The 136397-nt window shown below is 43.3% G+C and overlaps 6 protein-coding genes and 1 long non-coding RNA gene across 9 annotated transcripts in view; all 7 read right to left on the reverse strand.

Annotated features, from left to right (window-relative positions):
* Positions 1-66467: 66467 nt before the first annotated feature.
* LOC118373190 (homeobox protein EMX1-like) lies at positions 66468-84295 on the reverse strand. The gene is made up of 3 exons (XM_035759272.2): positions 83483-84295; positions 69029-69213; positions 66468-67844 (listed from the first exon to the last, which is right to left on the reverse strand). The coding sequence occupies exons 1-3, from the start codon at positions 83823-83825 to the stop codon at positions 67674-67676; spliced, it is 699 nt and encodes a 232-aa protein (XP_035615165.1). The 5' UTR covers positions 83826-84295; the 3' UTR covers positions 66468-67673.
* A 3971-nt stretch (positions 84296-88266) lies between these two features.
* On the reverse strand, positions 88267-91108 carry LOC127913886 (homeobox protein EMX1-like). The gene is made up of 2 exons (XM_052487545.1): positions 90078-91108; positions 88267-89841 (listed from the first exon to the last, which is right to left on the reverse strand). The coding sequence occupies exons 1-2, from the start codon at positions 90412-90414 to the stop codon at positions 89510-89512; spliced, it is 669 nt and encodes a 222-aa protein (XP_052343505.1). The 5' UTR covers positions 90415-91108; the 3' UTR covers positions 88267-89509.
* Positions 91109-92133: 1025 nt separating this feature from the next.
* LOC118373192 (beta-1,4-galactosyltransferase 7-like) lies at positions 92134-98461 on the reverse strand. The gene is made up of 6 exons (XM_035759276.2): positions 97659-98461; positions 96254-96586; positions 95783-96008; positions 93696-93779; positions 93353-93457; positions 92134-93209 (listed from the first exon to the last, which is right to left on the reverse strand). Exons 1-6 carry the CDS (start codon positions 97796-97798, stop codon positions 93054-93056), a joined length of 1044 nt encoding a protein of 347 aa, XP_035615169.2. The 5' UTR covers positions 97799-98461; the 3' UTR covers positions 92134-93053.
* Positions 93817-95773, reverse strand: LOC127913887 (uncharacterized). 2 transcript variants are annotated; one of them, XR_008087109.1, is made up of 4 exons: positions 95244-95773; positions 94304-95042; positions 94029-94164; positions 93817-93892 (listed from the first exon to the last, which is right to left on the reverse strand). It is a non-coding gene; the product is annotated as an uncharacterized LOC127913887 (long non-coding RNA). The 2 variants fall into 2 exon arrangements; XR_008087108.1 differs by lacking the exon at positions 93817-93892 and having other exon boundaries at positions 93905-94164.
* Positions 98462-98612: 151 nt separating the features above from the next.
* LOC118373193 (transmembrane emp24 domain-containing protein 9-like) lies at positions 98613-102747 on the reverse strand. The gene is made up of 5 exons (XM_035759277.2): positions 102507-102747; positions 101767-101867; positions 101486-101611; positions 101145-101291; positions 98613-100646 (listed from the first exon to the last, which is right to left on the reverse strand). The coding sequence occupies exons 1-5, from the start codon at positions 102730-102732 to the stop codon at positions 100497-100499; spliced, it is 750 nt and encodes a 249-aa protein (XP_035615170.2). The 5' UTR covers positions 102733-102747; the 3' UTR covers positions 98613-100496.
* Positions 102748-102988: 241 nt separating this feature from the next.
* LOC118373191 (vesicular integral-membrane protein VIP36) lies at positions 102989-121114 on the reverse strand. Of its 2 annotated transcripts, none has more exons than XM_035759275.2 (8): positions 120891-121114; positions 106293-106411; positions 105994-106111; positions 105599-105678; positions 105163-105324; positions 104773-104887; positions 104329-104448; positions 102989-104150 (listed from the first exon to the last, which is right to left on the reverse strand). In XM_035759275.2, the coding sequence occupies exons 1-8, from the start codon at positions 121054-121056 to the stop codon at positions 103990-103992; spliced, it is 1041 nt and encodes a 346-aa protein (XP_035615168.1). In that variant the 5' UTR covers positions 121057-121114; the 3' UTR covers positions 102989-103989. The 2 variants fall into 2 exon arrangements, with proteins under 2 accessions (XP_035615168.1, XP_035615167.1); XM_035759274.1 differs by lacking the exon at positions 105599-105678 and adding an exon at positions 105730-105812 and having other exon boundaries at positions 120891-121109.
* A 7994-nt stretch (positions 121115-129108) lies between these two features.
* Positions 129109-136397, reverse strand: part of LOC118376382 (cyclin-J-like) — a 35645-nt gene continuing 28356 nt past the window's right edge. Inside the window, exons 4-6 of the mRNA XM_052487546.1 lie at positions 134246-134545; positions 133647-133806; positions 129109-133243 (exon numbers count right to left, since the gene is read on the reverse strand). Coding sequence (XP_052343506.1) covers positions 132637-133243; positions 133647-133806; positions 134246-134545 — 1067 coding nt within the window. The 3' untranslated portion in view covers positions 129109-132636. The remainder of the gene's footprint in view (positions 133244-133646; positions 133807-134245; positions 134546-136397) is intronic.

Consider the following 136397-nt stretch of genomic DNA (forward strand, 5'->3'; position numbering starts at 1 on the left):
ACATATTCTATTAGCCTTCAACATATTCTTATAGCCTTCAACATATTCTTATATCCTTCAACATATTCTATTAGCCTTCAACATATTCTTATATCCTTCAACATATTCTTATATACTTCAACATGTTCTTATATCCTTCAACATATTCTTATAGCCTTCAACATATTCTTATAGCCTTCAACATATTCTATTAGCCTTCAACATATTCTTATAGCCTTCAACATATTCTTATATCCTTCAACATATTCTTATATCCTTCAACATATTCTTATAGCCTTCAACATATTCTATTAGCCTTCAACATATTCTATTAGCCTTCAACATATTCTATTAGCCTTCAACATATTCTTATAGCCTTCAACATATTCTTATATCCTTCAACATATTCTATTAGCCTTCAACATATTCTTATATCCTTCAACATATTCTTATATCCTTCAACATATTCTTATATCCTTCAACATATTCTATTAGCCTTCAACATATTCTTTTAGCCTTCAACATATTTTTATATATTTCAACATATTCTATTAGCCTTCAACATATTCTATTAGCCTTCAACATATTCTTATAGCCTTCAACATATTCTTATATCCTTCAACATATTCTTATAGCCTTCAACATATTCTATTAGCTTTCAACATATTCTTATAGCCTTCAACATATTCTTATAGCCTTCAACATATTCTTATATCCTTCAACATATTCTTATAGCCTTCAACATATTCTATTAGCCTTCAACATATTCTTATAGCCTTCAACATATTCTTATATCCTTCAACATATTCTTATATCCTTCAACATATTCTTATAGCCTTCAACATATTCTATTAGCCTTCAACATATTCTTATAGCCTTCAACATATTCTATTAGCCTTCAACATATTCTATTAGCCTTCAACATGTATTATAGTCTACATATTCTTATAGTCTACATATTCTTATAGTCTACAAGAATATGTAGACTATAAGAATATGTAGACTATAAGAATATGTAGACTATAAGAATATGTAGACTATAAGAATACATTGAAGGCAATAGGAAAATGTAGACTATAAGAATATGTTGAATGATATAAGAATATGTAGATCATATGAATATGTTGAAGGCAATAAGGATATGTAGACAAAAATAATATGATGAAGGATATAAGACTATAAGAATATATAGACTATAAGTTTATGTTGAAGGCTATAATAATACATTGAAGGCTATAGGAAAATGTAGACCATAAGAATATGTAGACTACAAGAATATGTAGACTACAAGAATATGTAGACTACAAGAATATGTAGACTATAAGGATATTGTAATGGTTTTCTTCTGGTGAAAGAGAGGCGGACCAAAATGCAGCGTGGTGGTTATTCATGTTTTTAATAAAGACGACTATACATGAACAGACTAAACAAAACAATAAAAGTGAAAACCTAAACAGTCCTATCTGGTGCAAACACAGAGACAGGAACAATCACCCACAAAACCCAACACAAAACAGGCTACCTAAATATGGTTCCCAATCAGAGACAATGACTAACACCTGCCTCTGATTGAGAACCATATCAGGCCAAACTTAGAAATAGACAAACCAGACACACAACATAGAATGCCCACCCAGCTCACGTCCTGACCAACACTAAAACAAGGAAAACACATACGAACGATGGACAGAACGTGACAGATATGTAGACTATAAGAATATGTAGACTATAAGAATATGTTGAAGGCTAATAGAATATGTTGAAGGCTAATAGAATATGTTGAAGGATATAACAATTTGTAGACTATAATAATATGTAGACTATAATAACATGTAGACTATACGAATATGTGGACTATAAGAATATGTAGACTAGAATAATATGTTGAAGGCTATAAGAAAATGCAACACTAGAAAGCCAAAGGAAGAAAGGCTGTCAGGATCTGGAAGGCCTCTCCGGAGGGGAGTACGGGAGGGAACATTGTGAGTGCGTGCGTGCGTGTGTGCGTGCGTGCGTGTAAGAGAGAGAGAGAGAGAGAGAGAGAGAGAGAGAGAGAGAGAGAGAGAGACAATTCCCTAAAGTCTTCCGGTTGAGGTGTGCTGTGATTGGCCCCTAGGATGTCTTCTCAAACCCTCGATCCAGCACCCTGAGACAGGGACAGCTAGGGGGACCAGGTGCACCCCTGAGACAGGGACGGCTAGGGGACCAGGTGCACCCCTGAGACAGGGACGGCTAGGGGACCAGGTGCACCACTGAGACAGGGGGCAGCTAGGGGGACCAGGTGCAAGAGCTATATACAGTTGAAGTCATTAAAACTCGTTTTTCAACCACTCCACAAATTTCTTGATAACAAACTATAGTTTGGCAAGTCGGTTAGGACATCTACTTAATTACTCTATGTAATTTTTCCAACAATTGTTTATAGACAGATTATTTCATTTATAATTATAATTCACTGTATCACAATTCCAGTGGGTATGAAGTTTACATACACTAAGTTGACTGTGCCTTTAAACAGCTTGGAAAATTCCAGAAAATTATGTCATGGCTTTAGAAGCTTCTGATAGGCTAATTGACATCATTTTAGTTAATTGGATGTGTACCTGTGGATATATTTCAAGACCTACCTTCAAACACAGTGCATCTTTGCTGGACATCATGGGAAAATTGAAAGAAATCAGCCAAGACCTTAGAAAGAAAAACGTAGACCTCCCCAAGTCTGGTTCATCTTTGGGAGCAATTTTAAAATGCCTGAAGGCACCACGTTCATCTGTACAAACAATAGTTCACAAGTATAATCACCATGGGACCACATAGCCATCATACCACTCAGGAAGGAGACTCGTTCTGTCTCCTAGAGATGAACGTACTTGGTGCGAAAAGTGCAAATCAATCCCAGAACAACAGCAAAGGAACTTGTGAAGATACTGGAGGAAACAGGAACAAAAGTATCTATATCCACAGTAAAACGAGTCTAATATCGACATAACTTGAAAGGCTGCTCGGCAAGGAAGAAGCCACTGCTCCAAAACCGCCATAAAAAGCCAGACTACGGTTTGCAACTGCACATGGGGACAAAGAGTGTACTTTTTGGAGAAATGTCCCCTGGTCTGATGAAACAAAAATAGAACGGTTTGGCCATATTGACCATCGTTATGTTTGGAGGAAGAAGGGGGAGGCTTGCAAGCCGAAGAACACCATCCCAACCGTGAAGCACGGGGGTGGCAGCATCATGTTGTGGGGGTGCTTTGCTGCAGGAGGGACGGGTGCACTTCACAAAATAGATGACAACATGAGGGAGGGAAATTATGTTGATATATTGAAGCAACATCTCAAGATATCAGTCAGGAGGTTAAAGCTTCGTCGCAAATGGGTCTTCCAAATGGACAATGACCCCAAGCATACTTCCAAAGTTGTGGCAAAATGGCTTCAGGACAACAATGTCAGTGTACTTGGAGTGGCCATCACAAAGCCCTGACCTCAATCCCATAGAACATTTGTGGGCAGAACTGAAATAGAGTGTGTGAGCAAGGACACCTACAAACCTGACTCAGTTACACCAGCTCTGTCAGGAGGAATGGGCCAAAATTCACCCAACTTATTGTGGGAAGCTTGTGGAAGGCTACCCGAAATGTTTGACCCAAGTTAAAACATTTAAAGGCAATGCAATCAAATACAAATTGAGTGAATGTAAACTTCTGTCCCACCGGGAATGTAATGAAATAAATAAGCACTGAAATTAATCATTCTATCTACTATTATTCTGACATTTCACATTCTTAAAATAAAGTGGTGATCCTAACTGACTTAAGACAGCGAATGTTTACTCGGATTAAATGTCAGAAATGTTTAAATGTATTTGGCTAAGGTGTATGTAAACTTCCAACTTCAATTGTATATATCAGAATTCCACATAAACAACTAACTTATTACAGTTTCAGTCTCAGGGTTAGTGTTGGTGTTAGGGTAATGTCTATAGGGTTAAGGTTGGTGTTAGGGTATTGTCTAGGGTTAAGGTTGGTGTTAGGGTATTGTCTATAGGGTTAAGGTTGGTGTTAGGGTATTGTCTAGGGTTAAGGTTGGTGTTAGGGTAATGTCTAGGGTTAAGGTTGGTGTTAGGGTATTGTCTAGGGTTAAGGTTGGTGTTAGGGTAATGTCTAGGGTTAAGGTTGGTGTTAGGGTAATGTCTAGGGTTAAGGTTGGTGTTAGGGTAATGTCTAGGGTTAAGGTTGGTGTTAGGGTAATGTCTGGGGTTTGTGTTGAGCCGGTGTTTGGACATGAAGCTAGGGTTAGATTTATTCTAGTTATATACAGCTCTGTACATTTGACATTGATATGACCTTTGCATCATCAGTGCAAACAGTTTTATTGAATAAAATAAATGTATTCTACGGAAGTTCAAGTAGTTTTGTTATTGGTGTGATTCCCATGAAACCACAATTATATGATAATGATGCAATCAACATGCATGGCTTGTAATATTTTGTCATACATTCATTTGTCATACTATTTACACTGTTCTGTACCCGAAGTGAGATGTTGATTGGCTGTCAACAACATTCCACTCCCTTCTTTTTTTTCCACCAACACAATTCTGAACAGTCTAATTACACTGAATGTGCTACGGGGCGAACTCAGAACTCGTTGCAATATTTCAATACATGAACTATAAATTACCATAAACAATACACTAATAAAACACACGTTGAAGTGTGACAGTGTTCCGGGGTTTATGTCCCAAATTGCACCCTATTCCCTACATAGTGCACTTCTTTTGACCAGGACCCTATGAGTAGGGTGCCATTTGGGACGCAGGGCAGATCCCGGGTTGGCTCATTACGTACAGTCAAACTAGAGACTCTAACAGGGTTCTGTAGCGCTGTCACAGAGCATGTATTATTAATGAAAACTTCCCTCAACTGAACTGGTGAAGAAACCTGAATCACAGACTGATACTTTTGTTCATTAGGAATCAGTGTCAATAACACCTGAGAGAGAAACGTGTTTAGCTACTGGTAAATGTATTTCCCCGAAAGTCATGATTGATCGCCGCCAATCAACACCTCGCTACAGCTAGAAATGCTGTATCTCCAGACTGCACCCTGATGTACAAACAGCAGACCTCTATACTTTACACATACTGCAGTCTTCTTGAACAGGCTAAGCATATACAAATACAGACAAGATAAGCGAGTAATTACTCACATACCATCTCATCATACACCCTTGCATTACTATCAACAGATGATGACAAACTGCAGGTTAGAATGACAAGTGACACGTCTGTCTCCCCTCTGAGAGTGGGACAAGAAGTCTGAGGAGAAAGGGGAGAGAGACTTGTCTTTACATGCCATCTGTCCCTGACTCCTCGTCTCTGACGCTTGGTCTAATTACTGCTTCTCTCTGGCTAATGCTGCCTCATTAGACAGGGGGAGCATGTGCAATCCACACAACGCGCAGCACTAAGAACGCTAGCTGGAACCATAATGGGGAGACAAAAAGCTGTCTGGTGCGAAAGGCAATTCACACTGGCGCCTAAACGCTCATTTTGCTTTTTTCTTCTTACTATGGCGGTCTGAGATTTGATCATTAAGCGTCATCCATCCACAACAGACCAGTGTTCTTCCGGTGTCCTGGCTTGGCAGGGTTCTGCTCCAAGATTAGGACTGGGACAGGGGGGGAGGGGAGGGGAGGGGAGGGGGGATTTTGTCACACATACAGAGCCTACTACTACTATAAGATCACACTGACAGAGACACATTTATGAACGGGAGGATTGGGAAGGGCATCAGGTATGTAATATTGCAGTGCCTGGCCAGCTGAGGCGTTTATTAACACATAAACACAACTACTGAACTATTATCAAATCTACTGTACGTTTCCAAACAAGGTGAAACAGGATGGAAGGTTGTCTGCTATATCCTGTCTGCTATATCCTGTCTACTGTATCCTGTCTGCTATATCCTGTCTGCTATATCCTGTCTGCTATATCCTGTCTGCTATATCCTGTCTGCTATATCCTGTCTGCTATATCCTGTCTGCTATATCCTGTCTACTGTATCCTGTCTGCTATATCCTGTCTGCTATATCCTGTCTGCTATATCCTGTCTGCTATATCCTGTCTGCTATATCCTGTCTGCTATATCCTGTCTGCTATATCCTGTCTGCTATATCCTGTCTGCTATATCCTGTCTGCTATATCCTGTCTACTGTATCCTGTCTGCTGTATCCTGTCTGCTGTATCCTGTCTGCTATATCCTGTCTGCTATATCCTGTCTGCTATATCCTGTCTGCTATATCCTGTCTGCTATATCCTGTCTGCTATATCCTGTCTGCTATATCCTGTCTGCTATATCCTGTCTGCTATATCCTGTCTGCTATATCCTGTCTACTGTATCCTGTCTGCTATATCCTGTCTGCTATATCCTGTCTGCTATATCCTGTCTGCTATATCCTGTCTGCTATATCCTGTCTGCTATATCCTGTCTGCTATATCCTGTCTGCTATATCCTGTCTGCTATATCCTGTCTGCTATATCCTGTCTACTGTATCCTGTCTGCTGTATCCTGTCTGCTGTATCCTGTCTGCTGTATCCTGTCTGCTATATCCTGTCTGCTGTATCCTGTCTGCTATATCCTGTCTGCTATATCCTGTCTGCTATATCCTGTCTGCTATATCCTGTCTGCTATATCCTGTCTACTGTATCCTGTCTGCTATATCCTGTCTGCTATATCCTGTCTGCTATATCCTGTCTGCTATATCCTGTCTGCTATATCCTGTCTGCTATATCCTGTCTGCTATATCCTGTCTGCTGTATCCTGTCTGCTATATCCTGTCTGCTATATCCTGTCTGCTATATCCTGTCTGCTATATCCTGTCTGCTATATCCTGTCTGCTATATCCTGTCTGCTATATCCTGTCTACTGTATCCTGTCTGCTATATCCTGTCTGCTATATCCTGTCTGCTATATCCTGTCTGCTATATCCTGTCTGCTATATCCTGTCTGCTATATCCTGTCTGCTGTATCCTGTCTACTGTATCCTGTCTGCTGTATCCTGTCTGCTGTATCCTGTCTGCTATATCCTGTCTGCTATATCCTGTCTGCTATATCCTGTCTGCTATATCCTGTCTACTGTATCCTGTCTGCTGTATCCTGTCTGCTATATCCTGTCTGCTATATCCTGTCTGCTATATCCTGTCTACTGTATCCTGTCTGCTATATCCTGTCTGCTATATCCTGTCTGCTATATCCTGTCTGCTATATCCTGTCTGCTATATCCTGTCTGCTATATCCTGTCTACTGTATCCTGTCTGCTGTATCCTGTCTGCTGTATCCTGTCTGCTATATCCTGTCTGCTATATCCTGTCTGCTATATCCTGTCTGCTATATCCTGTCTACTGTATCCTGTCTGCTGTATCCTGTCTGCTGTATCCTGTCTGCTATATCCTGTCTGCTATATCCTGTCTGCTATATCCTGTCTGCTATATCCTGTCTACTGTATCCTGTCTGCTGTATGCTGTCTGCTATATCCTGTCTGCTATATCCTGTCGGCTGTATCCTGTCTGCTGTATCCTGTCTGCTGTATCCTGTCTGCTATATCCTGTCTGCTATATCCTGTCTGCTATATCCTGTCTGCTATATCCTGTCTGCTATATCCTGTCTGCTATATCCTGTCTGCTATATCCTGTCTGCTGTATCCTGTCTGCTGTATCCTGTCTGCTATATCCTGTCTGCTATATCCTGTCGGCTGTATCCTGTCTGCTGTATCCTGTCTGCTGTATCCTGTCTGCTGTATCCTGTCTGCTATATCCTGTCTGCTATATCCTGTCGGCTGTATCCTGTCTGCTGTATCCTGTCTGCTGTATCCTGTCTGCTATATCCTGTCTGCTGTATCCTGTCTGCTGTATCCTGTCTGCTGTATCCTGTCTGCTGTATCCTGTCTGCTGTATCCTGTCTGCTGTATGCTGTCTGCTATATCCTGTCGGCTGTATCCTGCGGCTGTATCCTGTCTGCTGTATCCTGTCTGCTGTATCCTGTCTGCTATATCCTGTCTGCTATATCCTGTCTGCTGTATCCTGTCTGCTGTATCCTGTCTGCTATATCCTGTCTGCTATATCCTGTCTGCTATATCCTGTCTGCTATCCTGTCTGCTGTATCCTGTCTGCTGTATCCTGTCTGCTATATCCTGTCTGCTATATCCTGTCGGCTGTATCCTGTCTGCTGTATCCTGTCTGCTGTATCCTGTCTGCTGTATCCTGTCTGCTATATCCTGTCTGCTATATCCTGTCGGCTGTATCCTGTCTGCTGTATCCTGTCTGCTGTATCCTGTCTGCTATATCCTGTCTGCTATATCCTGTCTGCTATATCCTGTCTGCTGTATCCTGTCTGCTGTATCCTGTCTGCTGTATCCTGTCTGCTATATCCTGTCTGCTATATCCTGTCTGCTATATCCTGTCTGCTATATCCTGTCTGCTATATCCTGTCTGCTATATCCTGTCTGCTATATCCTGTCTGCTATATCCTGTCTGCTATATCCTGTCTGCTATATCCTGTCTGCTATATCCTGTCTGCTATATCCTGTCTGCTATATCCTGTCTGCTGTATCCTGTCTGCTGTATCCAAATTGCCTTTTTCTTTCAACAGCTTCACGAGCAACTAATTAGTGTATTCGTGTGATTCAGTGTGAGGTTTAAACTTTCTTTTTGTGGCTACACCATTTAGTTAAGAGACAGATGGACATGAAAGTGGTACGACTAATTATTAATAACAACCTCATTTCTGAAATCATATTTCAATCAGCAGGTGATTTAGAAGTGATGTTTTCAGAGGTTGTTCAAGACAATGTTGTGGCAACTGGTTAACCAGAACTCACAAGACCTGGAGATTCCTATTACTCAATGAACACAAAATATTAAACCTCAGGTAAGAACCATGGAGAATCTTCCTTCTTAAGAACATCCATTATGACATCACTAACTCCTGATAATTACTGATAATTATAGTTCCGGAGTCATTCAGCATCGGCTGTTGGGTGAGCCAAACACAGGAATGAAAACAGAACTAAGACTAGACAGAATAATAATAACGCAGATTGATTCACAATTTGGAATGATGAGTTATAAGATACTGTTTATACAGTAGAGTTCCTGACCCTAACTCTAACCCTCATCCCCTGCAGGATGTCATCAGGTCCCGTGGTGGAGAGTGAGGGGAGTAGAGCACAGGCCAATCTGGCAGTGACTTCAGTGTACAGTGAAGGTCCCCCCTCCCACCTGGCTGTGACTGTGTTGAGGGCCACTGGCCTCAGAGCTAAGACCTTTCATGGGGGCAGCAACCCTTACGCTCTCCTCCAGCTGGGGCAGAGGAGAATCACCACCCCTGTCATCCACGATACCCTGACCCCCCACTGGAACTGTGAGCTCACCTTCCCCCTGCCCTCCTCGGCCCCCTGGGATGCCACCGCCACAGCCCTGACCCTGACCATCCACCACCGCCGCTCCCTACTGGCCCTGCCTGATAAGTTCCTGGGTACTGTGAGCTTCAGGCTGGAGGATGTTGTCAAGAAGAAGGACGGAAACAAAGAGTGAGTTAAGAAAAACTGATTTCAACTGATGTAATGTAAATATATACCTTTCTCTAAAGCAATTAACAGTCATGCGTGAATACATTTTTAACATATGGGTGGACCCGGTAATCGAACCCACTATCCTGGCGTTGCAAGAGCCATGCTCTACGTACTGACGACAGAGGACCAGTAATATATAAAATGTAATGTACAGGATGTAATGTATATGATGTACCCAATCTGGTGGCCTACTGTATGCTGTAGAGATTGTATCTCTAAAGCTCATTTAAAACATACATTTAAAGCTGTGATCTGTGAACTACTCACAAAAGAAGAGCAAGAAACAAGTGTTGTTGTTTTTTTTCTTCAGGTGGTATGTCCTCAATTCTGAGCCGAGGAAGAAGCTAAAGAAGCGTGGACATGTGGAAGTGTCGTTCAGGCTGTACAGAGAGAGTAGCTGCCTTCCATCCCACTCCCAACCTGTCACCCAGACCCATTCCCAACCTTTCACCCAGACCTACTCCCTCTCCCACTCAAAACCCTGCACCATTCTCTCCCACTCTACAAGCCTCTCCCAGGCCTCCAACCTTCCCTCCCACTCCCTCACCCAGCCTCACTCCCAATCCCACTTCCAACCCTCCTCCTCCATCTGCACCAAGAGCCACATCAGCTGGGAGAGTGACACACACTGCTTGCCACCTTCTGTTCAGGTCAGTCCTTTATGACAGGAACATGAAGGCAGTTCTAGAATAGAACTTAATGGTGTTGGGGGTTGGTGTGTTGAGTAGTGAGTGACTGGCCCTCTCCATGGTGTTGAGGGTTGGTGTGTTGAGTAGTGAGTGACTGGCCCTCTCCATGGTGTTGGGGGTTGGTGTGTTGAGTAGTGAGTGACTGGCCCTCTCCATGGTGTTGGGGTTGGTGTGTTGAGTAGTGAGTGACTGGCCCTCTCCATGGTGTTGGGGGTTGGTGTGTTGAGTAGTGAGTGACTGGCCCTCTCCATGGTGTTGAGGGTTGGTGTGTTGAGTAGTGAGTGACTGGCCCTCTCCATGCTGTTGGGGGTTGGTGTGTTGAGTAGTGAGTGACTGGCCCTCTCCATTGTGTTGGGCGTTAGTGTGTTGAGTAGTGAGTGACTGGCCCTCTCCATGGTGTTGGGGGTTAGTGTGTTGAGTAGTGAGTGACTGGCCCACTCCATGGTGTTGGGGGTTGGTGTGTTGTGTAGTGTGTCCATTGTGTTGGGGGTTGGTGTGTTGAGTAGTGTGTCCATTGTGTTGGGGGTTGGTGTGTTGAGTAGTGTGTCCATGGTGTTGGGGGTTGGTGTGTTGAGTAGTGTGTCCATTGTGTTGGGGGTTGGTGTGTTGAGTAGTGTGTCCATTGTGTTGGGGGTTGGTGTGTTGAGTAGTGTGTCCATGGTGTTGGGGGTTGGTGTGTTGAGTAGTGTGTCCATGGTGTTGGGGGTTGGTGTGTTGAGTAGTGTGTCCATTGTGTTGGGGGTTGGTGTGTTGAGTAGTGTGTCCATTGTGTTGGGGGTTGGTGTGTTGAGTAGTGTGTCCATTGTGTTGGGGGTTGGTGTGTTGAGTAGTGTGTCCATTGTGTTGGGGGTTGGTGTGTTGAGTACTGTGTCCATTGTGTGTGCAGCCGGTGGTAAAGCATTGGGAGCCAAACCATCCATCTTGTGGAGAGGAGAGTTGTGAAGTGCTGGACTCAGTTCCACCACCATCTGTACCAGCAGACAGCCCAGACTGCGTCAGCATCACTACAGCTGGTATGATGTCTTTCTATGGTTTTGTCTCTTATTTGTCAGGGAAAAAAAGTTTTTGTAAAAATAGATTTGCTTGATCGCTTCCGTAAATGTATCATTTCATATCATTTGATAGTGACATTGAGGGACAGTAGTGGAGTGTGTTTTGCATTAAAGCTTGAGCTCTGATGGGGGACAGAAAACAGAGAGATCACCAGAATTACATCCAGACAACAGACAAGTGGAAAACTCTCTTTCCCACCTTCTCTCTTTCCCTTCCATCTACCCAGATTGCAGCAATAACATCAGACCAGTATCCTATTTCCCTGCATCCATCCTCACCTGTGAGACTGGAGACCTGGAGGAGGGCCAGGAGGCCAGGGAGTGTCTGCTGGACCCAGGACGAGGACACAGCTCCCGTCAGGGTCCTCTGGAGGAGACATCTACAGCAGGGAGCACCATCGGGACACAGACTTCCAGTAAATTCCAAATGTTCCCGTTCCAACATTCCCAATGCCAAGGGAGGGGGAGAAGGGTCTCTTTCAGGTCCTCCTTCCTTTCCAGACTGAGGCATCTCCGCTACAGGTTGGACTCAGGAGAGGCCAACGGGGAGAGGCGGACTCTGAGACTCCCGGTCTGCTCCAGGGTGTTCTCCCGGTCGACCTCCCCACCCTACGACAGGTTCCCCAAGATAGATGTGTCAGAGAGGCCACAGGGTTTCTTGTCACGGCTCTTCCCCTGTCTAGGTAGAGAATGACAATAAAGAAACACAAGCCTGACTGCACAGAATGTATCCTGTTCCATAAAATACAACATTTCAAAAGTACGGTGTCCATTTTAGGAAACAGCCCCACATCCATGAACGTTAAAATAACTCTCTCTTTTCTACCAAACTTCAGTTCTTCTTGTTGTACTTCACAGTTTGTTTGCATCGTTTGTTATACAGAACACTTGTGTTGTTTTGGAAAAGGGGGAGGGTGGGGGGGTGACAGAAGAGAAGCGACAATTTCTCCACACCTGAGGTGGCGGAAATCTCACCTCCAGAGCAGCGCCAGGTGTGACGGTGGGAGAAACAATAGACTGGTTTCATCTCTAAAGCCAATCAGAAGAAAGTTTCAGAAATAGTTAAAAAGTTATATTTCTTTCTACATTATACACCACCCACATCTATGCAGGTAGAGGTATAGATAGGCAGGTAGAGGTATAGTTAGGTAGTAGAGGTATAGCTAGGTAGTAGAGGTATAGTTAGGTAGTAGAGGTATAGTTAGGTAGTGTAACGGCGTTCGTCTGTTGAAGAAAGAGAGTCGGACCGAAATGCAGCGTGTTGGTTACTCATGACTTTAATGAAAGAAAACGCGGTACATGAACTAACTGATACTAAATACAAAAACAACAGAACGAAACGTGAAACAAATTACAGCCTATCTGGTGACTACAACACAGAGACAGGAACAAACACCCACGAAATACAAAGCGAACTCAGGCTACCTAAACACGGTTCCCAATCAGAGACGACGACAAGCACCTGACTCTGATTGAGAATCGCCTCAGGCAGCCAAGCCTAACAACACCCCTAATCAGCTGCGATCCCAAATAATACAAACCCCAATACGAATACAACATATAAACCCATGTCACACCCTGGCCTACCCAAACATATAACAAAACCACAAAATACAATGACCAAGGCGTGACAGGTAGTAGAGGTATAGTTAGGTAGTAGAGGTATAGTTAGGTAGTAGAGGTATAGCTAGGTAGTAGAGGTATAGCTAGGTAGTAGAGGTATAGTTTGGTAGTAGAGGTATAGTTAGGTAGTAGAGGTATAGCTAGGTAGTAGAGGTATAGCTAGGTAGTAGAGGTATAGTTAGGTAGTAGAGGTATAGTTAGGTAGTAGAGGTATAGCTTGGTAGTAGAGGTATAGTTAGGTAGTAGAGGTATAGTTTAGTAGTAGAGGTATAGTTAGGTAGTAGAGGTATAGCTAGGTAGTAGAGGTATATAGCTAGGTAGTAGAGGTATAGTTAGGTAGTAGAGGTATAGTTAGGTAGTAGAGGTATAGCTTGGTAGTAGAGGTATAGTTAGGTAGTAGAGGTATAGTTAGGTAGTAGAGGTATAGCTAGGTAGTAGAGGTATAGCTAGGTAGTAGAGGTATAGTTCGGTAGTAGAGGTATAGTTAGGTAGTAGAGGTATAGCTAGGTAGTAGAGGTATAGCTAGGTAGTAGAGGTATAGTATAGTTAGGTAGAGGTATAGTTAGGTAGTAGAGGTATAGTTAGGTAGTAGAGGTATAGTTAGGTAGTAGAGGTATAGCTAGGTAGTAGAGGTATAGTTAGGTAGTAGAGGTATAGCTAGGTAGTAGAGGTATAGTTAGGTAGTAGAGGTATAGTTAGGTAGTAGAGGTATAGCTAGGTAGTAGAGGTATAGTTAGGTAGTAGAGGTATAGTTAGGTAGTAGAGGTATAGCTAGGTAGTAGAGGTATAGCTAGGTAGTAGAGGTATAGTTAGGTAGTAGAGGTATAGTTAGGTAGTAGAGGTATAGCTAGGTAGTAGAGGTATAGTTAGGTAGTAGAGGTATAGTTAGGTAGTAGAGGTATAGTTAGGTAGTAGAGGTATAGTTAGGTAGTAGAGGTATAGCTAGGTAGTAGAGGTATAGCTAGGTAGTAGAGGTATAGTTAGGTAGTAGAGGTATAGTTAGGTAGTAGAGGTATAGTTAGGTAGTAGAGGTATAGTTAGGCAGTAGAGGTATAGTTAGGTAGTAGAGGTATAGTTAGGTAGTAGAGGTATAGTTAGGTAGTAGAGGTATAGTTAGGTAGTATAATTAGGTAGTAGAGGTATAGTTAGGTAGTAGAGGTATAGTTTGGTAGTAGAGGTATAGTTAGGTAGTATAGTTAGGTAGTAGAGGTATAGTTAGGTAGTATAGTTAGGTAGTAGAGGTATAGTTAGGTAGTAGAGGTATAGTTAGGTAGTAGAGGTATAGTTAGGTAGTAGAGGTATAGTTAGGTAGTAGAGGTATAGTTTGGTAGTAGAGGTATAGTTAGGTAGTATAGTTAGGAAGTAGAGGTATAGTTAGGTAGTAGAGGTATAGTTAGGTAGTATAGTTAGGTAGTAGAGGTATAGTTAGGTAGTATAGGTATCGTTAGGTAGTAGAGGTATCGTTAGGTAGTAGAGGTATCGTTAGGTAGTAGAGGTATAGTTAGGTAGTATAGTTATCGTTAGGTAGTAGAGGTATAGTTAGGAAGTAGAGGTATAGTTAGGTAGTAGAGGTATAGTTAGGTAGTAGAGGTATAGTTAGGTAGTATAAATAGGTAGTAGAGGTATAGTTAGGTAGTATAGTTAGGTAGTAGAGGTACAGTTAGGTAGTAGAGGTATAGTTAGGTATAGTTAGGTAGTAGAGGTATAGTTAGGTAGTATAGGTATAGTTAGGTAGTAGAGGTATAGTTAGGTAGTAGAGGTATTGTTAGGTAGTAGATGTATAGTTAGGTAGTAGAGGTATAGTTAGGTAGTAGAGGTATAGTTAGGTAGTAGAGGTATAGTTAGGTAGTAGAGGTATAGATAGGCAGGTAGAGGTATAGTTAGGTAGAGAGGTATAGTTAGGTAGTAGAGGTATAGTTAGGTAGTATAATTAGGTAGTAGAGGTATAGTTAGGTAGTAGAGGTATAGTTAGGTAGTAAAGGTATAGTTAGGTAGTAGAGGTATAGTTAGGTAGTAGAGGTATAGATAGGCAGGTAGTGGTATAGTTAGGTAGTAGAGGTATAGTTAGGTAGTTAGGTAGTAGGTAGTTAGGTAGTATAGTTAGGTAGTAGAGGTATAGTTAGGTAGTAGAGGTATAGTTTGGTAGTAGAGGTATAGTTAGGTAGTATAGTTAGGTAGTAGAGGTACAGTTAGGTAGTATAGTTAGGTAGTAGAGGTACAGTTAGGTAGTATAGTTAGGTAGTAGAGGTATAGTTAGGTAGTATAGTTAGGTAGTAGAGGTATAGTTAGGTAGTATAGTTAGGTAGTAGAGGTATAGTTAGGTAGTAGAGGTATAGTTAGGTAGTAGAGGTATAGTTAGGTAGTAGAGGTATAGTTAGGTAGTAGAGGTATAGTTAGGTAGTATAGTTAGGTAGTAGAGGTATAGTTAGTAGTAGTAGTTAGGTAGTAGAGGTATAGGTAGTAGAGGTATAGTTAGGTAGTAGATAGTTAGGTAGTTAGGTAGTAGAGGTATAGTTAGGTAGTATAGTTCGGTAGTAGGGGTATAGTTAGGTTGTAGAGGTATAGTTAGGTAGTATAGTTAGGTAGTAGAGGTATAGTTAGGTAGTATAGGTATCGTTAGGTAGTAGAGGTATAGTTAGGTAGTAGAGTTAGGTAGTAGAGGTATAGTTAGGTAGTAGAGGTATAGTTTGGTAGTAGTGGTATAGTTAGGTAGTATAGTTAGGTAGTAGAGGTATAGTTAGGTAGTATAGTTAGGTAGTAGAGGTACTGTTAGGTAGTATAGTTAGGTAGTAGAGGTATAGTTAGGTAGTAGATGTATAGTTAGGTATAGTTAGGTAGTAGAGGTATAGTTAGGCAGTAGAGGTATAGTTAGGTAGTAGATGTATAGTTAGGTAGTAGAGGTATAGTTAGGTAGTAGAGGTATAGTTAGGTAGTAGATGTATAGTTAGGTAGTAGATGTATAGTTAGGTATAGTTAGGTAGTAGATGTATAGTTAGGTAGTAGAGGTATAGTTAGGTAGTATAGGTATAGTTAGGTCGTAGAGGTATAGTTAGGTAGTAGATGTATAGTTAGGTAGTAGAGGTATAGTTAGGTAGTAGAGGTATAGTTAGGTAGTAGAGGTATAGCTAGGTAGTAGAGCTATAGTTAGGTAGTAGAGGTATAGCTAGGTAGTAGAGCTATAGTTAGGTAGTAGAGGTATAGCTAGGTAGTAGATGTATAGTTAGGTAGTAGAGGTATAGTTAGGTAGTAGAGGTATAGTTAGGTAGTAGAGGTATAGCTAGGTAGTAGAGGTATAGCTAGGTAGTAGAGGTATAGTTAGGTAGTAGAGGTATAGTTAGGTAGTAGAGGTATAGCTAGGTAGTAGAGGTATAGCTAGGTAGTAGAGGTATAGCTAGGTAGTAGAGGTATAGTTAGGTAGTAGAGGTATAGCTAGGTAGTAGAGGTATAGTTAGGTAGTAGAGGTATAGTTAGGTAGTAGAGGTATAGTTAGGTAGTAGAGGTATAGCTAGGTAGTAGAGGTATAGTTAGGTAGTAGAGGTATAGTTAGGTAGTAGAGGTATAGCTAGGTAGTAGAGGTATAGTTAGGTAGTAGAGGTATAGTTAGGTAGTAGAGGTATAGTTAGGTAGTAGATGTATAGTTAGGTAGTAGAGGTATAGTTAGGTAGTAGAGGTATAGTTAGGTAGTAGATGTATAGTTAGGTAGTAGAGGTATAGTTAGGTAGTAGAGGTATAGTTAGGTAGTAGAGGTATAGTTAGGTAGTAGAGGTATAGTTAGGTAGTAGAGGTATAGTTAGGTAGTAGAGGTATAGTTAGGTAGTAGAGGTATAGTTAGGTAGTAGAGGTATAGTTAGGTAGTAGAGGTATAGTTAGGTAGTATAGTTAGGTAGTAGAGGTATAGTTAGGTAGTAGAGGTATAGTTAGGTAGTAGAGGTATAGTTAGGTAGTAGAGGTATAGTTAGGTAGTAGAGGTATAGTTAGGTAGTAGAGGTATAGTTAGGTAGTAGAGGTATAGTTAGGTAGTAGAGGTATAGTTAGGTAGTAGAGGTATAGTTAGGTAGTAGAGGTATAGCTCGGTAGTAGAGGTATAGTTAGGTAGTAGAGGTATAGCTAGGTAGTATAGCTAGGGAGTAGAGGTATAGCTCGGTAGTAGAGGTATAGCTAGGTATTAGAGGTATAGTTAGGTAGTAGAGGTATAGTTAGGTAGTAGAGGTATAGTTAGGTAGTAGAGGTATAGTTAGGTAGTAGAGGTATAGCTAGGTAGTAGAGGTATAGTTAGGTAGTAGAGGTATAGTTAGGTAGTAGAGGTATAGCTAGGTAGTAGAGGTATAGTTAGGTAGTAGAGGTATAGCTAGGTAGTATAGCTAGGTAGTAGAGGTATAGCTCGGTAGTAGAGGTATAGCTAGGTAGGTAGAGGTGTTTATACATCTTTAATCTTTAATTTAAAGACACTTGCGCCCTTCAGTCTCAACGTAGACTTTGATCTGAAGCCATTCTTGTGATTATTGTGACTTTGCCATTGTAATTGTGTGTAAACTTGTATAGTCAAATTAATCTATGATCGTATGCTATCCACTTGTTTGTATGCTGTTCTTTGTATGACATTTTAATATTTGATTATTAACCAATGATATTAGGCCACTCCTGGCCATGATTACAGACACCTGTGTCTTTTGACACTATATAAACGAGTCATCCCGTAGTGTTTGTGATTATACCCTGATGAAGACAGCTTGGCTGTCGAAACGTTGGTATTACATTTTTGCATCTGAGCTCCAAGAGTGTGCGGCTCTCTTTAATTTTCAAGAGGTGTTTATACATACCAATAAGTAGGAATGGAGATAAATATGAACTTTTTGATTGTAGGTTTGTGAAGATGTGTTATTTTCAGAGGGGAAATTGGTGTAATAAGGTATTTAACCACGCTGTCTGCTGTGGGGGAGTTACAGTACAACACCCAGGTCCCATACAGACAACAGGAGGCGGATGCAACTTCCTTCCAGACAGACAGGAGTGTATCCCAAATGGCACCCTTTTCCCTTTATAGTACACTACTTTTGACCAGGGCCTATCAGGCTGTATAAGCACAAAATAAGGAAAAGGGTGCCATTTGTGTGACTCATCCAGGCTGTGTCCCACAGTCCATGTGGTGTGTGATGCATCTGGAGGTAACAGGACAGCAGAGTGAGGTTGATACCTTTTCACACGTCTGATGAGTGATACAGAATTGAGGAAGTGGAATAATTGATTTGGACGACTGCCACTGTGCATCATGGGAAACAGCTGTTGGGTTGACGATTACACCACCACCACACCTTGTGATGGCATAATACAAAACACTATAAATCAAGGACCAATATGCAAATTATATCTGGAAAGTAAATAGCCTCCGTCTACATCTTAAACAATTATAATACTGAAATGTCACAGGTTCAGTGGCGATTTTATTATGTAAATCTGGTTGGGGCAAACTCAACCAAAATGTTTTTCGATGCATGCCAGCAAAGCCACTACACAACACTAAACAATGCATTAATTGGACTATAATGGTGCCCACAAACTGTTAGGGCCTACGTGAAGCTGTCCCAAAAGCAGAGTCCCAACATCTTACCACTGCTACACCTGTCTATCAGCGGAGCCTTGTCTGGCAGCGAAACAGTTCATTCAACCTCATTTCCTGCCTTTTAAAAATACATACCTGATATGGCTGACTTGCTTAAACTAATGTGTTTTGTACTGACAATTGAGATGTACAAACTATGGCATAAGGAGACAGTGAGTGGATAAGAGGCAATCTGTATTTTCTATTAAGACATTAATGAGCGAGCTAGGACGGACATAGTCAATATAACTATTTGTTCAGAACTTTTGAAATGTACAGCGACAGAACTCAGAACATGGGCCGTTCTTAGTATTCTCCCTGTACACCAAGTCAGAACCATAGAATAAATTAATGAGGCACATAAACAGACAATGAAAGCTCCTACAATATTCGATGATGAGATTTCTCTAAAACAGGCTATAAGCTACATGTGCACCACCAAGTCAGAACAGTAGGCTAAGTTCTGATGGGGAAAAGGATTGATGCACATGGGCTACTAACAGCTTAATACACAACAGACACTTAGTATTACTTTCTTAGCTACTGTATACATATCTCCCTGGCATATTACATCATTTATGCAGCAGCATAGAATACATTTTTGGACTCACCTTGTTGTGTTGTGCTCACTTGAACAGGAAGCTGGCGCGGCAGTCCATCTTGGGCACAGTTTGTCATCAAACTGTGTCATCAAAGTCTGCCATTCTCTGGATGTATGGTGCTTTCAAGACAACCTACAATTCTGAGTTGGATGACTGTTCAAAACGTATTTCTCTCTAAATTATACACCACCCACATCTACACAACATACACTTAGTATTACTTCATTGGATACAATATACCTTCAAGGCTGTTGGAAAAGCATTCCTCATGAAGCTGGTTGAGAGAATGCCAAGAGTGCGCAAATCTGTCACCAAGGCAAAGGGTGACTACTTTAAGGAATCTCAAATATAAAATATATTTTGATTTGATTAACACTTTTTGGGTTTCTGCATAATTCCATATGTGTTATTTCATACTTCCGGCGCCGACAGAGATGGCCGCCTCGCTTCGCGTTCCTAGGAAACTATGCAGTTTTTTGTTTTTTTTACGTGTTATTTCTGACATTAATACCCCAGGTCATCTTAGGTTTCATTACATACAGTCGAGAAGAACTACTGAATATAAGATCATTGTCAACTCACCATCAGTACGACCAATAATATGATTTCCGCGACGCGGATCCTGTGTTCTGCCTTACAAACAGGTCAACGGAATGGATCGCATGCAGCGACCCCCAAAAAACGACTTCGAAAAAGAGGGAAACGTAGAGGTCTTCTGGTCAGACTCAGGACACGGGCACATCGCGCATCACTACCTAGCATTCTTCTTGCCAATGTCCAGTCTCTTGACAACAAGATTGATGAAATCCGAGCAAGGGTAGCATTCCAGAGGGACATCAGAGACTGTAACGTCCTCTGCTTCATGGAAACCTGGCTCACTGGGAAGACGCTATCCGGGGCGGTGCAGCCAACGGGTTTCTCCACGCATCGCGCCGACAGAAACAAACATCTTTCTGGTAAGAAGAGTGGCGGGGGCGTATGCCTCATGACTAACGAGACATGGTGTGATGAAAGAAACATACAGGAACTCAAATCCTTCTGTTCACCTGATTTAGAATTCCTCACAATCAAATGTAGACCGCATTATCTACCAAGAGAATTCTCTTCGATTATAATCACAGCCGTATATATCCCCCCCCAAGCAGACACATCGATGGCTCTGAACAAACTTTATTTAACTCTTTGCAAACTGGAAACCATTTATCCGGAGGCTGCATTCATTGTAGCTGGGGATTTTAACAAAGCTAATCTGAAAACAAGACTCCCTAAATTTTATCAGCATATCGATTGCGCAACCAGGGGTGGTAAAACCTTGGATCATTGTTACTCTAACTTCCGCGATGCATATAAGGCCCTGCCCCGCCCCCCTTTCGGAAAAGCTGACCACGACTCCATTTTGTTGATCCCTGCCTACAGACATAAACTTAAACAAGAGGCTCCCACGCTGAGGTCTGTCCAACGCTGGTCCGACCAAGCTGACTCCACACTCCAAGACTGCTTCCATCACGTGGACTGGGACATGTTTCGTATTGCGTCAGATAAAAATATTGACGAATACGCTGATTCGGTGTGAGAGTTCATTAGAACGTGCGTTGAAGATGTCGTTCCCATAGCAACGATAAAAACATTCCCTAACCAGAAACCGTGGATTGATGGCAGCATTCGCGTGAAACTGAAAGCGCGAACCACTGCTTTTAATCAGGGCAAGGTGTCTGGTAACATGACCGAATATAAACAATGCAGCTATTCCCTCCGCAAGGCTATTAAACAAGCTAAGCGTCAGTACAGAGACAAAGTAGAATCTCAATTCAACGGCTCAGACACAAGAGGCAAGGGTCTACAGTCAATCACGGACTACAAGAAGAAACCCAGCCCAGTCACGGACCAGGATGTCTTGCTCCCAGGCAGACTAAATAACTGTTTTGCCCGCTTTGAGGACAATACAGTGCCACTGACACGGCCTGCAACGAAAACATGCGGTCTCTCCTTCACTGCAGCCGAGGTGAGTAAGACATTTAAACGTGTTAACCCTCGCAAGGCTGCAGGCCCAGACGGCATCCCCAGCCGCGCCCTCAGAGCATGCGCAGACCAGCTGGCCGGTGTGTTTACGGACATATTCAATCAATCCCTATACCAGTCTGCTGTTCCCACATGCTTCAAGAGGGCCACCATTGTTCCTGTTCCCAAGAAAGCTAAGGTAACTGAGCTAAACGACTACCGCCCGTAGCACTCACTTCCGTCATCAAGAAGTGCTTTGAGAGACTAGTCAAGGACCATATCACCTCCACCCTACCTGACACCCTAGACCCACTCCAATTTGCTTACCGCCCAAATAGGTCCACAGACGACGCAATCTCAACCACACTGCACACTGCCCTAACCCACCTGGACAAGAGGAATACCTATGTGAGAATGCTGTTCATCGACTACAGCTCGGCATTCAACACCATAGTACCCTCCCAAGCTCGTCATCAAGCTCGAGACTCTGGGTCTCGAACCCGCCCTGTGCAACTGGGTACTGGACTTCCTGACGGGCCGCCCCCAGGTGGTGAGGGTAGGCAACAACATCTCCTCCCCGCTGATCCTCAACACGGGGGCCCCACAAGGGTGCGTTCTGAGCCCTCTCCTGTACTCCCTGTTCACCCACGACTGCGTGGCCACGCACGCCTCCAACTCAATCATCAAGTTTGCGGACGACACAACAGTGGTAGGCTTGATTACCAACAACGACGAGACGGCCTACAGGGAGGAGGTGAGGGCCCTCGGAGTGTGGTGTCAGGAAAATAACCTCACACTCAACGTCAACAAAACTAAGGAGATGATTGTGGACTTCAGGAAACAGCAGAGGGAACACCCCCCTATCCACATCGATGGAACAGTAGTGGAGAGGGTAGCAAGTTTTAAGTTCCTCGGCATACACATCACAGACAAACTGAATTGGTCCACTAACACTGACAGCGTCGTGAAGAAGGCGCAGCAGCGCCTCTTCAACCTCAGGAGGCTGAAGAAATTCGGCTTGTCACCAAAAGCACTCACAAACTTCTACAGATGCACAATCGAGAGCATCCTGGCGGGCTGTATCACCGCCTGGTACGGCAACTGCTCCGCCCTCAACCGTAAGGCTCTCCAGAGGGTAGTGAGGTCTGCACAACGCATCACCGGGGGCAAACTACCTGCCCTCCAGGACACCTACACCACCCGATGTTACAGGAAGGCCATAAAGATCATCAAGGACATCAACCACCCGAGCCACTGCCTGTTCACCCCGCTATCATCCAGAAGGCGAGGTCCGTACAGGTGCATCAAAGCGGGGACCGAGAGACTGAAAAACAGCTTCTATCTCAAGGCCATCAGACTGTTAAACAGCCACCACTAACATTGAGTGGCTGCTGCCAACACACTGTCATTGACACTGACCCAACTCCAGCCACTTTAATAATGGGAATGGATGGGAAATGATGTAAATATATCACTAGCCACTTCAAACAATGCTACCTTATATAATGTTACTTACCCTACATTATTCATCTCATATGCATACGTATATACTGTACTCTATATCATCGACTGCATCCTTATGTAATACATGTATCACTAGCCACTTTAACTATGCCACTTTGTTTACTTTGTCTACATACTCATCTCATATGTATATACTGTACTCGATACCATCTACTGTATGCTGCCCTGTACCATCACTCATTCATATATCCTTATGTACATATTCTTTATCCCATTACACTGTGTATAAGACAGTAGTTTTGGAATTGTTAGTTAGATTACTTGTTGGTTATCACTGCATTGTCGGAACTAGAAGCACAAGCATTTCGCTACACTCGCATTAACATCTGATAACCATGTGTATGTGACAAATAAAATTTGATTTGATTTGATTTGATTTGATGCATAGTTTTGATCTCTTCACTAGTATTCTGCAATGGAGAAAATAGTAAAAAAAAGAAAGAAAGAAAAACCCTGGAATGAGTAGGTGTGTCCAAACTTTTGACTGGTACTGTGTATATATATAATTATATATACACTGCTCAAAAAAATAAAGGGAACAAATAAACAACACAATGTAACTCCAAGTCAATCACACTTCTGTGAAATCAAACATTCATTCAGATCTATGATGTGTTATTTTAGTGTTCCCTTTATTTTTTTGAGCAGTGTATATATATTAGCTACACAGGTGGGGTGACTCAAACAGGTGGGGCTCTTCCCCACCCACCCTGAAGGACGGTTCGCCACTGCATAGCTGTGACAGATTTGCATGCCTGGTCATGTGACTTGAGCTGCATGTATTTAAACCCTCTTTTGTGTTTCTTGGGGACCACCCACAGGAAGTGAATGAAGTCTGGAGGCATGGTGCAGCACATGTTTTTGACAGAGCAGGTGATGACTTATTTTGGTAAAAACAAATGGCTATTGTATTTGTTTGAGCTGATGTGAGCTCTTCAGAAACTGAAAAAATGCCTCTTGGGCTGCATTGCTTCCTGTGTCCCTGTTTTGTTTCTTTGTATGTTTTGTGTTTCTCTGCTGCCTGCTGCTCAATACCACACCTAGAACCTGTCACCTCAGCTTCACACTGCTCAATACCACACCTAGAACCTGCCACCTCAGCTTCACACTGCTCAATACCACACCTAGAACCTGTCACCTCAGCTTCACACTGCTCAATACCACACCTAGAACCTGCCACCTCAGCTTCACACTGCTCAATACCACACCTAGAACCTGTCACCTCAGCTTCACACTGCTCAATACCACACCTAGAACCTGTCACCTCAGCTTCACACTGCTCAATACCACACCTAGAACCTGCCACCTCAGCTTCACACTGCTCAATACCACACCTAGAACCTGTCACCTCAGCTTCACACTGCTCAATACCACACCTAGAACCTGCCACCTCAGCTTCACACTGCTCAATACCACACCTAGAACCTGCCACCTCAGCTTCACACTGCTCAATACCACACCTAGAACCTGCCACCTCAGCTTCACACTGCTCAATACCACACCTAGAACCTGTCACCTCAGCTTCACACTGCTCAATACCACACCTAGAACCTGTCACCTCAGCTTCACACTGCTCAATACCACACCTAGAACCTGTCACCTCAGCTTCACACTGCTCAATACCACACCTAGAACCTGCCACCTCAGCTTCACACTGCTCAATACCACACCTAGAACCTGTCACCTCAGCTTCACACTGCTCAATACCACACCTAGAACCTGCCACCTCAGCTTCACACTGCTCAATACCACACCTAGAACCTGTCACCTCAGCTTCACACTGCTCAATATCACACCTAGAACCTGTCACCTCTGCCGCCGTTTCAGTACCTCACCTAGAACCTGTCACCTCTGCTTCCTACTGCTCAATACCACACCTAGAACCGGCCACCTCTGCTGCCTGCTCAATATCACACCTAGAACCTGTCACCTCTGCTTCCTGCTTCCTGCTCAATATCACACCTCGAACCGGACACATCTGCTTCCTGCTCAATACCACACCTAGAACCGGACACATCTGCTTCCTGCTCAATACCACACCTAGAACCGGACACATCTGCTTCCTGCTCAATACCACACCTAGAACCGGACACATCTGCTTCCTGCTCAATACCACACCTAGAACCTGTCACCGCTGCTTCCTGCTTCCTGCTCAATACCACACCTAGAACCGGCCACCTTTCCACCTTGTGACGAAAGTAGCACTTTAATACTGTACAATGTAAAGAGAAGTAGCTGGAACAATATCCTCCTGATCATTAGTGCGCCAACCACAGCACAGAGGAAGAGACATGGCCTTGGGCCTGACAATGGAAGCACCTCAACAGCAAAGAGACACTGGCTGTGTCCCAATACCCATAGAATACCACAGTTTGAGTCATAATACCCATAAAACCTTGAGATCAAACAAGGAAATGGTTGCAATCGTTTTTTCCACCATACTTTTTTCCTATAGGGGATTTTAGAAACACTTGTCAATATATAATAAGAAATTAAATGAAGGATGGAAAAACAATTGGAACCATTTCCCTGTTTGACCGCTAGGTTTTATGGGTATTATGACACCTCCACTGTGGGGCTCTTTACTTGCATCCTCAATAGGAGGCCTTTTGAGTATGCGAAAACATAACGTTTAATAGAATGCGACATTTTGAAAATCGAGAATACTTTTAATGCCGGGATGTCATACTCACTTTGGCTTTGACAACAGCTGATCAACTAGACATGGGGGTGAGCTATCGAAATCAATGAATTGTGGGGGGAAAAAACGCATTCTCAGTATGTGAAAATATATATATTTTTTTTTAAATGTCCATGTAAAAATCAATTGTATGGTTTAAGTGACAGGATGTAATACATTACATTACATTACATTTAAGTCATTTAGCAGACGCTCTTATCCAGAGCGACTTACATTACATTACATTACATTTAAGTCATTTAGCAGACGCTCTTATCCAGAGCGACTTACACAATTAGATGCACACTTTTCCCACAATGCTTTGGAAGAGGTAGGATGTGAGTGATTGGCCTTCTCTTCAAGCAGCCAAACAACAAAGCTGTGCTACTTAATTGGGAAGATGCCGACGAGTGAAGCTTTTGCGATGGTATTCAAATATACAGTAGGCCAAGTCATTTTTTTTCTCATTAAAATGATCACGAGTATCGCATTGTAAAGTCGTGGCCAAAAGTTTTGAGAATGACACAAATATACATTTTCACAAAGTTTGCTGCTTCAGTGTCTAGATATTTTTGTTAGATGTTACTATGGAATACTGAAGTATAATTACAAGCATTTCATAAGTGTCAAAGGATTTTATTGACAATTACATGAAGTTGATGCAAAGAGACAATATTTGCAGTGTTGACCCTTCTTTTTCAAGACCTCTGCAATCCGCCCTGGCATGCTGTCTATGAACTTCTGGGCCACATCCTGACTGATGGCAACCAATTCTTGCCTAATCAATGCTTGGAGTTTGTCAGAATTTGTGGGTTTTTGTTTGTCCACCCGCCTCTTGTAGATTGACCACAAGTTCTCAATGGGATAAAGGTCTGGGGAGTTTCCTGGCCATGGACCCAAAATATTGATGTTTTGTTCCCCAAGCCACTTAGTTATCACCTTTGCCTTATGGAAAGTTGCTCCATCATGCTGGAAAAGGCATTGTTCGTCACCAAACTGTTCCTGGATGGTTGGGAGAATTGCTCTCGGAGGATGTGTTGATATCATTCTTTATTCATGGCTGTGTTCTTAGGCAAAATTGTGAGTGAGCCCACTGCCTTGGAAGGCCTACCCCACACATGAATGGTCTCAGGATGCTTTACTGTTGGCATGACACAGGACTGATGGTAGCGCTCACCTTGTCTTCTCCAGACAAGCTTTTTTTCGAATGCCCCAAACAATCAGAAAGGGGATTCATCAGAGAAAATTACTTTACCCAAGTCCTCAGCAGTCCAATCCCTGTACCTTTTGCAGAATATCAGTCTGTCCCTGATGTTTTTCCTGGAGAGAAGTGGCTTCTTTGCTGCCCTTCTTGACACCAGGCCATCGTTCAAAGGTCTTCGCCTCACTGTACGTGCAGATGCACTCACACCTGCCTGCTGCCATTCCTGAGTAAGCTCTGTACTGGTGGTGCCCCGATCCTGCAGCTGAATCAACTTTAGGAGACGGTCCTGGCGCTTGCTGGACTTTCTTGGGCGCCCTGAAGCTTTCTTCACAACAATTGAACCACAACAATTGAACCGCCTGTGAAGCCCTTTTTGTGTGAAGCAATGATGACGTCACGTGTTTCCTTGCAAGGAACCATTGTTGATAGAGGAAGAACAATGATTCCAAGAACCACCCTCCTTTTGAAGCTTCCAGTCTGTTATTCAAACTCAATCAGAATGACAGAGTTATCTCCAGCCTTGTCCTAGTCAGCACTCACACCTGTGTTAACGAGAGAATCACTGACATGATGTCAGCTGGTCCTTTTGTGGCAGGGCTGAAATGCAGTGGAAATGTTTTGGGGGGATTCAGTTCATTTACATGGCAAAGAGAGACTTTGCAATTAAGTGCAATTCATCTGATCAACCTTACTAACATTCTGGAGTATATGCAAATTGCCATCATACAAACTGAGGCAGCAGACTTTGTGAGAATTAATATTTGTGTCATTCTCAAAACTTTTGGCCACGACTGTAGGATACATCTTTGAAAACAAGTATTTTTTGGGAGAGGGGGGGATTTCTGTTCTCATGGAAAAGTGTGTCCTGTTCTCTTGGCCTTTTAAACTTTTAAACTAAATACTAAACCATCTTATGATTTCTGAATGTGTCGGCACCAGGGGACTCGAAATGTGGCTGTGTTATTGATGTCATGTTAAACAGGCCTTTTGATTGGAGGGGACTCGAAATGTGGCTGTGTTATTGATGTCATGTTAAACAGGCCTTTTGATTGGCTGGCTGTGTTATTGATGTCATGTTAAACAGGCCTTTTGATTGGAGGGGACTCGAAATGTGGCTGTGTTATTGATGTCATGTTAAACAGGCCTTTTGATTGGAGGGGACTCGAAATGTGGCTGTGTTATTGATGTCATGTTAAACAGGCCTTTTGATTGGAACATATGGATTGATTTAGTTTTGTAGGCGTGGCTACCTATTTCATTATTTTATTTATGGATCAAGCCAAGTCACTCTGATCTCGTTTCCAATTATCAGTGCTTTAGTTTGTTGTCCAGCGTTTCTAAATTTGCGATGTACCCGACTGTCCAGACTCTTCTGTGCAATAGCCTTTTGATTTGAACATTTTTAATGTTTTGGTGTGTGTACTAGACTATTTGATTTAATTTATATATGTTACAACACTTTGGTTTTACTAATAAATACGTTGAAAGAACCAAATGATCATTTTCAGTCTTCAGTCCTTTTTAAATAGGATGGATGGGCTATATGGGCTACGGTATAGGTTGAATGCGATAGTCTGTCTATAACCAGCTTTTATTTAACTAGTCAAGTCACTAAGCCTGAGTTTGAGTAGGCCTATAACTCCATTCATATTATATTCAGAGTTTAGAGAAATTTCTTAGATTGGAAATGAGCTATTATCAGGCTGGTTAATGTTACGTGACTCTGAAAAATCCACCCGCACTCGGCCCCACCCCTACCTACTCAGCCAATCAGGAGCCTCTACTGTGTTGCGGAGGTGGCATACTGCATACTTGTTACTAAACGGTACGTGCTAAATAGTATGCAACGATGAGTGTATATAGTATGCCGTTTAAGTATGTACTAGGCTAGTACGGGTATTCGGACATGGCCAGACTTCACCAGGTATCTAGCTAAGTGGACCTCAAAATGAAAGGACCCCACAAAACACACCGTCGTCCTCCTTATGGTCATTCTGGATGTGGTGGATGTGTGAATAATCACATTAGTGTAGCTTAACTGACAATGTGTCCGAAATAACATCACTGAGAACTGGATTTATTTGCTGCCTGCAGACAACCGGTTGCAGCTCTTGCACCTGCTCTGACACACCTTCTCCCAAGGATAGACAGATGAGAGAGCACTCACAAAAATGTATTGTGTTGCACAAATGCCGTGCACCTAGCACACCACAATACAGTTGAAGTTTGAAGTTTACACACACTTAGGTTGGATTCATTAAAACTCATTTTTCAACCACTCCACAAATTTCTTGGTAACAAACTATAGTTTTGGCAAGTCGGTTAGAACATCTACTTTGTGCATGACACAAGTCATTTTTTACACAAGTAAACAATTGTTTACAGACAGATTATTTCACTTATATTTCACTGTATCACAACTCCAGTGGGTCAGATGTTTACATACACTAAGTTGACTGTGCATTCAAACAGCTTGTAAAATTCCAGAAAATGATGTCATGGCTTGTCACACCCTGGTCGAAGTATTTTGTGTTTATCTTCATGTATTGGGTCAGGCCAGGGTGTGGCATGGGTTTTTGTATGTGGTGTATATATATTGGGATTGTAGCTAGTGGGGTGATCTAGCAAAGTCTATGGCTGTCTGGAGTGGTTCTCAATCAGAGGCAGGTGTTTATCGTTGTCTCTGATTGGGAACCATATTTAGGCAGCCATATTCTTTGAGTTTGTCGTGGGTGATTGTCCTTAGTGTCCTTGTTCCTGTCTATGTGTTAGTGTACACAAGTATAGGCTGTTTCGGTTTTCGTTACTTTCATTGTTTTTTGTAGTGTTTTGTATTTAGATTCGTGTTACGTTTGTTTATTAAAACATGGATCGCAATCTACACGCTGCATTTTAGTCCGACTCTCCTTCACACCAAGAGAACCAAGATACCCGGACCGTGGCGTGGTAACAGGCCTCACGACAGCAGAAGCCTCGGACATGGGAGGATGTGTTCGGAGAAGGACCTACCTGGGATCAGCCTGGAGAACACGCCCCAAAGAAGAACTGTGCGAGAGCAGCCCTGGTATCAGGCTCTCCAATATAACCTACACACTTGGGAGGAAATAGACCGGTCCATCCAGAGAGAGTGTGCCCCTTCAGCAGTGCACCAGGGTCCTAGGAGAATGGAGTTGGAGAGACAAGCTCCGGCGCAGAAGCAGGCTTCCTGTGGGGGGCGTGTCCAGGAGTCAGACCTGAGCCAAATCTCCCAGTTTACCACCAGAGCCAGAACCACGGTGCATCAGGCTGTGAAGGAGTTAATAGGGAAAGTGGAGGAGAGAGTAATGAGAGAGTTGCTAGTATGGTGCTCGCCGATATTCTCCTGCGCGTGTCGGAGTGGCACCGGGGTCAGCGCTCCATACTCGCTGTGCGTGTTAGCGGCTGGTTTCTCCAGCCTCACGCGCTAGGCCTCCGGAGTCTCAGATCTGCCTTCACGTCCTGCAGCCAGAGCTGCTCCAGCTCTCCAGTACACCTGGACGGCAGTCCAGAGCTGCCACCTTCACACACCAGTCCTCCGGTAGCAGCTCCCAGCACCAGGCTTCCCAGCGTGTCCTCGGTTCAGTACCACCAGTGCCAACACCACGCATCAGGCCACAGCTGCCAGCCTCTCCTGCATGGAGCTCCCGCCTCTCCAGCGCTGCCAGTCTGCGCTGGAGCTGCCAGATCTGTTCAGCGCAGCCAGAGCTGCCAGCCTGCATGGAGCAGCCAGAGCTGCCAGCCTCATGCAGCCAGCGCTGCCAGTCTGCATGGAGCAGCCAGAGCTGCCAGTCTGCATGGAGCAGTCAGAGCTGCCAGAGCTGCCAGTCTGCATGGAGCTGCCAGTCTGCAGAGCCGCCAGTCTGCAGAGCTGGAGTCTGCAGAGCTGCCAGTCACCATGGAGCAGCCAGAGCTGCTTCTGCAGTCCGCCAGAGCTGTCAGCCTACATGGAGCAGCCAGACTCTGGAGCAGCCAGAGCCGCCAGTCACCATGGAGCAGCCAGATCTTTCAGTCTGCCAGGATCCGCCAGTCAACCAGACTCTTCCAGATCTGCCAGTCAACCAGACTCTTCCAGATCTGCCAGTCAGCCAGACTCTTCCAGATCTGCCAGTCAGCCAGACTCTTCCAGATCCGCCAGTCAACCAGACTCTTCCAGATCGGCCAGTCAACCAGACTCTTCCAGATCTGCCAGTCAACCAGACTCTTCCAGATCCGCCAGTCAGCCGTGATCTGCCAGAACTGCCAGTCAGCCGGGATCTGCCAGAAATGCCAGTCGGCCAGGATCTGCCAGGATCCACCAGTCGGCCAGGATCTGCCAGGATCTGGTAGATCTATCTACCTGCCTGAGCTTCCTCTCAATCATGAGCTTCCTCTCACTCCTGAGCTTCCTCTCACTCCCGAGCTTCCTCTCACTCCCGAGCTTCCTCTCACTCCCGAGCTTCCTCTCACTCCCGATCTTTCTCTCACTCCCGAGCTTTCTCTCACTCCCGAGCTTCCCTTCAGTCCCGATCTGCTCCTCAGTCCAGTGGGGTGATGGGTGAGGACTACTAGGCCATGGTCGGCGGCGAGGGTGGACTATCCAGGGACGCGAGGAGAGGGGACTAAGACATTGACTGAGTGGGGTCCACGTCCCGCGCCGGAGCCGCCACCATGGACAGACGCCCACCCGGACCCTCCCTATTGTTTTGAGGTGCGTTCGGGAGTTCGCACCTTAGGGGGGGGGGGGTTCTATCACGCCCTGGTCGAAGTATTTTGTGTTTATCTTCATGTATTGGGTCAGGCCAGGGTGTGGCATGGGTTTTTGTATGTGGTGTGTATATATTGGGATTGTAGCTAGTGGGGTGATCTAGCAAAGTCTATGGCTGTCTGGAGTGGTTCTCAATCAGAGGCAGGTGTTTATCGTTGTCTCTGATTGGGAACCATATTTAGGCAGCCATATTCTTTGAGTGTTTTGTGGGTGATTGTCCTTAGTGTCCTTGTTCCTGTCTATGTGTTAGGTTACACGAGTATAGGCTGTTTCGGTTTTCGTTATGTTTATTGTTTTTTGTAGTGTTTGTATTTAGATTCGTGTTACGTTTGTTTATTAAAACATGGATCGCAATCTACACGCTGCATTTTGGTCCAACTCTCCTTCACACCAAGAGAACCGTTACATGGCTTTAGAAGCTTCTGATAGGATAATTGACATAATTTGAGTCAATTGGAGGTGTACCTGTGGATGTATTTCATGGTGTACCATCAAACTCAGTGCCTCCTTGCTTGACATCATGGGAAAATCAAAAGAAATCAGCAAAGACCTCAGAAAAAAAACTTGTAGACCTCCACAAGTCTGGTTCATCCTTGGGAGCAAATTCCAAACGCCTGAAGGTACCACATTCATCTGTACAAACAATAGTACGCAAGTATAAACCACGCAGCCGTCATACTGCTCAGGAAGGAGATGTGTTCTGTCTCCTAGCGATGAACGTACTTTGCTGCGAAAAGTGTAAATCAATCCCAGAACAACAGCAAAGGACCTTAAGAAGATGCTGGAGGAAACAGGTACAAAAGTGTCTATACCCACAGTAAAACTAGCCTTATATCGACATAACCTCAAAGGCCGCTCAGCAAGGAAGAAGCCACTGCTCCAAAACCGCCATAAAAAGCCAGACTAAGGTTTGCAACTGCATATGGGGACAAAGAGTGTACTTTTTGGAGAAATGTTCTCTGGTCTGTTGAAACAAAAATAGAACTGTTTGGCCATATTGACCATCATTTTGTTTGGAGGAAGGGGGAGGCTTGCAAGCCAAAGAACACCATCCCACCCGTGAAGCACGGGGGGTGGCAGCATCATGTTGTGGTGACTTTACTGCAGGAGGGACTGGTGCACTTCGCAAAATAGATGGCATCATAAAGGAGGAAAATTATGTGAATATATTGAAGTAACATCTCAAGACATCTGTCAGGAAGTTGAAAGCTTGGTCGCAAATGGGTCTTCTAAATGGACATTGACCCCAAGCATACTTCCAAAGTTGTGGCAAAATGGCTTAAGGACAACAAAGTCAAGGTATTGGAGTGGCTATCACAAAGCCCTGACCTCAATCCTATAGAAAATTTGTGGGCAGAAATGAAATTTGCGTGCGAGCAAGGAGGCCTACAAACCTGACTCAGTTACACCAGCTCTGTTAGGAGCTTATTGTGGGAAGCTTGTGGAAGGCTACCCAAAATGTTTGACCCAAGTTAAACAATTTAAAGGCAATGCTACCAAATACTAATGGAGTGTATGTAAACTTCTGACCCACTGCAAATGTGATGAAGTAACTTAAAGCTGAAATAAATAATTCTCTCTACTATTATTCTGACATTTCACATTCTGAAAATAAAATGGTGATCCTAACTGACCTAAGACAGGGAATTTTTACTAGGATTAAATGTCAGGAATTGTGAAAAACTGAGTTTAAATGTATTTGGCTAAGGTGTATGTAAACTTCCGACTTCAACTGTACATATGCTATAGTATAAAATAAAACATAAGTTATTATTTGCCATTCTTATTATAAATTATATTAAAACATGCCTGCAGAGAGTTGACAAAAACAGGTTGCAGTGTCTGATGCACCTGTCTGGGAATAGCAACCACTAAGTCTATGGCAACAATACACCATGGTACTCAACAGGTTGCACGGCTAACACTGCTAGCGAGCTAAATAAACTTTTTAAACTTGCTTGTGCGTTAGAAGTAATTATATACAATGATAATTACAGCTAAATATATTCATACAAATGACTAAACATTTCTCCCACTTAAAGAGCATTTACATATTTGACACTTAAAAATAGAGGAGCCGAGGACAACATACTGTACCTTCTCCCAGGGATAGGCAGACGAGAGAGGACGATAGAAGGAAAGCAACAGGACCAAACAAATGGACCAAACCAACCACAGATGCACTATCAAACCTGACATTATAAATGGACCAAACCAACCAAGGAAGCCCTATCAAACCTGACATTATAAATGGACCAAACCAACCAAGGAAGCCCTATCAAACCTGACATTATAAATGGACCAAACCAACCAAGGAAGCCCTATCAAACCTGACATTATGAATAGACCAAACCAACCAAGGAAGCCCTATCAAACCTGACATTATAAATGGACCAAACCAACCAAGGAAGCCCTATCAAACCTGACATTATAAATGGACCAAACCAACCAAGGAAGCCCTATCAAACCTGACATTATGAATAGACCAAACCAACCAAGGAAGCCCTATCAAACCTGACATTATGAATGGACCAAACCAACCAAGGAAGCCCTATCAAACCTGACATTATAAATGGACCAAACCAACCAAGGAAGCCCTATCAAACCTGACATTATAAATGGACCAAATCAACCAAGGAAGCCCTATCAAACCTGACATTATAAATGGACCAAACCAACCAAGGAAGCCCTATCAAACCTGACATTATAAATGGACCAAACCAACCAAGGAAGCCCTATCAAACCTGACATTATAAATGGACCAAACCAACCAAGGAAGCCCTATCAAACCTGACATTATAAATGGACCAAATCAACCTAGGAAGCCCTATCAAACCTGACATTATAAATGGACCAAACCAACTAAGGAAGCCCAATCAACCCTGACATTATAAATGGACCAAACCAATCAAGGAAGCCCTATCAAACCTGACATTATAAATGGACCAAACCAACCACGGATGCACTATCAAACCTGACATTATAAATGGACCAAACCAACCAAGGAAGCACTATCAAACCTGACATTAAACACTTTTAAACATGAGCTAATACACAGTAGTGCTTTTACATCCAATGAAATGACAGCAGATAAAATAGTACACATATAATGTAAATAATACAAATTAAATGAATCACCTCTTGAGGTGAACAAGTGACCCAGTCCTCTGCACAGCTCCTTCATACTAAAAGTCCTCTGCACAACTCCTTCATACTAAAAGTCCTCTGCACAACTCCTTCATACTAAAAGTCCTCTGCACAACTCCTTCATACTAAAAGTCCTCTGCACAACTCCTTCATACTAAAAGTCCTCTGCACAACTCCTTCATACTAAAAGTCCTCTGCACAACTCCTTCAAAAGGAATGTCCTCTGCACAACTCCTTCAAAATGAATGTCCTCTGCACAACTCCTTCATACTAAAAGTCCTCTGCACAACTCCTTCAAAATGAATGTCCTCTGCACAACTCCTTCAAAATGAATGTCCTCTGCACAACTCCTTCATACTAAAAGTCCTCTGCACAACTCCTTCAAAAGGAATGTCCTCTGCACAACTCCTTCACACTAAAAGTCCTCCGAACAACTCCTTCAAAATGAATGTCCTCTGCACAACTCCTTCAAAATGAATGTCCTCTGCACAACTCCTTCATACTAAAAGTCCTCTGCACAACTCCTTCAAAAGGAATGTCCTCTGCACAACTCCTTCATACTAAAAGTCCTCTGCACAACTCCTTCATACTAAAAGTCCTCTGCACAACTCCTTCAAAAAGAATGTCCTCTGCACAACTCCTTCATACTAAAAGTCCTCTGCACAACTCCTTCATACTAAAAGTCCTCTGCACAACTCCTTCAAAAAGAAAGTCCTCTGCACAACTCCTTCAAAAGGAATGTCCTCTGCACAACTCCTTCATACTAAAAGTCCTCTGCACAACTCCTTCATACTAAAAGTCCTCTGCACAACTCCTTCAAAAGAATGTCCTCTGCACAACTCCTTCATACTAAAAGTCCTCTGCACAACTCCTTCATACTAAAAGTCCTCTGCACAACTCCTTCAAAATGAATGTCCTCTGCACAACTCCTTCATACTTAAAGTCCTCCGAACAACTCCTTCAAAATGAATGTCCTCTGCACAACTCCTTCAAAATGAATGTCCTCTGCACAACTCCTTCAAACTAAAAGTCCTCTGCACAACTCCTTCAAAATGAATGTCCTCTGCACAACTCCTTCATACTAAAACTCCTCTGCACAACTCCTTCAAAAAGAATGTCCTCTGCACAACTCCTTCAAAATGAATGTCCTCTGCACAACTTCTTCAAACTAAAAGTCCTCTGCACAAATCCTTAAAAATAAAAAGTAATCTGCATAATCTAGGGTAACAGCATCACTCTGCTACATTAGGAATCACTTGCTTCGACTGATCCACTTCTTAAACAATAAACGTCTGCTCTGTTCAGGCCTTGTATTCTTGAGCTTTTCTTGTCTGGTAAACACAACCTAGCTTGTTTTCTCACCCTCCCACCCCTTTTTACTTTAGAATCTGTTTCAGCCACCCCCAAACATTGGCTCCAGCTCGGCTAGACACCTATCCTTCCCTTTTCTACCCAGCTCTGTGGCGCTCTCATTTAAAATGTGAGAAATTATAATTATCAGAATTATGCTTTTAATGATGCGTTAATTAGACTCCTAGAGTGAGATTAGCAAGCGCTTATGAATTATTAGCTGTGAAATCCTTCCAGATTCATACGTTTTTTTTTACAGACGAGACCACAGAAATGTAGCTTTCTGCTTGGTGATTAGCGCGCCTCGAAATAACAGAACAGATTTTGGTACATATGCTTATGATTACAACATTTTATAAATGCATCGATTTAACTCTGTGTTGTACAAGCAGTCTTGTAGCCTACTTAGGTTAAGTGACTATACACTTATACTCCTTGATGGCCTGGTTCACAGTCAGCTTTTGACACAACAGATGTTTGACTTGAGTTTGATGTATCTAGCTGTTACATCAAACCAGTATCCAGGACCTGAAACATATTGTGTCTGTGTAGGACAGAATATCCTGGTATAGGAATGAGTCACATAGTAGACTCAGTTGTATAACTTGTAAGAGGTCATGTTGAGAGCACTTCTCTGACTGTCACAAGTCGAGAGACGACAAAGGGAAAACTTAACAGAGCATGCAGGGAGAATTTGGGTAATCCTTCCTTGTAATAACTACCTCTAGGTTGTTTTGAATCTGAGGCGTCCCAGACGGCCATTCTTGTTCAACCACTGTGTGGGGATGGTGGTGGTAGTGGTCATCCTCTTCAGGATGTTCAACCATCTGCTGTCCAAACTACAGAAGGGAAATGGATGGTGGTGGAGCTGCTAATTTGCAGGATGTGGGGCTGGGAACATCCTACCAGCTCCTCCTGCTGCTTAACATGCACAGTGGGGGAAGCTGAAGCTATAGAGTTAAAGGATGCACAGTGGGGGAAGCTGAAGCTACAGAGTTAAAGGATGCATGGTGGAGGAAGCTGAAGCTACAGAGTTAAAGGATGCACGGTGGAGGAAGCTGAAGCTACAGAGTTAAAGGATGCACAGTGGAGGAAGCTGAAGCTACAGAGTTAAAGGATGCACGGTGGAGGAAGCTGAAGCTACAGAGCTAAAGGATGCACGGTGGAGGAAGCTGAAGCTACAGAGTTAAATGATACACGGTGGAGGAAGCAGAAGCTACAGAGTTAAAGGATGCACGGTGGAGGAAGATGAAGCTACAGAGTTAAAGGATGCACGGTGGAGGAAGCTGAAGCTACAGAGTTAAAGGATGCACGGTGGAGGAAGCTGAAGCTACAGAGCTAAAGGATGCACGGTGGAGGAAGCTGAAGCTACAGAGTTAAATGATACACGGTGGAGGAAGCTGAGGCTACAGAGTTAAAGGATGCACAGTGGTGGAAGCTGAAGCTACAGACCTAAAGGATGCACGGTGGAGGAAGCTGAAGCTACAGAGTTAAAGGATGCACGGTGGAGGAAGCTGAAGCTACAGAGTTAAAGGATGCATGGTGGAGGAAGCTGAAGCTACAGAGTTAAAGGATGCACGGTGGAGGAAGCTGAAGCTACAGAGTTAAAGGATGCACAGTGGAGGAAGCTGAAGCTACAGAGCTAAAGGATGCACGGTGGAGGAAGCTGAAGCGAAAGAGTTAAAGGATGCACGGTGGAGGAAGCTGAAGCTGTAGAGCTAAAGGATGCCCGGTGGAGGAAGCTGAAGCTACAGAGTTAAAGGATGCACGGTGGAGGAAGATGAAGCTACAGAGTTAAAGGATACACGGTGGAGGAAGCTGAAGCTACAGAGTTAAAGGATGCACGGTGGAGGAAGATGAAGCTACAGAGTTAAAGGATACACGGTGGAGGAAGCTGAAGCTATAGAGTTAAGGACTGGAGCAGTTTGGAAGGGAATAAAGCATATCTGGACCTGTATTAACATAGAGTTCCAGAGTAAGAGTGCTGACGTAGGATCAGTTTAGCCTTTTAGATCAAAATGAATAAGATTACATGGACATGGGGACCTGATCCTAGATCAGCACTCCTACTCTGTTGACTACAAGCCCTGCATTTTACTGTTTCAATGGACAAACACCAGACTTCTTCACCTACTTTCATCTCTAAAAAAATACCCATCACCCCTATGCCTACCACCACCATCACCACAATCACCATCATCACCACCACCACCATCCCCACAATCACCATCACCACCATCACCACCACCACCATCCCCACAATCACCATCCCCACAATCACCATCATCACCACCACCACCATCACCACAATCACCATCACCACCATCACCACCACCACCATCCCCACAATCACCATCATCACCACCACCACCATCCCCACAATCACCATCACCACCATCACCACCACCATCCCCACAATCACCATCATCACCACCACCACCATCCCCACAATCACCATCACTACCATCACCACCACCACCATCCCCACAATCACCATCACCACCACCATCATCACCACCCTCACCATCACCAAAATCACCATCACCATCCCCACAATCACCACCATCACCACCATCATCACCACCACCACCACCATCATCACCACCCTCCCCACCACCACAATCACCACCACCACCCCCACCACCATCATCACCACCACCATCATCATACGACCACCATCATCATCATCACCCCAACCACCCCCAGCACCACCACCATTATCACCACCACCTCCAACATCACCACCACCGCCACCACCAACACCACCACCACCATTATCACCCCCACCACCCCCACCATCATCACCACCATCACCACCACCCTCACCATCACCACCACCATTATCACCACCACCCCCAACCCCACCATCATCACGATCACCACCATCACCAACCCCACCACCACTATCACCATCATCACCACCATCACCCCCACCATCACCACCCCCACCACCACCATCATCACCACCCCCAACATCATCACCACCACCACCATCACCACCACCACCACCACCACCACCACCATTATCCCCACCACCCCCACCTCCCGCACCACCACCACCATTATCACCACCACCATCATCATCACCACCCCAACCATCACTGCCGCCACCACCACCCCCACCATCATCACCACCCACACTATCACTCCAACCACCATCACCCACACAAGAATTTGTGAGGTTGGGCACTGATGTTGGGTGATTGGCCTGGCTTGCAGTCGAGGTTCCAATTCATCCCAAAGGTGTTCGATGGGCTTGAGGTCAGGGCTCTGTGCAGGCCAGTCAAGTTCTTCCACACCAATCTCGACTAACCATTTCTGTATAGACCTCACTTTGTACACAGGGGCATTGTCATGCTCAAACAGGAAAGGGCCAGACTGAAACTGTTGCCACAAAGTTGAAAGCACAGAATAGTGTAGAATGTCATTGTATGCTGTAGTGTTAAGATTTCCATTCACATGAAAAACAGTCCCAGACCATTATTTATCCTCCACCAAACTTTACCGTTGGGACTATGCATTGGGGCAGGTAGCGTTCTCCTGGCATCCACCAAACCCAGATTTGTCTGTCGGACTGCCAGATGGTGAAGCGGGATTCATCACTCCAGAGTCCAATTGTGGCGAGAATTACACCACTCCAGCCAACGCTTGGCATTGCGCACGGTGATCTTGGACTTGTGTGCAGATGCTCTGCCGTGGAAACCCACCCCACGAAGCTCCCAATGAACAGTTATTGTGCTGACGTTGCTTCCAAAGGCAGTTTGGAACTCGGTAGTGAGTGTCGCAACCAAGGACTAACAATTTTTACACACAATGAGCTTCAGCACTCGGTGGTCCCGTTCTGTGAGCTTGTGTGGCCTACCACTTCACGGCTGAGCCGTTGTTGCTCCTATAATTTTCCACTTCACAATAACAGCACTTACAGTTGACCGGGGCAGCTCTAGCAGGGCAGAAATTTGATTAACTGACTTGGAAAGGTGGTATCCTATGACAGTGCCACGTTGAAAGTCACTGAGCTCTTCAGTAAGGCCATTCTACTACCATGTGTTTGTCTATGGAGATTGCATGGCTGTGTGCTCAATTTTATACACATATAAGCAACGGGTGTGGCTGAAATATCTCCTAGTGGTATTATAAAGGCCTCAGTGTACAACACAATGACAGAGCACTGTTCAGGTTATATTACCCAGAGAGCCCTCCAACAACTGGATATTGGATAGATGTTCACCAGACCTGGGTCCAAATATTATCTTAAATAATGACTATTTTTCAATTACGTTGTCTGTGCTTTATCTGTGTGTAACGGTTGTCGTAGGTGGAAGGAGAGGACCAAGGTGTAGCGTGGTGTTCATGATCTTTTAATTACACTGAACACGAGACCAAAACCAAACAAACCAAACAAACAAAACGAACGAACGAACGAAACGGTCCTGTCTGGTACAGAGACAGAAAACAACTACCCAAAACTCAAGGGGGAAAACAGGCTGCCTAAGTATGGTTCTCAATCAGAGACAACCATTGACAGCTGCCTCTGATTGGGAACCATATCAGGCCAACACATAGAAATACAAACATAGAACAAAACATTGAATGCCCACCCCATCTCATGCCCTGACCAACCTAAAACAGAGACAAAAAAAAGGAACTAAGGTCAGGACGTGACACTGTGACTGAGCTTGCCTGGCTTGACGGACCAATAGAATAGTGCAAAAAAAGTACAAACCCCGCCCATATAGCGGAGCTCAAAGTGTTGAGTATTTGAAGCCAGCCTGTATTGGAGACTCACAGCCAGGTATGGCTTTGTGTTGTTGCACTTTATGCTAATGAGCTGACGTTGAACCCGTTGTCTCCTCTCGTTATAACATTAATTAACACACTGCTACCTTTCTCAATATTTGGTAACATAACCACTGTCTGCTTGCGGATGTAAAGATTTACAGGATTCCACTTTTAATTAAGAAGCTCATGCAGCACAGGTGTGCTAAGGAGGAAGCCTACCTCATTTGAATAAAAATCATCCTGTTTAGAGGGAAAATTAATTAGCGCTGCTCGGAGTATAAACGATGAAGATGACATTTCTGGGAAAGAATAGTGAAATGTTGCCAAAATGCTAATTGAGATCTCAATAGGCTTCCGGGTATTTGTTATATGCTTATTTAATTAGGTTTCTTTTGAGACAATTATTACTTCAGTTTGTTTTTTCATTTAGTCACCAACTCAGTAATTTACATATCATAGAAGCTCTGGAAATCCCTCTACCTGCGATTGGTTATTTACACTGTACCACCACATAATTCCAAATGGAGTTGAAAATAAACCCTTGAACCCTTGAACCCTTGACATGAACCCTTAAAATGAAAAGGAACCCTTGATCCCTTGACATGAACCATTAAAATGAAAAGGAACCAGTGAACCCTTGACATGAACCCTTAAAATGAAACGGAACCCTTGAACCCTTGAACCCTTGACATGAGCCCTTAAAATGAAAATGAACCCTTGAACCCTTGACATGAGCCCTTAAAATGAAACGGAACCCTTGAACCCTTGAACCCTTGACATGAGCCCTTAAAATGAAAATTAATCCTTGAACCCTTGACATGAGCCCTTAAAATGAAACGGAACCCTTGAACCCTTGACATGAACCCTTAAAATACAACGGAACTCTTAAGCATTATAATCTCTGAAGGTAAATTGACACGGTAAAGCTGGGCTTTGAATAAATTATCCCTAATATTATTAATAGCAATATTGACTTCCAGTAGTTTCTACTCTATTCTACTGTGTATCATGATTCAGCCATGAGGATCATTTACTCAAAGCCCAGCTTTACAGAGTCAATTTACCTTCACAGATTACAATGTTTAAGGGTTCATTTTCATCAGACAACATTATACAAAATGACAGAATAATAACACTACATTAAGTATCATCGTGACATGTGGAATTCACAGAGCTGCTGGTAAGTTAGCTACTGTACATAAGGTAGATACTGTAGATAAGGTTGATACTGTAGATAAGGTAAATACTGTAGATAAGGTAGATACTGTAGATAAGGTAGATACTGTAGATAAGGTAGATACTGTAGATAAGGTAAATACTGTAGATAAGGTAGATACTGTAGATAAGGTAGATACTGTAGATAAGGTAGATACTGTAGATAAGGTAGCTACTGTAGATAAGGTAGATACTGTAGATAAGGTAGATACTGTAGATAAGGTAGATACTGTAGATAAGGTAAATACTGTAGATAAGGTAGATACTGTAGATAAGGTAGATACTGTAGATAAGGTAAATACTGTAGATAAGGTAGATACTGTAGATAAGGTAGATACTGTAGATACTGTAGATAAGGTAGATACTGTAGATAAGGTAAATACTGTAGATAAGGTAGATACTGTAGATAAGGTAGATACTGTAGATAAGGTAGATACTGTAGATAAGGTAGATACTGTAGATAGATACGGTAGATACTGTAGATAAGGTAAATACTGTAGATAAGGTTGCTACTGTAGATAAGGTTGCTACTGTAGATAAGGTAGATACTGTATATAAGGTAAATACTGTAGATAAGGTAGATACTGTAGATAAGGTAGATACTGTAGATAAGGTAGATACTGTAGATAAGGTAGATACTGTAGATAATGTAGCTACTGTAGATAAGGTAGATACTGTAGATAAGGTAGATACTGTAGATAAGGTAGATACTGTAGATAAGGTAGATACTGTAGATAAGGTAGATACTGTAGATAAGGTAGATACTGTAGATAAGGTAGATACTGTAGATAAGGTAGATACTGTAGATAAGGTAGATACTGTAGATAAGGTAGATACTGTATATAAGGTAAATACTGTAGATAAGGTAGCTACTGTAGATAAGGTAGATACTGTAGATAAGGTAAATACTGTAGATAATGTAGCTACTGTAGATAAGGTAGATACTGTAGATAAGTTAAAGGGGGAATACCGGGCTCTTCTCTTTTGGAACGATAGCTGCCTCCCAAATGGGTCCTGGTCAGAAGAAGTTGTTCACTGTAAAAAGGGAATAGGGTGCCATTTGGGACGCTGAGAGTGTTGAACGTTGGTAAAACCTGCAAGCCTGCCATTAAAATGTTCTCTCCTCGCCTGCTTAAAGCAGCAATTAGTGAGCGTTGTGAAACAGGTATTGGTTTTTTTTTTTAACTCTCTCACACCATATCTCATGATCTATCTACTTTGAACATTCTAAGTCAATACCCACTTGGGGCAAATGCAAATTCTTTCCATATCTAAGATAGCTAGGTGCTTTTACCACGCCTCACATTTTAACATTGATTAAAAAAAGAAACCACAACGTGATGTGATGAGGTGGTGTTTTATCCCAATCATACCACCTAAAAAGACCAAAGACAGCTACCCAACAAAGGCCTGACTAGACAGCAGTGGAACAAGCCTCTGCCTACAGCCATGAATAACTTACAGTAGTCTGTGTGTGTGGTATGTCTGTGAATTAATAACACAGTAGAGAACCTTGTCTTCAGAACTTTAACAGAACCCACATCATCAACATTCACCTGGCGTGAATCAACCAAGAACCTGTCTCACACTCTCTCCTGTCTCACCCTCTCCTGTCTCACCCTCTCTCCCTCTCCCTTGTCTCACCCTCTCACCTGTCTCACCCTCACCCCTATCTCACCCTCTCTCCTGGCTCACCCTCTCTCCTGTCTCACCCTCTCTCCTGTCTCACCCTCTCACCCTCTCCCCTGTCTCACCTGTCTCACCCTCTCCCCTGTTTCACCCTCTCACCCTCTCCCCTGTCTCACCCTCTCATCTGTCTCACCCTCACCCCTGTCTCACCCTCTCTCCTGGCTCACCCTCTCTCCTGTCTCACCCTCTCTCCTCGCTCACCCTCTCTCCTGTCTCACCCTCTCACCCTCTCCCCTGTCTCACCCTCTCACCCTTTCTACCGTCTCACCCTTTCTCCTATCTCACCCTCTCTCCTGTCTCACCCTCTCCTCTGTCTCACCTGTCTCACCCTCTCCCCTGTCTCACCCTCTCCCCTGTCTCACCCTTTCACCCTCTCTCCTGTCTCACCTGTTCTCCTGTCTCACCTGTCTCACCCTCTCTCCTGTCTCACCCTCTCCCCTGTCTCACCCTCTCCCCTGTCTCACCTGTCTCACCCTCTCACCCTCTCCCCTGTCTCACCCTCTCACTCTTTCTCCTGTCTCACCCTTTCCCATGTCTCACCCTCTCTCCTCGCTCACCCTGTCACCTGTCTCACCTTCTCACCTGTCTCACCCTATTGGGGGTGGAGCTCCATTCCAGCCTGGGTGCAGCTGTGCTCATGTTAAATCTAACCCTAACTAAGCCAGACAGGCCTATACCATCCCTAACCCTGAATCTTCATCAAGGGGAGGCAGGCCAATACCATTCCTAACCCTGAATCTTCATCATGGGCAGACCTATACAGTCTATGGGTCATCTGATAGGAGTACAAGTAATTATTTAACTTCTGTCTTGATTTCCTGTTTTAGATCATGGTCTGTCTGTCTGTCTGTCTGTCTGTCTGTCTGTCTGTCTGTCTGTCTGTCTGTCTGTCTGTCTGTCTGTCTGTCTGTCTGTCTGTCTGTCTGTCTGTCTGTCTGTCTGTCTGTCTGTTATGTAGGGAAGAAGCGCTAATGGGTAAGTGTGTCAGTTTAAAGGGGCAATCTGGGATTGGTACATCCGTTTTTGGACTTTTAAATGAATGATGTATAGCCATTGATTCTTGAAGAATATAACTTATAATGCCTCATGAGCTAAATTCAAATGTCCTACCCCCCAACATAACCCCAAATACTCTGTATAATAATATAATATTAATAAATAATAATACATCTCATGGATAGTCAGTCCTGGCAACCATAGTTCCGTCTATGAATTTGTGAGTGGTTATATTTCTCCAAACCCATCCCTCAGCTGATTACAACAAAAAAATGTGGTTGCTTTGTTTTTTCAAATCCCAGATTGCCACTTTAACGTTGGAGTCTGCAGGAGAGGCGTTGGCAGGGGAAGAGAAGGCTTCTCATCAATGTTTATTAATCATCAGCTAGATATGATACAGTAATAGCTGTGGTATTTTTACACCCCACCACAGTGAACATAACGCACGAAGTGGCTTCGGCTAAAAAATATTTTAGCATTGACTTAATTAGTGGTAAATCTGCTTAAAAGCCACGCAAAACTGCTGGTATAACAGACAACGTCCTCAACTAATCAACTGTCAGTCAAGGTCTGAGCCAAAAGTGAGAGTGTCTGTTTTTCAGAGTTGTGATTGCAAACAAGTATTTGGTCTGGCATGGCCAATAGTAGGCTACTGTATGAGAAACATTAGGACCCAGTTTGTCCTAGACCATGGATACATTAGGAACAGATAACATTCTATTACTGTAATATAGGTCTTTTGGGGTGGTATTTTATTACGATCCCCATTAGTTGTTGCAAAAGCAAAACACAAAACATGAAACATAATACAGAATGACATAATACAGAACATCATTAGACAAGAACAGCTCAAGGACAGAACTAAATGCAGAACTAAATACAGAACTACATACAGAACATCAATAGACAAGAACAGCTAATGGACAGAACTACATACAGAACATCAATAGACAAGAACAGCTCAAGGACAGAACTAAATGCAGAACTAAATACAGAACTAAATACAGAACTACATACAGAACATCAATAGACAAGAACAGCTCATGGACAGAACTACATACAGAACTAAATACAGAACTACATACAGAACTACATACAGAACATCAACAGACAAGAACAGCTAATGGACAGAACGACATACAGAACTACATACAGAACTACATACAGAACATCAACAGACAAGAACAGCTAATGGACAGAACGACATACAGAACTACATACAGAACTACATACAGAACATCAACAGACAAGAACAGCTAATGGACAGAACGACATACAGAACTACATACAGAACTAAATACAGAACTACATACAGAACATCAACAGACAAGAACAGCTAATGGACAGAACGAACTACATACAGAACTAACAGAACTACATACAGAACTACATACAGAACTACATACAGAACATCAACAGACAAGAACAGCTAATACAGAAACATCAACAGACAAGAACAGCTAATGGACAGAACGACATACAGAACTACATACAGAACTAAATACAGAACTACATACAGAACATCAATAGACAAGAACAGCTAATGGACAGAACTACATACAGAACATCAATAGACAAGAACAGCTCATGGACAGAACGACATACAGAACTACATACAGAACTACATACAGAACATCAATAGACAAGAACAGCTAATGGACAGAACGACATACAGAACTACATACAGAACTACATACAGAACATCAATAGACAAGAACAGCTAATGGACAGAACTACATACAGAACGACATACAGAACTACATACAGAACTAAATACAGAACTACATACAGAACATCAATAGACAAGAACAGCTAATGGACAGAACTACATACAGAACATCAATAGACAAGAACAGCTCATGGACAGAACTACATACAGAACTAAATACAGAACTACATACAGAACTAAATACAGAACTACATACAGAACTACATACAGAACATCAATAGACAAGAACAGCTAATGGACAGAACAACATACAGAACTACATACAGAACTAAATACATTTGAATAGGAGAAAAGAAAGAATCGTCTTCACTTTAAACTGTGGCTTTCCGTGTGTTTTGAAGGAACCACAGATCTGGTTCTACAGAGTTTTCCAGCAGCAGGTGTTACTAAGGGTTGCTACGGGTGATTCATTCTAATCCAATCAGTGTTTATTTCAATGATAGTAAACATACCTTTATTATGTCTGAATGCGTTGTAAGACATGTTTGCCAGGGTGAGAAATAGCTGGGTGTTTGTATTCAAAACATCATTATATCTAGTCCTTACGTTGAGATAGCACTTAAGTACACGCGTCTATCTCGTTGTGTCATTCTGGGTCAATCCAACATGTCAGTCACATACAGTACTGAGCCCTTAGCGATAGCTAAAAGGACTGTCAGTCAGGGTGGTGTGTGTGTAGTGTAGACAGATCGTGGTTGTTTTAATGCCAGTCAGGGGGGTGTGTGTGTAGTGTAGACAGATCGTGGTTGTTTTAATGGCAGTCAGGGGGGTGTGTGTGTAGTGTAGACAGATCATGGTTGTTTTAATGGCAGTCAGAACTACATACAGGGGGACAAGAACAGTGTGTAGTGTAGACAGATCGTGGTTGTTTTAATGCCAGTCAGGGGGTGTGTGTAGTGTAGACAGATCGTGGTTGTTTTAATGGCAGTCAGGGGTGTGTGTGTAGTGTAGACAAGAACAGATCGTGGTTGTTTTAATGCCAGTCAGGGGTGTGGACAGTGTACAGTGAATAGGAGACAGATCGTCTTCACTTTAAACTGTGGTTGTTTTAATGGCAGTCAGGGGTGTGTGTGTAGTGTAGACAGATCGTGGTTGTTTTAATGGCAGTCAGGGGGGTGTGTGTGTAGTGTAGACAGATCGTGGTTGTTTTAATGGCAGTCAGGGGGGTGTGTGTGTAGTGTAGACAGATCGTGGTTGTTTTAATGGCAGTCAGGGGGGTGTGTGTGTAGTGTAGACAGATCGTGGTTGTTTTAATGCCAGTCAGGGGGGTGTGTGTGTAGTGTAGACAGATCGTGGTTGTTTTAATGCCAGTCAGGGGGTGTGTGTGTAGTGTAGACAGATTGTGGTTGTTTTAATGCCAGTCAGGGGTGTGTGTGTGTAGTGTAGACAGATCGTGGTTGTTTTAATGCCAGTCAGGGGGGTATGTGTGTAGTGTAGACAGATCGTGGTTGTTTTAATGGCAGTCAGGGGGGTATGTGTGTAGTGTAGACAGATCGTGGTTGTTTTAATGCCAGTCAGGGGGGTGTGTGTGTAGTGTAGACAGATCGTGGTTGTTTTAATGGCAGTCAGGGGGGTATGTGTGTAGTGTAGACAGATCGTGGTTGTTTTAATGCCAGTCAGGGGGGTGTGTGTGTAGTGTAGACAGATCGTGGTTGTTTTAATGGCAGTCAGGGGGGTGTGTGTGTAGTGTAGACAGATCGTGGTTGTTTTAATGCCAGTCAGGGGGGTGTGTGTGTAGTGTAGACAGATCGTGGTTGTTTTAATGGCAGTCAGGGGGGTGTGTGTGTAGTGTAGACAGATCGTGGTTGTTTTAATGCCAGTCAGGGGGGAGTGTGTGTAGTGTAGACAGATCGTGGTTGTTTTAATGGCAGTCAGGGGGGTATGTGTGTAGTGTAGACAGATCGTGGTTGTTTTAATGGCAGTCAGGGGGGTGTGTGTAGTGTAGACAGATCGTGGTTGTTTTAATGCCAGGGATGAACATGTTTTGATACGTCTGAATGGTGTTAGTCTGATCACAAGTCTTTGCCTTTATACTTTATACTTGAGCTTATTGTCAACTGAAGACACTGAGCCTGTGGAGATGGAAGACTCATCAACAAACAAACAGACACAATCAAATTCAATGATTATTTCGCTGAACATTTAAGAATAGATTCTTTCAGATTTGTCCAAAGTGGCATATATATATATATTTTTAAAAAATTCATCGTTCATTACACTTTAATTAAAGACGCATTCCAGGGCCCTTAAGCACAACTAATTCGTAACATATAGTTATTAAAAAATTAAAACAGACAAAATAAAAATGTTGCAGGTCATAGCATATCATAGGAAACGGATGAGGGAGAGAACAATCTGATGGGGGAGGACAGCCTTTTGGCTCCTGGGCAACACCTACTGGCTGAAATTCTACACAAATTCCATGATGCGTCTTTAAAACCTGTTCTTCTGATTCATAAAACCAATCAATTACAATCTGGGTCTGACGAGCAGCACCCTATAATTGGTTAGAGCTGCTGTCCTTTTCTCTAGTACCCTGGAGCCTATGACTGCAGACTAAACAGGTGTCAGGCGAAGAAACAGGCCCTTCCAGTCTGTAAAGCAGCTAACGAGCTCCCCGGGTCGTGCCAACCTGTAATTATTACATCATTTAGGTTGTAAATCACACCCGCTCTTGACATGGTATCATCACATCCACAGCGGCAATTTCAGAGCTACAAATCTAGCTGGACATGTGGTGGAGGAGGTGCCTGTCTCGCGTGATGCTATGCCACAAGGTATAAAGACAGGCAGGATTAATGGGATGGTATGGGGTATGGAACCTGCCCGGGGGACTTAGCATAAAGAACTAATATCTTAAATTACTCCACTTTTATAATGTTTACATATCCTACATTACTCATCTCATATGCATATACTGTATTCTATATCATCTACTGTATCTTGCCTCCCGGCCATCGCTCATCCATTGAAACTCAGCAAAAAAAGAAAAAAAATCCTCTCACTGTCAGCTGCGTTTATTTTCAGCAAACTTAGCATGTATAAATATTTGTATGAACATAACAAGATTCAACAACTGAGACATAAACTGAACAAGTTCCACAGACGTGTGACTAACAGAAATGGAATAATGTGTCACTGAACAAAGGGGGGTTCAAAATTAAAAGTAACTGTCAGTATCTGGTGTGGCCACCAGCTGCATTAAGTACTTCAGTGCATCTCCTCCTCATGTACTGCACCAGATTTGCCAGTTCTTGCTGTGAGATGTTACCCCACTCTTCCACCAAGGCACCTGCATGTTCCTGGACATTTCTGCGGGGAATGGCCCTAGCCCTCACCCTCCGATCCAACAGGTCCCAGACGTGCTCAATGGGATTGAGATCCGGGCTCTTCGCTGGCCATGGCAGAACACTGACATTCCTGTCTTGCATGAAATCATGCACAGAACAAGCAGTATGGCTGGTGGCATTGTCATGCTGCAGGGTCATGTCAGGATGAGCCTGCAGGAAGGGTACCACATGAGGGAGGAGGATGTTTTCCCTATAAACACACAGCGTTGAGATTGCCTGACTGCAATGACAACAAGCTCAATCTGATGATGCTGTGACACACCGCCCCAGACCATGACGGACCCTCCACCTCCAAATTAATCCCGCTCCAGAGTACAGGCCTCGGTGTAACGCTCATTCCTGTGACGATAAACGTGAATACGACCATCACCCCTGGTGAGACAAAACCGCAACTCGTCAGTGAAGAGCACTTTTTGCCAGTCCTGCCTGGTCCAGCGATGGTGGGTTTGTGCCCATAGGCGACGTTGTTGCCGGTGATGTCTGGTGAGGACCTGCCTTACAACAGGCCTACAAGCCCTCAGTCTAGCCTCTCTCAGCCTATTGCGGACAGTCTGAGCACTGATGGAGAGATTGTGTATTCCTGGTGTAACTCGGGCAGTTGTTGTTGCCATCCTGTACCTGTCCCGCAGGTGTGATGTTCGGATGTACCAATCCTGTGCAGGTGCTGTTACACGTGGTCTGCCACTGCGAGGACGAACAGCTGTCCGTCCTGTCTCCCTGTAGCACTGTCTTAGACGACTCACAGTACAGACATTGCAATGTATTGCTCTCACATCTGCAGTCCTCATGCCTCCTTGCAGCATGCCTAAGGCACATTCACGCAGATGAGCAGGGACCCTGAGCATCTGTCTTTTGGTGTTTTTCAGAGTCAGTAGAAAGGCCTCTTTAGTGTCATAAGTTATCATAACTGTCACCTTAATTGCCTACCGTCTGTAAGCTGTTAGTGTCTTAACGACTGTTCCACAGGTGGATGTTCATTAATTGTTCATGGTTAATTGAACAAGGGAACGCATGAGGAAACAGTGTTTAAACCCTTTACAATGGAGATCTGTGAAGTTATTTGGATTTTTATTAATTATCTTTGAAAGACAGGGTCCTGAAAAAGGGACATTTCTTTTTTTTTTTGCAGAATTTTTTTATATGTACATACTCTTATTCATCCCTTTACATTTGTGTGTGTAAGGTAGTCATGAATTTGTTAGATATTTTTATTTAACTAGGCAAGTCAGTTAAGAACAAATTCTTATTTACAATGACAGCCTAGGAACAGTGGGTTAGTTAACTGCCTTGTTCAGGGGCAGAGCGACAGATTTTTACCTTGACAGCTCGGAGATTCAATCTAGCAACCTTTACGGTTACTGGCCCAACGCTCTAACCACTAGGCTACCTGCCGCCCCTCTAACCACTAGGCTACCTGCCGCCCCTCTAACCACTAGGCTACCTGCCGCCCCTCTAACCACTAGGCTACCTGCCGCCCCTCTAACCACTAGGCTACCTGCCGCCCCTCTAACCACTAGGCTACCTGCCCCTCTAACCACTAGGCTACCTGCCGCCCCTCTAACCACTAGGCTACCTGCCGCCCCTCTAACCACTAGGCTACCTGCCGCCCCTCTAACCACTAGGCTACCTGCCGCCCCTCTAACCACTAGGCTACCTGCCGCCCCTCTAACCACTAGTCTACCTGCCGCCCCTCTAACCACTAGTCTACCTGCCGCCCCTCTAACCACTAGGCTACCTGCTCTAACCACTAGGCTACCTGCCGCCCCTCTAACCACTAGGCTACCTGCTCTAACCACTAGGGCTAACCACTAGGCTACCGCCGCCCCTCTAACCACTAGGCTACCTGCCGCCCCTCTAACCACTAGGCTACCTGCCGCCCCTCTAACCATTAGGCTACCTGCCGCCCCTCTAACCACTAGGCTACCTGCCGCCCCTCTAACCACTAGGCTACCTGCCGCCCCTCTAACCACTAGGCTACCTGCTCTAACCACTAGGCTACCTGCCGCCCCTCTAACCACTAGGCTACCTGCCGCCCCTCTAACCACTAGGCTACCTGCCCTCTAACCACTAGGCTACCTGCCGCCCCTCTAACCACTAGGCTACCTGCCGCCCCTCTAACCACTAGGCTACCTGCCCCTCTAACCACTAGGCTACCTGCCGCCCCTCTAACCACTAGGCTACCTGCCGCCCCTCTAACCACTAGGCTACCTGCCCCTCTAACCACTAGGCCCTCTGTAACCACTAGGCTACCTGCCGCCCCTCTAACCACTAGGCTACCTGCTGTAACCACTAGGCTACCTGCCGCCCCTCTAACCACTAGGCTACCTGCCGCCCCTCTAACCACTAGGCTACCTGCCGCCCCTCTAACCACTAGGCTACCTGCCGCCCCTCTAACCACTAGGCTACCTGCCGCCCCTCTAACCACTAGGCTACCTGCTCTAACCACTAGGCTACCTGCTCTAACCACTAGGCTACCTGCTCTAACCACTAGGCTACCTGCTCTAACCACTAGGCTACCTGCCGCCCCTCTAACCACTAGGCTACCTGCCGCCCCTCTAACCACTAGGCTACCTGCCGCCCCAAAGTATGTGTATCCTCATCTGTGTCTATATGGTCCATAAAGGGCCCACCACTGCTCCTAGGTTAGATGTTTTGATCGCACTACAAGAAACTGGAAGTTCCCTTCGTCAAGTCATGACACCAATCGGTTGCACGTTGCCCACCCATCTCTCCTGTCTCAACATAACTCTAGACACCCATCATTACACTCGGCTTCATCATCAGCCCTGTCAATCACATAAAAAATTCCCTGAATTACTTCAGTCAATGTCAGACATCACAGAGCATGATTCTACTCTTAATTAAAGTCGAATCAAATCCATAATAGATTGTTTTATACGCTAACAAAATGATTGCATTAACCTTTACTGTATACACTATGCAAAATGTGCATTTTGTGCAATTCCTCTTAGACAAACAACCTACCAAAAGTACTTTTTTTTACGATGATACATACAGTGTATATTCATACAATACGTCAAATGTGGATGAAGGCAGTAAGACTGATGGCAGAACTGTAACGTGTCAGGGAAGCGTTCCACTCCGTAACACGGGGGGAGATTTGGGGCTTTCCACTCCGTAACACGGTGGGGAGATTTGGGGCTTTCCACTCCGTAACACGGTGGGATGATTTGGGGCTTTCCACTCCGTAACACGGTGGGGTGATTTGGGGCTTTCCACTCCGTAACACGGGGGGAGATTTGGGGCTTTCCACTCCATAACACGGAGGGAAGATTTGGGGCTCTCCACTCCGTAACACGGGGGGGAGATTTGGGGCTTTCCACTCCGTAACACGGTGGGATGATTTGGGGGTAACACGGGGGAGATTTGGGGCTTTCCACTCCGTAACACGGTGGGATGATTTGGGGCTTTCCACTCCGTAACACGGGGGGGAGATTTGGGGCTTTCCACTCCATAACACGGAGGGAAGATTTGGGCTTTCCACTCCGTAACACGGAGGGAAGATTTGGGGCTTTCCACTCCGTAACACGGGGGGGAGATTTGGGGCTTTCCACTCCGTAACACGGGGAAGATTTGGGGCTTTCCACTCCGTAACACGGGGGAGATTTGGGGCTTTCCACTCCGTAACACGGGGGGAAATTTGGGGCTTTCCACTCCGTAACACGGGGGAAGATTTGGGGCTTTCCACTCCCTAACACGGGGGGAGATTTGGGGCTTTCCACCCCCTAACACGGGGGGGAGATTTGGGGCTGATCATTTATGGGGATGCAGGGCTTGTTGTGAGTTGTCATCTCTTTGTACAGACACTCAACAATGCTGACAACTGAACCATTTACTGTTTTCAGCAACTAGGAGCTAAAAATGAATAAGTCAAGCAGTCAACCTATCTTAACCCTGCTAATTTATCTTAACCCTTTACCCTGCTAACCTATCTTAACCCTATACCCTGTTAACCTACCGTAACCACGCTAACCTATCTTAACCCATTACCCTGCCAGATTTCTATAGCAGCTCATGCTATATAATCCAAACGCAACTAGTTTCATGCACTCTCGCCTCTACTGCAGGCTGGTTGTATCTGAAGGACTTTAATCATCATAACAGCATTAATAATGTATACAGAAGTGTGTAACTACTAGGTCTTAGGAGGAATTACATTGTTTGATTCATTTTAATTGTCGCACTTAAATATTTGCTAGATTATAAAATCAGTACTAAAAGAGGAACCCAGGAAACTTGTATTAATTAGTCTCATTTTGATCAAGAACACAATAATTATCACACACGTACACATTATAAAAAGTAATTGTGTAACTCAAAAAAAGCAATTGAGTAGTGTTTACTTAAACATCTCCAACTGCCTGTAGAACTCACATCATATAAGTTCTACTCACTAGTCAATCAGGTGTTCTATCACTTAATGTTTTTGAGTTCTTAACAAATATTAGGTTATTGAGTAAATATAACTTTATTTACGTGTGTTCTGCTAATCTAAAATTATAGATTTTTACAAGTTATGATTATTATTATTATAAAGTCAATGTAAAATATATTTAATAAGTAATTATTACTTGACTCCATTATGTAATACTTGCAATAATAAAATGAAATAGCAGTCAGACACTTGATTTATTGTGCTGTGTTGTGCTCATATAGAATTCTAACGTTTTTACAAGTTATGAGTACTTAATAGTGCCACTTGTCTCTGTTTTTATAGGATTGTGTGTAATTCCAAAATGTTTGGCTTTTACACAATGATGTATGCATGTTTAAGGAAATAAAAATATATTTCTGTAATAGTATTAAGCAGTTTGTTTTGCTATGATGTGTAATTCATCATGATGGACAGATGTCAAAGCCGTCCAGCAAATTGACATTCAATAATGAGACAAGCCATTCCCACCATCAACAAGGTCCTGTACACCAATCTTTATGACGGGGGCTAATTCATTATCCTGTAAGGCTGCAGCTAAACGGAATGAGTGCTGTGCTCAACAATCAAATCAAATTGTATTGGTCGCATCTGCTGAATATAACAGATGTAGACTTTACCATGAAATGCCTACTTACGAGCCCACCCCCAACAATGAGAGAGAGCAGAGTTAAAAAGTAAGACAAATATTTGCTGAATAAAAAAGGAAATAGTAACACAATAAAATAGCAATAATGAGGCTGAAGTCGGAAGTTTACATACACCTTAAGCAAATACATTTAAACTCAGTTTTTCACAATTCCTGACATTTAATCCTAGTAAAAATTCCCTGTCTTCAGTCAGTTAGGATCACCAATTTATTTTAAGAATGTGAAATGTCAGAATAATAGTAGCCGACGAGCCAGCTGAGGCGTGGGAGCCAGACGAGCCGGCTGAGGCGTGGGAGCCAGACGAGCCGGCTGAGGCGTGGGAGCCAGACGAGCCGGCTGAGGCGTGGGAGCCAGACGAGCCGGCTGAGGCGTGGGAGCCAGACGATCCGGCTGAGGCGTGGGAGCCAAAACGAGCTAGCTAAGGCGTGGAAGCCAAAACGAGCTAGCTAAGGCGTGGAAGCCAAAACGAGCTAGCTAAGGCGTGGAAGCCAAAACGAGCTAGCTAAGGCGTGGAAGCCGAAACGAGCTAGCTAAGGCGTGGAAGCCAAAACGAGCTAGCTGAGGCGTGGAAGCCAAAACGAGCTAGCTGAGGCGTGGAAGCCAAAACGAGCTAGCTGTGAGGCGTGGAAGCCAAAACGAGCTAGCTAAGGCGCCACCGGTTCCATTGGCGACGGCACCCGGACCCGACGTCACCAACCAAAACAAAAATCCAAAACTCCCTGATGCTTCCTTTAGTGGTGTCAGCATTCTGTGGGGATTTCGAAGCTGGAGACGAGAAGCAAGTACAGGGAGTGAACATTTAATAAACAACGGACATGAAACATAACAGGAACAGCGTCTGGACAGGGGTAGAAATAACGACATCAATGCCGACACGGGGGAACCAACGGAGGAACAGACAGATACAACTGGGGCAATCAACAAAGCAATGGAGTTCACATGAGTCCAATATTGCGCAGCTGCGTGTAATGATGGTGACAAGTGTACGTCATGAAGGGCAGCCTGGCGCCCTTGAGTGCCAGAGAGCGAGAGCGGGAGCAGGCGTGACAAATACAACACATTACTGAGTACCACTCTCCATATTTTCAAGCCTAGTGGTGGCTGCATCATGTTATGGGTTTGCTTGTAATCGTTAAGGAATGGGGAGTTTTTCAGGATAAAAAAATAATTAAATGGAGCTAAGCACAGCAAAATCCTAGTGGAAAACCTGGTTCAATCTGCTTTCCACCAGACACTGGGGATGAATTCACCTTTCAGCAGGACAAGAACCTAAAACACAAGGCCAAATATACAGTGGAGATTCTTACCAAGATGAGAGTGAATGTTCCTGAGTGGCCAAGTTACAGTTATGACTTAAAACTGCTTGAAAATCTATGGCAAGACTTGAAAATGGTTGTCTAGCAATGATCAGCAACCAATTTGACTTTCACACCCTGATCCGTTTCACCTGTCTTGTGATTGTCCTCACCCCTCCTGTGTCGCTTATTATATGTGGTGTATATATCGCTGTGATTCTTGTCTCTCTGTGCCAATTCGTCTTGTATGTTTTTCAAGTCAACCAGCGTTTTTCCTGTACTCCTGCTTCTATTTTCTTTTGCTAGTCCTCCCGGTTTTGACCCTTGTCTGACCATTCTGCCTGCCCTGACCTCCTGGACTCTCAACTGATTTTGATCTTTTGCCTGTCCACGACCATTCTCTTGCCTTCCCTTTGGGTTGTTAATTAAATATCAAGACTCAAACCATCTGCCTCCCGTATCTGCATCTATATCTCGCCTTGTGCCCTTATAGTACAAACTGGCCATGACATACCCAGCAGACTGGGACCAGCTCCGCCACGCTGTCTCCCTGCAGGGAGCCACCATTGGGAGGCATGAAGAGTTACTACAGGAACTTTTGGAAGGGCTTCGTTCCCTGGCAGAATGCCATGACCAAGGGTTTAAGGCTATTATGGAACCCCGCTTACCACCTCCAGAGCGACATTCTGGGGATCCTGGTACCTGCCAGGGTTTTCTTTCTCAATGCTCCCTTATTTTTGAGCTACAGCCATCTTCGTTTCCTTCGGACCGATTAAAGATAGCATATCTTATTACGCTAACGTCAGGAAGGGTGCTCTCCTGGGCTACGCAGTTTGGGAGCAACAATCTGACATTTGTCATCATCTGGAGGATTTCATGGAAGAGGTGATGAAGGTGTTCCTTTCTCCGGGATATCCGGGAGAGAAGCGGCCCGAAAACATCTTGAATTACGTCAAGACTCCCGTGGTGTGGCTGACTGTTGACTTTCGCACGTTGGCCGCTGAGAGCGCCTGGAATCCGGAGTCTCTTTTTGATACCTTTCTTCACAGATTATCTGAGGATGTAAAAGATGATCTGGCTGCTCTGAAATTACCAGTGGACCTCGACTCCCTCATCGCCCCTCATCATTAGTGTTGATGGACGTCTTTTTTATTTTTTTTATTTCACCTTTATTTAACCAGGTAGGCTAGTTGAGAACAGGTTCTCATTTGAAACTGCGACCTGGCCAAGATAAAGCATAGCAGTGTGAACAGACAACACAGAGTTACACATGGAGTAAACAATTAACAAGTCAATAACACAGAGAAAAAAGGGGAGTCTATATACAATGTGTGCAAAAGGCATGAGGAGGTAGGCGAATAATTACAATATTGCAGATTAACACTGGAGTGATAAATGATTAGATAATCATGTACAGGTAGAGATATTGGTGTGCAAAAGAGCAGAAAAGTAAATAAATAAAAACTGTGGGGATGAGGTAGGTGAAAATGGGTGTGCTATTTACCAATAGATTATGTACAGCTGCAGCGATCGGTTAGCTGTTCAGCTAGCTGATGTTTGAAGTTGGTGAGGGAGATAAAAGTCTCCAACTTCAGCGATTTTTGCAATTCGTTCCAGTCACAGGCAGCAGAGTACTGGAACGAAAGGCGGCCGAATGAGGTGTTGGCTTTAGGGATGATCAATGAGATACACCTGCTGGAGCGCGTGCTACGGATGGGTGTTGCCATCGTGACCAGTGAGCTGAGATAAGGCGGAGCTTTGCCTAGCATGGCCTTGTAGATGACCTGAAGCCAGTGGGTCTGGCGACGAATATGTAGCGAGGGCCAGCCGACTAGAGCATACAAGTCGCAGTGGTGGGTAGTATAAGGTGCTTTAGTGACAAAACGGATGGCACTGTGATAAACTGCATCCAGTTTGCTGAGTAGAGTGTTGGAAGCAATTTTGTAGATGACGTCGCCGAAGTCGAGGATCGGTAGGATAGTCAGTTTTACTAGGGTAAGCTTGGCAGCGTGAGTGAAGGAGGCTTTGTTGCGGAATAGAAAGCCGATTCTTGATTTGATTTTCGATTGGAGATGTTTGATATGGGTCTGGAAGGAGAGTTTGCAGTCTAGCCCGACACCTAGGTACTTATAGGTGTCCACATATTCAAGGTCGGAACCATCCAGTGTGGTGATGCTAGTCGGGCATGCGGGTGCAGGCAGCGATCGGTTGAAAAGCATGAATTTGGTTTTACTAGCATTTAAGAGCAGTTGGAGGCCACGGAAGGAGTGTTGTATGGCATTGAAGCTCGATTGGAGGTTAGATAGCACAGTGTCCAATGACGGGCCGAAAGTGTATACAATGGTGTCGTCTGCGTAGAGGTGGATCAGGGAATCGCCCGCAGCAAGAGTAACATCATTGATATACACAGAGAAAAGAGTCGGCCCGAGAATTGAACCCTGTGGCACCCCCATAGAGACTGCCAGAGGACCGGACAACATGCCCTCCGATTTGACACACTGAACTCTGTCTGCAAAGTAATTGGTGAACCAGGCAAGGCAGTCATCCGAAAAACCGAGGCTACTAAGTCTGCCGATAAAAATATGGTGATTGACAGAGTCGAAAGCCTTGGCAAGGTCGATGAAGACGGCTGCACAGTACTGTCTTTTATCGATGGCGGTTATGATGTCGTTTAGTACCTTGAGTGTGGCTGAGGTGCACCTGTGACCGGCTCGGAAACCAGATTGCATAGCGGAGAAGGTACAGTGGGATTCGAGATGGTCAGTGACCTGTTTGTTGCCTTGGCTTTCGAAGACCTTAGATAGGCAGGGCAGGATGGATATAGGTCTGTAGCAGTTTGGGTCCAGGGTGTCTCCCCCTTTGAAGAGGGGGATGACTGCGGCAGCTTTCCAATCCTTGGGGATCTCAGACGATATGAAAGAGAGGTTGAACAGGCTGGTAATAGGGGTTGCGACAATGACGGCGGATAGTTTCAGAAATAGAGGGTCCAGATTGTCAAGCCCAGCTGATTTATACGGGTCCAGGTTTTGCAGCTCTTTAAGAACATCTGCTATCTGGATTTGGGTAAAGGAGAACCTGGAGAGGCTTGGGCGAGGAGCTGCGGGGGGGCCGGAGCTGTTGGCCGAGGTAGGAGTAGCCAGGCGGAAGGCATGGCCAGCCGTTGAGAAATGCTAGTTGAAGTTTTCGATAATCATGGATTTGTCGGTGGTGACCGTGTTCCCTAGCCTCAGTGCAGTGGGCAGCTGGGAGGAGGTGCTCTTGTTCTCCATGGACTAAGGGAAGGAAGGAGTGAGAGGAGATCTGGCCGAGGTCACCCTCGTTCATCCGCAGTGGCTCGCTCACCTTCGTAGGAATCCGGAAGTCCCTGAAGACTGTTTTTCCAAGAGGATCCGAAGCCACCCGAGCTCCCTCGAGAATCATTGGTGACAGGTGAGTCAGATACTCTGGAAGATATGCAACTGGGCAGAGCTATATTATTGCCTAGGGAACGTTCACATGGGCTAAGTTCCAACAGTTGTCTGTACTGTGGGGCTGCGGGACATTATGTAGCCACCTGCCCAGTTAAGAGACCTATTTCTGTAGTAGGTACAAGTACTCTGGTGAGCCAGACTGGGAATCCTCTAAATTCCATCAACTGCACTCCTTTTTTTGTGATACTGCTGTGGGGAGACCAGTCTAAATCTCTCCGGGTGCTCATTGGCTCTGGGGGTGGATGAAAGTTTTATGGACGCTACCCTGGTTTATGAAGTCCCCACTCAACTCCTCTCTGTTCCCATGGACACTAGAGCACTGGAACAGCCACTCCATTGGCAGAGTCACCCACAGCACTGTTCCTGTTCATCTGCGGGGTTCAGGAAATCACAGTGAGGCTATACAGCTTCTCCTCATTGATTCCCCCCATGTTCCTGTTTTGGGATTTTCTTGGCTCAAAAATCACAACCCCGTTATTCACTGGACGACAAGATCAATCCTGGGTTGGAGTCCGTTCTGCCATTCCCATTAACTCAAAGCACTGCAGCCTTCCCTGAGATGGTCTCCTCAGGGCTTAAGTCAAGTCTCGGATTTCTCTGCCATCCCCACAGAGTACCACGACCTCCTGGAGGTCTTCAGCAAGGCACTTGGTACTTCTCTTCTCCTGCACCATCCTCCTGCACCTCATGGTAGGCTATATTCTCTATCCGGGCCGGAGACCAAGGGCATGGAGGAGTACATAAAGGAGTCTCTGGCTACTGGGGCCGTCCGTCTGCATCTCCTGCCGGTGCAGGGTTTTTCATTGTGGAGAAGAATTATAATTTGCAATTATCCGTGCATTAAATTATAATTTTAAATATCAACAGCATAACATAATCATAATAAATATTATTTCTTTATTTCTCTTTATTTCTCTTGGGGTATGGTGGCTGCTGAACAAAGCTAATCATTTTGTAGACCTACACCATCTGGTATTTTATTTGTGCCTCTAAATGTCCAATTTCCATGGCAACGCCAAGGAGGCAGGTAGCAGGAAGTGACTAAATGTTTTCCCCTGAATATAATAGGACCACTCACAGGGTTCATAAGTGTCTAAATGTTTTCCTCTGAATATAATAGGACCACTCACAGGGTTCATACGTGTCTAAATGTTTTCCCCTGAATATAATAGGACCACCGGGGTCTAAATGACATTACGATTAAGAATCGTTACCCCCTATAATTCCTCTACTCGGCTTTTGAACCTCTCCAGGGGGCCACCATTTTTTTCCAAGCTGGACCTTTGGGACTGTTTACCACCTGGTTCGGATACGCGAAGGAGATGAGTGGAATAGAGCTTTCAACACAGCGAGGGGACATTATGAGTACCAGGTCATGCCTTGTCTGCATCTGGGTCTCGCCTTGTCTGCATCTGGGTCTCGCCTTGTCTGCATCTGGGTCTCGCCTTGTCTGCATCCTTGTCTGCATCTGGGTCTCGCCTTGTCTGCATCTGGGTCTCGCCTTGTCTGCATCTGGGTCTCGCCTTGTCTGCATCTGGGTCTCGCCTTGTGCCCTTATATTGACAGAGCTTGAAGAATGTTGAAAAGAATAATGGACAAATATTGTACAATCCAGGTGTGGAAAACTCTCAGACTTACCCAGAAAGACTCTGCAAAAGGCTGATTCCAACATGTATTGACTCAGGGTTGTGAATACTTATGTAAATTAAATATTTATGGATATTTATTATTTCTAACAACATGTTTTCACTTTGTCGTTATGGGGCGAGAAAAAAAATATTGAATCCATTTTGAATTCAGGCTGTAACACAAGAACATGTGGACGAAGTCAAAGGGGGTATGAAGACTTTGTGAAGGTGCTGTACTTTGAGTTGGGTTAAAAAATGAATTGTTAGCGGAACGAATGACTTTTTACAGTGCACTAACGCACACACACACACACACACACACACACACACACACACACACACACACACACACACACACACACACACACACACACACACACATACACTAACTCATACACACACGGAGGTACTGAAGGTTGTGTCTGATTAATGCTTTCACTCACAGTCATTATAACGACTGCTACTAATAGCCTACACTTCCACCAGGTTTCAAAACACTATGACACTGTAAAGTAAGGCATATTCATCTTCACACAACCCTTGAAAACTCTTGTCTGGCTTTCAAAGGTGTTTACTTTAAGCCTAATGTTTGAGAACTATTGAATAAGAAAGAACAGTTGGAGGTTTGTTTTAACTTGAGAAAATGTAAAGGGATGGTTTCCATCTATGTCAATGTGAGCGGTCTTTGTCTTTGACATCCAGGCAAACAGGGGCCTCATAATGGAGCCTCGTGGGACTGTCAGTCACTAATTAGTAATAGAGATTAATTACATCTTTCAATCAGCAGAGAGTAGAAGAACACTCATAGCTCAGATACCACGCAACTGACTCATATGGCACTTACTGGAAATGCTACGGATTTCACTGTTGCAATGCATGACGTCTGTTAGCTTGACAGTAAATAACCCCTTTTATGTCTTCTATTAGGGTCTCTGATTATCAGTCCTATGTCGTTCTCTGGTTCTATCACTGTCATTTTAGTCTCTAGTTCGGGAGTTTTCATGTCATTCCGAAGTTATAATATTTAATTAAAATATTTAGGTCTAAACTCTAGTTGTAGAGTTCTAATATTTAATTATATAGGTCTGAACTATAGTTCTAGAGTAATATATAATAATATATGCCATTTAGCTGACGCTTTTATCCAAAGCGACTTACAGTCATGTGTGCATACATTCTACGTATTGGTGGTCCCGGGAATTGAACCCACTACCCTGGCGTTACAAGCGCCATGCTCTACCAACTGAGCCACAGAAGGACCACTGAGTAATAATATTTAACTATATAGGTCTCAACTCGAGTTCTAGAGTTCTAATATTTAATTCTATAGGTCTGAACTCTAGGTCTAATATTTAATTCAATAGGTCTGAACTCTAGTTCTAGAGTTCTAATATTTAATTAGATAGTTCTCAACTCTAGTTCTAGAGTTCTAATATTTAATTCCATAGGTCTGAACTCTAGTTCTAGAGTTCTAATATTTAATTAGATAGGTCTCAACTCTAGTTCTAGAGTTCTAATATTTAATTATATACATTAGTTGAAGACCTCTTGATCAGCCAGCCGGGTGGCCTAACCTTGAGTGCGTAATTTAAACCTACATAAAATGACATGTAAAATGAGATATGAACAAAAGGAATCCAGAGATATGAAATACTTTAGTAGTCTAAATTATCATTTGAAATATCAACAGCATAACATAATCATAATAAATATTATTTCTTTATTTCTCTTGAGGTATGGTGGCTGCTGAACAAAGCTGATCATTTTGTGGACCTACACCATCTGGTATTTTATTTGTGCCTGTAAATGTCCAATTTCCATGGCAACGCCAAGGAGGCAGGTAGCAGAAAGTGTCTAAATGTTTTCCCCTGAATATAATAGGACCACTCACAGGGTTCATAAGTGTCTAAATGTTTTCCTCTGAATATAATAGGACCACTCACAGGGTTCATAAGGCTACAACTGAACTGAGGGCATTTGGTACAGGACAGACGAGAGCTGTGTATTTAGAGAGTTGTGTTTTTGCATTATGATGCATTTACATGACACTACAACATTGTATGGCAGCCATGTTAGTTCCCCATTAACATAACATGGGGAACATTTAACCTCTATTGGTGGGTCCCCTTTGGGACGGTTGAGCTAATTTAACAGTATAGCTTCCGTCCCTCTCCTCGCCCCTACCTGGGCTCGAACCAGGGACCCTCTGCACACATTGACTACAGCCACCCTCGAAGCATTGTTACCCATTGCGCCAAAAAAAGCCGCTGCCCTTGCAGAGCAAGGGGAACAACTACTTCAAGGCCTCAGAGCGAGTGACATCAACGATTGAAATGCTATTAGCGCGCACCACCGCTACCTAGCTAGTCATTTCACATCGGTTACACTAACATAGGCTAATATGATTAGCATGAGGTTGTAAGTAACAAGAACATTTCCCAGGACATAGATATATCTGATATTGTCAGAATGCTTAAATTCTTGTTAATCTAACTGCACTGTCCAATTTACAGTAGCTATTAGAGTAAAATAATACCATGCTATTGTTTGAGGACAGTGCACAGTTATGAATTTAAAGTTATTAATAAACCAATTAGGCACATTTGGGCAGTCTTGATACAAAATCTTGAACTGAAATGCAATGGTTCAATGGATCAGTATAAACTTTACACATACACTGCTGCCATCTAGTGGCCGAAATATACATTGCGCTTGGGCTGGAATAATACATTATGGCCTTTCTCTTGCATTTCAAAGAAGATGGCACACAAAAATGTTGAAAGAACGCATGTTTTTTTCTTTGTATTATCTTTTACCAGATCTAATGTTATATTCTCCTACATTCACATTTCCACAAAGGTCAAATTGTTTCCTTTCAAATGGTATGAAGAATATGCATATCCTTCCTTCAGGTCCTGAGCTACAGGCAGTTAGATTTGGGTATGTCATTTTAGGCGAAAATTGAAAGAAAGGGTCTGATCCATAAGAATTTTTAAACAATGCTAAGTAACTGAATGTCTAGAATTAGAAAAACTGGCTAAAAGTTGTCCCAAATCTCTAAATATATGGCTCACATATGGCTCTGGAAAATACTATAATAAATATACTATTAAATCATCTACAATCTTCAAATCTATAATCTATTGTAGATTATGCCTACTATACCATAAACCTATGCAATACTATAATATAATATAATATACTAATATACTACTATACTATACAATGCAATACTATACTATAATACACTATAATATAGTATACTGTACTGTACTATACAATATAATGCCATACCATACTGTACTGCACTGTACTATAATATACTATAATATAATATACTGTAGTATACTATACTGTAACATACTATATTGTCCTGTACTACTATACAATACAATATTATACTTTACTGTACTATACTGTACTACGCTATACTATAATATAATAAACTATACTATACAGGCGACTATACTAAATATACTATAGATTAATCCCCATTCCAACAGTACCAATAAGATTATTTATGATTACTAAAAGAGAACTCGTTTGCATTCGATTTATACATCAAGCAGAACAGAAACAACGGTGTCAATTTAACAACAAAATCCTAGCAACCATGAAGTATGTAATTGAGTACGTAATTGAACCCTGAAAAAAATATTCAGCCCCAATTACCGAGAATATCAGTAGTTTGGTCCTACATTTTGTTCACAGTTTATGTGCCTATCTGCCGATAATGAGGCGGTCTATTTTATTTTTTTTAAAGGTGATGAAAATGACGGAAATCTAACACCTCTCAATTGCTCGGGGCTTGAAGAATTAGTAGGTGTAAATCACAATGCATAAAGGTGATATGAATTAATTCTCCAGCTGGTAAAACACAGAACCGAAGGCCAGCAGAGTCTCCACAAGCAATGTTTCATCGATCTACATTTAATACAAGCTGAATATCAAACACTACAATGGTGAAATATAATGGAATAAAACGTAGAATGAAATTAGGGGCAATTTGAGTATTAAGAACAATGGCCCTAAATGATTGACCACTCAGAGATCCATGCTCCATTTATCACTGATTATACTCTAATGATATACATTTTTACAGAATGAGTACGGAATAAACTAACTATATAGTACTCCATATTATTTCTATTCTGTTCTGTTCCAGGGTAGACTAATGGTCACCTATTGTCCAAATAAAACACATACTTTAGGCTTATACGCTGTTTGATCAGGCTACAGTAATGACTCGAAATAAACTAATAACTATTAATGGCTCACGCAAGACTCTCTATTGTTCAAAGAAAGCCGTTTTATTAAGGGGGTCATGTCGTATTAGTAATAATAGCAGGGACGGGTTTTGACCTGTTGTTGGTTGATCGTGTCTCTCTCTATCCGAGCTGAATCGACGGTGACTTGACGTAATTCCAAAACAAGGTTCCTCACGTTTGTGTCGGCATATCGGAGAAGTGAAGTTGTTTTCACATAGCAGCATATCCTCATATCATGTATGTCAGTAGTCGGAATTTAAAAATGCTTTTGTTTCTGACATACCTTTTCTGAAACTCTGCTGAAAGTATGGCTTTAAATATTTTCCGAACGATTAGCCTAGGCTTATCAATTATATTTGTCAAGAAAAGCATCTCTGGCACAATAATATTTCTGGTGAAAGGTGTATTTTGAAGAGCACGAAACGGAACAGAGTGCGTTGTTTCATGTCGCTTTGAACTTGTCCTAGTATTTGACCATGCACCAATCGCAACCTATCTATTTTAGGCCTATATATGCACAAGTCCAGACGGAGAATACATTGAAAAAGGATTGGCCCAAACGTAATAGGCCTACTGCCGTATAAATAACCTCCTTATGTTTTATGCTTTCGTCAAAAAGTAATCTAGGCTAATTGTTAATAACCCTATTATAGCGAATGTATAATTTAGGATAGGCCTAGTAATGATGCTATTCGCAAACGGAATAAATATCAGTAAAACACAGGCAACAGACCATTGGGGTTTCTTATGGATAATATATATATATATATTTAAATAACACAAGATAAAGATTTCTAAACTATGACCACGGCTCTGTATATAGGCTATGCTAGGCCTTCTGTACTTTATTTAAAATATATATTAAATTCATTTAAAAAAATATACGCTGTTGCCTTGACGTGTAGCTAAGATTATTCAACTGCAGCTCGCAAAAAAATATATTACTATCTGTTCTACAAAGGTGTAGACCAAAGAACAAATCGTCGTGTATCAACTTACTTTTCAAGTTCTGTGTCATTTAACCGACATGTGTTTGTAGTTTGAAGTGATGACATGTCGACAATTATAGGATGTTGAAAATAGGTTAGAAAATGAACGCTTAGACATACTCGCACATAATAAATATCGGTTGATGTTTTTATTTTCCAAAGTCATCTGATCACACACAGAAAGTACAAAAAACGTTCACTCTCCGGAGAAATAGGTTCAAAGAAAGATTCCTACTTACAGTGCATTATTTCTAATCTATTTAAAACAAATGCAAATGTATATTCCACTACGAAGTGCTACATAACATTATATCTCAGGAATGGTAATGTTGCTGAAATAAATGAAGTATTGAGGAACATTTGTTTTTCTTGTCATTCTTGTGGACAAGTTGTAATGTGCCTGCACTGTACATTCTACATGGTCTCAATATAATTTATCAAATATTTTGTCAAAGGCAAAAGCAAACGTGGAATGAATTTAAAGTAAGTAACAAACTCGACAAACACAGCCTTTTTAAATCCAGAGGAAACAAAACCAGGGCAAACGATGCATAGAATACCGTTTTTTAGATTTGCATAAATACTTACAATTTAAATTGTCCAAACTATTCCAATGTGAGAATCGAAAAACATATCTCAGGGTAACATGGCATCGGTATGACTTATTGTCTGTAGTGGTGGTTACCTACTTTTCAGTGGGACTGGTCTAAAGACTATAATTAAGGGAAAAACAAAATCCTAAACAGAATCAGCAGGTTCTAAGGTGGTTCCTCTATAGCTATCATACCAATGGCTTATTTTTTTTTTACCACAAACATATTGTGCATATTGAGCATTGTACAAATACACATCAACAAACTGAAAACGTTAAAACAATAATGATGTTTTGTTAAATGTGAGTATGGATAGTTAGACAATAGAGTAACCAACTGTACTGAACAATTCCTCCAAGTCAAACGGTCTCTCTTCAGTAGTTTGTGCTACTACGGGCAAGCAACATAGACCAAATGCAGATGTCCACCACGTTGACAGCAGCCACAGCTGTGTAATAACATGATACACTTGGGTCAAAAACCCTTCAGCTACAAAATGTCAGATTTGTCTCTTTAACGATCAAACAAGAGTTCTTCTGTCCAACATGAAGAAGTCATTCTGATTGTTTTCATTAAAACTGTTCATCTGTTTGATTTAACAACTGGTGGTATCAAAGGTCAAATCAGGTGTTCAGAGGAGCACACAGACTGCTCATATTCAGACACAAGTCGGTCAGCAATCGTTCATGTTGAAGGATGTATGACGGTTCAATCGCGGTGACAACGACGTACGTCAGTCCTCCGAGATGACATCGATGTCCTCGAGGCTACTGCCTTGGTGCGTAGCCACCCTCCAGCGGCTGACGTGCTGGCTTCCTTTCCTCTTCTGCTGCGACTCAGGTGACTCTTCCTCCAGTTTCTGTCTCTTGTGCTTCGTCCTCCTGTTCTGGAACCAAACCTTTACCTGGGAGAGAAAGGAGAGACGTCAGGTTTAGCACTGGAAGAAACAAATGGTAAAATATAGAAGTGCGCTTGCTGTAAAAACGACTACAACTTGTTTTCTTCCACCTCCATGAAATACTGTGAAACAGTTGAATCGAACACACACATCTTCTTCAGTAAATTGACCTTTGCCCTATGATTTTTAAGCAAAGCTTTTTTTTTCAAAGTGTCATAGCAACAATGATTTTTCCGAGACAATATTTCACAGGGTGTAAAACTGTTACTGCTTCCATTTTCTTTCTATAACACTGCCAAACATTGCCTGCCTAAGGCTTCACATACTGTCGTTCTTTACAGCTTTTTGCCGTGCAAAGAGCATCATATTTTATATTATTTTTCAGGCATTGTCTGGTTGTAATTTTTATATCCTATTTACAAGCTTGATTCAATTATTGGCCTAATACTTTTGAAATTAAAAGTTCAGCACATCGCAATACTGTATTCCCAATGCATGATATATTGCATGAGATGATTGCGAAAAAGCCTGAATTGCTGTTGGTTAGCAGCGTGTTCCTGATGTGATTAGAGAAATCAGGTCATAAATAATAATTGTGAAATGAACTACATGATTTATTGACATCACCTTGCCCATCCCCCATATCTACTGTAGGACAAACAACTTGTGGTGGAGAAACCTGGTTTTGCTATACGTTGGTTGAGAGGGTGTTGTGGGGTTCTGACTAACAGCCTACTCATATCCGTTTCAGTGCTCTGGAATGCAGCCATGCCTTAAACAGCTCTCAATGGTAAAATCCGACATCTGCAGTGTCTGTACAGCATTTACTGTGAAACGGCCTCTGAAGTCAGGGCAGAGCTGTTGTGAAGGATGTTGTCAAGGAAGTGAGTTTTTGTGTTTATACAGGACCTACCGCCCTCACCTACAGTCAAGCAATCATGTCAATGCGGAGCTATACAGAGCCCTTCGCATTGTTTTAAAAAATTGGGAGGCGCACGGTGATGCGGCACGGAGCTCAATCTGGCCTCCGCAAGCCTCGTGGCTCCGTAAGTACGTCACACCCTCCATACAGAGCCTTCAACCACATTTTCAGATCAAGCATAAATTGTCTTTTAACCCCTAGGGGTTTAGAGTGCGTTGAAAACCATGTTACGGGTGCGTTCAAGATCGCTGTGCCCCCTCACACTCACCTGTGTCTCGGTGAGGCAGAGGCCGCTGGCGAGCTGCTTCCGCTCTGCTCCCACCACATAGTGGTTCTTCTCAAAGGCCCTCTCCAGCCTGAGGAGCTGTGAGGGGGAGAAGGCTGTCCGGATGCGCTTCGGCTTGCGGGAGAAAGGCCCATGAAGGAGCAGGTTCTCTGGGCTGCTGTCCTCACCTGGAGAGAGGAGAGGAGGGAGAGGAAGTGGAGGGTTAGACTTAGGGTTGACAGACAGGAATGACACTGTAGCAGCTCTTGTTGTATGTGTACAGAGATAAGCTAGAGTATACTAACTGTTGTACACTAACTGTTGTACAACTCAGCAAACTGATACTAATGGTTTTTACTAAGTGTTTTTATTTGTAGGCTATGGTGTTGTTTTGTGATTAATAGCTGGTCCAATTACACCTCAAAAAGAGGGCAAAGCACTGACTAAGGAGGGCATCAGTGTTGATATGTAGTGCATGCTGCTAAGGAGGGCATCAGTGTTGATATGTAGTGCATGCTGCTAAGGAGGGCATCAGTGTTGATATGTAGTGCATGTTGCTAAGGAGGGCATCAGTGTTGATATGTAGTGCATGTTGCTAAGGAGGGCATCAGTGTTGATATGTAGTGCATGTTGCTAAGGAGGGCATCAGTGTTGATATGTAGTGCATGTTGCTAAGGAGGGCATCAGTGTTGATATGTAGTGCATGCTGCTAAGGAGGGCATCAGTGTTGATATGTAGTGCATGCTGCTAAGGAGGGCATCAGTGTTGATATGTAGTGCATGCTGCTAAGGAGGGCATCAGTGTTGATATGTAGTGCATGCTGCTAAGGAGGGCATCAGTGTTGATATGTAGTGCATGTTGCTAAGGAGGGCATCAGTGTTGATATGTAGTGCATGTTGCTAAGGAGGGCATCAGTGTTGAAACACATTGCATGCTGCTCTCGAGGCCAGTATCAGCCACATCAATGTGCCCCGATGGGCATCTTCACTTGACTCATCATTCATGACACTGTCCCATAACGTGAGTAATTGATTCATGTACATGTAAAAGTTACTAATGTTAGGTTGTGATATCATCCTCCATTTCACAATGCCACCACACCTCATTCCAGCCTAGTGGTTAGAGCGTTGGACTAGTAACCGGAAGGTTGTGAGTTCAAACCCCCGAGCTGACAAGGTACAAATCTGTCGTTTTGCCCCTGAACAGGCAGTTAACCCAGTGTTCCTAGGCCGTCATTGAAAATAAGAATGTGTTCTTAACTGACATGCCTGGTAAAATTAAAAAATTAAATGTAGACAGATTTATCATGAAGGAGATGATATACTGTATGCATTACACATCACGTTTCAATGTCATCACATTTCGGAAACGACAGATAAAGGAACTGGGACTTTCAACAACGAGCCTATTGGTTCCACACACACACACACACACACACACACACACACACACACACACACACACACACACACACACACACACACACACACACACACACAGAGAGAGATACATTTGAAAAAGGAAACACCTCCCTGATTTATCATGACCAATATTCCCTCTAATAGCTCCCCCTGGGACTACTGGCAGAATAAATATCAGCCTACAGAGAGAAGCATGAGATCGAACTTCATTCAACTAGTTTTCCCCCTTAACACTATCAACCTTTCCCTTTACTGTGGCAATTGTGATCAAAATCAATGCAATATAACGCAACATACTGAAACAAAAACGAACTATGCAAGAGATTTTGTTGTGGGCAGAATGCATCAGAGAAGGATTTTATTGCAGTGACACACATGACTCAGCCTGTACTGTACACAGATAGGTACGGCATAACCAATCAGAGCTATAGTAGGCCTATATGCAAATAGCCCATTGCCATATATGGATCTGTGCCATTTACTTTTGAACTGGACTGTGTTAACAGCATGAGCGGTTATGAGTAGATGTGCTTGTTTTGAGATCAAAGGGAGAGCTGCATGTAGCCATGTGTGCACATTCTGTTCATATCCTTTGCTGGTTCGTGAGTTACTAGCCCAGTTACAGATCATTTGTAGTCAGCAATGGGGGAGTGGTTGCATTTCTAGACATCTTTGAAAAGACAGTCAGGTAAAGAGCTTTTTGTCTTAAAGGGGCAGTGTTGTATTTTGAGACGGGCTTGAATAAGCTAAGTAGCCTACAGGCAGAGGGTAGCATAATGTGTCTGATTCTCTGTAATAATGGAATGGGAATAATGATACATTTTATTTTGTAAAGTGGTTTCTTCCATCAAACAACACAACAACATTTCCAGTCACCTCCTTGTCTGAAGGACAAGTGGATAAACAGGTTAATGTCAAGCCCTGCATGTTGATTTCTAAAGTCTGATGGAATGTAGACCTACATTGAACACCACACATTGCTGCTCCTGTAGTCTGGATGGTAGAACAGCTAATTCCATGTTAACATGTTATGGGATGCATTTTCTCCATTGTTTTTGATGGTAGGTCACTCTGATAGGCCAACATTATAATCAAATAGCCACAGTGACCACCTGACCACTGTTAACACTAACTTAAAGTGGGTACAGCCTCAAGTGTTCACAGTAAACGGGCGCAGGAAGTTGCACAGAATTGTCATTAACATTCAAGTTTGTTGTTGTTGAGAGAACATTGGTCACGGCCCATGGAGAACGCACAGAGGGCCCGTAGTATAAGCATATGTTTATTGTGAGAGAAACGTTTCTTTGCTATTCAGATCAAAGTGTTTCAAAATAAGATACTTTAATTAGGACATTGCTTTGTTGGGAAAAAAGTAACAAAGACATGAATCACATGTATTGCGATCCAATAGTACGGTAATTTAAAGTGATTTATTCTATAAAGCTTTGTGAATACTTCTCTTAGGCTAGACTCAATAAAAACCTCCAGAACTAGATTGTCTAGTTTCAATACTGATTCCCGTTATTTCATTCATAAGTAATGGATGGCAGGTTCATTCAGAACAAGAGGGGTATTTTACCATTTGTAGAGCAGTTCGGGGACTTCACCTCTCTATATTGTGACATTAAGCTCATTTGTATACGTGTAGGGCCTTTAGTGTATTCAACGCTGAGCATGAAACCTAAGTGTTCAGTAACACCTCATATGACATCACACGTAAATATCTCGGGCTGGGAAAATGCAAAAAAACTATTGTTGTGAAGACGAAGTGTTGTGCAATTAAACAAATTGAATCGTATGAACATACCCGACTTCATTCAACACAGGGCAATAAGAGCGTCTGCTAAATGACTTAAATGTAAATGTAAATGTAGTAAAATGTCCTTGTCGTTCAGTTTCATTGTGTACATGACTTTCTTCTCGCCACAGGCCCAACATCTGCCCTCCCAGGATTAGGGTTCGTTTATTAAAATGACACATATAAAAAAAACTTCAATATTTTTACATAAGCAAATCCATCAATAAATGATTTGACCGCCACATGAAAAGGTTGTGCCTGGCTTGAAAAGAACCTTGCAGCACAAATATAACCTCAAACACGCGTACGCAAAAATCGGTTACAGCTCGGCAGTTGAGGGACAGTGTGTGGGATGCACCGAAAGCTGTGAGGAGTCTGTCAAACCAAATTAATTAAATCAGCGACAGCAGGGCTTCAGTGTCCAGCCACATTCATTCACATGCAAAACATGGACCGAAGATGGAGCATCTATGAAAGGAGACGGAGACAGAGAAGCTGTCAAAACTGACCGTGCCCTTGGACTGGCGAATACCTGCCGCCTCTACACTCTAACCACTAGGACCCCCTGCCGCCTCTACACTCTAACCACTAGGACCCCCTGCCGCCTCTACACTCTAACCACTAGGACCCCCTGCCGCCTCTACACTCTAACCACTAGGACCCCCTGCCGCCTCTACACTCTAACCACTAGGACCCCCTGCCGCCTCTACACTCTAACCACTAGGACCCCCTGCCGCCTCTACACTCTAACCACTAGGACCCCCTGCCGCCTCTACACTCTAACCACTTGGACCCCCTGCCGCCTCTACACTCTAACCACTTGGACCCCCTGCCGCCTCTACACTCTAACCACTTGGACCCCCTGCCGCCTCTACACTCTAACCACTAGGACCCCCTGCCGCCTCTACACTCTAACCACTAGGCTACCCTGCCGCCTCTACACTCTAACCACTAGGCTACCCTGCCGCCTCTACACTCTAACCACTAGGACCCCCTGCCGCCTCTACACTCTAACCACTAGGACCCCCTGCCGCCTCTACACTCTAACCACTAGGCTACCCTGCCGCCTCTACACTCTAACCACTAGGACCCCCTGCCGCCTCTACACTCTAACCACTTGGACCCCCTGCCGCCTCTACACTCTAACCACTAGGACCCCCTGCCGCCTCTACACTCTAACCACTAGGACCCCCTGCCGCCTCTACACTCTAACCACTAGGCTACCCTGCCGCCTCTACACTCTAACCACTAGGACCCCCTGCCGCCTCTACACTCTAACCACTAGGACCCCCTGCCGCCTCTACACTCTAACCACTAGGACCCCCTGCCGCCTCTACACTCTAACCACTTGGACCCCCTGCCGCCTCTACACTCTAACCACTAGGACCCCCTGCCGCCTCTACACTCTAACCACTAGGACCCCCTGCCGCCTCTACACTCTAACCACTTGGACCCCCTGCCGCCTCTACACTCTAACCACTAGGACCCCCTGCCGCCTCTACACTCTAACCACTAGGACCCCCTGCCGCCTCTACACTCTAACCACTAGGACCCCCTGCCACCTCTACACTCTAACCACTAGGACCCCCTGCCGCCTCTACACTCTAACCACTAGACTACCCTGCCGCCTCTACACTCTAACCACTAGGACCCCCTGCCGCCTCTACACTCTAACCACTAGGACCCCCTGCCGCCTCTACACTCTAACCACTAGACTACCCTGCCGCCTCTACACTCTAACCACTTATTCCCCCTGCCGCCTCTACACTCTAACCACTAGGACCCCCATGCCGCCTCTACACTCTAACCACTAGGACCCCCTGCCGCCTCTACACTCTAACCACTAGGACCCCCTGCCGCCTCTACACTCTAACCACTAGACTACCCTGCCGCCTCTACACTCTAACCACTAGGACCCCCCTGCCGCCTCTACACTCTAACCACTAGACTACCCTGCCGCCTCTACACTCTAACCACTAGACTACCCTGCCGCCTCTACACTCTAACCACTAGACTACCCTGCCGCCTCTACACTCTAACCACTAGACTACCCTGCCGCCTCTACACTCTAACCACTAGGACCCCCTGCCGCCTCTACACTCTAACCACTAGGACCCCCCTGCCGCCTCTACACTCTAACCACTAGGACCCCCTGCCGCCTCTACACTCTAACCACTAGGACCCCCTGCCGCTATGGTACACAAGCTTTGAAAGGGACCTAAAGGGGCACTGAATATTGGACTAAATGTACTATGGAAATACCTTGTTGTGTTATTGCTATGATGAAACATTATGTCTACAATTTTTTTCTTTAAATGATAATGTCACGCTAATATAAACCTAGTTAGAAACTGGCCTGATGCGCTCTACTACAGACAGTTAAATGAGTTAAATGAAAGCCCTGTCTGTGGAAACAACCATGTATTTCTTCCCTAGCATAACATATGTGCTTATGGTCATATCTTCACTAGCAGGTCTGATATGACCAGCTGCACTACTCACAGACAACGGTACTGAGTTACACATGAAGAGGTTTTCGAGTCCGACATCAACTCCAGTTAATCTAAAAGCAGTCTTTCTTATTATTTTATTTAAACTAGTCAAGTCAGTTAAGAACAAATTCTTATTTAAAATGATGGCCAACCAAAAGGCCTCCTGAAGGGGGACAGGGGTTGGGATTAAAAATACAGAAATATAGGACTAAAAAACACACATCACGACAAGAGAGACAACACAACATTACATAAAGAGAGACAACACAACATTACATAAAGAGAGACCACACAACATTACATAAAGAGAGACCACACAACATTACATAAAGAGAGACCACACAACATTACATAAAGAGAGACCACACAACATTACATAAAGAGAGACCACACAACATTACATAAAGAGAGACCACACAACATTACATAAAGAGAGACCACACAACATTACATAAAGAGAGACCACACAACATTACATAAAGAGAGACCACACAACATTACATAAAGAGAGACAACACAACATTACTTAAAGAGAGACAACACAACATTACATAAAGAGAGACCACACAACACTACATAAAGAGAGACAACACAACACTACATAAAGAGAGACAACACAACACTACATAAAGAGACCACACAACATTACATAAAGAGAAACCTAAGACAACAACATAGCAAATGGTAATAGCAACGTATAGTAGGTTTCCTCAGCTTGTATTGGTGGCTTTTTACAAGACAAAAAAAAAAGACAAGAAAAGTGACTACACCTTCTACTCAAAACAATGCCCCCCCGCACAGATTAATATACACTGAGTGAACAAAACATTAAGAACACCATCCTCTCGAGTTGCACCCCTCCCCTTATGTCCAGAGAACCAGCCTCAATTCCTCATGGCATGGATTCTACAAGGTGTAGAAAGCGTTCCACAGGGATGCTGGCCCATATTAACTTAAATGCTTCCCACAGTTGTGTAAAATTGGCTGGATGTCCTTTGGGTGGTGAACCATTCATGATACACAAAGGAAACTGTTGAGCAGGAAAACCCAGCAGCGTTGCAGTTCTTGATACAAACTGGTGCGCCAGGCTCCTACTACCATACCCCGTTCAAACGTACTTCAATCTTTTGTCTTGCCCAGTCACCCTCTGAATGGCTCACATACACAATCCACGTCTCAATTGTCTAAACAAGCTTGAAAAATCCTTCTACACCCTGTCTCCTCCCCTTCATCTACATGTCTCCTCCCCTTCATCTACACGGATTGAAGTGGATTTAACAAGTGACATCAACAAGTGTTCACCTGGTCAGTCTGTCAGGGGTCCTCCAGTAGCTCACCACCCATCTATGAGTAGCTTGCCAAACAATTCTGAAAGTAAATGTCATTTTCGTGTGTTCCACTGCAAACTGTCATTAACAAATCACACAGGCATCAGACAGTGCAAGCTCCCAGCTACTATCTAATTGACGCAACATTTACATTATCCCACCCCTGGTTAGCCACTATTGGCTTAAAAAAATATATATATCTGCCAATTAATTTCCAGCAGTATTACCCCTTTCGGTCCGTGGGGTGTGCGCGTTTGTCTATCACTCCGTGTGTGGCCATTTCGTGTGATAACCATCTAGTGGGATAAAATAAATAATTTCCCCAAAACGGTCACAATTAAATGTTAACTGCAAAGTAGTTTTACCTGGCAGAAGTATAGCACGAGTAAGTATATCATTTGTATCTATTATTTGTTATTTTCTAACTTTGGCACTCGACCGGGAAATTATATCGCACATTCCTCACTAGATGCGCAATTAAAGAGCCAGACGCGCAATTAAAGGGGAATTACACTCATAAATCCTAGTGTGTTCTTCAGGGCCCAAAAAATGGTCTTCTGATGTGATTTCACCATTGACATGGACTCAGAACATCCAATTTCGTTGTTTCTCTATGAACAATTGTAATTTTGAGAGTGAAAAATAATAGTAATCAAAAAACAAGAACATTTTCACTGAGATAACAGAATTTGGGAAAATATAAAGCAGAATCTGTGGAAAAAAACACAGATTTTATAGGGCCCACCTTAGAGTTGTTTATTATCCCTTATTATTTTACCAGGTATATTGGCAAGAAAACATAGTGTACTATTTTCTGTGGAACACTAAGGACCTGGGGAAGAGTTGCAGAGGAGAAGAGAAAGTTGTGCCTATTTAATGGCTAGAAAACAAATGTGTAGCTCACGACATGCTAGAAAAGGTTGGAGACCCCTGCTCTTTGAGCGTTAGCTAGCAGGACGGAATTCAAGGGCAGATTAGCCACTTGTCGCCTGATGCTCACAAGGCACCCTGATCTCTTTCCATGCTGGTTCTGGCTGGTGGTTTAGCCACTCGGATAGACAGTCAGACTGGCATCATCTGTCATATGGCGTTAGTGGCGTAACCTCCACTCAAATCCCTCTGGGGAAGACTGAGACTGGGGAAGAACTCACCAGGCTGAACACTAATGCTCAGTAAGAGTGCTGATCTAGGATCAGTTTAGCCTTATAGATCATAATAAATATAATAATATGTACTGGGTGACATGATCCTAAATCAACACTCCGACTCTGAGACTATTTGTGAATACTAACCCTAAACTGTAAGGGTAGCTCAGCCACAGCCACAGAGGGAATACCCTCCAGGGGATGAGCCTTCAACACTTTGGCCTGTACTCAGCGGGTTGGGGAGCATGCCTCCAACATGACTACCAGGGAGCAGATGGCAGCGCCAGCCAGAGAGCTGTGTTCATCACCAGGAACACCAGTCCCCTGGCACCAACAAGACTGGTCTTGTCAGCAGTAAGCTACACACTGGGTAGTGGTGGGGGCCAATCTCTCATTCTAACCCTAGATGGATGAATATGGAGGCAGTCAGATGGATGATAAATAAGGGGGGATAAGGGGGGTAAATAAGGGGAGGATGGTGGTAAATAAGGGGGAGGATGGTGGTAAATAAGGGGAGGATGGTGGTAAATAAGGGGAGGATGGTGGTAAATAAGGGGAGGATGGTGGTAAATAAGGGGAGGATGGTGGTAAATAAGGGGAGGATGGTGGTAAATAAGGGGAGGATGGTGGTAAATAAGGGGAGGATGGTGGTAAGTAAGGGGAGGATGGTGGTAAATAAGGGGAAGGATGGTGGTAAATAAGGGGGAGGATGGTGGTAAATAAGGGGAGGATGGTGGTAAATAAGGGGAGGATGGTGGTAAATAAGGGGAAGGATGGTGGTAAATAAGGGGGATGATGGTGGTAAATAAGGGGAGGATGGTGGTAAGTAAGGGGAGGATGGTGGTAAATAAGGGGAAGGATGGTGGTAAATAAGGGGGAGGATGGTGGTAAATAAGGGGGAGGATGGTGGTAAATAAGGGGGAGGATGGTGGTAAATAAGGGGGAGGATGGTGGTAAATAAGGGGAAGGATGGTGGTAAATAAGGGGGGGATGATGGTAAATAAGGGGGAGGATGGTGGTAAATAAGGGGGGTGGTAAATAATGGGGGTGGTAAATAAGGGGGAGGATGGTGGTAAATAAGGGGGAGGATGGTGGTAAATAAGGGGGAAGGATGGTGGTAAATAAGGGGGAGGATGGTGGTATATAAGGGGAGGATGGTGGTAAATAAGGGGAGGATGGTGGTAAATAAGGGGAGGATGGTGGTAAATAAGGGGAGGATGGTGGTAAATAAGGGGGAGGATGGTGGTAAGTAAGGGGAGGATGGTGGTAAATAAGGGGAAGGATGGTGGTAAATAAGGGGGAGGATGGTGGTAAATAAGGGGAAGGATGGTGGTAAATAAGGGGGGATGATGGTGGTAAGTAAGGGGAGGATGGTGGTAAATAAGGGGGAGGATGGTGGTAAATAAGGGGGGTGGTAAATAATGGGGGTGGTAAATAAGGGGGAGGATGGTGGTAAATAAGGGGGAGGATGGTGGTAAATAAGGGGGAGGATGGTGGTAAATAAGGGGGAGGATGGTGGTAAATAAGGGGGAGGATGGTGGTAAATAAGGGGAGGATGGTGCTAAATAAGGGGAGGATGGTGGTAAATAGGGGGGTGGTAAATAATGGGGGGTGGTAAATAAGGGGGAGGATGGTGGTAAATAAGGGGGAGGATGGTGGTAAATAAGGGGAAGGATGGTAAATAATGGGGGGTGGTAAATAAGGGGGAGGATGGTGGTAAATAAGGGGGAGGATGGTGGTAAATAAGGGGAAGGATGGTGGTAAATAAGGGGGAGGATGGTGGTAAATAAGGGGGAGGATGGTGGTAAATAAGGGGAGGATGGTGCTAAATAAGGGGAGGATGGTGGTAAATAAGGGGGGTGGTAAATAATGGGAGGGGGGTGGTAAATAAGGGGGAGGATGGTGGTAAATAAGGGGGAGGATGGTGGTAAATAAGGGGAAGGATGGTGGTAAATAAGGGGGAGGATGGTGGTAAATAAGGGGAGGATGGTGGTAAATAAGGGGAAGGATGGTGGTAAATAAGGGGGGTAAATAAGGGGGGATGGTGGTAAATAAGGGGAGGATGGTGGTAAATAAGGGGGTAGGATGGTGGTAAATAAGGGGAGGATGGTGGTAAATAAGGGGAAGGATGGTGGTAAATAAGGGGGAGGATGGTGGTAAATAAGGGGGGATAAATAAGGGGGAGGATGGTGGTAAATAAGGGGGTAAATAAGGGGGGTAAATAAGGGGAGGATGGTGGTAAATAAGGGGGAGGATGGTGGTAAATAAGGGGGAGGATGGTGGTAAATAAGGGGGAGGATGGTGGTAAATAAGGGGGGGGGGTAAATAAGGGGGAGGATGGTGGTAAATAAGGGCGAGGATGGGGGTAAATAAGGGGGAGGATGGTGGTAAATAAGGGGGGTAAATAAGGGGGAGGATGGTGGTAAATAAGGGGAGGATGGTGGTAAATAAGGGGAGGATGGTGGTAAATAAGGGGAGGATGGTGGTAAATAAGGGGAGGATGGTGGTAAATAAAGGGGATGATGGTGGTAAATAAGGGGGAGGATGGTGGTAAATAAGGGGGGATAAATAAGGGGAGGATGGTGGTAAATAAGGGCGAGGATGGTGGTAAATAAGGGGAGGATGGTGGTAAATAAGGGGGGTAAATAAGGGGGAGGATGGTGGTAAATAAGGGCGAGGATGGTGGTAAATAAGGGGAGGATGGTGGTAAATAAGGGGGGTGGTAAATAAGGGGGAGGATGGTGGTAAATAAGGGGGAGGATGGTGGTAAATAAGGGGGAGGATGGTGGTAAATAAGGGGGAGGATGGTGGTAAATAAAGGGGATGATGGTGGTAAATAAGGGGGAGGATGGTGGTAAATAAGGGGGAGGATGGTCTATTTCCATATAAAGTAGGGGTGGATGGTCTATTTCCATATAAAGTAGGGGTGGATGGTCTATTTCCATATAAAGTAGGGGTGGATGGTCTTTATCTGACAGTGGTTGGTTGGTTGGTTGATTGATTGTTTGTTTTTCTGTCTGGTTATAAACAAAAGGACTAAACGAGAAAGAGAAGCATTCTATGAACTATCAAATATGTTTGGAAAATAATGTTTACAATGCAGTTATCCTATAAGTTAACTTCCAACACGTGTTTCCTGGCATTCAACACAAAACAATGTGTCCTCCAGACCATCAGACCATGAGATGGGTGTATTTTACTGTCTGCCTACCTTCCTGGCGATAACAATCCCATACACACTGAAATGCACCCCTCAACCTCTCTCTCTCAACCTCCTCTCTCTCTCTCTCCCTCTCCCTCCCTCCCTCCCTCCCTCCCTCCCTCCCTCCCTCCCTCCCTCCCTCCCTCTATCTCTCTCTCCCAACCTCTCTCTCTCTCTCTCTCTCTCTCAACTTCTCTCAACCTCTCTCTCTCTCTCTCTCCCTCTCTCTCTCTCAACCTCTCTCTCTCTCTCTCTCTCAACCTCTCTCTCAACTTCTCTCAACCTCTTTCTCTCTCTGTCTCTCTATCTCAACCTCTCTCAACCTCTCTCTCTCAACTTCCCTCTCTCTCTCTGTCAACCTCTCTCTCAACCTTTCTCAACCTCTCTCTCTCTCTCTCTCTCTCTCAATCTCTCAATTCAAAAACAATTAACTGTAAACAATACACTTATAAAAGTTCCAAAAGAATAAAGACATTTTAAATGTTATATTATGTATATATACAGTGTTTTAATGATCTCTCTCTCAACCTCTCTCAACCTCTCTCTGTCAACCTCTCTCTCAACCTCTCTCTCAACCTCTCTCTCTCTGTGTCAACCTCTCTATCTCTCTCTCTCAACCTCTCAGGAAGTGGGGGAGTAAATAAAGAAAATCAATCTCCCATCCATCCATCCATCCATCCATCCATCTCTAACAGTAAGTGACAGTCATGATGGCTATTCCTCTCCTCTCACTCCTCCGGTCTGTAGTTAGCCTTGTCTAAACACTAGTTTTCATGGTTATTGGACACCATCAGTGAGTGGATCTGCTGTGTCCGTAAACAAAGACACTTTATCTGAGCTCCTGATCTGAGCAACAGTGACAACAACCTCTGACTCCCACTGATTACCTGACTGAGGTACACCCTGAAGGTTACCTGGTAAAGAAGAGGAGTGCTGATCTAGGATCAGATCCCCCCCCTTGTCCTCATAATCTTATTCATTAATGATCTAAAAGGCTGATCCTAGATCAGCACTAATACTCTGAGACACAGTGAATACGGCCCTGGGCTGACTGGTCAGAGTGTAACATACCTGAGAGTACACCTGATGTGGCTAACTACTGCTGTCCACTGAGTCAACGAGATGAGCGTTGAAAGTTATTGATCTGTCTGGTTTAACAAATTGCTTTGTTTTTTGAGGACCACCTAGCATCATTTATTAAGGATGTTCACCATGTATTGCATATATGTAATGCAAATAGCTTGAATGAGAAGATTTAAGGTTTTGGTCACTGAATATTGAGATTTTCCAATATTCAATTTCTCTCATTGCTTTGTTTGGTTGCTAAAGCTGGTCCATTTTCAAATAGTTATTGTCTTATCAGAAATGGGCAGCCTTTAAATCTAAAGTAGAACTCAAAGCAAATTAATTAAATTAAATAGTATTATTATTATTGTTATTATTTGTTTATTGTTTATGATTGCTGTTTTTATTTGTAATAATACTATAATATTATTATAAACTAATAATATTACAATATTCCTGTCTTTTGTTATTTTTCATTCAAATAACTTTCATATCACATAATTATTAGTTAATTATATCTAAATATTTGAGAAACAAAAATCATTATAATCAGTGGTGTAAAGTACTTAAGTAAAAGTACCATTTAAGTATTTTTAGGGAGAGGTATCTGTACTTTACTATTTATATTTTTGACTACTTTTACTTTCACTTCACTACATCCCAAAAGAAAATGATGTACATTTTACTCAAAATATTTTCTCTGACACCCAGAAGTACTCGTTACATTTCGAATGCTTTGCAGAACAGGAAAACGGTCTAATTCACAGACGTATCAAGAGAACATCCCTGGTCATCCCTACTGCCTCTGATCTGGCGGACTCACTAAACACAGATGCTTCGTTTGTAAATGATGTGAGTGTTGGAGTGTGCCCCCTGGCTATCCGTACATTTAAAAAACAAGAAAATCGTTCCGTCTAGTTTGCTTAATAGAAGGTATGTGAAATTATTTATACTTTTGATTTTGATACTTAAGCATATTTTATCAATTACATTTACTTTTGATACCTCAAGCATATTTAATATATTTAAAACAAAATACTTTTAGACTTTTACTCAAGTCGTATTTTACTGGGTGACTTTTACTTGAGGCCTTTTCTGTTAAGGTATCTATACTTTTACTCAAATATGACAATTGGTTACTTTTTCCATCACTGCTTATAATTAACTTTCTGAATAATGCAAAACCTAAAACGAATGGGTAGGCAAAAGGGGAAAAATAAATAATTAAAGGCCTATTTGTTAGATAAATATTGTTCTTATTTTAGATTATTTTATTTGTATAATTGCATAGAGCATTTACAATATAACATTTAACATTTAACACATTTAAATCACAATTAATTGACCCTGGTATTATTATTCACCATATTAGACTATTGATCTCCTAACAACTTTTTGGGAACATACATAATAAGAAAATGCAATGATTTTGATGTGCATTTTAAATTAATAAAAATAAACAATATAGTCTACTTGTATTAAAACATGTTAACGTTCCAAAATTAAACTACTGAAATGTTATAGGTAAAAAAAAAAAGTTGTTTTAAGCAACCGGCGGGCGCAAATCCTGGGTGCAATGTTTTTACGTTTCATTTAATGCATCCCATCTCTGAAATGTACGAATAACGCATAGACATAACTTTAAAAAAGCAAAAAGACTTCAAATATAAATAGTAACAGCTATAGTTGGATTTTGAAACGTTTTCATTTCCAAACAAATTTCAGTAGTTTTAATCATTTGCTTTGGTCCTGTTTTTGTTGCTTTACCCTTTTCATATATTATTTGTATCCTGACTAAAATACCATCCCTAACAACATGTTCCGGGATCAATAAGGACAGTTCTTCCATCAGTCAACTCGACTGAGTTCTTATTTTCTAATGCGTACAGTCGTTGTAATTTAGTTCGTGTTTCTTTATCAATCATGCAAGGATATGCCCAAACATATGATATTATTGAAAATAACTTTGGTAATATTCATTCAATTTAAGAATTTGTTCCGCTTACCTTGGAACCTGTGACCGAGATATCTGTTTCGAAGAACCCACGGGTAGAAATTCAACGTGTCTCTCTGATGCGGGTTGAAGAAAGGCTGCGATGGAAGCTGGAGGGGATGCAGGGGCAGACCGGAGTTCCCTGTGTGTGTGCCCGGGTCAGGGAACATCATGTCTGGACTGCTGTATAAAGTCCTGCCGGAGTTCTGGAAACAACTCCCAAAGGGCGCCGGGTGAATTGATTCCATGAACCTCAGCGCTGTAGGTCTGATCGGTTCGTCCCCGTTAGTCGAAGAGTTCACGTCTTTCCCAACAAGGGATTCGATGGTAAAACACTTCTTACTATGTTGGTACATGATCAATAATAGGCTATAGTTGATATATTTCTAATAATATATTCAATGGCACAGTTATAGAACAGGTGATGCAGAAGAAAACCTCACAACAGTAGTAGTAGAACAGTTCCCGGGAAATCCATAACTCGCAGTCCCTCACGCGTGCAAATCGTGCTGCCTATATCCGTGGACCTCTGGAAGCGGGTTTCCTGTAGATCCGGTTCACTCTCTCCGAACCTTGTCTTCAGTGGGTTATCGACCGGATTTCTCTGCTTTAACCATCTGACAAAAATCAAGTTTCGGTTCTAGATACCACTGCAGCGTCAGATTCATTCATCTGTGATTGTGTTTATGACAGACTGGCTCTTGTCTCAGTCTCATCACTCCTGGAAATAAATGTTGGACTGTGCTGCATTAGGAGCCAGGATCAGTAGGCTAAGCCTTTGACAAAGAGCCTGTCACTCGTCAGACTCAATACCTGCCCTCAACTGTCGCTGACATAGGTGTGGTGGGCATGCGCAGATAGGACCGTGTAAACCTAGCATAACAGCCATTTTGTAAATCTAAATGAGTGGCTTCTGCTTTATTTAAATTACTTGTGACTAGTAGCCTATCGATATGCGTTTTTTTCAATGTTGCAAAGGGATATTATATTAAATCAGAAGAAACATAATTTGAAGGATTTTCTTGTTAATTAAAGATTTAGTAATTATAACTTACTTATAACAAGTTTATTATGCCATATTTCGTCTCGTCATCCCCCAAATGGTCCCTAAAATCTAGGAAATTAGCCTCCTAATAGAAAACAATAGAAAAGGTTTTCACACAAAATGATTCTGGTAATGTATTATATAGCCCATAGCTGACAGTGGCACCTGTAGGTTAATTGATCAATTAGATCAGACTAGTCCAAACCTTTAAAGCCACTTCTAACAATTTAAACATGATAATTCTAGGGATTAACTACAAAATATCTCTGAGGTTTACTATGATTTGTTTTCATTTATCAAGGTATCCAGAATCACTGTGGACTGAAAGTCTTTTAAAGTTAATTCGGGAAAGTATTCAGACCCTTTCTGTTTTACACATTTGTTATTATAAAATGGATGAAAAAAATAATACTCATCAATCTACACACAATACCCCATAATGACATCACAATACCCCATAGTGACATCACAATACCCCATAATGACATCACAATACCCCATAGTGACATCACAATACCCCATAATGACATCACAATACCCCATAATGACAAAGCAAAAATATATATATATTTTTTAAATACCTTATTTAAATAAGTATTTAGACCCTTTGCTATGACACTCAAAATGGAGCTCATGTGCCTCCTGATTCCATTGATAATCCTTGAGATGTTTCTACAACTTGATTGGAGTGGCACCTGCTGTAAATTCAATTGATTGGACATGATTTGGAAAGGCACACACCTGTCTATATAAGTTCCCACGGTTGACAGTGCATGTCAGAGCAAAAACCAAGCCATGAAGTCGAAGGAATTGTCTGTAGAGCTCCGAGATAGGATTGTGTCGAGGCACAGATCTGGGGAAGGGTACCAACACATTTCTACAGCATTGAAGGGCCCCAAGAACACAGTGACCTCCATCAGTCTTAAATGGAAGAAGTTTGGAACCACCAAGACTCTTCCTAGAGCCGCCTGGCCAAACTGAGCAATAGGGGGAGAAGGGCCTTGGTCAGGGAGGTGACCAAGAACCCTATGGTCACTCTGACAGAGAGTTCACAGAGTTCCTCTGTGGAGATGGGAGAACCTTCCAGAAGGACAACGATCTTTGCAGCACTCCACCAATCAGGCCTTTATGGTAGAGTGGCCAGACCGAAGCCACTCCTCAGTAAAAGGCCCATGACAGCCCGCTTGGAGTTTTCCAAAAGGCACCTAAACATTCTCAGACCATGAGAAACAAGATGCTCTGGTCTGATGAAACCAAGATTGAACTCTTTGCCAAGTGCCAAGTTTCACGTCTGGAGTAAACCTGGCACCATCCCTACGGTGAAGCTTGGTGGTTGCAGCATCATGCTGTGGAGATTTTTTTTTTTCAGTGGCAAGGACTGGGAGACTAGTCAGGATCGAGGGAAAGATGAACGAAGCAAAGTACAGAGAGATCCTTGATGAAAACCTGCTCCAGAGCGCTCAGGACCTCAGACTGGGGCAAAGGTTCACCTTCCAACAGGACAACAACTGTAAGCACACAGCCAAGACAACACAGGAGTGGCTTCAGGACAAGTCTCTGAATGTCCTGGAGTGGCTCAGCCAGAGCCCGGACCAGAACCCGATCGAACATCTCTGGAGAGACCTGAAAATAGCTATGCAGCGATGCTCCCCATCCAACCTGACAGAGATTGAGAGGATCTGCAGAGAAGAATGGCAGAAACTCCCCAAATACAGATGTGTTTTGCTTTGTAATTTAATACATTTTAGAATAAGGATGTAATGTAACAAAATGTGGAAAAAGTCAAGGGGTCTGAATACTTTCCTAATGCACTGTACATAGGTCTGCAAAATGAAAGTCCTTTATAGAATAGACCTATAGGTCTGCAAAATGAAACTCATTTTGAGAATAGGTCAACTAAAGAGGTATTTTTTTTACTAAGGTCAAAGGTCTGGAAATATTGCTTCTTTATATTATGTCCAGGGTGCCTTCCCTCCCTCTTTTGGTAGTTACCATCTTAGATGTTGTTGAGGGAGAAGAGGGCGGGGGTGGGGGGGTACCAGTAGATCAGAGACTCAGCCAGTCCCAGGAACCCAGGACAGATGTCAGTCCTTTCAGGGGAGAAATAATCAGGGACGAACCACAAAAGCCCCCCCAGCTTCCATCTTTCATGATCTGCTCCTGTGGAAGCTGATGTGAACCACCAAGGGCCAAAGAGCCCAGTGAGACCCAAAGGAGTTGTCTCCACCCCTCTTGTCCCCTATACCGATCCCATACCGCCCAGTCCCCCTGTATAGAATTAATAGGTTTAACTGGCAGATCTAGCCCCGGAGCCTTTGATTCAGGCGGCCATTAACAACTATTAATTTTGCCTCTGGCAATTAATGATAGATTTTGCTGGTCTGAAAAGAGGGATTAAGCAGTTGGAGTTTTTGTAGGCATGCAGGGGAGTAAAGCCGAGTTAAAATGTGATTATTGTCCCCCTACATGGTCTGCCTTGAATCAGCTAACTGGAGTTAAGTCCCTTTTACAAGGAATTGAGGTTACTCTATTCAGAAAGGAACAGAAATAGGATGTGTTATAGGAAATGCCTGCCATTTACGTTATTCTATATAGTAAGCTACAAAGGATAGAACTCTGTTGAATGGAACATTCATCGACATGTCAGGTCTTTACAAATTACATGTATAGTTTCAGTACATCGAATGAGGAATGGAAACAGTCCCCTTGAATATGCATCTTCGTTTATGATATTATTTCAGTATTTTACTCATAACTTTATTCATTCAAATACTTACAGTATAGCCTTAGTTAAGTACAACTGTCAAAGGCAAAGTTGGCAGACCTAGTTTTGTCATACCCTCTGCTGGCTTAATCATTTATTTGAATTTACATTTAATTTGGTGGTAAATGAATGATGTCAAGTGAATTAATTGGTTATCTGGGGGAGCTCAATTGATTTGGTCAATGCCCATGTTGATGGCGCTCTCTAGTGGCTTTTTAAGATAACATTGATGTTACGTTCAAATGAGATCTGGGAAAGAATGGATGATATATATTTTAATTTAAAAAATACAAGGCCTTATATTTTTCATAATTACCTATTTGCAAAAATGTGTTTTAATTCAATTAAACAATGTGATTTTTAAAATGTACCCCAATTACTATAACTTTATTATAGTTAAGTATATAATATTGATTCATTTCACGTGTATTATTTTGTAATATCTACATAATGAAAACTTCCATCTACTACCTAATTGCAATTGAACCTTGAAGCATATTTAGGCTCAAATTGGGGGACGTTTTGAGCGCCTATAATTGCTGTCTCTCTCTCTCAGTGCGGTCTCATTTATTTACTCTCGCGCACAAACATTTCCTGTCTCTGTCAGCTCGAGTCCATAAAGGTCAATTAGGGAGAAGAATGTCAGTTTTGGGTCTGACTTTAAGCTTTTACCTCCACACACCTGGTTTCTAGGAACATAATACCTGGTTAAGTGAGGGCCAGTATGCCTGGAGCGACTTCTTTACTCATGGAAAACGAATTAACAGACTGTAGTGGCCCATAATGCATTAGTCACTCAGTTCGGGGCTATACCTGCAGTCTTGTGTCCATCACACTATTGTCATTCAAGTATATTAGAATTTAGCGATTTATATTATATATTTACTTATAGCTGTTTGCAGTTTATTCTTTAATAAATCCACACTTTCTGTTTTGGACACAGCATTTTCTATATGGAAATTATTGAACACCATTTCTCATCTATAGACCAAAGATTTATTAGACAAAAATACAAGCAAATTGCATATCAAGTAGCTAAAAAATATCAGTAAAAACTAACATATAGAGACAGTAATCAGTAGAACAGAAAAAAACAGCAGTATAGAAGTAGGAGGCTAGGCCTATATCCTGGGTTCAGTACAGAGGGCTAGGCCTATATCCTGGGTTCAGTACAGAGGGCTAGGCCTATATCCTGGGTTCAGTACAGAGGGCTAGGCCTATATCCTGGGTTCAGTACAGAGGGCTAGGCCTATATCCTGGGTTCAGTACAGAGGGCTAGGCCTATATCCTGGGTTCAGTACAGAAAGCTAGGCCTATATCCTGGGTTCAGTACAGAAAGCTAGGCCTATATCCTGGGTTCAGTACAGAGGGCTAGGCCTATATCCTGGGTTCAGTACAGAGGGCTAGGCCTATATCCTGGGTTCAGTACAGAGGGCTAGGCCTATATCCTGGGTTCAGTACAGAGGGCTAGGCCTATATCCTGGGTTCAGTACAGAGGGCTAGGCCTATATCCTGGGTTCAGTACAGAGGGCTAGGCCTATATCCTGGGTTCAGTACAGAGGGCTAGGCCTATATCCTGGGTTCAGTACAGAAAGCTAGGCCTATATCCTGGGTTCAGTACAGAGGGCTAGGCCTATATCCTGGGTTCAGTACAGAAAGCTAGGCCTATATCCTGGGTTCAGTACAGAAAGCTAGGCCTATATCCTGGGTTCAGTACAGAAAGCTAGGCCTATATCCTGGGTTCAGTACAGAAAGCTAGGCCTATATCCTGGGTTCAGTATAGAAAGCAAGGCCTATATCCTGGGTTCAGTACAGAAAGCTAGGCCTATATCCTGGGTTCAGTATAGAAAGCAAGGCCTATATCCTGGGTTCAGTACAGAAAGCAAGGCCTATATCCTGGGTTCAGTATAGAAAGCTAGGCCTATATCCTGGGTTCAGTATAGAAAGCTAGGCCTATATCCTGGGTTCAGTATAGAAAGCTTGGCTTATATCCTGGGTTCAGTACAGAAAGCAAGGCCTATATCCTATGTTGTGAAAGAGGAATATAAAATACATAACAAAAATGACACGGCTAAATCTTCAGCCTAGTTGATAGCTGATTGACGAGCTGAAGCATCACATGCCAGGCCAGACAGTGGTAAAATATAGATAAGTCTCTCGTTTGACAATAATTCAAGAATCACCGTGAATGTGTACGATGGCCTCAAGGCATTTAGTAGTATAACTTTAAATCAAAAATACACCCATGACTCGTCATTGTCCACGGAAATCAACTCATCCGTCTCCTTGCTCGGTGTTTCACCGTGAGCGTGGCTCTCCGGTACACCGGCAATGTCCCCATGGGCCTTCCTCCACCGCGTTCTCCTGTTCTGGAACCAGACTTTGACCTGTGTCTGGGTCAGTCTCAGCGCTGAGGCCAGAAGCATCTTCTCAGTCCCGGTCTTGTACCGCTGCTTACTGAGCACTTCTTCTCGTTTGGTCAGCTGGTTGTCGGTGTAGCTGGTACGGATTCTCCTGCCAGATCTCCGCACGAAGGTTCCCCTGGAAAGCCTGCCCGGTTGCCCTGCAGAGAAAACAAACCATTTCCAAACAATATTCTTCCTTACACATTATCCAACATGGCCTGCATTATCACAATGACACCTATTCCCTTTTCCACTTGTAATTAAGAAGAGTCGGATCATCAGTTTTACAAGACAATGCAATACGAGACCTATCATGTAGGCTAATATCCCTTGGGCCAAAACAATCCAAATCGGAAACATTGAGGACATAAATTGATCTCACCGTTATACAGACCTTGATTATAACCACTTAGATGCTGGTAGTAAACTGTGTGAAGTGAATTTGTGTCTCCAATATGCGACCAAGTCAGCATCGCCGGATGGTGCCTTGCGCCTCCGCCTGGTTGCTGGTTGTTCATGGCTTGTTGTGCAGCTGCTTCCCAGGAAGGACCCACGGAAAGGATAACTTCAACACTGAAGGAGCACGCTTTATTTGTCTTTGTCGTTAATAGAACCTTGTTTGGTAACGATGACGAGATGTCCGTTACTCCACCACAAATAGGAAAATATGATGGTAAGGAGAAAGAAGATGTCCCGTTGAAGGAACTCGCGCTCAGGCTTCCTCTCGTCATGCTGCACCTAGGAGTGTGGCTCAATGTGGCTCCTTCTCCAGGCGGGAGGCGAGGACTATACCTCACCTCAAAAGATAGAGCATAGGGCCTGAAAGGTGTTGTCCCATCGAGTCAAAAACGACTTTGAGGAGATTAGTGTAAAGCTGTCGTGATGGGGCGGTGTTCTGGTCGACCAAGAGCCGATGGATCAATTATGACCTGACAGACTTCAGACAGGGGCTTTGCATGCGGGGCTGAAGTGACAAATCACCACAAAGGTCATCATTATTGAGTGTTGTCATGTGTTGCTGCCATGCTACGTTGTTGTCTTAGGTTTCTCTTAATGCAGTGTTGTGGTGTCTCTCTTGTTCTGATGTGTGTTTTGTCCTATATTTTTATTTTTAATTTTTAATCCCAGACCCTGTTCCCGCAGGAGGCTTTTTGTCTTTTGGTAGACCGTAATTGTAAATAAGAATTAGTTCTTAACCGACTTGCCTAGTTAAATAAAGGTTAAATAAAAAATAGTAATGAAGCAGAAATAGGCATAACTTCTACAGTCTTGAGCAGACTTTAAATGCATAACATGTAATGCCCGATTTTTATAAATTTATGTCATATGCTAAATTACAGACACAGTATATTGTAGACTTCTTGGTAGTGGTACAATTATCTGTTTTTATATTTCTAGTGGATTCAAAATTAGGCTTGTCTATAACCAGTGAGACAATGCAGGGTTGACTTCAAGAGTGTGTGAAAGTACTCGTTACTGTCTGTTTACAGGATCAGTAAATTAAACCTGGAATGACAGGCTACTAACACTCCTTAATTTACACTCTCAAATCAGAGAGTACCATCAGTTAACTATCCCTAATATGCATTTATTGAGTAGATAAACTGCAACATGTGCTGTATACAATTATAGTGAGGGATGTCAACAGAACAAAGCTCAGGTACAAAGGTCTTCTGTCAGACAGAACTTCAAACAGATGATGTTAAGTATTGAAAATACAATACAGATGTGTTCATTCATATTATGTACAATGAAGAACTTTATAAATGAGGGGAGAAAAAAGACAATGCATGCTTTCCCCATGTTTTTGAGTCATAACTTCATTTACATACTGACTATTGTACAAATACATTGACGGTACCATTGACTTGTCTGGTCATTCAAAAATACATTACAGCAGTATGGTATATGGCCAAACTGTTGTAAACACACCTTTATTTTTCTAGTCGGTCTCTGATAACCTTCTAAAGCACGGCTGTAAACCTTAACTGTTTTACCATCACCAAAAAAGTCAAAATGGCACCCGGACACTCAACTCACTACCAGTTGAGCACGTGGCGGGTTACAATGGATACCGGATGAGAATACCACGCTACGGATCATGGAAATGGAATGCCGATCCGGTGCATTACAATGTCGGAAAGAAAACCCTTTCATAGTAACTCTGATGATAATATATTAAGCCAGACATTATTGCAGACTTCAGCTGAAGGACAGAGGGATTCCTTATCACAAGAGGAGGGGTGTTAACTCCGGTGTCCTGGCTAAATTCCCAATCTGACACTCAAACCATCATGGCCACCTAATCATACCCAGATTCCAATTGGCTCATTCATCCCCCTTCCTGTAACTATTCCCCAGGTCGTTGCTGTAAATGAGAATGTGTTCTCAGTCAACTTACAAAGTAAAATAAGGGTAAAAATAAATAAATAAACAAACAAACAAACAGATAGATACAAAGGCCATTGCTTATTATTTCAGTACACCTTTCCTTTCATGTATCGTCAATATTGGCAACTTGTCTGTAGTTCAAAGCCTCTGAAGTTAGGCCTGCATCCAGTCACTCGCGGATCCAGTCACTCACGGATCCAGTCACTCGCGGATCCAGTCACACGCGGATCCAGTCACACGCGGATCCAGTCACACGCGGATCCAGTCACACGCGGATCCAGTCACACGCGGATCCAGTCACTCGCGGATCCAGTCACTCGCGGATCCAGTCACTCGCGGATCCAGTCACTCGCGGATCCAGTCACTCGCGGATCCAGTCACTCGCGGATCCAGTCACTCGCGGATCCAGTCACTCGCGGATCCAGTCACTCGCGGATCCAGTCACTCGCGGATCCAGTCACTCGCAGATCCAGTCACTCACAGATCCAGTCACTCACAGATCCAGTCACTCACAGATCCAGTCACTCACAGATCCAGTCACTCACAGATCCAGTCACTCGCAGATCCAGTCACTCACAGTTCTGAATGCAAGTTAGACATACAGTTCTAAAGGATGACATCATATAGCTAGTTCAATATAAATACATTCCATCTCTCCAATGAGGGAAGGCGTTGCTGGGGTCAAAGGCCAAAGCCTCTTCTCTGGGTCGGCCATGTCTTCTGATGCGTTTTTTTGAGAAAAAAATAAAATAATAATCTACATGTTTTTTTTTTATCCATGTCTTCCAGACATTTCAAGTAGGGGTAACATCACTCCTCTGTAGCACCAGGGTCACATTCATTAGGGCACACAAAAACAAGTGTTTCTTATTGGAGAAGCTCAGGTAGTCCCTCCCTGTTTTAGTCTGTTTTATTCCGTTTGGTGGATAATGAACATAACCCAGGTGAGAGGCAGCATGGGTCTATCATTGGGGTCATATTAGTTCAGCAGACACCAGGGAGTCTTGTCTGTGTCACACTCCAGTTTGATGTTGAGGACAGTGACAGGGGCTCCACTAATAGTCAGCTCCTGTCTCGACTCCACCTTGTACTGCAAGTTAGTCAACCCGCCCTCAGGGTCAACCTTGAATTGTTCCTTCCAAAAATGAGGAGAGAAAAACAATGTCAGTAGTGTGATTAGAAATACAACCAAAGAGATCAATTCAGTATCCGTCTATCTGAGAATGCAACACATAGCAATACAACACGGTAGGAGGTTCCCAGTGAATGTATCTCCACCTGTTTCTGTGCAGCCATTCTCTTCTGGTCTCTCTTCCTCCAGGCAGGGTCATGGATATGGCGAAAGGTTTTATACCCTGTTTTTATCCCACTGGGCCTGAAGAGCTGGCAAACAGAAAATGACAGATTGATTATATTATTCATTGTATTTAGAGACGTGGCAACAGTTTTTTTTTTTACTGGTCTACATGCAAACGTACTCTGTAGTTTTCCTAATGTGTAGGTAGAGGAGTCAGATACTGATGCTTATCAGTCATTGGCTTGTCATTCTTTTGGAGTAATTTTAAGGATTAGCCAGCGATCTCTGTCTCTTTGTGACACATAAAGGACAGTCCTGGTTTACCTGTAATCCAGCAGTTCTTAGTCTCCTGTAGAATTCATCGTCTTCTCTCCCCCATCCCCAGAACCGGTTGGACATGCCGTTGCACTTCAGGAACACAGAACACGACACAGCTAAAACAACACACCACCACCCTGTACAATCGTTATTATCTATCCTGATGACGAGTCACTTTACCCTGCCTTCATGTACATATCTACCTCAAATACCTTATTATTATCTATCCTGATGACGAGTCACTTTACCCTGCCTTCATGTATATATCAACCTCAAATACCTTATTATTATCTATCCTGATGACGAGTCACTTTACCCTGCCTTCATGTACATATCAACCTCAAATACCTTATTATTATCTATCCTGATGACGAGTCACTTTACCCTGCCTTCATGTACATATCAACCTCAAATACCTTATTATTATCTATCCGGATGCCTAGTCACTTTACCCTGCCTTCATGTACATATCAACCTCAAATACCTTATTATTATCTATCCTGATACCTAGTCACTTTACCCTGCCTTCATGTACATATCTACCTCAAATACCTTATTATTATTATCTATCCTGATACCTAGTCACTTTACCCTGCCTTCATGTACATATCTACCTCAAATACCTTTTTATTATCTATCCTGATGACGAGTCACTTTACCCTGCCTTCATGTACATATCAACCTCAAATACCTTATTATTATCTATCCTGATACCTAGTCACTTTACCCTGCCTTCATGTACATATCAACCTCAAATACCTTATTATTATCTATCCTGATGCCTAGTCACTTTACCCTGCCTTCATGTACATATCAACCTCAAATACCTTATTATTATCTATCCTGATGACGAGTCACTTTACCCTGCCTTCATGTACATATCAACCTCAAATACCTTATTATTATCTATCCTGATGACGAGTCACTTTACCCTGCCTTCATGTACATATCAACCTCAAATACCTTTTTATTATCTATCCTGATGACGAGTCACTTTACCCTGCCTTCATGTGCATATCTACCTCAAATACCTTATTATCTATCCTGATGACGAGTCACTTTACCCTGCCTTCATGTACATATCAACCTCAAATACCTTATTATTATCTATCCTGATGACGAGTCACTTTACCCTGCCTTCATGTACATATCAACCTCAAATACCTTATTATTATCTATCCGGATGCCTAGTCACTTTACCCTGCCTTCATGTGCATATCTACCTCAAATACCTTATTATCTATCCTGATGACGAGTCACTTTACCCTGCCTTCATGTACATATCTACCTCAAATACCTTATTATCTATCCTGATGACGAGTCACTTTACCCTGCCTTCATGTACATATCAACCTCAAATACCTTATTATTATATATCCTGATGACAAGTCACTTTACCCTGCCTTCATGTACATATCAACCTCAAATACCTTATTATTATCTATCCGGATGCCTAGTCACTTTACCCTGCCTTCATGTGCATATCTACCTCAAATACCTTATTATCTATCCTGATGACGAGTCACTTTACCCTGCCTTCATGTACATATCTACCTCAAATACCTTATTATTATCTATCCTGATGACGAGTCACTTTACCCTGCCTTCATGTACATATCAACCTCAAATACCTTATTATTATCTATCCTGATGCCTAGTCACTTTACCCTGCCTTCATGTACATATCTACCTCAAATACCCTGCACATTTATCTGGTACTGGTACTTCCTGTATATAGCTCCACACTGATCTGGTACTGGTACTTCCTGTATATAGCTCCACACTGATCTGGTACTGGTACTTCCTGTATATAGCTCCACATTGATCTAGTACTGGTACTTCCTGTATATAGCTCTATTCTTGTGTATTTGATTTTATTTCTCATGTGTTACTATTTTAAACTCTGCATTGTTGGGAAAGGTCCGTAAGCTTTTCACTGTAAAGTCTACACCTGTTGTATTTGGTGCATGTGATGAATATAATTTTATTAGAATATGTGTATGGGTAAATAATGAATTGAATGTACTAGAGCTTTGAAGTGCTGTCTATTATTACTGATAATGAATGATTATCTTAACAATGGGCTAACCTACCATGTGATAATGCTGTTTGGTGAGCAGCAGTATTCCTCCCACGTATGTCTTGTAGTGATACAGCGGGTGCAGCTCTGGTGAGGCCACGTGGAACGGGCCCTCCTCTGGGAAACCATAGTCCAGAGCTTCATTCAGAGGTAACAAGTCCACATCATGCATGGCGATGTAATCAGTGTCGTTACCACTCTCCGTGTAACCAACGTTAATGAGAGAGGCTCTGTTGAACCTGCGGTGAGATATGGGTGGAACTCATTATTTACTACCAGGAGGAGTCAATATTTCATTGGTAAGGTGCAAATCAAAGAGGCACACATCCAGACTATAGTTCCCCTGTGCCAATCAGAATTCATCAACAACCACTGGACTTAAATAAAATAGAAAATATATTGTGGCCTTCAGATTAGACAGAAACAGCGCTTCTGTTGTAGGCCTATTGACTAATGAGGCAACATAACGTCTTCCATCACTTACCGATAGTGATCCATCTGGTTAATTACAAAGATCGTATGCAATATTTTCTTGTTGTTCAAGAAGGTGTGCATGAAGGGGACAAACACCAGCAGCTCCTCAAACCTCTCCCTGAAAGGTATCAGGAGGGCCAGCTTGTGAGGACCCCAGGAAGGGTCGTCCGCAGCGGATGCCTGTCTCTCCAGCGGACAAGGCTGATGGGGGATGCGTCCGTCATCCACTACAACCCGGCTCATGTCTCCTGTACAGCTGAATTGGAGCCATAGGAGGGAGACCAGTACCAGCACCACACACAGACCAAATAGTTTGTAGACTGTGCATTTCCCAGACCAGAATCTGAAAGTAATAGCAAGTCTCATTCAGCAATGTAGTGCAGTCAATCTATGGTATGTTACACACCTGAACCACAAACTGACCAAGTGAGAGGTTAAGTAGCGTTAACTCAGCTAGGCATAAGTATTGTACACTAAACGCTTGCACAACCAAACCCACACACACTGTATGCAATGGCTACGTCTAGATTGTAAGGAATGGCTGGTTTAAAATACTATCACGCAATTTTACCAGAAATCTAACTAAAAATCAACCCACCAACATTATTTCACACAACAAAATCTGAGTGAAACACACTTCTATTGTCCTCATCTACTCACTGATTACTTTTCTTCTATTGTCCTCATCAACTCACTGATAACACTCTTCTGTTGTCCTCATCAACTCACTGATAACATTCTTCTTCTATTGTAGACAACTACTCACTGATAACACTCTTCTGTTGTCCTCATCTCCTCAGATAACACTCTTCTGTTGTCCTCATCAACTCACTGATAACACTCTTCTGTTGTCCTCATCAACTCACTGATAACACTCTTCTGTTGTCCTCATCAACTCACTGATAACACTCTTCTGTTGTCCTCATCAACTCACTGATAACACTCTTCTGTTGTCCTCATCAACTCACTGATAACACTCTTCTGTTGTCCTCATCAACTCACTGATAACACTCTTCTGTTGTCCTCATCAACTCACTGATAACACTCTTCTGTTGTCCTCATCTACTCACTGATAACACTCTTCTATTGTAGTCAACACTCCTCTGAATGAGGTACTTTTAGTCTCATTTCTTTGAGGTTGAACAATACTAAGAAATATTTCAACCATCTTAAACATCTGACTGCAATCCATTTACACCAGCTGCATTCGTTTTTAAAGAAATATGCTAGTGTACCAATGTAATAGCCAGAGATTTCGTTTTTAGTGTACCTACAGTAACGTTATTAGTGTATTGATATGATTAACAAGCTAGTAGATAAAAATGAAACATTTACTAGCTTGCTAATATCGGTTCACTCATCTAGACTAATCCTGGGATAGGGTCATTGTGAACATCAGGTCTACCGTTATGTACCTTCGGTCTTCTTTGAAATAGAGGACTGGTTTCCTTCTTGATGAATACATCATTTTCGAGGTTGCAAATGACAACAGCTTCAAGATTTCACATAAAAATCCAGTTATGCTATTCCCCAGATTCTGACAGTAGCTCCTCATGAAACAGAGAATGTCGTCGTGATTCTACAATAGAACCTCTTCATTATTCCTGGCTCTCTCCTTTGCAGTCGGATTATTTGGCTGTCCAACTGGTGTTCTTGTCATATTCTTCCTCGAAATATCACATTACGCCTTTGGTTACTGAAAGTGAAATGCCGTGCCAATGTTCTTATTACATTGGCAAAGCTTTGGCTTGACGCTGGCTAATAACAGAGCAACATTGCTGCTCGCTAATAGCTACCTAGCAGGGGTGTAATCATTAGTCCAAACAGTTGCAGAACGTTTAGCAACTAAAACGAGAGTTTCTATTGGACAAATTAAGGTTGGTCCCGCCTCGTTTCATTCTGTTTAAGAAACGTTTTACAACAGAAACGGCGTAATGACGACGCCCCGGGTGTACACGTTGCAACATAGCAGAGCAAGGAAATGTTGTTCCTATCCATGTCCTACTGCACAATGAGACCAAATATTGTTTTGTGGTGAGACACGTGGATTTCGGGAAACAAAAAAGTCTAGCAACAAACTATACAAATATAATTTGTTTCAATAATTAACTGTATTTCACACACTACCATACGAAAGTTACATTGAAATAATTAGTTATTTCGCTAAAGAGCTTCTACACAAGAAAATATCAACACCTGAATTTACAAGGTCCGCCTATGATATTGCTCCGGGGGAAACACGTTATAAAGACAACGTTCCTATGCATTTGCGGAACTATAGAACGCATTCCCTATGGATGGACCCACCACTGATCTAATCTTTTTGTTGGGCAAAGTGTCGGTGGAAAACAATCATTCAAGATGGCTAGTCATTGGTGACAACTTTATTTTTTAGTGCAATTTAATCAAGTTTTGACATTTACATAATCTAAAATTAAAATCCCCCCCACCCAAAACAAACCAGTACCAACTGATTCAAATCATACTCGAAATCTCTGATACTGTATTTAACTATATAAATGCAAAAAAAACACCAATGATGCACTAATTCAACAAGGAACAGTTTGGGGAATTATTAAGGACAAACAAAAAACGGATTAATTAAACAAAAATATTTTCTGCAAAAAAGATCCAGTGTAGGTCAAATTGTTTTGTGACAAGAAGCAATGACTGCTTTCTGGCTAAGTACTTCTCAAGTGTACAATGGATGTTTACACACAAATCAACTCCTTGTACATGATGAGAACTGGAGCAAACCTGTTAACCTGGACAACCATTCTTTATTTAATCAAATTGAATTAAATCAGTGTCTTCAAAACTCTACCTGAATATTTGCAGAAAGGAAATGGACAAACCAAAACCTCTCTAGGTTCACTTAGATATGCAGCACAGATGAAAAAACAACCAATGTTCACTTGACCACCATCAAGCCAGTAGATTGTGATAAGGGAACATATTTGGCAGTGTATTCAGCAAGTTTGGGAAAAACGGTGTGAACTGCTTTCGTACTTCAGCAAATGCATAGCTAGTATGCCAAAGTTTTCCATGAAACTACAATATTAACATCAGACACTCTGGCACCAACCTTTAACCAAAGCTTTATGTCTCTTATCTCACTTTCCAACTTCAGAAATAAAACAGACAGCGCCCATATTCAGAAAGCATCAGAGTTCAAGTGCTGATCTAGGATCGGTTTCTCCTTTTAAATCAAAATGAATAACAAGGGAAAACAGATACTAGATCAGCAGATCTACTCAGTGGTGCTTTGCGAAAACGGATACCGGTTAACAAGAGAATGTTCCCAAGTTTCAAGATCTTCAATTTAAAATTCTGCATATTCTAGATGTCTTTGTTTTTAAACACACAGACCACGACCAACAACTAAATATATCGGGGGTTGAAACGTACATTCATTTGACGCTAAATAAAAACGTAAAGATCAGTATGCACCGATGACCAAAAATAAGTTTCATTAAATCAAGTCACCATTTCTGTTGTAGGGCTCTAAACCAAAATAGGTGCTCTCTCTCTCAGCCAGTAACAAAAACCCCATTACAATGCATGTAGAGTGAGAACAATGTCTAATCAGTTTGAAAACACACCTGTTATGCTGAGAGAAGAGATGCAGCCTGGAATATGACTGACAGGCATTCTAGTCACAAACAGTGCTACAGAAATATCTTATGGGATGTTGGGGGGGTTTATGAGGTGAAAAAAATACATTAGCTGTTTTAACAATGTTTGATATTATCAGTCCAATGTTTGATATCATCAATAGTACAAAATCATGTTTGATATCGATAGTACAATATCATTTTTTCCCCCAGCCAAATGTAAAACATAGAGCATACAGTAGAGGATCATAAATAAAAACCAATTGCAAACAGTGTTCTTACAGAAACAGGGAATATCAAAGTCAAAAAAGGGTCTTAAAAATCCCAAAAGCAGAGCCCCTTCAAAATAAAAAGTAACTGGGTTTTCACAGATAGAACGGTAACCTCACCCATCTGTACACATACTTCTGGGAGAAATCACAAATTCTCACTAATGTTTAAGTCCTGCATTCAGACCAGGGTTGTGTTCAATAAACATATCAATTCAGGAAGTTCTTTCAAATTGAATTGATTCATGAAAAATGCCTCAGAAAACAATGGGGGAATTTTCAATTCAAGAATAGTGTGTAAGTTAACTTCCTGAATTTACTGATTTGATCCCCAATCCGGACTCAGAAACGACAATATGAGAGTGCATGTTTATACTAATTTCTTGGCCTCAAAGAAACTTTTGAGGTGTCTCATCTGCCAGAAGCCAATGGCCACAAGGATCAATGTCTGAACGATGGACCACCACAGAACCCTCTGGTTGGTGCTCTCACTGGTCTGCCTGAAGCGCTCCTCGCGGTACTGAAAAAGACAGAGCGATTATAAATACAAATAGTAGCACACGAGCCAAGGCAATGAATTTCCTGAATCTACTCACGAGTAGATCTGACAGGATTGGATAAGTGGAAGCAATATGGTGATATTTCAACCTAGCCATTCAGAAGAATATAGTAAGGTGTTACTCACATGCTTATATATATCCAATCCCCTCAGATTTACAGGAGTGGCTAGAGTATGGGGGCTAGAGGTCTATTTGCAATTTAGCAAATGTCTTACGTTTGCCTTGAACAGACATTTAATTATATTTGAAGGAGAAAACATTGCACCAAATGGCGGTCTGCTGATTGTCTCGCTTTCATTCCGCTCGGTGTGTTTTAGGGACCATCCGCCTTTTTCTACATCTAGACTTGATTAGCGAATTATAGCTGGCACTCTGTTCAGAGGTGCTAAATAGTCTCGGCTGGTAAACACTACCGGCGTGTCCAGGGCTTTACTCAGCAGGACAGCTGATGTACTCACCCTCTGATAGTTCTGCTCCTTCTGGATCTGGTCCACCTGCTCTACCAGCTGTCTCACTCTCAGCTGCAGCTCTGTCAGCTTGTCTTTGGCTGCAATCTCTGCATAGTTATTGGTGTGCTCTCCCACTTGGATGTCCAGGTGAACTCTCTGAGGAAAAAAAGGGTGGTTCACAGCAATTGAGAGGAGAATCAATGTGGGTATTTACTTTTTTACCCTCTACTGTTACACCCCCTGCATCCTGCCATTAACTGTTCTTATTACTGTTCTTATTGACCCACAATTCATATACATTTTGTGGGTGCAATAGCCTTCCCCCACATTTGTCACACTAATGTACTTACAAGCATTCCTCCAGCGAAGAGGGCAAACTTGGAAGAGTTGGAGTGAAGGCAGATCCGATGTTCTCCTGGGGTGTGAGAGGTGAAGGTGAATCTTCCCTCTGAGCCGTACTGACGAGACAGGATCACCTAGAGCCCAGACAGGAAACACACAGAAAGAACAACTTTTTCAGTATCATCACTATTCAATTCAATGCAGTTTGGGTCATGATTGTTCTCACAAGTCTCTCTCTCAGAGAATACCATATGAAGTGAATGACTAGTTGCAAAGTGTAGTATCCTACCTTCTCATCAGGGTCTTTCACCTCAACAAACATCCCCAGACCCTGTGTGGCAGGTAGGTACTCTTCTTTCTGCTTGTCGTACAATTGTGTACGATAGTTTCCTAAAAAAAGAGAAAATACAATTGTTTACACATGCCAGCCAATGATTGCTTCTACAGTCCAATCCTTACAAGTGCCTAGTTAGGAAGTAAACTGTTAGGGCCAGGGGTTGATTCTGGGCAAGACCTACAGTGTGTTAAACAGTATATGGATGGTAAGACAGTAAAATATGTAGTTCCATGGTTTATTTATTAAATTATCAAAACCATGAGTAAACTATTTCCAATATTACAGATCTAGCTAGGGGAGGACATCAACGACAGGTGTCTGCTTGTTTTTGTTAGGTATTACTGTATCGTTGTAGCTAGAAACATACGATTTTCGCTCTACACGCGATAACTTCTAGAAATATGTGTAATTACGCAACCAATGAACTTTATTTGAATAGCTAACGTTAGCTAGCTGGTTAGCCTGCTCGTGAATATGAGTAGCAAGCTAGCCAAGTCTGCCAACTGAAAAGTTCACTGCCCCCTCTACAGTTTAATGTTGGCTGGCTAGATAACTAACTAGATTGCTGGCTAAATGTTAACTCGAATTCGGAAGCTAGTTTGACGAATTAGCAAACAAACTAGCTCGCTAGCTGTTAGCTGACTTCCCAAGGCTAAATAGCATAGCAATCCCAATGGCCACAAGACACTGACCGATGATCATCGTTTCATCCGGAATTTCCTCTATGAAGCATTTCTTCTCAGTCTCCCCGATGTGAAAGTACAGCGAGGAAACAAATGTGTAATAAACGTTCAAAAGCAAAACTGACAACACACAAGACCGCATTTTGACTGCCACCATCTTCCAGCCGGTTAGAGGACGGATGTTGTGATTCGAGTCTGCGCAGACATCAATGCCACGTAAACTATCGCTTACCATCGTCCAATCAACACTCGAGTTAGACTTATGGTTGTTGTAGTTCTAATGTTCTTCCGGTATGCACTGTGCAGGGGTTTGTTTCAATCCAAAACTAACAAAAGGAATGCAAATAATTAACTGATCGTGGTCTTCAATTTAGACATGAATAAGTTGAATCAGTAGTAGAGCTTTGCTTGAAGAAGTCCAGGGCAAACGTCTGTACTGTCTGTCACATACCAAACGATATGGAAGCATTAGACTCCATATTAGAACGTACTCATTTGGGGAGACCAGTTTTTATTGAGTCTTACAGGATAAACTCAACAATGGCCTTGCTCAGTTTGAATCATTCAAATCACATTAGAGATATTCCTACTCAAATAATCGGTGTATAAGCAGGTTTTCAAACATACAACTCCCATCAATTTAATAATGCAAGATGAGAAAGGTGGTGCAATCTCACAGTCGTGATTTGTAAAGCCTCACCAAAAATGAGAACGATGAAATCCTTCAAAACACCCACATGGTATAATAACGTCAAAACCTAAAATGTAACTTGTCTGTATAAATCGATCGTTGCATTATTAGTAGCCAAATTATTCCTCATATAGGCCATGTGACGTGTGGATATGGTAGTTGGGGGAGTTGCTCTCCCAAAAATATTGTTTAAGTCAGCAAAGAAAACTTCACACATGGAGAGAGAAAATGGCAAAGGCCAGATAAGGAAGCCTTAGCATATCAGCATCAGAAGTGCAGCAATCACATTGAACCAACAGTCAAGAGCGGTCAGAATTAAAAAAGTAAATAAAATCCCATTCACCCATCTAAACTAGCCCAATCAGAACCCAACAGTACAAAAAGCTAAATGAAGTGAAAATAAATCTTATACTGAACATTATTTTCACAATCACTTTTGAAAGTTGTTATTTAACTAATCAGTGTTTTACAGATCGAGCCAAATGAACAATAATTCAACAGCAATTATCCCCTGCACTGTGAAAGCAAACAATTAGAGAGGAAAGGGTAAATAAAAACAAAAACGCTTAACTGCCTCCATCAAAAAGTCAAAGGTCACTCAGACACATGGTAGCAACCATTAGTCATGGTTATTTCACAAAAATTGGAACGATACCATAAGTGACTCATCACAGCGCTTCAGCAGATATAAACATTTGTACAATCTTTAGAAAATTAACTTAGAATAGAGATTCAACAACACATTCTTTGCAACAGTCAATTTCACAAATATCTCTCACATACAGAAATATGTTTTTCTTCTCAGTAAAATCTCCTGTTTCTTTCCTGGCGCTTCTGAAATACAACAGCCCCTACAACACCACAAACTACAATTCCCAGTAGAGCACATAGCAGAAGCAGGAAGACCTTCCAGCCAGTAAGAGGCGTGCTTCGGAAGTTACCGGTAGGATCATCGATGTTGTCTGTGAAAGAGAAAAATTAAAGAATGATCACGATTACCTCTAACAAGCCTACTCACCCTACCATACATGATCTACAGTAAGATGACAAATATCTGACTGTGGTCAAATAGAATACAAGCTTTATTGTCTATTAGATTAGAACGGAAATGGGTTTTCTTTATCAAATAAATCTACCTACCTTTGGGGGACTTCAGCAGGCTGACGCTTGGCTCAATCTTGGTCCAGTCCAGACTGTCCTCATCAGGTGTGTGTTCCACCATCAGCTGGTACATCTTCATAGAGATGATGTCGTGGTTATCTGTAACATGAGAAATGTGTTAGCATAAATCCCAATAGACTTCAGATGTACAACTGACAAAGCCGGACTATGAAACGATAAACAAGTCATTGGTTTCAATCTGTGTGTACTCTTCTGCACAGTGAAATAAAATAAATAAAGAAATAACTGAATCAAGGTCAGTCATTATCTTTCTCAGGGTGCAGTTCTTACCTTTGTGTTCTAGAAAACCTACATTTATTTAGATTTACATCTTGAAAGAATCAGTCTCTACACCCTGACCCAACCTACCAGAGATCCCCTGTAGCAAGAATCAGTCTCTACACCCTAACTGACCCAACCTACCAGAGAGATCTCCCGTAGCAGCAGAAGCCCCAAAGTAGTACCCCGTGGGGAGGCGGACACCCCCGATGTCAATGCACTCTTTCCATTCATTCTTATCATCAATGTCAATCATCACCTGTAGAGTTCAGAATGGTGCCATTATTTGAATAGAACTGCAACATGTCGAACACATAACATTGAAATTCACCAATTTCATAACACAAGAATCCAGTTTCCCAGACAAAGACTAAACATCGTCCTGGACCAAAGAGAATTCTCCAAGGAGCCATCTCCATTAAGCATGCCTTTCAATACAGGACTAGGTTCAGCCTCATCTATGTTTAGGAAACCGATCCAAGATGTCTGAACTAGAGTCATTTATATAATTTATTTTAAAAAAGGGATTCCTACCGTGAGTCTACCCTTGGAATAACGGATGGCCAGATAGGTGTCATGGTCTTTGTTCCTGATCTCAGAAGAGCAGCCTCCCAGTTCAGAGTTACGTCCATCATTCCCATGGTCATAGGGCAGAGAACCATTATTCACAATGGCATAGATGTAAGGGAAGGAACGCTAGTGTGGGGAAACAAGGGATGTAAGGACAGAAAACTGGGAAAAAATGTTCGTTATAGACATCGTCAATCAATTATTTGATCCGAATCCTGAATCAGTTACCACACACGTTCATTGTGTTACAAAAAAGTCCTCCTCAGAAAGCAAAAAAATAAAATAAATTCATGACAAAATAACAAAGAAACTCAAAAGAAAATACTTCACATTAAAATCCATCCATCACAATGACATGAAACGCAGGACAATAATGATAAATGTAGCTGCATCAACTCACGTCAGCTGCCTCATCGTTATGGTACGTGTCTATAAAAAGGGCGAGGCCGTGGAACTTAGCATTGCTGCCAAACACAGACCCTGCAAAGGGAAGAATCACGTCAAGTCAACCAGCCAGATCGCTGCACTTACATCCATCCCATGGAGATCATTGCGGAAGGTATCCACAAATAAAGCCAGGCCAACAAAATGATCTTGGTTTCCAAAGACTGGGCCTGAATGGAAGGCAAAGAGGCGAGATATGATGAGCACATGACTGAGACATGAAGTGCTTACGGCAAATGCAACCCAGTGCTACCACATCACAATGTCTACTAATTTGATTGCCAAAGCTTTGTAATGGAATGAGGAAGTGGTTGATGACAAATACGTTATTTTGGCAAGATGATACATTACCTGGATGAAGTCTCTCCTTCGTGTACCAGATGGCGATGCCGTCACCATGGAGATTCTTCTTCCCCGACCCGTGGATCTTGTACTGCACGTGCATCTCCCAGTCTTTCAGATAAACAGGCTGCACAGTGAAAGGAAAAATTACATTGGATCATCAATTCAACCATCAATTGGACCTATTCAGTTCAAAATGTAGATATTCTCCAATCAAGCTATAATGGATTTGGGAGTGGACTATTGTTTGTGTATCTGTCTGTAATGCCTAACAGAATACATTTCATAGAAGCTAGTTCCTTACTCACCACTGTGTTCCATATGGATCCCTGTCTACTTCTCTCATCAGGTGTCAGGCGCACATACGAGCTGGTGACTAGCGTGCTCCCCCAGAAGTCCCACTGACTGGACGGGCTGCTTCCAACACCTGTACAACATGTTGATGAAGAGTCAAGCAGCATTTCAGGGACACATGAGAGAAGAACGTGAATAATTCCATTGTGCATCAATGACTCATTGCCACCCCTAGGCCAGCTCTCAAGTACTCAAGGGGGGCAATGGAATTGTAGTCATGAATAAGAATAACTCTTAGCCCAGCTGACTAAAAATAGTTGAGTCGGCTACCCCAAGCCTAGCGAAAGCTGTACTTTTAAGGAGCCTGTCGTTGCTCCTCAAAGTCCAAGGACCGTATGTTACTTTCAGAGGTAGACCACCTGCTCTGGCAGCCAAATACTCCATCTAAATGTGAATCGATTCTCGATAGCAATACGGTTCTAGAAACATAAAGGCCCTTTACTTTCATATTACATCAAAAGAATGCAAAATATCCACACTGTTTTAACCTGCTTCATCACAGTTTTTTGGCGAAAGCAAACGGTGCTATTATCTGAGGATAGCACCATAGTAAACAAACACTGACAAGCATATTTCAACCCTCCAGGCGCGACACAAAATGCAGAAATAAAGATATAATTCATGCCTTACCTATGACAAGCTTCTTTTGTTGGCACTCCAATGTCCCATAAACATCACAAATGGTCCTTTTGTTCTATTAATTCTGTCGATATATATATCCAAAATGTCAATTTATTTGGCGCGTTTGATCCAGAACAACACAGGTTCCAACTTGCGCAACGTGACTACAAAATATCTCAAAATAAATAAATAATAAATAATCAATAAAATTGAAGACGGGATGATCTGTGTTCAATACAGGAGGAAAACAAACTGTAGCTTTCAGGTCACGCGCCTCGAACAAAAGAGTCCTCTTCACTCGAAACCTCGTTCTGAACAGTGTTACTTCATCATTACACAAAGGAAAAACCTCAACCAATTTCTAAAGACTGTTGACATCCAGGAAGCGGTAGGAACTGCAAGAAGGTCCCTTAAAAATATGGATTTCCAATGAAACCCCATTGAAAAGAGAGTGACCTAAAAAAAAATCTAAATGGTTTGTCCTCAGGGTTTCGCCTGCCAAATAAGTTCCGTTATACTCACAGACATGATTCAAACAGTTTTAGAAACTTCAGAGTGTTTCTAACCAATACTACTAATATGCATATATTAGCATCTGGGACAGAGTAGCAGGCAGTTTACTCTGGGCACCTTATTCATCCAAGCTACTCAATAATGCCGCCGTGTCACCAATAAGTTAAAGTGGCTAGTGATACATTTTTTACATCAATTTTTCCATTATTAAAGTGGCTGGAGTTGAGTCAGTATGTTGGCAGCAGCCACTCAATGTTAGTGGTGGCTGTTTAACAGTCTGATGGCCTTGAGATAGAAGCTGTTTTTCAGTCTCTCGGTCCCTGCTTTGATGCACCTGTACTGACCTCGCCTTCTGGATGATAGCGCGGGGTGAACAGGCAGTGGCTCGGGTGGATGTTGTCCTTGATGATCTTTATGGCCTTCCTGTGACATCAGGTGGTGTAGGTGTCCTGGAGGGCAGGTAGTTTGCCCCCGGTGATGCGTTGTGCAGACCTCACTACTCTCTGGAGAGCCTTACGGTTGTAGGTGGAGCAGTTGCCGTACCAGGCGGTGATACAGCCCGATAGGATGCTCTCGATTGTGCATCTGTAGAAGTTTGCGAGTGCTTTTGGTGACAAGCTAAATTGAGGCGCTGCTGCGCCTTCTTCACCACGCTGTCTGTATGGGTGGACCAATTCAGTTTGTCCGTGATGTGTACGCCAAGGAACTTAACTTACTACCCTCTCCACTACTGTCCAATCGATGTGGATAGGGGGGTTCTCCCTCTGCTGTTTCCTGAAGTCCACGATCACCTCACTTTTGTTGACGTTGAGTGTGACGTTATTTTCCTGACACCACACTTCGAGGGCCCTCACCTCCTCTCTGTAGGCCGTCTCGTCGTTGTTGGTAATCAAGCCTACCACTGTAGTGTCGTCCGCAAACTTGATGATTGAGTTGGAGGCGTGCACGGCCACGCAGTCGTGGGTGAACAGGGAGAACAGGAGAGGGCTCAGAACGCACCCTTGTGGGGCCCCAGTGTTGAGGATCAGTGGGGTCGAGATGTTTACCTACCCTCACCACCTAGGGGCGGCCCGTCAGGAAGTCCAGTACCCAGTTGCACAGGGAAGGGTCGAGACCCAGGGTCTTGAGCTTGATGACGAGTTTGGAGGGTACTATGGTGTTAAATGCTGAACTGTAGTCGATGAACAGCATTCTCACATAGGCATTCCTCTTGTCCAGATGGGTTAGGGTAGTGTGGTTGCGATTGCTTCGTCTGTGGACCTATCGGGGCGGTAAAGCAAATTGGAGTGGGTCTAGGGTGTCAGGCAGGGTGGAGGTGATATGGTCCTTGACTAGTCTCTCAAAGCACTTAATGATGACGGAAGTGAGTGCTACAGGGCGGTAGTCGTTTAGCTCAGTTACCTTAGCTTTCGTGGGAACAGGAACAATGGTGGCCCTCTTGAAGCATGTGAGAACAGCAGACTGGGATAAGGATTGATTGAATATGTCCGTAAACACTCCAGCCAGCTGGTCTGCGCATGCTCTGAGGACGCGGCTGGGGATGCCGCCTGGGCCTGCAGCCTTGCGAGGGTTAACACGTTTAAGTGTTTTACTCACGTCGGCTGCAGTGAAGGAGAGACCACAGGTTTTGGTAGCGGGCCGTGTCAGTGGCACTGTATTGTCCTCAAAGCGAGCAAAGAAGTTGTTTAGTCTGTCTGGGAGCAAGACATCCTGGTCCGCGACGGGGCTGGTTTTCTTTTTGTAATCCGTGATTGACTGTAGACCCTGCCACATGCCTTGTGTCTGAGCCGTTGAATTGAGACTCTACTTTGTCTCTAAGCCGACGCTTAGCTTGTTTGATTGCCTGGCGGAGGGAATAGCTACACTGTTTGTATTCGGTCATGTTTCCAGTCACCTTGCCCTGGTTAAAAGCAGTGGTTCGCGCTTTCAGGTTCGCGCAACTGCTGCCATCAATCCAGGGTTTCTGGTTTGGGAATGTTTTAATAGTTGCTGTGGGTACGACATCGCCGAAGCACTTGCTAATAAACTCGCTCACCGAATCAGCATATTCGTCAATGTTGTTGTTTGACGCAATGCGGAACATGTCCCAATCCATGTGATCGAAGCAATCTTAAAGCATGGAATCAGATTGGTTGGACCAGCGTTGAACAGACCTGAGCGCGGGAGCTTCCTGTTTTAGTCTTTTTCTATAGGCAGGGAGCAACAAAATGGAGTTATGGTCAGCTTTTCCAAAAGGAGGGCAGGGAAGGGCCTTATATGCGTCAAGGAAGTTAGAATAACAATGATCCAGTTACCAGCCCTGGTTGCACAATCGATATGCTGATAGAATTCTGGGAGTCTTGTTTTGTTTTCAGATTAGCCTTGTTAAAATTCAATGAATGCAGCCTCAGGATATGTGGTTTCCAGTTTACATAGTCAAATAAAGCTCGTTCAGGGCCGTCGATGTGCCTGCTTGGGGGGGGGGAATATATGAGTTTGTGATTATAATTGAAGAGAATTCTCTTGGTAGATAATGCGGTCGACATTTGATTGTGAGGGATTCTAAGTCAGGTGAACAGAAGGACTTGAGTTCCTGTATGTTGTTATGATCACACTACGTCTCGTTAATCATAAGGCATACCCCCCTGCCCCTTTTCTTACCAGAAAGATGCTTGTTTCTGATGGCGCGATGCGTGAAGAAACCAGCTGACTGTACCGACTCCGATAGCGTGTCTCGAGTGAGCCATGTTTCCGTGAAGCAAAGAACGTTACAGTCTCTTATGTCTCTCTGGAATGCTACCCCTTGCTCGGATTTCATTAACCTTGTTGTCAATAGACTGGACGTTGGCGAGTAGTATGCTTGGGAGCGGTGCGCAATGTGCCCGTCTCCTGAGCCTGACCAGAAAACCGCTTTGTCTGCCCCTTTTACGGCGTCGTTGTTTTGGTTCGCCGGCTGGGATCCGATCCATTGTCCTGGTTGGTGGGCAAAACAGAGAATTTGCTTCGGGAAAGTCGTATTCCTGGTCGTAATGATGGGGAGTTGACGTTGCTCTTATATCCAGTAGTTCCTCCCGACTGTATGTAATAAAACCTAAGATTACCTGGGGTACCAATGTAAGAAATAACACGTAAAAAAACTAAATACTGCATAGTTTCCTAGGAACGTGAAGCGAGGCGGCCATCTCTGTCGGCGGCGGAAGTAGGCGAACTTCAGTTTCTTGGCAATTTCTCACATGGAATAGCCTTAATTTCTCAGAACAAGAACAGACTGATGAGTTTCAGAAGAAAGGTCTTTGTTTCTGGCCATTTTGAGCCTGTGATCGAACCCCACAAATGATGATGCTCCAGATACTCAACTAGTCTAAAGGCCAGTTTGAATGCTTATTTAACTCAGAACAACAGTTTTCAGCTGCGCTAACTTTATTGCAAAGGGGTTTTCTAATGATCAATTAGCCTTTTAAAATTATAAACTTGGATTAGCTAACACCACGTTCCATTGGAACACAGGAGTGATGGTTGCTGATAATGGGCCTCTGTACGCCTATGTAGATATTCCATTAAAAATTAGCTGTTTCCAGCTACAATAGTCATTTATAACATTAACAATGTCTACACTGTATTTCTGATTCATTTGATGTTATCTTAAAATGGACAAAAAAATATTTTCCTTATTAAAAAACAAGGACATTTCTAAGTGACCACACACCTTTGAACGGTAGTGTACATGGTACTTTTATATACTGTATTACATGATAGCAAATACAGTTTGACATACACATGTAGTGATATGTCAATATAAGCACCACCCCATATGATCTTTAGTAACCTGTTTTTAAAGTGTGTCAAACTGTATTCCTATCAGGTAGTACTGTGTATAAAATGTATGTCAAGTATATGAATAATGCATGTCACTAAATATCTGTAAAACAAAAAACAAAAATGATACAAAGTTGCCTTTGTCCTTTGAAGAGGGGGGCAAAAAAATACATACGAATAAAGAGTATGTAAGTGAGCTTCCCCTGCGGTGAGTTTCCCCTGTATTTGTGCCAAGGCACACCTGTATTCGGGGACATTTTCCCATTATTCTCTGCAGATCCTCTCAAGCACTGTCAGTTTGGATGGGGAGTGTCGCTGCACAGCTATTTTCATGTTTGATCGGATTCAAGTCCGGGCTCTGGCTGGGCCACTCGAGGACATTGAGACTTGTCCCAAAGCCACTACTGCATTGTCTTGGCTGTGCACTTAGGATCGTTGTTCTGTTGGAAGGTGAACCGTCACCCCAGTCTGAGGTCCTGAGCATGTTTTCATCAAGGATCGCTCTGTACTTTGCTCAGTTCATCTTTCCCTTGATCCTGAAGGGTCTCCCAGTCCCTGCCGCTGAAAAACATCCCCACAGCATAATGCTGCCACCAAAATGCTTCACCATAGGGATGGTGCCAGGTTTCCTCCAGACGTGATACTTGGCATTCAGGCCAAAGAGTTCCATCTTGTTTTCATCAGACCAGAGAATCTTTTTCCTCGTGGTCTGAAAGTCCTTTTAATACATTTTGGCAAACTCCAAACGGGATGTCTTGTGCATTTTTACTGTAGAGTCTGGCCACTCCACCATAAAGGCCTGATTTGGTAGACAGGAGAACCTTCCAGAAGGACAGCAATCTCCACAGAGGAACTCTGGGGCTTTGTCAGAGAGTGACCATTGGGTTCTAAGACACCACCGTGACTAAGGCCCTTCTGCCCCGATTGGTCAGTTTAGCTGGGCAGCCAGCTCTAGGAAGAGTCCTGATGGCTCCAAACATCTTCCATTTAAGAATGATGGAGGCCACGGTGTTCTTGGGGTCCTTCAATACTGCAGACATTTTTTTGGCACTTTTCCCCGGATCTGTGCCTCGACACAATCATTTCTCTGAGCTCGAAGGACAATTCCTTCGACCTCATGGCTTTGTTTTTGCTCTGACATGCACTGTCAACTGTGGGACATTATATAGACAGTTGTGTGCCTTTCTCAGGATGCACCTGAGCTCAATTGAGTCTCATAGCAAAGGGTCTGAATACCTATGTAAATAAGGTATTTCAGACTCCGTCCACCTCAAAGCTATCTTCCAAAACAATAAAAAAAATGTAGTTAGAACTTGCAGGAGTTCCAACTAGACAAAATAAAAGTAGCTAGCTAACGTTAGCTAGCTCGCTGAAGTATCTGCCGAACTTGACTTAAATTTGCATTACAACCACAACAGATTTAGACAATTGGCATAACAACAGAAAGGGAGACTTGCGGAGAATAACCCCTCTTTATGCACTACATGACCAAAAGTGTGCGGATACCTGCTTGTCGAACATCTCATTCCAAAATCATGTGCATTAATATGGAGTTGGTCCCCCCTTTGCTGCTATTAACAGCCTCCGCTCTTCAGGGAAGGCTTTCTACTAGATGTTGGAACATTCCTACGGGGACTTGCTTCCATTCAGCCAAAAGACCATTAGTGAGGTCAGACACAGATCTTAGGCAATTAGGCCTGGCTCGAAGTCAGCGATTCATCCCAAAGGTGTTTGATGGGGTTGAGGTCAGGGCTCTGTGCAGGCCAGTCAAGGTCTTCCAAACCGAACGACAAACCATTTCTGCATGGACGTCACATTGTGCACGGGGACATTGTCATGCTGAAATCAGGAAAAGGGACTTTCCCCAAAGTGTTGCCACAAAGGTGCAAGCCCTCAATTGTCTAGAATGTCATTGTATGCTGTAGCATTAAGATCTCCCTTCACTGGAACTAAGGGGCCTAGCCCGAAACGTGAAAAACAGCCCCAGACCATCACTCCTCCTCCACAAAACTATACAGTTGGCACTATGCATTGGGGCATGTAGCATTCTCCTGGCATCAGCCAAACCCAGATTCGTCCGTCAGACTGCCAGATGGTGAAACATGATTCATCACTCCAGAGAACGCATTTCCACCGCTACAGAGTCCAATGGCGGAGAGCTTTACACCACTCCAGCCGACGCTTGGTATTGCTCATGATGACCTAAGGCTTGTGTGCGGCTGCTCGGCCATGAAAACCCATTTCATGAAGCTCCCGACGAACAGTTCTTGTGCTGACGTTGCTTCCAGAGGCCGTTTGGAACTCTGTAGTGAGTGTTGCAACAGAGGACACACTTTGCGGCTGAGTTGTTGTTGCTTTTAGGCGTTTTCACTTCAAAATATCAGCACTTACAGTTGACCGGGGAAGCTCTAGCAAGGCAGAGATTTGACGAACAGACTTTTTGGAAAGGTGGTGCCACGTTGAAAGTCACTGAGCTCTTCAGTAAGGCCATTCTACTGCCAATGTTTGTCTATGGAGATCGCATGGCTGTGTGGTCGATTTTATACACCCTGGCTGAAATAGCCAAATCCACTATTTTTGTAAACTCAGCAACAAAAGAAACGTCCGCTCACTGTCAACTGCGTTTATTTTCAGCAAACTTCACGTGTAAATATTTGTATGAACATAAGATTCAACAACAGACATAAACTGAACAAGTTCCACGGACATATGACTAACAGAAATTGAATAATGTGTCCCTGAACAAAGGGGGGTCAAGATCAAAAGTAACAGACAGTATCTGGTGTGACCATCTGCTGCATTAAGTACAGCAGTGCATCTCCTCCTCGTGGACCGCACCAGATTTGCCAGTTCTTGCTTTGAGATGTTACCCCACTCTTCCACCAAAGCACCTGCAAGTTCCTGGACATTTCTGGGGGAATGGCCCTAGCCCCCACCCTCCGATCCAACAGGTCCCAGACTGTGCTCAATGGGATTGAGATCCGGGCTCTTCGCTGGCCATGGCAGAACACTGACATTCCTGTCTTGCAGGATATCACGCAGAGAACGAGCAGTATGGCTGGTGGCATTGTCATGATGGAGGGTCATGTCAGGATGAGCCTGCAGGAAGGGTTCCACATGAGGGAGGAGGATGTCTTCCCTGTAACGCACAGCGTTGAAATTGCCTGCAATGACAAGCTCAGTCCGATGATGCTGTGACACACCGCCCCAGACCATGTCGGACCCTCCACCTCCAAATCGATCCCGCTCCAGAGTACAGGCCTCGGTGTAACGCTCATTCCTTCAACGATAAATGCGAAACCGACCATCACCCCTGAAGAGACAAAACCGTGACTCGTCAGTGAAGGGCACATTTTGCCAGTCCTGTCTGGTCCAGCGAGTGGGTTTGTGCCCATATGCGACGTTGTTGCCGGTGATGTCTGGTGTGGACCTGCCTTACAACAGGCCTAAAAGCCCTTAGTCCAGCCTCTCTCAGCCTATTGCGGACCGTCTGAGTGCTGATGTAGGGATTGTGCGTTCCCGGTGTAACTCGGGCAGTTGTTGTTGCAATCCTGTACCTGTCCCACAGATGTGATGTTTGGATGTACTGATCCTGTGCAGGTGTTGTCTGCCACTGCGAGGACGATCCTGTCTCCCTGTAGCGCTGTCTTAGGCGTCTCACAGTACGGACATTGCAATTTTTTGCCCTGGCCACCTCTGCAGTCCTTTATGACTCCTTGCAGCATGCCTAAGGCACATTCATGTAGATGAGCAGGGACCCTGGGCATCTTTCTCGTAGCGTTTTTTCAGAGTCAGTAGAAAGGCCTCTTTAGTGCCCTAAGTTTTCATAACTGTGAACTTAATTGCCTACCGTCTATAAGCTGTTAGTGTCTTAACCACCGTTCTGCAGTTGCATGTTCATTAATTGTTTATGGTTCATTGAACAAGCATGGGAAACAGTGTTTAAACCCTTTACAATGAAGATCTGTGAAGTTATTTGGATTTTTATGAATTATCTTTGAAAGACAGGGTGTTGAAAAAGGGACGTTTCTTTTTTTGCTGAGTTTATATATAGTGTTCTTCTATTGGTCCATGTTTAATCCAGGAGGGAGGCAGGGGTGCTCCAATACAGTAGGCTAGATGGAGTAATGCACCGTAATGTTGGTAACCCCCGAGAAAACCCCACAGACCCAATATAATGGCACCGGAGGGGATGGCTGCAGTTTTACGGGCTCCTAACCAATTGTGCTATTTTGTGTTTCTATGTTTCAACTACTTCTGGATATCAAAACAGCGATTACTCACCTTGAACTGGACTAAGATTATTTTCTTTAACCTGTTAGTCCACTAGGGGCATTATTTCATTTTTGGATAAAAAGACGTGCCCGTTTTAAGCGCAATATTTTGTCACGAAAAGATGCTCGACTATGTTTGGAATTGATAGTTTTGGAAAGAAGACACTCTTACGTTTCCAGAACTGCAAAGATTTTCACTGAGTGCCTTATAACAAAAGCTTCAGGCAAAACCAAGATGTTTGAGCGACCAGGAAATGAACAGGATTTCTGAAGGTACGTTTTCCATGATCGCCTTATATGGCTGTGAATGCGACAGGAATGAACGGACACTTTCTAGCGTTTCCCCAAGGTGTCTGCAGCATTGTGACGTATTTGTAGGCATATCATTGGAAGATTGACCATAAGAGACTACAATTGCCAAGTGTCCCGCACGGTGTCTGCGTGGAAATTGGTGCGCAAAAGTCAGCTACCAGTATTTTTCCATCCGAATCAGAGAACAAAGAAGGCTTCTAGGACTGCCATTTCAATGAAGAGATATATGACAAAACACCTTGAGGATTGATTCAAACAACGTTTTCCATGTTTCAGTCGATATTATGGAGTTAATTCGGAAAAAGTTTGACGTGTAGGTGACTGAATTTTCGGTTAGTTTCGGTAGCCAAATGCATAGTAACAAAACGGAACGATGTGTCCTACACAAGAATCTTTCAGGAAAAACTGGACATCTGCTATGTAACTGAGAGTCTCCTCATTGAAACATCTGAAGTTCTTCAAAGGTAAATTATTTTATTTGATCCCTTTGCTGGTTTTTGTGAATATGTTGCGTGCTAAATGCTAACGCTAAATGCTAAGCTAGCTATCACCACTCTTACACAAATTATTGATTTTCTCTGGTTCTAAAGCATATTTTGAAAATCTGAGATGACAGGATTGTTAAGAAAAGGATAAGCTTGAGAGCAGGCATATTTATTTCATTTCATTTGCGATTTTTAGAAATCGCTAACGTTGCGTTATGGTAATGAGCTTGAGGCTGTAGTAACTCGACCGCATGCGGGTTGGGGCGGACTATGAGGTTAATGAGTCTGACGCCAAGGATATACAGCTGCTCCCGGACCAAATCCATGTCATTCGCATGAAGAGAAGATGGAGATACAGGGGCAGCAGATCAAGGTGCCTTGTGAGAATTTGTTGGCAAGTGGGTAACCTGCCTCTACCATCCGTCCTATTGGCCAAAGTGCAATCACTGGAGAATAAACAGGATGAGCTCCGATTGAGACTATCCTACCTACCAATGGGATATTAATAAAAACTGTAACATCTTATGTTTCACCAAGTCAATTGGCTGGGTTTTCCATCGGCAAGACAGAACAGCTGATTCCAGTAAAACAAATGTCTATTTGTCAAAAACAGCTGGTTTCGCTCGCCTTAGGTAGAGTACCTCATGATAAGCTGTAGACCACACTGTCTATATTTTTCGTAGCCGTCGACTTACCACCACAAACCGATGCTGGGACTAAGACCGCACTCAACGAGGTGTATAAGGCCATAAGCAAACAAGAAAATGCTCATCCAGAAGCGGCGCTCCTAGTGGCCGGGGACTTTAAAGCAGGCAAACTTGAATCAATTTGACCCAATTCCTCTCCCTCAATGTGAGCAAGACAAAAGGAGCTGATCATTGACTACAAGAAAAGAAGAGCCAAACAGGCCCCCATTTAACATTGACGGGGTAGAAGTGGAGCGGGTTGAGAGTTTTTTTGTTTTAAGTTCCTTGGTGTCCACATCACCAATGATCTATCATGGTCCAAACTAGAGGTCGACCGATTAATCGGAATAATTAGTTAATTAGGGCCGATTTCAAGTTTTCATAATCGGAAATCTGTGTTTTTGGGCACCGATTTTTTTTTTACCACACCTTTGTCTTTATTTAACTAGGCAAGTCAGTTAAGAACACGTTCTTATTTTTAATGACGGCCTAGGAGCGGTGGGTTAACTGCCTTGTTCAGGGGCAGAAAGACAGAGTTTCACCTTGTCAGCTCGGGGGATCCAATCTTGCAACCTTACAGTTAACTAGTCCAACGCAATAACGACCTGCCTCTCTCTCGTTGCACTCCACAAGGAGACTGCCTGTTACGCAAATGCAGTAAGCCAAGGTAAGTTGCTAGCTAGCATTAAACTTATCTTATAAAAAAACCCAATCATAATCACTAGTTAACTACACATGGTTGATGATATTACTAGATATTATCTAGCGTGTCCTGCATTGCATATAATCTGACTGAGCATACAAGTATCTTAAGTATCTGACTGAGCGGTGGTAGGCAGAAGCAGGCGCGTAAACATTCATTCAAACAGCACTTTCGTGCGTTTTGCCAGCAGCTCGTTGTGCGTCAAGCATTGCGCTGTTTATGACTTCAAACCTATCAATTCCCGAGATGAGGCTGGTGTGACCGAAGTGAAATGACTGGCTAGTTAGCGCGCGCTAATAGCGTTTCAAACTTCACTCGCTCTGAGCCTTGGGGTGGTTGTTTCCCTTGCTCTGCATGGGTAACACCACTTCGATGTGGTGGCTGTGTTTCTGGTTTGAGCCCAGGGAGAAGTGAGGAGAGGGACAGAAGCTATACTGTTACACTGGCAATACTAAAGTGCCTATAAGAACATCCAATAGCCAAAGGTTAATGAAATACAAATGGTATAGAGGGAAATAGTCCTATAATAACTACAACCTAAAACTTCTTACCTGGAAATATTGAAGACTCATGTTAAAAGGAACCACCAGCTTTCATATGTTCTCATGTTCTGAGCAAGCAGCTGAAACGTTAGCTTTCTTACATAGCACATATTGCACTTTTATGTTCTTCTCCAACACTTGTTTTTGCATTATTTAAACCAAATGTAACATGTATCATGATCTACTTGAGGCTAAATTGATTTTATTGATGTTATTGTTGTAATTGTCATTATTATTTTTTTTATTTTAAATCGTCCGATTAATTAGTATCGGCTTTTTTGATCCTCCAATAATCGGTATCGGTGTTGAAAAAATCATAATCGGTCGACCTCTAGTCCAAACATACCAAGACAGTAGTGAAGAGGCCACAACAACACCTATTCCCCCTCAAGAGACTGAGAAGATTTGGCATGGGTCCACAGATCCTCAAAAAGTTATCCAGCTGCACCACCGAGAGCATCCTGACCGGTTGCATCACCGCCTGGTATAGAAACTGCTCGGCATCTGACCGTAAGGCCAAGTCATACATAGATAGGACCCAGATTGCAGTTCCTATGGCTTCCACTAGATGTCAACAGTCTTTAGAAAGGGTTTCAGGCTTGTTTTTTGTAAAATTAGCAAGTAGTTGGAAGAACTCTTCTTCTTTAGAAAAATAGTCTTGTTGGCTCATGAATGAGGTGCGCTCTTCGTTATTTATCTTCCCTATTGAACATACTATTCTCGTACTTTACCGGTAACTTTTTGGATTTGTTTGTAAGCATGTTGAACAAGTGGATTACAGAGATCATTGGCACCAACTAAACTTACTTTTTTGCATATAAAGGACTTTATCAAACAAAACGACCATTCATTGTGTAGCTGGGACCCTTGGGATTACAAACACAGGAAGATCTTCAAAGGTAAGTGATTTATTTAATCGCTATTTGTGATTTTGTGATGCCTGTGCTGGTTGCACTGTCCTCAGATAATCGCATGGTATGCTTTCGCCGTAAAGCCTTTTTGAAATCTGACAACGCGGTTGAATTAACAAAAAGTCAAGCTTTTAAATTATGTATTACACTTGTATTTTCATGAATGTTTTAATTAATATTACGATTTTCTTGTATTTTGCACTCTGCAATTTCACCGGATGTTGTCATAGCTGTCCCGCTAGCAGTTCATGCGCCAAAAGAGGTTAACAGCATCTACCCCCAAGCCATAAGACTGCTGAACAATTAATGAAATGGCTACACAGACTATTACAGCTACTCACCGTTTATTATCCATGCAGCCACTTTACCCCTACCTACATGTACATATTACCTCAATTACCTCGACTAACCTGTTACCCGCACATTGACTCGGTACCCCTGCACATAGCTTTCTTGTTATTTTATTGCGTTACCTTTTTTACTTTTGTTTGTGTAGTAAGTATTTTCTCTTATTAAAACTGCATTGTTGGTTAAGGGCTTGTAAGTAAGCATTTCACAGTAAGGTCTACACCGGTCATATTTGGCGCATTTGATTTGATTTGCAACAGAAGAAGAGGCAGGGGCAACCATGGTAGCTAGCTATAACTAGTAAACACCGGTAGTGTCCTTCGCCCCCAGCCTGTCGGGAACTGTTAACGACGGTGTGCGAAAGACACTGTGCTAGCTTAGCTGTGCTAACATGCCATTAGGCTCTCGCAAGCTCTTCACTGTGATTAATTTGCTCAAATTGAAAACAAACAACAGGCTGTTGTCTATCTTGGGTTAGTTATAAAAATATATATATTTAGCAACTCTGTGTTTTAGCTAGCTAACTAGCACACTGTGCTACTAGTACACTGTGTCACCCCCGCCTCCCACCTGCTGTGTACCAGAGTCGCGAGCGGGCACAGTTCTCGGGTACACAACAGGCGGGGGAAACACAGTGTGCTAGCGTGCTAGTTAGTGTTCATGAAGGAACCAATGGGATGCTCGAGGGGTGCGTTCCTGCAGATACAGGTACGCCCCGAATTGCAGGCTACAGTTGCACACTATTTTACTGAGTTACAGTTCATATAAGAAAATCAGTAAATTGAAATAAATTCATTAGGCCCTAATCTATGGATTTCAGATGATAGGAATACAGATGTGTCTGCTGGTCACAAATACCTTTAAAAAAAAATAAAGTAGGGGCGTGAATCAGAAAACCAGTCAGTGTCTGGTGTGACTACCATTTATTTGCCTCATGCAACGTGACAATTACACTCCCTTGAGACGTCTGTGACATTGTGTTTTGTGACAAAACTGCCAATTTGAGGGACCCTTTCCTGTCCCCAGCACAAAGGTGCATCGGTGTAATGACCATGCTGTTTAACCAGTTTATTGATGTCACACCTGTCAAGTGGATGGATTATCTTGGCCAAGGAAAAATACAAATGAACTGGGATGTAAACAAATGTGTGCAATATATATATATTTTTAGAAATAAGCTTTTTGTGCGTGTGGATAATTTCTGGGTTATTTTTTTAAGTTCGTGAAACCAACACTTTACATGATGCGTTTATATTTTTGTTCAGTGTAGTACGACTGGCCCTTAGCAGCTAACGTTTCTAACAAGATAACAGCTAGCTAGCTAACTTAGCTGTCGATTTCACATGCCGTTAGCATACTTACCCTGGTACGGTTTCATGAGCGAATGCTCCCGCTTTAGGTGTTCTGCATTGCCGTCTGTTATATCGCATTGCACTAGAGTAAAGTGAAGTAATAGGAAAAGCAGTGGCCTGCTGATAAATGTACAAAAACCTCTCATTTTGCTCACTCGGCCTATGAAAGACACCATGGATCCTGGATAATCATGTTCCTGATCCGGGTAGGAAACAGCAACCCCCACTAGAAGCGTTCCTATGTTACTTCTCAAGAACTTTGACTGTGTCCTATTTTTTTTGTTGCTTTTGTTGAAATTACCTTCTATATGGGAATTATATTTTCATTGTTACCTTTCAAAGTTCAAAAAAGTATTTTTTTTGTTTGATTATCGCTTTCAACGTTGTATGGAACATTGTAATAGTTGCTAAAAACGTACTATTGCCAATCATAGACGAGCACATAGTTAAAGCCAACGAAAACGAACAATCAGGGGCTCGTCTATAGTTGAAACGTTCGAAGTACGCAAATGTTCACAACTTTGCAAATGGCGCCACTGAGGTTTCTCTCTTTCAATTCAATTCAATTCAAGGGCTTTATTGGCATGGGAAACATGTGTTAACATTGCCAAAGCAAGTGAGGTAGACAACATACAAAGTGAATATATAAAGTGAAAAACAACAAAAATGAACAGTAAACATTACACATACAGAAGTTTCAAAACAGTAAAGACATTACAAATGTCATATTATTTATATATTTATATATATATATATATATATATATATATATATATATATATATAATGTACAAATAGTTAAAGGACACAAGATAAAATAAATAAGCATAAATATGGGTTGTATTTACAATGGTGTTTGTTCTTCACTGGTTGCCCTTTTCTCATGGCAACGGGTCACAAATCTTGCTGCTGTGATGGCACACTGTGGAATTTCACCCAGTAGATATGGGAGTTTTTCAAAATTGGATTTGTTTTCGAATTCTTTGTGGATCTGTGTGATCTGGGGAAAATATGTATCTCTAATATGGTCATACATTGGGCAGGAGGTTAGGAAGTGCAGCTCAGTTTCCACCTCATTTTGTGGGCAGTGAGCACATAGCCTGTCTTCTCTTGAGAGCCATGTCTGCCTACGGCATCTTTCTCCACTAGATGGTGACATTACATCAGTTTATGATTCTTTGAAGCGTTCCTGACTTCCTGCTGTGACGGCCCACCACAAGGTCTCGCCCAAGGTTGGGTAGTAACTGACTACATGTAATCAATTACAGTTACAAAAAAAATACGTATTGGATTACTTTTAAATTCAGAAAGGATGTTTACAAAAAATACATCCTAACACCTTTCTGTTTTCTCAGTGACATTCAGTTCAATATTGATAAAACACGCAAGTTTAAGTTTGAGCCACCTGAACAAATCTGATCACAAGTCAAATAAAGCACTCTGATGACACACCAAATCCGTTTTATGGATCCCTTTTATCACTTCTAATGCCTCTTCAGTGGAAAGTAATCCAAAAGTAACTGAACAAACCCAGCCATCACCATGTCTTGAGACTACTTAAGACATTTTAAGACATGTCTTGAGACTACTTAAGACATTTTAAGACATGTCTTGAGACTACTTAAGACATTTTAAGACATGTCTTGAGACTACTTAAGACATGTCTTGAGACTACTTAAGACATTTTAAGACATGTCTTGAGACTACTTAAGACATTTTAAGACATGTCTTGAGACTACTTAAGACATTTTAAGACATGTCTTGAGACTACTTAAGACATTTTAAGACATGTCTTGAGACTACTTAAGACATTTTAAGACATGTCTTGAGACTACTTAAGACATGTCTTGAGACTACTTAAGACATTTTAAGACATGTCTTGAGACTACTTAAGACATTTTAAGACATGTCTTGAGACTACTTAAGACATTTTAAGACATGTCTTGAGACTACTTAAGACATTTTAAGACATGTCTTGAGACTACTTAAGACATTTTAAGACATTTTAAGACATGTCTTGAGACTACTTAAGACATTTTAAGACATGTCTTTAAAAGTCAAGACATCTTTAAGATGTATCTGTAGACGGTCTCAAGATGTCTTGAATATAGAAGACATCTTGAGACATCTTAGAAATAATAAGGCGTTTCAAGGCTCTATAAATAGTATTTAAATGGTTCAGGTGTTTACTTACTTTGTCTTATAGTGATTTGGCAATCACTTACTCATTTCTAGGACAAACTTGAGAAAACAACCGTTTAAAACAGTTGAACATATTTACTTACAGAAAACATAATCAACACTTGCAGCAAACCTCTGATGTTCAAGGACATAAGAACAGTGAAATATAAATAGCACATTTAACTATGAGATTATTTCTCAATAGATGTGATATGTAAATGTAGGATTATAGAATAGATAGACATTCACAGAGTGTACAGATTATAGAATAGATAGACATTCACAGAATGTACAGATTATAGAATAGATAGACATTGTGTGAATTTAAGTATGCTCCCTGTAATTCTCTCTGTCTCTCTCTTTCTTCTCTCGGAGGACCTGAGCCCTAGGACCACGCCTCAGGACTACCAGGCCTGATGACTCCTTGCTGTCCCCAGTCCACCTGGTCGTGCTGCTGCTCCAGTTTCAACTGTTCTGCCTGCGGCTATGGAACCCTGACCTGTTTACTGGACGTCCTACCTTGTCCCGGACCTGCTGTTTTGGACTCTCTCTCTCTACCGGACCTGCTGTTTTGGACTCTCTCTCTCTACCGGACCTGCTGTTTTGGACTCTCTCTCTCTACCGGACCTGCTGTTTTGGACTCTCTCTCTCTACCGGACCTGCTGTTTTGGACTCTCTCTCTCTACCGGACCTGCTGTTTTGGACTCTCTCTCTACCGGACCTGCTGTTTTGGACTCTCTCTCTCTACCGGACCTGCTGTTTTGGACTCTCTCTCTCTACCGGACCTGCTGTTTTGGACTCTCTCTCTCTACCGGACCTGCTGTTTTGGACTCTCTCTCTCTACCGGACCTGCTGTTTTGGACTCTCTCTCTCTACCGCACCTGCTGTCTCTAACTCTGAATGATCGGCTATGAAAAGACCACTGACATTTACTCCTGAGGTGCTGACCTGTTGCCCCCTCTACAAACACTGTGATGAATTATTATCTGATCATGCTGGTCATCTATGAACATTTGAACATCTTGGCCATGTTCTGTTATAATCTCCTGCTGGTCATCTATGAACGTTTGAACATCTTGGCCATGTTCTGTTATAATCTCCACCCGGCACAGCCAGAAGAGGACTGACCACTCCTCATAGCCTGGTTCCTCTCTAGGTTTCTTCCTAGGTTCCGGCCTTTCTAGGGAGTTTTTCCTAGCCACCGTGCTTCTACATCTGCATTGCTTGCTGTTTGGGGTTTTAAGATGGGTTTCTGTACAGCACTGTGTGACATCAGCTGATGTAAAAAGGGCTTTTTTAAAAATTGGATTGATTGATTCACAGAATGTACAGATTATTGAATAGATTATGGCAGTGCTTAAACAAGATGTCAACAACATATTTCTTAATATTGACAAAATATTATTCTGGACTAACATACATTATCCATTCAAATGCTTTGCTTGCTCACAACAAGTTGAAAATCTGATTGTAAATCCTCCAGGTTTGACAGACTATTGTTTTGAGACTTGCCTCTACTGTCAGGTGACTAAAGAATGTTCTGTGTATTTGATAGGTTGAACATTCCTAAATTCCAAACATTATGAACAGGAAGATGAGTGCAGACCAGAGTTGATCCTCACAAATATTTTAATTATGTTTTGTTTGCCTTTTTCTCATTATGCTTTTGAATTCAAATGTAAAAGAGTGGCCTGGACACTGAACGCGACGACACGAGGCTGTCCAACCAGAGAGATATTCTCCCTTCTCAGGCTTCAGGTCTCTCTCTCTCTCTCCTTCTCTCTCAATCATTGTACATTTATTATGTTTCTTGAATATTTTGTATTATTGTTGTTTAATAATATATATACATAAAATATATACATACAATGGTTGTTAGGCGCTGTCTAAATAACACATGTCTTGAGACATGTCCCATAGTATTGAATTGAATGTCTTCTTAGAAATGTGTTTTACTACATCTTCAAAAACGACAATGTCTCAAGACGTCTGGGTATAAAAGTAATGACATTACGTTACTGAATTCTGGGTAATCCCCAAAATATATTACAATGATTACCATGATAACACAACTTTGCACCGGTTAGGCCGAAACAGTAACTGTAACGGAATACATTTAAAAATGAGTGGTTTGGCCACTCTACTGAAATTGCTGGTTTTTAATCAACTGGGCAGTCACAGAATGATCAACAAAACTTTTTACATTAATGTTAATAGTCGGTGTTGGAGGGGATTTATATCAAGCCGTTTGTCATTTGTCCAGGCCTACAGTGCAGAATGAATTCTAATGGAATACATGCCTAGTTGTCTACTATAGACACTATAGACGTAAATAGACATTTATGGCCAGGCCTACAGTGCAGAATGAATTCTAATGGAATACATGCCTAGTTGTCTACTATAGACGTAAATAGACATTTATGGCCAGGCCTACAGTGCAGAATGAATTCTAATGGAATACAGGCCTAGATGTCTACTATAGACACTATAGACTTAAATAGACATTTATGGTTGAACTTTCTAAATAAATGTAATCCCTGGGCCAATGCATTAATCTGATCCTGGCCAGCTTGTCTTGAAGTAGGCCCAGTAAATTCATTCCTCAGCAGCCTATGTGAACACAGACACACTCACACCCCTCCCCTCCTTCAACAGACAAATTAAAAGGAAGCCGACCACCCTCCATTTTAGCTCCACAAACAAAGCCTGGAGAGAATGGCCCACCTCTGGCTCTAACACCAACCCCACCATACCTCCCACTGCACCCCACCATACCTCCCACTGGACCCCACCATACCTCCCACTGCACCCCACCATACCTCCCACTGCACCCCACCATACCTCCCACTCCCACCATACCTCCCACTCCCACCATACCTCCCACTGCACCCCACCCCACCATACCTCCCACTCCACCCCACCATACCTCCCACTGGACCCCACCATACCTCCCACTGGACCCCACCATACCTCCCACTGGACCCAACCATACCTCCCACTGCACCCCACCATACCTCCCACTCCCACCCCACCATACCTCCCACTCCCACCATACCTCCCACTGCACCCCACCCCACCATACCTCCCACTGGACCCCACCATACCTCCCACTGCACCCCACCATACCTCCCACTCCCACCCCACCATACCTCCCACTCCCACCATACCTCCCACTGCACCCCACCCCACCATACCTCCCACTAGACCCCACCATGCCTCCCACTGGACCCCGCCATACCTCCCACTGCACCCCACCCCACCATACCTCCCACTGGACCCCACCATACCTCCCACTGGACCCCACCATACCTCCCACTGCACCCCACCATACCTCCCACTCCCACCCCACCATACCTCCCACTCCCACCATACCTCCCACTGTACCCCACCCCACCATACCTCCCACTGGACCCCACCATACCTCCCACTAGACCCCACCATGCCTCCCACTGGACCCCGCCATACCTCCCACTGCACCCCACCCCACCATACCTCCCACTGGACCCCAACATACCTCCCACTGGACCCCACCATACCTCCCACTGCACCCCACCATACCTCCCACTGGACCCCACCATACCTCCCACTGGACCCCACCATACCTCCCACTGCACCCCACCATACCTCCCACTGCACCCCACCATACCTCCCACTCCCACCATACCTCCCACTGCACCCCACCATACCTCCCACTGGACCCCACCATACCTCCCACTGCACCCCACCCCACCATACCTCCCACTCCGACCCCACCATACCTCCCACTGCACCCCACCATACCTCCCACTCCACCCCACCATACCTCCCACTGCACCCCACCATACCTCCCACTGGACCCCACCATACCTCCCACTGCACCCCACCATACCTCCCACTCCCACCCCACCATACCTCCCACCCCACCATACCTCCCACTGGACCCCACCATACCTCCCACTGCACCCCACCCCACCATACCTCCCACTGCACCCCACCATACCTCCCACTCCACCCCACCCCACCATACCTCCCACTGGACCCCACCATACCTCCCACTGGACCCCACCATACCTCCCACTGCACCCCACCATACCTCCCACTGGACCCCACCATACCTCCCACTGCACCCCACCATACCTCCCACTGCACCCCACCATACCTCCCACTGGACCCCACCATACCTCCCACTCCACCCCACCCCACCATACCTCCCACTCCCACCCCACCATACCTCCCACTGCACCCCACCATACCTCCCACTGCACCCCACCATACCTCCCACTGCACCCCACCATACCTGCACTAGTCTCTACAGATGGGCTGTGGTGAATCCTGCTACTTGATCTCACTACATTATCCTCCAATGATAATCTAGTGATCCCGTGGGAAGCTGTAGTATATGTCTGCATTTCTACATTGCACAATTATTTTGGAAGGATTTGATCGGACAGTGATGTGTGTCACAACAGTGTGTGCTAAATGTGCGTTCATATTCACTACACACACACACACACACACACGAGTCATTGATAGTGAGTTGATGAATGGGCCTCTATGACAGAATGTCGTAGAACACAGACCACTCTGAAGGAGACGGGTGGGTGGAGTGTGAGGGCTGAAGAGAAGAAGAGTTTGATTTGTAGAGAAATGTCCGTGGGATACTTTTCATATTCCTCCCCCTCGGGTTTTCAGTCGGCTCGGCCCAAGGTCCTGTTTGAATAATGTGAAAATGTACCGTTGTTGAATGTTTTCCCTCTTCCGTGAAACATGTCAATGGCCTGACATGATTGGATCGGTGTAAGATATTTGTGCTCACCAAATGAGAATTGCAATTGTGTCAGAACAGGGCAGCACGGCTGGCCCTCAGAACAGGGCAGCATGCCTGGCCCTTGGATGTACACAGAGAGCAAACATTAATACGCATGTCAATCTCTCCTGGCTCAAAGTGGAGGAGAGATGGACTGTATCACTACTTGTATTTATGAGAGGTATTGACATGTTGAATGCACCGAGCTGTCTGTCTAAACTACTGGCACACAGCTCATGCATACCCCACAAGACGCCTCTTCACAGTCCCCAAAATCAGAACAGACTATGGGAGGCACACAGGTACAACATAGAGCCATTTTTATTTATTTGTTATTTTACCAGGTAAGTTGACTGAGAACATGTTCTCATTTACAGCAACAACCTGGGGAATAGTTACCAGGGAGAGGAGGAATGAACCAATTGTAAACTAGCGATGATTAGGTGACCATGATGGACAGATTAGGAATTTAGCCAGGGCACCGGGGTTAACACCCCTACTCTTACAATAAGTGTCATGGGATCTTTAATGACCTCAGAGAGTCAGGACACCCGTTTAACATCCCATTCGAAAGACAGCACCCTACACAGGGCAGTGTCCCCAGTCACTGCTCTGGGGCATTGGAATATATATATTTTTTTAGACCAGAGGAAAGAGTGCCTCCTACTGGCCCTCCAATACCACTTCCAGCAGCATCTGGTCTCCCATCCAGGAACTGACCAGGACCAACCCTGCTTAGCTTCAGAAGCAAGCCAGCAGTGGTATGCAGAGCGGTATGCTGCTGACTACATGGAACTCTATTCCACATCAAGAAACTGACACAAGCAGTAAAATTAGATAGAAATAACAGAAGATAAAAAACACCTTATGGAACAGCGGGGATTGTGAAGCAACAAGCATTGGCAGACACATGCACACACACACACCATAACATACGCACTATACATACACATGTATTTTATACTGTAGATGTGGTGTAGGGGCCTGAGGGCACACAGTTTGTTGTGAAACGTGTGAATGTATTGTAATGTTTTAAAATTGTATAAACTGCCTTAATTTTGCTGGACCCCAAGAAGAGTAGCTTTGGTAGCAGCTAATGGGGATCCATAATAAATACAAATACCCTAATATATATAGCGCACTCCTTTTGACCAGCCATTTAGCCAATAGGGTGCCATTGTGAAACAGCATAGTCTCAGTAATACCATACAATAACTTGTAAACGATAATCAAATATCAAACAAAAGAACACGCAGACGGAGTGAAGATATTTACTTATTTTTGTTGTTGTTTATTTCAATGGCTCATCGGATAAAAAAAGAAACTTCTCTGTGTCACTTCAACAAAGACTACAAAAAACAGCTTTACAAAAATAGACGTGGGACATTTCTGGTGTCATTTCATTGGACAAGTAGTGTGGTTGTGTGTGTGTGTGTGTGTTTCTCAGCACAGTTCTGTGGACATAGAAACATGCACAGTATCGCTATAGCAACACGTACAGTACACCAATCAAGGCTGCAATGTGCAACATAGTGTTCAGAGCTCTCGGCTTTCTGGCAGCAAGGATCAACGTCGAGTCAAATCACACAATAATGTCAAGGAATTAAGTTAGAAAAAGATGAACCAGTAGTGAGGGCTATACTCAAGACAGTGACGGCTGTGAGAGAAGACTTCTATCCGTAGAAATAGAAGGAATCATTCTAATGCTATGGTTCTACCAGCAAAAACATATTGCACCTTGAGACCTCGGTGAGAAGTAGCTTTTTAGTGAGGGAAACACTCGAGTTCTTTTTTTTATCTAAAACAGGGTCGTATTCATTAGGTCACACCGTAGCAAAACGTTTTGCAAACAGAAAAAAAAAAAGCTTTCTTTTTGGGACAAGTTCATATAGTCCCTCCCTGTTTGTCAGTTTTCTTCCGTTTGGTGCCTAATGAATATGACCCACTACTCCACACCGACTGCATCCATCTTTATTAAACACAGATCAGGAGTAAATAAAATACACTTAAAATAATAGGAATGTAAAATAAAAAGTAGTGATGACCGTACAGTGAGTGAGTCTGGGTAGATTGACATAGATCAGGCAGAAAGATACATTTGGTTGCTAGTAACATACTCTATCTAGTAAGCCCTTCATTCCATTTCTAGTAAATGACTATCTAGACTACAGTAAGGTATGTTCATGCTATAAAAAGGTTTAGACACATTTCAGATGCTTGACAGATAACTTGCTTAAGCAAGCTTCATACAGCCTTCAATTAAATACATCTCTGATATCTAAGCCTAGAACATTGAGAATCAGAACATAAAAACCTATATAGAACATGTTCTGAGAACCAGAACACAGCCTTAGTAGTATCAGCATAGTTCAAGTGTGAAAACTGCTGGGGACAAGGTACAACCATAGTAAAAACATACACATTCAATAGCATACGGACAGAGAAAAGGACCAGAAGTTTACATCGTTGCAGATAGAAATGTGATTTATAGAGCTTCCACTATTCCCTGCTCTACACAACAGATACCCATAGATGATCTAAACAGCACATTTCTATCTAAACATTCTGTAACGTTCCAACTAACTCTCTCTTCTGAGTGAGCCCCTGATTTAGATTTTTTTGGCCATCGCCACGGTAACCAGCGAGACCCCCTGTGACCCAGAAGGGGAATCTGGATGTGTTTACGTTCCAACAGGAAGTACAAGTATGGGGAAATGCAGTGCTGGGAATGTGGGAAGCTATTAGTAATGACAAGCTGCAGATGGGCTGTGTGTTTCATCGTCTGGAAGGTCACGGATTCTACCAGGATGCAAATTTGGTGTTTGTTTATATATCTTAGTATGTTATTTAAAAATTCAGGTCCTCTTCCTCAGAGAGGTAGATAAGTGAGAAACCCTCCTGGGTGCCATGCTAGTATCTACTTAAAGCACACTCAATAGGACACAGTAAGAAGACAGCTGATTGGGTAACCTCAGCAATAAGGAGACGGCTGATTGGATATTCACAGCCTAACCTGAGCCTGAATATACAGTTATACAAGGGCACAGAAAAACACATTACGCGCTGGTATAAAAAAACAACAACTAAAAACTAAAACTAAACTTACTTCACCAAAGAATAGAAAATAAAGCAACAAGGAATAAATGTGTCCATATAAATAAAAGCTACGGCACGTTTCAATGGCATCGTATTCAAGTAATCCGTGAAATCAAGTCCCTGATATACGCTGTGGTTCATGGAAACAAGTCTTCAGCTCACACAGAACCATCACTTCTAATAGAAGGCAGCAGAATGTCATTATCTACTTCAACAAAGTTCTAAGCATAGAATTAGAATGCCAATCATTCTATTTCTATGTTTCCAAGTCTCCTTAACCATGAGCATTCCATGTCAGTTCACTTCCACTTGAAGTCTGAGTGGAAGGACGTGGAAAGCAAAGCTTCACTCTTTAACCCTCACTACGAGACTTGGAGGTTGGAACACCCCCCCTTCTGGAAACAAAGATCCAGATGAGGCGAGCTCGACCACAAGACAAGACTTTGCAAAAAGTAAGAAGTGACAAGGAGGGAGGAAGGGAGACTAAAGGCTGTAAGGAGAGGTGACAAGGAGGGAGGAAGGGAGACTAAAGGCTGTAAGGAGAGGTGACAAGGAGGGAGGAAGGGAGACTAAAGGCTGTAAGGAGAGGTGACAAGGAGGGAGGAAGGGAGACTAAAGGCTGTAAGGAGAGGTGACAAGGATGGAGGAAGGGAGACTAAAGGCTGTAAGGAGAGGTGACAAGGAGGGAGGAAGGGAGACTAAAGGCTGTAAGGAGAGGTGACAAGGAGAGAGGAAGGGAGACTAAAGGCTGTAAGGAGAGGTGACAAGGAAAGAGGAAGGGAGACTAAAGGCTATAAGGAGAGGTGACAAGGAGGGAGGAAGGATGAAAGAAGAGAAAGCCAAAACATGACAGCTATGTTAACTATGGATTTCCCCTGCTGTGACAGAACAATGAACTCTGTGGTCTCCCCTCCCCAGCCAGAGAGGATTTTGGGTAGGAATTCTGAGAATGCCCCTGGAGCACTTAGTCACGAGTGACAGAATCCCTTTATTCACTGGCATAAGAGTGATATAAAGCCGACATAGCAAGTGACACACAGCCTCTTCAACTCACTGGTAGGTCTGGTGGTATAACACTTCATACCACTGTTCTCAAGTCAGCAGCTCAAAATGTCACTTTACTGGCCAATTACTCGTCTTCAGTTGAGTTGATCTTTTTTTTGGATTAGAGTGACAGAGATTCAGCAGCACTTCATCTTCAGCTGAATTCACAGACAGACATCACTCTGGTCAAAACCCAGGAGGCACTGAGGAGGAATCATGCTGCATAGCCTCTGGTTCACAGTGATAACAGCATCTTAACCAGGGACATACGGTGACCATTCTACCGTGGGGTTTAATGCATCTGCCTTGGAATCACGTTCCTGCGGCGGGATCGGAAGACAGCGCTCAACAGTCAGTCAGTGACGTCGCAGTGACATCGGGTGTCATGTCAGTGTGATGACCTCCACGGTGTCATCGGTGCCCTTTGACCTTTGCTTGTGTTTTAGCCGTCTTTCTCTCCGTCTCTGTCTGAGGGTGGGGGGCGCAGGGCGGGGTGCGGCAGAGGAGGGGGAAGGCGTGCTGACTGAGATGGAGAGGAGGTCTGCCAGGGAACGGAGAGGAGGAGGAAGTAGTGAGGGAAGAGGATTGCAGCGCTCCCTGTCCCTGGCTCGGGGCGGTTTGCTGTTCATTCTCTCCTCCGTCTCCTGGCGTCACCTGTCGAAGCAGCCCGCTGACGTGAAGGTGTGGTGGGGGCCCACGGCCCCCAGGTACCCTCCGGTGTAGGCCATGCTGAGGCAGTGTCGCGGCTCCGCAGCCAAGGCTACCTGCATGGAGATGGGGCCCTGCAAGGCCAGCGGTGCCACCCGAGCCCCAGGCTGCAGCCCTGAAGTCAGGCTAGGATAGGAGGGGAAGGCCCCTGCTGTGGAGGTCATGGTGTTGGCCCCAGTGAGCAGCCCCGAAGTCAGGCTAGGATAGGAGGGGAAGGCCCCTGCTGTGGAGGTCATGGTGTTGCCCCCAGTGAGCAGCCCCATCCTTTGGCTTTGGAGGATGTCCTGGGACATGTTAACCACAGCAGGCCCCAAAGCCTGGGAGTCAGCTAGCGCATGGAGCTGGGACAGGGAGGGGGAGTGCTGGGAGAGGTGAGGGAAGCCCACTGGGCCAGGCTGGAAAAGGAGCTGCTGGGGGTTGGAGGAGGTAGCTGGTCTCTGGACTGGGGAGAGGTGGGAGGGAGGAGGGTGGGACTGGAGAGAGGAGGAGCAAGACAACGGAGGAGTGGATTTGGGTTTGTTGGCCTCCTTCACATCGTTGTCATGGGCACTGTGGAGGAGACAGACGGGGAGGTAGAACAAGACCTGTGTTATTATCGGAGGACAGTGACAGTGGATTGTCATGTGTTTACAGTTAACCTACACGAGCAACGAGACAATTAGCATGGAGATGGGCTCGGTCAAATGGATATGATCAGCTCTTTGCATACAAGCATTCAACTGGTCTCAGGTGTGTCTGTCCTGTATGAGAGAGACTTAATGTGAGGTGGCCCCAGGTGTGTGTGAGGTGGCCCCAGGTGTGTGTGAGGTGGCCCCAGGTGTGTGAGAGAGACTTACAGCAGCATGAGTTTGATGCAGTGTGTGAGGTGGTCCCAGGTGTGTGTGTGTGTGTGTGTGTGTGTGTGTGTGTGTGTGTGTGTGTGTGTGTGTGTGTGTGTGTGTGAGAGACTTACAGCAACATGAGTTTGATGCAGTGTGTGAGGTGGTCCCAGGTGTATCCAGTCAGTAGGTGTAGAGACGTGGTCCAGCTTGGAGAAATCTGGAGACAGATACGAGACGCCGCTACACACGCTGCCGCCACCTGAGACGGCCGGAAACTCAGGAACGCATGGTCTAGAGGAACACAGCCAATCAGACCGTTAGTAGAGGAACACAGCCAATCAGACCGTTAGTAGAGGAACACAGCCAATCAGACCGTTAGTAGAGGAACACAGCCAATCAGACCGTTAGTAGAGGAACACAGCCAATCAGACCGTTAGTAGAGGAACACAGCCAATCAGACCGTTAGTAGAGGAACACAGCCAATCAGACCGTTAGTAGAGGAACACAGCCAATCAGACCGTTAGTAGAGGAACACAGCCAATCAGACCGTTAGTAGAGGTCTAGAGGAACACAGCCAATCAGACTGTTAGTTTGTGACAAGCACATGAGTCTACATATATTTCATACCTGCCCCTCTGTTTCTCCCTTCCATCTCTCCTCTCTCTGGCTTTAACCTTTCCCACTGTGCACTCATTCCTTCACCCCACCCATCACCTCCCTCACCCCTCACCTTGCAGTGACACCTCCAGGAAGTAGTGTGTGTACTTGTCCATAAAGGTTTTGGTCTTGGAGAGGGAGGAGAGAGGCCAGCCGTTGTACAGGTCTCCCTCCTGCACCGAGGCCTGGAGGTAGTAGTCTATGAAGTGGGCCGGGGTGGGCATACACAGGTTCCAGCTGAACGTCTCCAACAGCAGCAGCTCCATCTTGATGAGGTCTCTCTTGTTGAGAACAAGATTCAGAGAACACATGAAGCCCAGGGAGTTGAGCTGCTCCAACTTAGGTACCCGGTCCTCCCTCTCCTCAAACTTACCTACAGGGCAGAGAGAGAGAGTTTAGAAGGTAGCCTACACAAAAACCTTTTGTATTTCTCACATGCTTCAGTGGAGACTAAACCGTGAAATGCTTACTTACCAACCCTTCCCACCAATGCATTATTACAAAACATGTAATAATAAATACACAATGAGTAACAATAATCAGTCCAGACGTGTAGAGGTACGAGGTAACTGAGGGAGATACGGTGCCTTCGGAAAGTACTCAGACCCCGTGACCCTTTCAAGGGGTCTGAGTACGTTACAGTACCCGCAAAACACAACATCTACCCGGAAAACACCAGTCTTCATTAAATAGTACCCGCAAAACACAACATCTACCTGGAAAACGCCAGTCTTCATTAAATAGTACCCGCAAAACACAACATCTACCCGGAAAACACCAGTCTTCATTAAATAGTACCCGCAAAACACAACATCTACCCGGAAAACACCAGTCTTCATTAAATAGTACCCGCAAAACACAACATCTACCCGGAAAACGCCAGTCTTCATTAAATAGTACCCGCAAAACACAACATCTACCCGGAAAACGCCAGTCTTCATTAAATAGTACCCGCAAAACACAACATCTACCCGGAAACCACCAGTCTTCATTAAATAGTACCCGCAAAACACAACATCTACCCGGAAAACACCAGTCTTCATTAAATAATACCCGCAAAACACAACATCTACCCGGAAAACACCAGTCTTTATTAAATAGTACCCGCAAAACACAACATCTACCCGGAAAACACCAGTCTTCATTAAATAGTACCCGCAAAACACAACATCTACCCGGAAAACGCCAGTCTTCATTAAATAGTACCCGCAAAACACAACATCTACCCGGAAAACGGCAGTCTTCATTAAATAGTACCCGCAAAACACAACATCTACCCGGAAAACGCCAGTCTTCATTAAATAGTACCCACAAAACACCAGTCTGAACGTCAACAGTGAAGAGGCGACTCCGGGATGCTGGCCTTCTAGGCAGAATTCCTCTGTCCAGTCTCAATGTCAACAGTGAAGAGGCGACTCCGGGACGCTGGCCTTCTAGGCAGAGTTCCTCTGTCCAGTCTCAATGTCAACAGTGAAGAGACGACTCCGGGACGCGGGCCTTCTAGGCAGAGTTCCTCTGTCCAGTCTCAATGTCAACAGTGAAGAGACGACTCCGGGACGCTGGCCTTCTAGGCAGAATTCCTCTGTCCAGTCTCAATGTCAACAGTGAAGAGGCGACTCCGGGACGCTGGCCTTCTAGGCAGAGTTCCTCTGTCCAGTCTCAATGTCAACAGTGAAGAGACGACTCCGGGATGCTGGCCTTCTAGGCAGAGTTGCAAAGCAAAAGCCATATCTCAGACTGGCCAATTAAAATAAAAGATTAAGATGGGCAAATGAACAGACACTGGACAGAGGAACTCTGCCTAGAAGGCCAGCATCCCGGAGTCGCCTCTTCACTGTTGACGTTCAGACTGGTGTTTTGTGGGTGCTATTTAATGATGCTGCCAGTTAAGGACTTGTGAGGTGTCTGTTTCTCAAACTAGACAGTAATGTACTTGTCCTCTTTCTCAGTTGTGCACTGGGGTCTCCCACTCTACATTCTGGTTAGCGCCAGTTTGCTCTGTGATGGGAGTAGTACACAGCGTTGTACGAGATCTTCATTTTCTTGGCAACTTCTCACATGGAATAGCCTTCATTTATCAGAACAAGAATAGACTGACAAGTTTCAGAAGTAAGGTCTTTGTTTCTAGCCATTTTGAGCCTGTAATCGAACCCACAATGCTGATGCTCCAGATACTCAACTAGTCTAAACAAGGCCAGTTTTATTGCTTCTTTAATCAGGACAAC

This window comes from Oncorhynchus keta, chromosome 30 (assembly GCF_023373465.1).
Source record: "Oncorhynchus keta strain PuntledgeMale-10-30-2019 chromosome 30, Oket_V2, whole genome shotgun sequence".
NCBI lineage: Eukaryota > Metazoa > Chordata > Actinopteri > Salmoniformes > Salmonidae > Oncorhynchus > Oncorhynchus keta.

Coding starts and splice junctions, on each gene's coding strand:
- LOC118373190 (XM_035759272.2), bottom strand. CDS start 83,825: ATGTACCAACATAGTAAGAAGTGTTTTACCATCGAATCCCTTGTTGGG. Junction 69,214..83,482: donor TCTCGGTCACAGGTTCCAAG/GTAAGCGGAACA, acceptor TCCTCTCTCCAG/GTGAGGACAGCAGCCCAGAG. Junction 67,845..69,028: donor TCTGCCTCACCGAGACACAG/GTGAGTGTGAGG, acceptor TTTCTCTCCCAG/GTAAAGGTTTGGTTCCAGAA.
- LOC127913886 (XM_052487545.1), bottom strand. CDS start 90,414: ATGACGAGAGGAAGCCTGAGCGCGAGTTCCTTCAACGGGACATCTTCT. Junction 89,842..90,077: donor TCTAAGTGGTTATAATCAAG/GTCTGTATAACG, acceptor TTTTCTCTGCAG/GGCAACCGGGCAGGCTTTCC.
- LOC118373192 (XM_035759276.2), bottom strand. CDS start 97,798: ATGAGGAGCTACTGTCAGAATCTGGGGAATAGCATAACTGGATTTTTA. Junction 96,009..96,253: donor AACCAGATGGATCACTATCG/GTAAGTGATGGA, acceptor ATCTCACCGCAG/GTTCAACAGAGCCTCTCTCA. Junction 93,780..95,782: donor CCAAACAGCATTATCACATG/GTAGGTTAGCCC, acceptor GTGTTCCTGAAG/TGCAACGGCATGTCCAACCG.
- LOC118373193 (XM_035759277.2), bottom strand. CDS start 102,732: ATGGTAAGCGATAGTTTACGTGGCATTGATGTCTGCGCAGACTCGAAT. Junction 101,612..101,766: donor TGAAAGACCCTGATGAGAAG/GTAGGATACTAC, acceptor TCTGGGCTCTAG/GTGATCCTGTCTCGTCAGTA. Junction 100,647..101,144: donor AGGAGCAGAACTATCAGAGG/GTGAGTACATCA, acceptor TGTCTTTTTCAG/TACCGCGAGGAGCGCTTCAG.
- LOC118373191 (XM_035759274.1), bottom strand. CDS start 121,056: ATGGTGTCTTTCATAGGCCGAGTGAGCAAAATGAGAGGTTTTTGTACA. Junction 105,813..105,993: donor GAAGGAGAGACTTCATCCAG/GTAATGTATCAT, acceptor CCTTCCATTCAG/GCCCAGTCTTTGGAAACCAA. Junction 105,325..105,729: donor ATGATCTCCATGGGATGGAT/GTAAGTGCAGCG, acceptor TCCCCACACTAG/CGTTCCTTCCCTTACATCTA.